General features: G+C 48.3%; 3 protein-coding genes across 4 annotated transcripts; 2 read left to right on the forward strand and 1 right to left on the reverse strand.

Moving 5' to 3' along the window:
- Window positions 1–20,001: 20,001 nt before the first annotated feature.
- Window positions 20,002–41,478, reverse strand: NUCB2 (nucleobindin 2). 2 transcript variants are annotated; one of them, XM_044269950.1, is made up of 13 exons: window positions 41,352–41,478; window positions 32,557–32,700; window positions 32,367–32,474; window positions 32,123–32,249; window positions 31,786–31,889; window positions 27,959–28,144; window positions 25,721–25,811; window positions 25,119–25,177; window positions 24,937–25,029; window positions 23,197–23,286; window positions 22,072–22,242; window positions 21,862–21,943; window positions 20,002–20,274 (listed from the first exon to the last, which is right to left on the reverse strand). In XM_044269950.1, exons 1-13 carry the CDS (start codon window positions 41,358–41,360, stop codon window positions 20,165–20,167), a joined length of 1,374 nt encoding a protein of 457 aa, XP_044125885.1. In that variant the 5' UTR covers window positions 41,361–41,478; the 3' UTR covers window positions 20,002–20,164. The 2 variants fall into 2 exon arrangements, with proteins under 2 accessions (XP_044125885.1, XP_044125884.1); XM_044269949.1 differs by having other exon boundaries at window positions 32,557–32,780; window positions 41,352–41,474.
- A 7,837-nt stretch (window positions 41,479–49,315) lies between these two features.
- PIK3C2A (phosphatidylinositol-4-phosphate 3-kinase catalytic subunit type 2 alpha) lies at window positions 49,316–105,048 on the forward strand. The gene is made up of 34 exons (XM_044269377.1): window positions 49,316–49,428; window positions 51,700–51,747; window positions 57,719–58,833; window positions 59,926–60,029; window positions 63,499–63,656; window positions 64,605–64,725; window positions 66,477–66,588; window positions 68,261–68,340; window positions 76,886–76,949; window positions 77,802–77,948; window positions 78,038–78,083; window positions 78,171–78,381; window positions 88,340–88,462; window positions 88,929–89,096; window positions 89,334–89,448; window positions 89,777–89,919; window positions 90,260–90,448; window positions 91,139–91,235; window positions 91,603–91,697; window positions 92,227–92,407; window positions 93,372–93,476; window positions 97,264–97,356; window positions 97,423–97,552; window positions 97,792–97,928; window positions 98,005–98,174; window positions 98,313–98,469; window positions 99,863–99,972; window positions 100,049–100,253; window positions 100,334–100,458; window positions 100,540–100,657; window positions 100,736–100,811; window positions 100,888–100,997; window positions 101,877–102,002; window positions 103,805–105,048. The coding sequence occupies exons 3-34, from the start codon at window positions 57,778–57,780 to the stop codon at window positions 103,985–103,987; spliced, it is 5,055 nt and encodes a 1,684-aa protein (XP_044125312.1). The 5' UTR covers window positions 49,316–49,428; window positions 51,700–51,747; window positions 57,719–57,777; the 3' UTR covers window positions 103,988–105,048.
- A 6,944-nt stretch (window positions 105,049–111,992) lies between these two features.
- On the forward strand, window positions 111,993–115,621 carry RPS13 (ribosomal protein S13). The gene is made up of 6 exons (XM_044269938.1): window positions 111,993–112,102; window positions 114,188–114,236; window positions 114,531–114,609; window positions 114,707–114,876; window positions 115,365–115,465; window positions 115,546–115,621. Exons 1-6 carry the CDS (start codon window positions 112,080–112,082, stop codon window positions 115,577–115,579), a joined length of 456 nt encoding a protein of 151 aa, XP_044125873.1. The 5' UTR covers window positions 111,993–112,079; the 3' UTR covers window positions 115,580–115,621.
- Window positions 115,622–121,896: the final 6,275 nt, after the last annotated feature.

Consider the following 121,896-nt stretch of genomic DNA (forward strand, 5'->3'; position numbering starts at 1 on the left):
CCATCCCAGTCCCTGGTGTACAGAGGTTTACCATCCCAGTCCCTGGTGTACAGAGGTTTACCATCTCAGTCCCTGGTGTCCAGAGGTTTACCATCCCAGTCCCTGCTGTCCAGAGGTTTACCATCTCAGCCCCTGGTGTCCAGAGGTTTACCATCCCAGTCCCTGGTGTCCAGAGGTTTACCATCCCAGTCCCTGGTGTCCAGAGGTTTACCATCCCAGTCCCTGCTGTCCAGAGGTTTACCATCCCAGTCCCTGGTGTCCAGAGGTTTACCATCCCAGTCCCTGGTGTACAGAGGTTTACCATCCTAGTCCCTGGTGTACAGAGGTTTACCATCCCAGTCCCTGGTGTCCAGAGGTTTACCATCCCAGTCCCTGGTGTCCAGAGGTTTACCATCCCAGTCCCTGGTGTCCAGAGGTTTACCATCCCAGTCCCTGGTGTACAGAGGTTTACCATCCCAGTCCCTGGTGTACAGAGGTTTACCATCTCAGTCCCTGGTGTCCAGAGGTTTACCATCCCAGTCCCTGGTGTGCAGAGGTTTACCATCTCAGCCCCCGGTGTTCAGAGGTTTACCATCTCAGTCCCTGGTGTCCAGAGGTTTACCATCCCAGTCCCTGCTGTCCAGAGGTTTACCATCTCAGCCCCTGGTGTCCAGAGGTTTACCATCTCAGTCCCTGGTGTCCAGAGGTTTACCATCCCAGTCCCTGGTGTCCAGAGGTTTACCATACCAGTCCAAAGCATTGTCCAGAGGTTTACTGTCCCAGTCTTTGGTGTCCACTGGCGTATAACCTTAGCCCTTTGTGTCTAGTGTTTTAGTACTTTAGTACCTGGTGCCCAGAGGTTTAACACCCCAGTGTCTGGTGTCCAGTGAGGGCAGGATGGGGGTTAATTAACTGATGGTGATCAAGGGGTGCACATAGGATTCTCATACAGGATCCCTCTGTAACCCATGCCTGGCGGTAGTGCAGCATTTTCTTTATTAGATCCCAGTATAACCAGTCATAATTCGCAGGTTTCCCTGATACAAGTGACAGGACCCATGAGATCTGGACTCAGGACTATTAGAATACTTTCCACCCCAATGTGGGGTTGAGATCTGTGTCCTACGCGTGGAGAACGTGCGCCGCGCCGCTGCTTCTGTCAGTCAGACAGGGGATTTTTCTATTTATCAGTTTATAACATGAGATCATTTAGTAAACACTTAAAATGGATTAAATGCGTTTCATTTTTTGGGATCATTATTTTTTTTTTCATTTTAGAAAATAATAGGTTATAAAAGATTAAACAGCAGGTCTCCTGTTACAAAGCGACTGCGTCTTCCATGGCCTCGGAGGCGGCTGAAGTGGATAATAGATGCCAGTAGAGGAAGTTTACACCAGGAAAGATCTCAACCAAAACTGGATACAATTGTAACAAACCCTCAGCTGTGCATTATTTCAGCCACTGGCGGTAAATTCTTCCAGTGGGCTCTTGTGGTAGAGGAACATCCTGCCGGAACTGTGAAGCTGTGGAATAGACGTCCTCAGGACTTGGTCACAGCAGGAACAGTGGACAGTTTCAAAAAGGGTTTAGACGAATTCTTAAAAGTAAAAAAAAAAAAAACATAAATGCTTATAAAAACGTGTAGAAATCTGAGACTCTCTTTCTTCTGGGATTCGCGTCCCCACCTATCCCTTGGTTGAACTTAATGGATGTATGTCTTTTTTCAACCGTATTAACTATGTAAGACATCCTACCTCAACCCACCGGAGCCCATTGACTTGGCATTTGTCCAGTCGAATCCCTGCACTAATGGCAGAAACAGGCCGGCTCCCCGCCAAGTCCTATTATAGTTAACGGGCCATTACTGGCTGTACCGAATACAATGTCCTCCGACAGGCTGTTCCGGCAGAGAAGGAACTTAGCGTGAAACTAGCCTTGCCCAAACAATGAAATTACAAGTAGTCAGTGCATCTGAAGAGGGGACTTACTAATAATGCCCTGTGATTACAGCAGCATGGGCACTGATTCAAACAAAGGCTATTCTATCTGTGTAATGTGAGAGGGATGTGTGTTAAAAAAAGGACATGGGTAATGTAGACATGGAATCTGAGCTTAGCAGACTTTGCTCATCTCATCTGTTTTTTTCCTAAAGCGTCTGTAAATATGAATAAACTTGCTCTTTACGACCACCGCAATCTATAGGCCAAATTCGTTTGACGTAAAGATGAAACAAGTAATTACAAGTAGTTGGTGCATCTGGACAAGGCATTTACTAATAATGCCCTGTGATTACAGCAGCATAGGCACTAATTCAAACAAAGGCCATTCTATCTGTGTAATGTGAGAGGGATGTATGTTAAAAAACAAAAAAAAAAAAGGACATGGGTGATGTAGACATGGAATCCGAGCTTAGCAGACTTTGCTCATCTCATCTTTTTTTTTTTTTTTCTAAAGTGTCTGTAAATATGAATAAACTTGCGCTTTACGACCACCGCAATCTATCGGCCAAATTAGTTTGACGTAAAGATGAAACAAGTAATTACAAGTAGTTGGTGCATCTGGACAAGGCATTTACTAATGCCCTGTGATTACAGCAGCATAGGCACTGATTCAAACAAAGGTCTTTCTATCTGTGTAATGTGAGAGGGATATCACTATAGAAGTGTATTAAAAAAGAAGGAAATTGGTAATTTATACATGGAATCTGAACTTAGCAGACCTTGCTCACCTCATCTGTTTATTTCTAAATCGTCTGTAGATCTGATTAAATTTGCGCTTTACGACCACCGTAATCTTTCGGCCAAATTATTTTGATGTAAAGATAAGACAAGGAATTACAAGTAGTTTGTGCATCTGGACAAGGGACTTACTAATAATGCCCTGTGATTACAGCAGCATAGGCACTGATTCAAACAAAGGCCATTCTATTTGTGTAATGTGAGAGGGATGTGTGTTAAGGAAATGGGTAATGTAGACATGGAATCTGAGCTTAGCAGACCTTGCTCACCTCATCAGTTTTTTTCTAAATCGTCCGTAGATCTGATTAAACTTGCGCTTTACGACCACCGTAATCTATCGCCCAAATTAGTTTGACGTAAAGATAAGACAAGAGCCCCGTCATTATCATGAATCTAGCGCTGCCAGGCCTGCCGGTCGCGTCCACGTGTGCCAGTCAACAGACGGTAAGCAGCCATTACGGTCACTAAGGTATGCGAGTTCTTGCTTGTATCAGCAAAGCCGGCCGGCGGTTTTCTGAGTGTCGTCACCAGCAGCCGATAGAAATAATTACTAGGCGCCCCGCTGAGGCATCGTGATAAATCCGCTGCGCTGATACGGGAAACCTTTTACTTTACGTCAAAATATTTCAATATTTGTTTTTTTTAATTGCTCCAAAAAAAATATCTTGCGCCCGGAATGAGCCGACAGCGTAATTGCTCTTCGCAGCTTGAGTGGCTCCACAAAATGGATGGATGCGGATTCATCTCTCCCAGGACACATTTCATAGAATAGGACGGTGAGAGTCGTAGATTTGTGTAGGTGAAGCGCGGGTAATTACTCAGCGGAGTGACGCAGTCTGATGAGACCAATTAAGATGACTAAATGTCCCATTAAAAACCCTCCGCCTTGGGTGAGATCAGGTAGAAAGAGCCTGCGCCATCAGATATGTAGGAAATGTTATTTTTTCACGTTAAATATAAAAATCCTGCAAAAAAAAATTAAAAATAATTATTATTTCTTCTAAAACAGCGCCACACCTGTCCACAGGTTGTGTGTGGTACTGCGGCTTAATGTATTGGGGCTGAGCAGCAATATCAGACACAAACCATGGAGAGATGCAGCGATAGAGAGTATTCATAATGGCGAGGATCCCTCTGATTCGTGCCGAAGACCATAAGGTTGGCATTGCCATTTGGATGTGATTTATGTCCCTTATTGCGGTGATATATCGATCGGTCCTAGGACAGGAGAGAAGAACAGACTTTTCTTTTCTTCTAGCTCTAGACGTATTATAAATTCATCAGGGGCAATGGCTGTAAATTTCCCAAAGTTGTCAATTCCGCCATAAAACGGCTCTAACTCGAAACACCAACTGGTGACATTTTCAGGAGCGGCGGGCGGGCGTAAGATAATTCTAAAAACGCTGACGGAAATGTTTCCAGCTCAAGGACAAACACAAAACATGACTGATGTGACAGATGCTCCTGATTCAGGGGGGTGAAGTAGAACTGGGGGCACAAACTTACGTGAAAGAAGAATTCCTGGTGCAGAGCGTGCGCTGTCCTAGCCTTTCCTCTGCTCCACATCGGTCTTATATCTGCTTCTGGGAAAGCTGGGTGAAAACTAGAAGGCTGGGTCTACACAACGACATTTGTCGCGCGACATTTTGTTGCACCAATGTTGCGCAACAATGTTTATAATGATAGTCTATGGTGTCGCACTGCAACATGCGACATGCTGCGACTGCGACAGTTGCAAAAAATCCATTCATGATGGATCGCGTCGCAGCATGTCGCATGTTGCAATGCGACACCATAGACTATCATTATGAAAATGTTGCGCAACAAATGTTGCAGTGTAGTTGTGCCCTATATGTCACGCAACAAATGTCGCCGTGTAGACGTAGCCTAAAGGCACTCATCCAGCTTTTCCAGATTTCTCAATGGCATAGATAGATAGATAGATAGATAGATAGATAGATAGATAGATAGATAGATAGATAGATATGAGATAGATAGATAGATAGATAGATAGATAGATAGATAGATAGATAGATATGAGATAGATAGATAGATAGATAGATAGATAGATAGATATGAGATAGACAATAGATAGATAGATAGATAGATAGATAGATAGATAGATAGATAGATAGATAGATATGAGATAGATAGATAGATAGATAGATAGATATGAGATAGACAATAGATAGATAGATAGATAGATAGATAGATATGAGATAGATAGATAGATAGATAGATAGATATGAGATAGACAATAGATAGATAGATAGATAGATAGATATGAGATATAGGTAGATAGATAGATAGATAGATAGATAGATAGATAGATAGATATGAGATAGATAGATAGATAGATAGATAGATAGATAGATAGATAGATATGAGATAGATAGATATGAGATAGACAATAGATAGATATTTTGGTGGTTTTCCCTTCTGCTGTGTATTCAGCCCCTCGGCCTTGCTGCCGCCTACGCTCGCCCGCTCTCCTGGGGGGTGCCCTGTTTATTTTTCATTATTTCTAGATTCTGGAGGTTGAGGGATTGTCTGGGGAAGTCAGGACCTCGTAGAGACCCTGAAGTGCGGACTCAACAGCAATTTCCAGACTCTGCAAATCAGATTCAGGAGGCGATGATGTGAGGCCCGTCAGCTGGGACGTCAAACATGTGAGCTGAGTAAAGGATGGTTTCCAGCCGCATGTACAGGGCGGGGATGACCATGTATGTCCCATAGAAGAAGACCCTGCAGCCTCAGGGTGGTCACATCTTTTCCCCAATCGGTAGTGTGAATCCGGACAGGGATCCCCACTCTCCACAGGAACCAACCCAATGACCATGCTGCCCTGGTGGGCTCGTGAGGAGAGGAGGAACACTGGCAGGTTTCAAGTCACCCTGGGTTGGCAGGTTAGGGCTAGGCAAACAAAGTGCCCCCATTAAATAGTACCCATAGAGTTCCCCTTAATAAGCAGTGCAAACTTATTGCCCCCAATAACTAGTGCCAACAGAGTGCCCCCTAATAGGCAGTGCAAACATAGTGCCCCCAATAAATAGTGCCTGGAGAGTGCCCCCTAATAAGCAGTGCAAACCTAGTGCCCCCAATAAATAGTGCCTGGAGAGTGCCCCCTAATAAGTAGAACAAACATTGTGCCCCCAATAAATGGTGCCAGCAGAATGCCCCTTAATAAGCAATGCAAACCTAGTGCCCCAATAAATAGTGCCTGGAGAGTGCCCCCTAATAAGCAGTTCAAACTTAGTGCCCCCATTAACTAGTGCCAGTAAAGTGCCTCCTAATAAGCAATGCAAGCACAGTGTGCCCAATAAACAGAGCCTGGAGAGTGCCCCCTAATAAGCAGTGCAAACATAATGCCCCCAATAAATAGTGCCATCAATGTGCCCCCTAATAAGCAGTGCAAACATAGGGCCTCCAATAAATAGTGCCTGGAGAGTGCCCCCTAATAAGCAGTGCAACTATAGTACCCCAATAAAAACTGCCATCAATGTGCCCCCTAATAAGCAGTGAAAACATTGGGAACCCATAAACAATTCAATATTCATAGAGTTCAATGACAGAATGCGGTTTCCTCCTACGACCAGTAGGGGGCGGCCCCTGTATACAGCTCCTCCTAGTGGTAGGAAAGATGTCTGCTCTACTGATGAGCCCAGACAATGAGGCTAGCGCACAGAGTAGTAGAGCAAACTCATGGCCCTTCACCTGCTGCAAAACTACGACTCCCAGCACGCCCTGATAGCTGTAGGATATCCAGCTATGATGGGAGTTGTAGTTTTGTAACAGCTGGAGTTCAACATCTCTGTTCTAGAGGTAGCCATGGAGGCCAGGATGACAACCTCCATTCTTTACATCGCTGGCTGCATTCAAAGAACTGGAAAATTATGCACAAAAGATCGAGAAAATCTGCAGTGTGAATTGACCTGCGGTGCGGATTTCAAAACCAAAGCTTGTCAGTTTAGGGTGGGTTCCTGCGCAGCAGATACGCTGTGGATTTGCCGCCATGGATTTTTGTGCAGTGCAACTAGACTTTGAAATCTGTAGCTTGTCAATTTACCTTACGGATTTCTCCCTCTGCCGCCATTTGCACCACAAAAATCGCATGCAGTTTTTGTAGAGGTTTTTGCCACCGCAATATAAGCAGCAAACGTTTCTGCTGTATTTTCCCTCCCATGTGAATGCACCCGGATACTTTTTTACTCTTAGAAATGCACAGATTGAAAAACAAAACTGCAAATCCGCAGCGAATCTGCAACAGAATTTCCACTGCAGAAATGCAGCAAAATCTGCTGTGTACAGCCCTAACCTTAATGAAGCCTTTTAAGTAATGTTATATTTTCTACATTTGGGCTCCACAAATACTGCAAAAAATAATAATACTTGCAGGTAAATCTGTGTCAAATCTGCTGCAGAATCAACTTTTTGCATGCAGATTTTAATGAAAACTCCCCATGGATCTCACCCCAGCTGCATCAAAAGGGGTGAAATTAATCGGCATTCTGCAGATTTAAAATCTTCCCCCAAGTTCAATTTCTCTAAGGGCTCATGCACACGACCGTAGCTAATTTGCGGTCCGCAAAAAATACAGATGACGTCCGTGTGCATTCTGTAATTTGCAGAACAGAACGGCCGGCCCCTAATAGAACAGTCCTATCCTGGTCTGCGGACAATAATAGGACAAGTTCTATTTGCTTGCGGAACGGAACTACGGAAACGGAATGCACACGGAGTAACTTCAGTTTTTTTTTTTTGCGGACTCATTAAAATGAATGGTTCCTCAAACGGTCCGCAAAAAAATCTGGAACGGACACAGAAAGAAAATACGTTCGTGTGCATGAGCCCTAAGGCAATCATTTGCAGCATCGCCCACTCGCCTGGTACCGTAAGCCGCTGTGGTTCTGAACTGTGTGGACCTAACCCCCAGGATGCTAAATTTACATGACAGCTAGGGCAGTACGGTGATGTGTCGCACAACATGTCGCAGAAAAGTCGTGCAACACAAAAATACCTGCGACTTGTCTGCAACTATTTTAGAGCTGTGAAAACATACAGTATATGAAATTTCATGCGACTGTCTTCTCGCACGACACATGTCGCCGTGTATCCGTAAAAGTATGCTTGCATCTGCAGCAGTAGATCCGGCTGTTCCTGCAGAGAACCCTGATGGATTTCGCCGGATCTGGCAGTGCTGGATTCTATAATTCAGGGTCACAGCAATGTAGCGCCACATTTTTTGTAACGATTGTCAATGGTTTCTCCCAGCGACATGCGACACGCTGCGACTGCAACTTGGATGGATTTCGGTGAAACTGTTGCGTCGCAGTCGCCGCATATTGCATTGCCGCAAATATAAATGTAGGGTTTCGGCCGGACAAAAAAAGTTGCATACAACAGTTTTTTTCTGGCTGACAGCGGTGATTTGGGCCGGATCAGGCACGCCGCAGACGAGAATGTACCCTTAGCCTTATTCCTGTAACGTGTATTTTAATTTTCACAGTTTTCAACACTTGGTTATAATATTTTACGTTTTATAGTATTTTTTGTCTTTTACGGCAGTATTTTACCCCAAGCGCTAAATCTATTCTTTCCATTTTGCAGCCGGAGCGTTAATTGTTTATCATATCTTCCTGACGAAAGTCATTTTAACTTTTCTTGTGCATTAAAATCGCTGCGGCGTGCACAAAAAAGGCGCAGTTTTAATTGAAAAAAAATCAAGATTAAGGCTCAACGAGAGCTTTTTTTTTATTTTTTTAAATAAATTGAGGACTTCAGCGCGGGGCAAATACAGAATGGAAGTGGCGTAACCTGGCGGTGTCATCTCCGAGGATTCGCATTTACATGGTAATGGCGTCATTTAATAAGAGCGCTTTTATGGGCAGCGTCGGCGGGGAAAATAAATAAAATAAAGAGAAAGAACAGAAATAAATTGAGTTTAGGAGAAAAACGCAAATTCAGCATCTGGAAATCATGGAAATACCTTGTTCCTGAGGCAAACTTGATGTGATACAATGTTCCCATCGCACAATTGCAGAACTGGATTACGGGAACTGCTGACGGAGCCGAGGGACTGTGTGATATAGGACACTAGGGGGTCCTGCACAGCGCTACATGGAGCCCCCCATGGGATCTGTATTATGGAGCCATAGACACTCCATAGAACTGCCAGCAATACATGAGCGCAGCTTTAACACCTTGGATACCAGAGGTTTTTTCGTTTTTGGCTTTTTCATTTTTCTTCCCTATCTTCCTGGAGCCATAACTTTTTTATTTTTCTATTTACATATCCATACAAAAGCTTGTTTTTTTGTGGGATAAGCTGTACTTTCTATTGCCACCATTTATTATGGCATACAATGAAGTGGGAAACGGGAAAAAAAATTCCAAAAGGGGTGGAATTGGAAAAAAAACACAATTTCTCTACCGTTTTATAAGTTTTGTCCCTTCAAAGTTCCCTTTGTGGCAAAACTGACCAGTGCTATTCATTCTCTGGGTCAGTACAATTACAACGATACCACATATGTATAGGTTTTATATGTCTCAATACTGTAAAAATAAATGAAAACTTTGAAAAAAATTTTATATTTTTTTTACATCACCATATTCTGACCCTCATAACTTTTTTATAGTTATGTCTACTGAGCTGTGTGGGGGGCTCATTTTTTAGCGGGACAATCTGTAGTTTTTATTGATACAATTTTGGATTGTGTCTGTCTTTTTTATCACATTTTATTAGCTTTGTTTATGAAAAGAATGGCGAATCTGTCACTTTGATACTTTTCTCCATTACGCAATAGTACGGGCGTTTTCGGACACAGTGATACCAATGATATTTATATTTTTTATAATTTTTTTTATTCTAAGGAAAGGGGGTGATTTAAACGTTTATTATTATTTTTTATATATTTTTTTGACAACATAAGAATTGCAGCTCTGATATGCTGGGTCTCTTCAGAGAGGCCCAGCCTATTAAAGTGAATTTCCGTCATCCCCATTGGCCGCATGGGGATGCCGGTAATAACCCGGAAGCACACGCTTCTGGGTTTTTCACTGTTTAGTGAATGCTTTAATGACTGTGATCGGCATAATTGCTGTTCGAAACAGCAGAGACATTTCGGACATGGCGCCCGCTGCACATGCGAGCGGGCGCCATTTTTACACATTGCTCCAGCACTGTACATGTACGGCGCTGGTAGTTAAAGGGGTTTTCCGATATTTTTTTACTGCTGACCTATCCTCTGGATAGGTCATCAGTATCTGATCAGTGGTGTCCGACGCCCGGGACCCCCACCAAACAGCTGTGAGCGCCGCAGCCTTATCTCAGCTTTTCCTAGCCAGTGATTTTACATTAATCGATCTCGTGGCCTAGGAGCAGCTCAGCCCCATAGAAGTGAATGGAGATGAGCGCGATACCAAGCACGGCCACTACACAATGTACGGCGCTGTGCTTGGTAAGGTGTGTGAAGGCCGCAGCGCTCACAGGAGAGCTGCTGCCTCCTTAAAACAGCTGATCGGCGGAGGTCCCGGGTGTCAGATCCCCACCCGTCAGATACTGAGGACCTATCCACCTCACAGTTCACAAAAAAAAAATTACTGTCCCGATGAATGTAAATTTTTGTAAAGTATAAAAAAATGAAGCAAGTTTGCAATATGTCTTCAGTAAAAGTTTTCTATTGTTTTGTTTCAACAGTTCAATCTCCATGGTAACAGACTACAAACAACCGCTGTGTAGTCTGATCCTTTGGCTCACTTGACATTAGCACAAAGTAGTGGACATAAGGGAGGCAGTGTGGGACTGGAGGATGAGACTACAATGAATTGTCTTTGTTGTCTGTTGCCGTGGGGATGCATTGTCTGTGCAGGAGCTGTGGAAACAAATCGACAGGACATTCTATTTCAGAACTGTTGCCTAATTATTCAGTTTAGATCTATTGGGACAATAAAAAAAAATGGTAGACATAGTGTAGCCTTTAATGTAACGGTGTCACCCACAGCCTCAAGGCTGCACGGATTAGAGAGCACCTGTCAGCAGGATCAACTGTATTAAACCAGACATACTGTCTGTTAGGCCTCTTTCAGACGGGCATTGCGGGAAAAGGTGCGGGTGCGTTGCGGGAACATGCGCGATTTTTCCATGCGAGTGCAAAACATTGTAATGCGTTTTGCACGCGAGTGAGAAAAATCGGCATGTTTGGTACCCAAACCCGAACTTCTTCACAGAAGTTCGGGCTTGGGATCGGTGTTCTGTAGATTGTATTATTTTCCCTTATAACATGGTTCTAAGGGAAAATAATAGCATTCTGAATACAGAATGCATAGTACAATAGCGCTGGAGGGGTTAAAAAAAAAGTAAAAAATAATTAAACTCACCTTAATCCACTTGATCGCGCAGCCAGCATCTCTTCTGTCTTCATCTTAGCTGTGTAGGAACAGGACCTGTGGTGACGTCACTCCGGTCATCACATGATCCATCACCAGGGCCGGACTGGGACAAAAAATAGGCCCGGGCATTTTTGACTGAGCAGCCCAATCACATGACCCCCAACAGGCCCCACCCCCTTGCAGTCTAGGGGCGGAGCCAACACCGGAAGCACAATTGAGGGGCAGGGCCAGCCACCAGTAAGATAGGAAGGCTTCAGCCAACCTGTAGAGCAAACGGAAAGCCTCCTGCAGAGTCTGCACTTTACGAGAGAGAGAGAGCAGCGGCTGTGAAGGGGAAAGTTCCAGAGCACAATGACAGCCCCAGAGCCTTTCTGCTGCCTGACCAACCGTACGCTGCCACAGCGCCAGCCTGCAGGACATCAGAGAGGCCTGGGGGCCACATTATAGCACCACTACATTTACTTATTATCAAAAAGCATCATACATAACCAAGCAAAAGCCAGAATATAATAAAAGACAAAAACATTAAACTACATTTATAATAAAACAATTTACTTACAAAAGAAGCTATTCAGTCGACTGCTGTACCGTCCTCTGCTTGCTTCCACTGATTATGTGCCCTCCTTTCTGTCTCTCCTCAGTGCGCAGGCGCACTGTTATGGGGGATCTGTGGACGACGCACTGTTATGGGGGACTTGTGGATGACGCACTGTTATGGGGGACCTGTGGATGACACTGTTATGGGGGACCTGTGGATGACAGTATAACACACTGTAATGGGGGACCTGTGGATGACACTGTTATGGGGGACCTGTGGATGACAGTATAACACACTGTAATGGGGGACCTGTGGATGACACTGTTATGGGGGACCTGTGGATGACAGTATAACACACTGTAATGGGGGACCTGTGGATAACACACTGTTATGGGGACCTGTGGATGACAGTATAACACACTGTAATGGGGGACCTGTGGATAACACACTGTTATGGGGGATCTGTGGACGACGCACTGTTATGGGGGACTTGTGGATGACGCACTGTTATGGGGGACCTGTGGATGACACTGTTATGGGGGACCTGTGGATGACAGTATAACACACTGTAATGGGGGACCTGTGGATGACACTGTTATGGGGGACATGTGGATGACAGTATAACACACTGTAATGGGGGACCTGTGGATAACACACTGTTATGGGGACCTGTGGATAACACACTGTTATGGGGGACCTGTGGATGACAGTATAACACACTGTAATGGGGGACCTGTGGATAACACACTGTTATGGGGGACCCGTGGATAACACACTGTTATGGGGGACCTGTGGATGACAGTATAACACACTGTTATGGGGGACCTGTGGATGACGCACTGTTATGGGGGCCTCTGTGGATGACGCACTGTTATGGAGGGGGATCTGTGGATGACACACTGTTATGGGGATCTGTGGATGACACTGTTATGGGGGACCTGTGGATGACACACTGTTATGGGCATCTGTGGATGACACACTTATGGGGGACCTGTGGATGACAGTATAACACACTGTTATGGGGGACCTGTGGATAACACACTGTTATGGGGACCTGTGGATGACGCACTGTTATGGGGGCATCTGTGGATGACGCACTGTTATGGGGATCTGTGGATGACACTGTTATGGGGGACCTGTGGATGACACACTGTTATGGGCATCTGTGGATGACACACTGTTATGGGGGATCTGTGGATGACACACTGTTATGGGCATCTGTGGATGACACACTGTTATGGGGGAATCTGTGGATGACACACTGTTATGGGCATCTGTGGATGACACACTGTTATGGGGGACCTGTGGATGACACACTGTTATGGGCATCTGTGGATGACACACTGTTATGGGGGCATCTGTGGATGACACACTGTTATGGGGGCATCTGTGGATGACGCACTGTTATGGGGGAATCTGTGGATGACGCACTGTTATGGGGGAATCTGTGGATGACGCACTGTTATGGGGGAATCTGTGGATGACGCACTGTTATGGGGGATCTGTGGATGACACACTGTTATGGGGGATCTGTGGATGACACACGGTTATGGGGGCATCTGTGGATGACGCACTGTTATGGGGGAATCTGTGGATGACATACTGTTATGGAGGATCTGTGGGTGACGCACTGTTATGGGGGATCTGTGGATGACGCACTGTTATGGGGGATCTGTGGATGACACACTGTTATGGGCATCAGTGGATGACACACGGTTATGGGGGCATCTGTGGATGACACACGGTTATGGGGGCATCTGTGGATGACACTGTTATGGAACTTATGGGGACATCTGTGGATGACACTATTAGGGGGATCTGTGGATGACACTATTAGGGGGCATCTGTGGATGACACTATTAGGGGGCATCTGTGGATGACACTATTAGGGGGCATCTGTGGATGACACACTGGTATGGGCATCTGTGGATGACACTGGCATGGCGGCATCTGCGTGGATTGTGGAATGATGGAATCTGACACAGATGCGGGGGGCATCTGTGGATGACACTGTTATGGGTGGCCGGGGGGGATCTGTGGATGACACACATATATGACAGCGCAAGCATCTTGTGCTATATAAATGTGTCATCATCCACATATCACATCTCTCCCCCCCCCCCCATAACAGTGTCCCTGACAGTGTCCCACCCTATTGTAAGACGTCCGTTCCTTATGTAAGTGAGCTATTGAGCTTGTAAATAAACTTGTGCAAAGTATATGAGTAGTTAGTAACTACTCATATAGTTTGCAGTTTGCACAAGTTTATTTACAAGCTCAATAGCTCACTTACATAAGTTACTATCTTATCTAATATAATCTATCACTATCATCACTAACTTACTGCCTGGAGGCTGGGACAGTCAGGAGGACTCCAAATTGTATTCACAACTTAGTACAATTCACTGTGTTTCACAGACAGTGCAGTAGTCAATGTGCTGCAGACAGTGCACAAAAGACTGCCTGTCAATCATTCACGGTTCACAAGTGATTTCAAGTCCGTCTGTCCACACAACATCCATTCACTGTCTGTGGCAGACTGTGGGCATGGGCAGGCGCCAGGCGGCAGCGACAGCCAGTTGGCACTACTGGGGCGCAGGGGCGGGCACTGGCAGTGCTCCAGTCCCGCTCTTCAACATTCAAACTTGGCGGCCGGCGGCAGCGTAACTGTAACGTGACGTGACGTCACTCACTACGTTACGTCGCACGTGCTGCTCCTCCCACACTGAAGGCGGAGTAGGCGCGTGACGTCAGAGTGAGCGACGTTACGCTGCCGGCCGCCGGAAGATGGGAGGCAGTCAGGCAGAGCACGGAGGCGGAGCACGGAGGCGGAGTACAGGAGGCGGAGCACAGGAGGCGGCCTACAGGAGGCGGACTCAGTCTCACACATGAGTCAGTATATGTGTCTGTTCTTTGTGTCACAGTGGGCGGCCGGGGCTGGCAGGAGGCGGAGCAGTCACAGTGACAGGGGTGTGATTAGGCCATACCCGGCCGGCAGTCACGGACTCACGGCACACCCACTCGAACCCTGAGGCGGCCCGGCCCACTGGGCAAATGCCCGGTCTGCCCTATGGCCAGTCCGGCCCTGTCCATCACCATGGTAAAAGATCATGTGACGGACCATGTGATGACCGGAGTGACGTCACCACAGGTCCTGTTCCTGCAGACAGCAAAATAAGAAGACAGAAGAGATGCCGGCTGCGTGATCAAGTGGATTAAGGCGAGTTTAATTATATTTTTTTTTTTAAAATGTAACCCCTCCAGCGCTATTGTACTATGCATTCTGTATTCAGAACGCTATTATTTTCCCTTATAACCATGTTATAAGGGAAAATAATAATGATTGGGTCTCCATCCCGATCGTCACCTAGCAACTTGCTTGCGGATGCTTGCGATTTTCACGCAACCCCATTCATTTCTATGGGGCCTGCGTTACGTGAAAAACGCACAAAGAGGAGCACGCTGCGATTTTCACGCAACGCAGAAGTGATGTGTGAAAATCACCGCTCGTGTGCACAGCCCCATAGAAATGAATGGGTCCGGATTCAGTGCGGGTGCAGTGCGTTCAACTCACGCATCGCATCCGTGCGGAAAACTCGCCCGTGTGAAAGGGGCCTAAGGGTTGATCCTGCTAATAATAAAAAAAATGAGACCCGTCTTGTGAAAATCAGTTTCGGTGTTCCAGACAAAAAAAAAAAAGCGCACTTCGCTGCATTGGCATTTGCAGAAAGAATCTAAGGCTAGGTCTAAAGTCGCGCGACAATTTTTATTATGATAGTCTATAGTGTCACACTGCGAGATGGATTTTTCGGCGACTGTCGCATCACAGCATGTCGCATTGCAACACCATAGACTATCATTATAAAAATTGTGGCGCGACAAATGTCGCAGCGTAGTTGTGCCCTATCTGTCGCGCTACAAATGTCGGTGTAGACCTAGCCTAAGTCTTTTTTTTTTCCTCTGGAACGACGCAACCGATTTTCACAAGACAGGTATCATTTTAATCAGCAGGTTCAACCCTACCAGGCAGTATATGCATTTTAATAAGGGTGATCCTGCTGACAGGTGCCCCTTAAGACAAGCTATCACCACCAGTCAGAGATGGATGTGATTTGCAGCAGAAGCCGTGGTGGTGACGGCGAATCCTCCTCTCGAGAACTCATACATAGAAGTTGAGCTCATTTTACACTTCGCCGCTCACTTCAAGCCGGATCGGTTTCGGGCAAAGACTCGGAGATTGAAGAAAAACCCCTTGAGGTTCAAGCCAATAGAAGAGGTTAGAGGAGAGACTGACGTCCATGTCCCCAGTAAACTCCTCACAACCACTCAGAATAAGACTTACGGAGAAGTCCCAAATATTAACCTCTTCCTGCACCAAGCTGTAAATGCACGGCACAGTGATGGCCCGGGCGCTCGCCGATCCTGTCCACTCTTGGACAGGGCCTGGGTGTACGGCGTGTATATAGGATCAGCAATACATCCGCAGTATTATTGCTAATGATTACTCCGTTTTTGCACCAAGATGATTCTCCCCAAAGACATTGGTGAGAAATCATAATAAAATACAATAAAGAGCATATTACAGAATCAGAGGCCAACACTACATGAGGGCAAAATAATACCGCTCCACCATGACCATACATATTTATATCCCAGCCTAATCCCACTCAGTGACTTACAGGTGAAGTCTCCTCTGACTGGAGTCATTCTCTTTTCTTTTTTGTTCTCGGTCCTGCCCAGATCACCATGATGACTTCTCCTGACCGCAACTTATTCCCACACACACACACACACGTATTTAGTACTATTGCCTCCTTTTATGCCCTGACTTCGTAATCATCCCCAGTTTGGCCTCAGTCCCACTCAGTAGTATAGTGGGGCACAGGAGCCGCTGTTTAACTCCAACGCCCCCTGCGGCCTGGTACCAAATGATCCACGGCCCGGCACTGGTCCGCTCCCCGGTGGTTTTCTACTCTCTTTCATCTAAAGTTCTTAAAAGCCAAAATTACATGGGGCTTCCATTCCTTCATTTTGGGGAAAGCCATTTTGTGAATGCCACTGGTAATGAATCTGTAACATTCTCCAAGTGTGAAGTCATTATAGATTATTATGGGTCTTTTGTGTAACTTATTAACATTGGGTGGACTGGGATTTCATGCAGCTACTGACTCCACGTTATCACCAGTGGTCACCACACTCTATGAAGGCGCATCCCTCGAGAGCCACAAGCTGTAAGTCCAAAAACCCCAGCGGCCATAATGGACAGTGAAAAGAATGTGACTCTGCTGCCACTTAGTGGTGATGTCTTGTACTGCAGCTTTAGGAAGTAATTGCTAAAGACAGAAAAAGAGAGAGAGAACCTCGTACACAAATGTGTGCATCTCAACAATATACATTCATTGTCTAAGTGGTACTCTCTCATTACGCAGAGCCCCTGGTACGCCGCTACACAGTATTGTAGGCCAGACGATGCCCCTACGATGTGCGTCTTTCTCTGATTAAGGGCTTCTGTCCTGAAATAACTAATTGCAGATGTGAGGCTGGTTTCGTTATTTTTTTAGCCTTGCTATATAAGCCTGTTTAAAATTCAGGAAAGCATCTCTGCCAATCCACTTTTTGAAAATAATGCAGTGCTCATTGCTGTTGGGTTCTCCTTAATGTTTATCTAATGGGTTCTCTTTAATAATTATAGCTCTGAAAGTGAAACAGTAGAATTATAACATCCTACAAAGCTCACGCCTCTCTCAAAGAAACATGCAAGCTAGGTCTCTTTCTAGAAGGACAAGAGAACAAGAATATCTCAGGAGACACTTTTCTTACTTGGTTGATTTGCCTTGTGGGGTATTCTTTGGGATGCTCTTTATCCTTATGGAGACCAAAAAATATGCATGAGTATTGTATGCCTGGAGACCCTACTCTTGGTTTCTAGTAAGAGTGTGTACAGATCACATATCTTAATTCAGCTGGCATGAGAAATTATTAGCATTCTTTTCTGTCTCAGAAGAAATGCTAATTGCAATATCTTTCCCAGAAAGCTGGGAGTGGGAACATATAGCAGCAATGGAGCGTGAATGTTACTTCATGCAAACTCATTTTCTTTTTTTTTTCTTTTGTTCCTATACTGAAACAGAAAAATGGAAGACGTTGCAGATGTGAGCCTAGCCTAAGAGATACATGGGTTTAGAGGGACTCTACAATCTAAATGCGCAGTTAACAGATTGTCCACTAGGTGGCACAAAAAGTTAAAAAAAAAAATAAACTTCCAACAACTGTGTTTTTTTTAGTAGTTTCAATATGGTTGCATAGATCTGGGGCGTATATTCCCGCTGTACATAACTGTCAAATTTGGGGGGTGACCCTGGCCTTACTAATCTATCACATCAGAATCCCACACCATGATTTTAAGTTGTATTCCTCTAGGAGTTTTAAGTCCAGATTTGGCATTTCTGCGTCCACAAGCGAAGTTATGTCCGTGGGCCCCCAATACATCGCTAAACTCTGCCCCGTCCCCGGGCTAAGCTCTGATTTGTTGCATCTCTAAGCTCCACCCCTGACGTCCCACATGTAGGCATAACTAATGTGAAGGGGAACATCTGGCTATACCTACTGTGAGGGGGCACATAGATTGCAAGCTCTTGTGATCAGATCCTCGATTCTCTTGTATCTCCTCATAGATTGTAAGCTTTTGTGATCAGGTCCTCCCTCCTCCTTTGTCTCCTAATAGATTGTAAGCTTTTGTGATCAGGTCCTCCCTCCTCCTGTGAGTCCTAATAGATTGTAAGCTCTTGTGATCAGGTCCTCTCTTCCTCTTGTATATCTTGGTGCCATAGAAATAATGAATTATATTTCACATATAAACATGTATGACAAATATGCAACCCTAGAAAAGCTGCATTAGCACAGAACACCTCATTGTGACGGAACAAACCGTATTTTTGGACTATAAGACGCACCTAAGATTCTGTAGAGAAAAATAAGAAAAAAATATTTTCGCAGAACAGACCTCTATTCTTCAGACTTCAGCTCAGGCCCTCAATCCCCATTAGACACCCCCCCCCCCCCCCCCCCCCAAATCAGACCCCCAAGCTCTATCAGCCTCAGTCAGACCCCTCAACCTCCAGACTCAAATCAGATGCCCAATCAGCCTCAAATTGAACCCCCCCCCCCCCCCCATCAGCCTCACATGGGACCCCACAGCCCCCATCATACTCATCAGACACCACCAACCTCACGTAACCTCAGATTTCACCCTCCCCCATCAGACATTTCCCCCAAAAATAAAAAAATAAAAGTACCTCGCTTGCTCCAGGCGGCGCTGCATATCCAGGACTCACTGCTCCATCTCAGGACACCTCAGCGGCACCTGGAAGAAGATCAGGGGAGCGCAGCGCTGCCCTCACCTCCCCGTGTCTCCCGCATGCTAATGACCACTTCCATAATGGATGCAGTCATTAGCATTCAGACTATAAGACGCACTGCAACTTTTTTCCCCCATTTTGGGGGGGGGGGGGGAGATGGGGAGTGCATCTTACAGTCTGGAAAATACAGTAGTTTGTTGACCTTTGCGGGGCTTGGACCACAGTCCATGACCATAACGATTCTATCCCAGATGAAGTAGGGGACCCCCACACAAAAAAAAAAACTTTAAGTAGGAAAGTGTTGTTTTTTTTTCAGGTTCTGCATATTAGACAAAAACCCGAAGACGACTGCTGCCCTTATATTTTTCCAGAATTGCGCACTGAAGATGTGTTTTTTTCCAGGTTAAACACAAAGTAAAATAACGGCAAGAAAGAAAAGTGAAATATCATGCAACATCCTAACTACAGACGTAAGAAACACCCCGGCAGCTCCACTGACAGAAAATCCTTGCTGCCTAGAATAAACGGAATGTTACTTGGACTCCAGGGCGCCATCTTCTACTTCTCAATATCATTACAATTGTCGGTGACCTGCTTTTTTTCTTTGCAGTGAGGATCCTTCTGTTTATGATGTTGATGGTTTCTTACGCCTCGCTATCACAGGTTTCCCATTCCCGTCACAGCGAGGATCCTTCAGTCTGTGCGGTCGATGGTTTCTTACGTATGTACTTAGCTTTCCCCACGACACATCCTTATCACAAGTTTCCCGTTTTCTCCTCTCTGGCCTCTCGCTGTGGTTACAGGCGGTGTTCACGTCTGAAGGAGAAGCCAGGACACCTGTACACAGTAACGTTCTGTGGATAAAATAAGGGCATCCGTCTTCTATGAGATCAGGTCACCCCTCATTGAGCAGCTCCCAGAAAACCCAGTGCTCTGCGATAAGCGATATCCGGAACAGTCATGTCGGCGCAATACGATACATGACACCTCCCCATCCAATACACAGAAAATAATGACTTTTTATTCTCCTGGTTGGTCCTGGGCACAAGGTTAGAGGGTAAATAACATTTACAGGTTGGGGTTGAAGGGGACCCCGAGATAATGAGAAGTTTGTAGGCAGATCAGTAGTTTTCGGGTAAGGTCAGCTCTGGGCGGCTGGCACCTATGGCGTTTGCTGGCTGTGCGCTACTGAGGCATCTGATAAGTGTCCTGGGGGCAATGGCTGACGATTCCCAACATCTGGAGATGCCAAGTGGTTGACTTGTTCACCAACTACGAAAGAAAAAAAAATCCAAAATCACAAAAATCCATCATCTACCAGCAGTATAATCATCATCACTTCCATCACTGCCACCATTATTCTCCCCATCACTACTGGTATTATCATCAGTCACTTGAGAATAATCATCACTTCTGTGGGCATGGTATAGAGGTGCGGAGCCTCCGGCCCACAGGATCATCTCATGTGGCCCTCAGGATCATCTCATGTGGCCCCTGCCAGAACACATAATGAATATGCTAATGACCGCGTGCCTTATGGAAGCGGTCATTAGCATGCGGGAGGCACAGGAACATGAGAACGTCGCTGCACCGGCTGTCCTCACCTTCCCTGGTCTTCTTCCGGCCCCCGCTCTGTGTCCTGACACTTAGGCCTCTTGCACACGAACGTATTTTCATTCCATGTCCGTTCCATTTTTTTGCAGACCGTATACGGAACCATTCATTTCAATGGGTCCACAAAAAATGGAAGGTACTCCGTGTGCATTCCGTTTCCGTATTTCCATTCCGCAAAAAAATTTAACACGTCCTATTATTGTCCACATTATGGACAAGGATAGGACTGTTCTATCAGGGGCCAGCTGTTTCGTTCTGCAAAATACGGAATGGACACGGACGTCATCCGTATTTTTTGCAGATACATTTTTTTGCGGACCGCAAAATACATACGGTCGTGTCCAAGAAGCATAAAGGTGTCAGAAGGTAGAGCACGTAGATGCGCACTATGACTGCTATGTGTGGTCAAAATGGCATCTGTACTATGTACTATACAGCACAGGTACCATTTTGTGCTGCAAAAATACAGCGCTATAGATTTTTTTTTTTATTGAAGTGCAATTTTATGAATTTATGTAACTTAGTCAATTATATGTTAGAAGAAATATAGCAGTCAAATTTTTAAGTTGAGAATTTTGTACGGCCCACGAATGATGTTACAAATATCCAAATGGCCATCGGCCATCGGCAGCAAAAAGGTTCCCCACCCCTGCTGTATGATGTGGTCCCAGTCTGCACTCCAGTGTAATGGATCATAATTGGGCAGGTACTTCTCTCTCATCGGCGTGAGGAGACTTAGAGGCCATACATGCTCCTCTGGAATTCTGGGAAGAAAGAGATGCAAATGATCTCTTAACAAGCTCTGCCTCTAATTCAATCAGATGTATGAGCGGCTATCCTATAAGTCAATGTTCGACACATTACCTAAGCCTTGAGACATGATATTAAATAAGCCAGCACCTCATCTGCAGACAGCTGCACCGATTAAGGCGCTCTCTCCCGAAGAAGAGATAGTACCGTCCAAATCCTGACTTTGGCCTCTCGCCCAGTTAAGCCAGTGCTCTCTGCTCTGCACTGATGAGGGGCAATCCCCCCAAAACAGCTGTCTGCAGATGAGGTGCTGGCTTATTTATTTTTAAGTCATGTTTCAAGGTTTATTTAATATTTGAGTCATATTTCAAGGCCTATTTAAAGGGTTGAACATTGACTTATAGGATAGCTGCCCTACATCTGGTGGCATTAGAGGCAGAGCTTGTTAAGAGCTCATTTGCATCCCTTTCTTCCATGGATCATAATGAAACATACCTGGCTGGAAATGGACTCCGGGTTCAGGGACTGAGTGTGGAACAGGCGGCTGTTGCTTGTTCTGCTCCATCTGTTGTACGACCTGAGGAACACAAGTGGTCTAGTGTTATCAGGAGCCGCAGCAGGAGACTGGTGGCTGGTATCAGCCCAGTAATCCTCCCGTGCTGCTAATCCTGCAGACATGCACCCATCCCCTGTGCCCAGGGTTACCTGCTGCAGCTCCTGGCGCTGAGCCTGGATGTGCTGGTGCTGTTTGTGCAGCTCCTCCTGCTGTCTGTCCAGCTCTTCCTTTTTCCTCTTTAGTTCATCTTCGGTCTTAGAAATATGTTTCTCAAACTCCTGCAGCTCCTCCTCGGTGTAGAGCTGCTGCTCATCCAGGGTCTACCCATGACAAACAGCAAGGTAAGGGAGGAGAGGGACGGGGAAAAAAGGGAGGAGAGGGACGGGGAAAAAAGGGAAGAGAGGGACGGGGAAAAAAGGGAAGAGAGGGACGGGGAAAAAAGGGAGGAGAGGGACGGGGGAAAAAAGGGAGGAGAAAAGGGAACGGGGAAAAAAGGGAGGAGAGGGACGGGGAAAAAGGGGAGGAGAGGGACGGGGAAAAAGGGGAGGAGAGGGACGGGGAAAAAAGGGAGGAGAGGGACGGGGAAAAAAGGGAGGAGAGGGACGGGGAAAAAAGGGAGGAGAGGGACGGGGAAAAAAGGGAGGAGAGGGACGGGGAAAAAAGGGAGGAGAGGGACGGGGAAAAAAGGGAGGAGAGGGACGGGGAAAAAAGGGAGGAGAGGGACGGGGAAAAAAGGGAGGAGAGGGACGGGGAAAAAAGGGAGGAGAGGGACGGGGAAAAAAGGGAGGAGAGGGACGGGGGAAAAAAGGAAGGAGAGGGACGGGGAAAAAAGGAAGGAGAGGGACGGGGAAAAAAGGAAGGAGAGGGACGGGGAAAAAAGGAAGGAGAGGGACGGGGGAAAAAGGGAGGAGAGGGACGGGGAAAAGGGAGGAGAGGGACGGGGAAAAAGGGAGGAGAGGGACGGGGAAAAAGGGAGGAGAGGGACGGGGAAAAAGGGAGGAGAGGGACGGGGAAAGGGAGGAGAGGGGCAAAGTAAGTGAATGAGAGAGGAGGGGTAAGTGTGGAGGGGGTAAGGTAAGTGGATGAGAGAGGCGGGGTAAGAGAGGCAAGGTAAGTGGATGAGAGAGGCGGGGTAAGGGAGGCAAGGTAAGTGGATGAGAGAGGAGGGGTAAGGGAGGAGATGGACAAGGTAATGTAAGGGAAGATGAGGACACGGGATGGGTTTGTGGATGACAACCATTTCACCCGCTATCACTCAGAGCTCGGTGTGTTACCTCCCAGCCATCCGGCTCCAGGAACTCCCTCTTCTCCGTCGCTCGCAGGAACTCTTCTAGATTTATCAGTCGATCCTTATCCACGTCCACCTGCAGGGGCAGAGGACAAATATGTCCGATATAATCATCAGGGGGAAGTGGAAAAATGTCTGCACATTCCAATGCGGCTCTGTCGCACCAGTGTTAACCAATTGTCCAGTGGTATCAATTTTATTTACATGAAGCCGCACCAACCCTCACCGATTCCCTGGCGCTGCAGTTCTACCGCCGCGCTGCTCCCTGCTGACACAGAGATACCGCTGAGGCCAGTTACCACATGGCCAGCTATTGGCGGATCCGCCATCTTCCGCCGTTTCTGCAGTGTCAGCAGGAATTGGAGGGCAGACCAGGAACCGCAGCAGCAGTGGAGGGGGAATCGCTGAGGGCGAGTAATGTGGCTTCTTTTCATTTTGGAGTGACTGAGACATATGAAAAATAAGTAGACTCGTTAATGGGCGAAGTGACCTTGGAGAAGTGACTGGAAAGACAATAAAAACAGAATCCAGTTCCCATCCTGCCGGTCCCCATCAGCATCCACGTCAATGTCTACATGCTGCCGGCCCCCATCAGCATCCACGTCAATGTGTACATACTGCCGGCCCCCATCAGCATCCACGTCAATGTCTACATCCTACAGGCCCCCATCAGCATCCACGTCAATGTCTACATGCTACCGGCCCCCATCAGCATCCACGTCAATGTCTACATCCTACAGGCCCCATCAGCATCCACGTCAATGTCTACATGCTGCCGGCCCCCATCAGCATCCACGTCAATGTCTACATCCTACAGGCCCCCATCAGCATCCACGTCAATGTCTACATGCTGCCGGCCCCCATCAGCATCCACGTCAAGGTCTACATGTTGCTGCACCAGTGCCAGTTATGTGAGTGTGTTATGTCATGTAGGTATACTCAGTGCCGACACGTTACAGGTCCACTGCCACACGTCTACTCTATGTGAACTTTGTATACACCCACAGACACTGTATCTGACACACCCGTCATGTGTCAGTTCATGCCCATGTCATGAAGGGGTTAATGTTTATACCAGCCTTACGTGGAGCACCAGACGTGCAGGTCACAATGACCGTATGTACCTGGACGCTGTCCCTGAGGACAAAGCTTAACACTCCCTGAGTCAGGACGCCCTGAGCTCCATAGTGGCTGCACTTTAACCTGTGATTCATGAGCCATCTGATGGCTGCTGTGGAGCCGAGGACACCACCTCAGGGTCTTCATAAATGAGGTTCCACAAGCCATCTGATGGCTGCTGTGTAGGATGCCAGCTCGGGGTCTTCATACATGAGACTCTGTGTGCCATGAGCCATCTGATGGCTGCTGTGTAGGATGTTGCCTCGGGGTCTTTATACATGAAACTCCGTGTATCATGATCCCTCTGATGGCTGCTGTGTAGGATGCCACCTTGGGGGTTTTCAAACGTGAGGCTTTGTGTGTCATGAGCCATCTGATGGCTGCTGTGGAGGATGTTGCCTCGGGGTCTTTATACATGAGGCTCCGCCGGTACATAGGAGTCTTCACACGTGAGGTTACGTGCGTCATGAGACATTTTACACTGACCCCTGTGGGGGTTTGTGGATTGAGCTGCTGCCCCTTTGTCAGACACCCTGCCCCCATACAGCCCAGTCCATCAATGATCCTGCCCTGGATTCCGATCACCCAGGGCTACACAGCTCCTCACCTCGCTCATCACATGCTCCCTCATCCGTAATCGCTCTTCCTCCATCTCCACCATGTCGTCCTCCTCATTTGTTGGGTCATATGCTTTCTCAAGCTACAAAAAAACAAAAGGAGACATTATGTAAATGTGAAAAGCCAGCAGCGGTGAGTCACGGGCGTCGTGTGGTCGGAGCGTCCTCTTACCTCCTTGGTGAAGAGTGCCTCAAGCTCCTGCTCATCAATGAAGCCGTCGCCGTTGGTGTCTGTAAGGAGATGCACAAGCTGCAGTGATGAGAGGTAATACTCTGGCTCCGGCTGCTGCCCCCGGTTGTCCGGCACTCGTGGTACACACAGATATATATTACTCCCATTATAGCATCAGGACAACCGAGGTGCCAGATTCGGCACATAACCAAGAACAGAGCGGAAGAGACAGAGCCAACTACAATGGGGTCTGTTCAGGATCCTGCTGTATTACAAATAAAGTCCTGCAATGCAGATGTGAACAAGCCCCCTACATGGCAGAGGCCAAGTCCACATAGGAGCTCAATGCTGCCAATACACAGACTTCTTAAGATGCCCCCTCCTGGAGACCTACCGGGCGACTGACAGCGGTGCAGGATGCATCCTGTAACCAGGTTATGTGGACGTCAGCCGAGGTCAGTTATCAGTGTATTTAATAGTCTCTGCACCCACCCAGCAGACATGCCCACATCAGGGACTGTCAGTATAACCCCCAGCCTCCTGACCGATGAGCTGGTGGTCGGCAGCGATGCCGCAGCTGGTGTTTGGCGCTGATTACTCACCGTGCAGCTTAAAGAAAGTCTTGGGGTCAAAATCTGAGGGGTCCAAGCCGTCGGTCTCCTCCCAGACCTCCTTCAACTGATCTTTGCTGCCCTGGTAATGGGATAAAGATAAATCTAAGGTCAAGGGTTTGAGGAGATCGGATTGTCTGGAATCTGAAGGGGCTTTGCTATGCGCACGCTGTGTGTCCCCACCTATTTTGGCTATAGTGGCGCCATTGATAAAATTCTGAGACAGCAATGGCCTCCTTCACATAGCGGTCATCTAGACATTCCCGAATGTATAACTCCCTCTTATGTCGCTGAGTTATAGACGCAGGGAAGCAGTATAATGGGATTCAGCATCGCTGAGACTGGTGGGAATATGGTTCAGGGTGACGGGTTCCACCATCCTTATTGTGGTTACAAACGTTGATCCAGCCTGAATGCCCGTGTGGTCGGATATACACTGGCGAGGCTACTGCGGAAGTCAGCGGGCAATAACCTGGCATACGAAACCTTTTAATGGAAAGGGACATTCAGCGAAGCTGCTGAGGTTTGGAGTGACCGACCGCGTCCTGTACTGAAGCAAGGGCGATAAATCACTGATCTGCATCATTAGATGCTTGGCCCCCAAGGGCCCTGATTTGGGCTTTACAGTAGGGGGCTGTTCCACAGACAATGGCAGACTCCCAGTTGGGCTTGACCCTTTTGCATCATTTTACTGACACACTTTTTTACACTTTTTGTACGGGGAGCCAGGCACTATGCAGAACCAGAGTGGAAACTGGATCAATTGTGAAACATGTTCTGGAGGTGGGTGTCCTAGGATTGACATAGAATACTCCTGACTGACCGTCGGGGGTAACAGGGACAGTGTGAACACGGAGTAGTCCCCTGGGATGCGGGTCAGACAGTTCTCTTTATTATCTGCTCTGTGCTTGCATTGAGCTATGGGAAGAGGTGGCACATTCCTCTCCTTATGTGTACGGAGCTGCCAATGCCGCTCTGTGTGATGGACGACGCTCACTCTCTTAGTGGATTCAGGTATCCGGCGGAGAGATGAAGTGAAGAATATGTGTGCTGTGGTGCTTTAAGTGAGTATGTGTAACAGCATCCGAGCAGGGGAGCAGCCACGAGGGATTATTGGTAGTGATATGGTTAGCAACCTCCGATCATACATGATGTGTGTGGTAGCCTCTGATCATACATGACATGCGCCGTAGCCTCTGACCATACATGACAGGCATGGTAACCTCTGATCATACATGACATGCGCGGTAGCCTCTGATCATACATGACGTGCGCGGTAGCCTCTGATCATACATGACGTGCGTGGTAGCCTCTGATCATACATGACGTGCGTGGTAGCCTCTGATCATACATGACGTGCGTGGTAGCCTCTGATCATACATGACGTGCGTGGTAGCCTCTGATCATACATGACGTGTGTGGTAGCCTCTGATCATACATGACGTGTGTGGTAGCCTCTGATCATACATGACGTGTGTGGTAGCCTCTGATCATACATGACGTGTGTGGTAGCCTCTAATCATACATGACGTGTGTGGTAGCCTCTGATCATACATGACATGCGCGGTAGCCTCTGATCATTCATGACATAAGCAGTAACCTCTGATCATACATGACATAAGCAGTAACCTCTGATCATACATGACATGCGTGGTAGCCTCTGATCATTCATGACATAAGCAGTAACCTCTAATCATACATGAAGTGTGTGGTAGCCTCTGATTATACATGACATGTGTGGTAGCCTCTGATTATACATGACGTGCGTGGTAGCCTCTGATTACACATGACGTGTGTGGTAGCCTCTGATTATACATGATGTGTGTGGTAGTCTCTGATTATACATGACGTGTGTGGTAGCCTCTGATTATACATGATGTGTGTGGTAGCCTCTGATCATACATGACGTGTGTGGTAGCCTCTGATTATACATGATGTGTGTGATATTCTGTTGCTACCCTGGATGTGATTGAAACACAGTGTGTGCCAGACATGGGCAATGGAGCTTTGACAATGCCGACTTGGGGCATACTAAGAAGAATGTGGACACATGATGGACCTTGCTCCACAATTCCTATGCTGCCAGAGCTCGGCTTTCATGCCAGCTATGTTTCTTAATGATGATTTGTCTACTTTCGTGAAGATTTTGATTGCATCTATCCAGATGTGCACAGAGGGGAAAGCATGCGTGGGATGTACACAATGGTCACATGACCTCCAGCCACTCACCGGGTGGTTAATTTTGGGGTGCTCTCTGTGCTTCTTCTTCATCTCCTCATATCTGGCCTCCTCCTGTTTCCGCGTCTCGTCATCCAGACTCTTTAGATATTCTCTCCTTTCGTGTTCCTTCATCATCTCGTATCGCTTGAACTCGTCGTGATGCTCCTTGTCGTAGTTCTCCAAGTCTTTAGTGGCCTAAAAACAGCAAAGCGTCATTGAGCAATATGGGCAGCAGTGGGCGCCATCACCCGTCACATGACTCATGCTCACTGCGCCACTTTCTTGAGCATTCTCAGTAATAAAGATGGTGTCAGCTGTGAGCAACTCATGTCAGCCACCAGCATCCAGAAATCTAAGCAAAAGCACCGCGCCGTCTAATAAATTAGTAGAATCTGCGTAAAGCAAACTGCAGAAGAAAATAAAACTGATATATGTGGGGTTATAGATGTGTACACGGATTCGAGGACATCTGTATATAGTGATGTCACAGCAGCCACATCTCATACAGTGATGTCATCTGGGCCCCGCCTTACACAGTGATGTCACTCATGACTGCAGTGATTGCAGCAAAGCTCCCGAAGTAGCAGATAGAATCAGCGCACTGCACCGGATACTTCAAGGTAGGTGTTTATTAAATCAAAACACATAAAAAACAAATAAAAACTAAGCAGTTTGGTTGCGTTCTGCCACCTTCATCAGGCTCTGAAGAAGGCGGCGGACCCGCAACAAAATGCGTAGCTATTGTTTATTTTTTTATTCGATAAACACCTACCTCGAAGTATCCGGTGCAGTGAGCTGTTTTTATCTGCTACCTTCGGGAGCTTCTCTGCCTTCACTTCTCCTTTTTTGCAGTGTCTGGCGAACGAGCGCAGCAGCCGGGTCTCTCCTCCTGGTGTGCAGGAACCTCGCCCTTCACCAGTATCGTGCCTGGTCTGCACAACATAATCCGGTAAGGTGCACTGACCCACAGGGCTTAATACAATGACCTCCTAGGAGATATCAGTCCAGGGAGCGCCCCCTCTCCTTTCTCTGTTACATCTCATGCAGTGATGTCACTCAGCCTCTTCCCTGACATCTACATCTCATGTAGTGATGTCACTCAGCCTCTTCCCTGACATTTACATCTCATGCAGTGATGTCACTCAGCCTCTTCCCTGACATCTACATCTCATGTAGTGATGTCACTCAGCCTCTTCCCTGACATCTACATCTCATGTAGTGATGTCACTCAGCCTCTTCCCTGACATCTACATATCATGTAGTGATGTCACTCAGCCTCTTCCCTGACATCTACATCTCATGTAGTGATGTCACTCAGCCTCTTCCCTGACATCTACATCTCATGTAGTGATGTCACTCAGCCTCTCCCCTGACATCTACATCTCATGCAGTGATGTCACTCAGCCTCTCCCCTGACATCTACATCTCATGCAGTGATGTCACTCAGCCTCTTCCCTGACATCTACATCTCATGCAGTGATGTCACTCAGCCTCTCCCCTGACATCTACATCTCATGCAGTGATGTCACTCAGCCTCTCCCCTGACATCTACATCTCATGCAGTGATGTCACTCAGCCTCTTCCCTGACATCTACATCTCATGCAGTGATGTCACTCAGCCCCACCCACACAGCTACATCTCATGTAGTGATGTCACTCAGCCCCACCCACACAGCTATTTTCCCTGCCAAGTGTTCCAAGGCTGAGGATCTTGTGCCTCGTTGGTGTTAAATAAGCTACTGTTGTTATGTTGTCTGAAAAGACCTTGGCATGCTGGTTCTTCAGAGATATTTTGCCACCTTTAACATGTTGCAGACTGCAGTAAGTTCTCTGTAATGTGACAATCGGTCGCTTGTGCTTTTGGTAAAAAAGAAAGAGTGACAACCTTTGCTCCCCATCCCGACTTGCTTGCATCGGTCTGAATTTGGATTTCTGGATGTTTTTGCCAAAGTATTCCATTTTGAAGGTTCTCCTTTTTCTTCCACCAACTTAGGCTACTTTCACACTTGCAGCAGAGGATTCTGGCTGGCAGTTCCGTTGCCGGAACTGCCTGCCGGATCCGGCAATCTGGGTGCAAACGGATGCATTTGTGAGACTGACCCGAATGCGGATCCGTCTCACAAATGAATTGCAATACCAGATCCGTCTTTCTGGTTGTCATCCGGAAAAACGGATCCGGTATTTTTTTTCTCCACAGATTTAATGGTCTGCCCATGCACGGATAGAAAGAACGGATCCGTTTTGCCGGAACACTCGGGGCCGGATCAGATTAGTGGTGATTGATTACATAACTGTATCATGTACCTCGCTGTTTGCTCAACATTGCCCGATTCTCCGCACTTGTTATTTTGTATTTACTTTGATGTTGTAATCTTATGTTGCCTTTTTTCTTGTAGATACTATGTTATTCCCATCCATGCTAATACTATGTTATTCCCAGCATTAATGCATTTCAATGGAAATTAATACCGGATCCGGCATTCTGGCCGGGAGAGAAAACTGGATTTCAGGATTTCTGGCCGGAGAGAAAACTGCAGCATGCTGCGGTATTTTCTCCGGCCCAAAAAACTGAAGACAGCCTGATGCATCCTGAACAGATCGCTCTCCATTCAGAATGCATGGGGATAAAACTGATCAGTTTTTTTCCGGTATTTAGCCCCTAGGACGGAACTCAATACCGGAAAAGAAAAACGCTAGTGTGAAAGTACTCTTAAGTCTCTTTTTACCGATTGAGGTATGAGGATCTTTTTGTCCAAGGAAGATTGTTTTTTGTCCCAATTTTTCAATATTCAACTTTGGAGAGTCCTGGTGTGCGCTTGGCTCCAAGAGAATGACGTTACTCATGATGTTAGGAGTCCTAAAGTCTTCATGCCCTGGAATCTTACTTATCTTTATCTTTTCCTGTGGAAGAGCCTTGTACCGCGGAATCTAAAAGAACGTCTAAAAACATTATTTTTGTGGTTGGTTGACGGAAGGATTTTTTCCTATTTATGATCCAACCTAGATCCTGTATTTTTTGTAATCTGTGTGTCTGACAGAAACCTCTTTGGTTCTGTCCACTAACAAGAAGTCGTCCATGTATGGAATAATCGTTATACTTCTTTCCATGAATAAGGCCACCATTTCTACAATTATCTTTGTAAAAACTCTTGGAGCTAATGATATTCCGGAGAGCTGTGAATGGGGAGTGGCACAATACCCCTGTGGGATTTCTTATTGCAAATCTTAGGAACTTTTGTGTATCGGTACGCGATAGTACGCATCCTTCAAATGTACAGATGTCACAAATGCACCTTTCCCTATTAATGGGATTGTAGAGGTTCTTGAATCCATCTTGAATTTTCTGTAAAGGACTGATTTGTTCAACTGCTTCAGGTTTATAATAATACGTGAAGAACCGGCAGTTTTGTTTTTTACTAGGAAGAGTTTTGAGTAAAACCTTTTTCTGAATCCAGAACCGAGATCATCGCTGCAGATTTTTCTAAACCCTGACTTTGGGACAATAGGAATTGACCTGAAACCTATTTGGAGGGGTTGAAGAATATCCTTGGGCTAAAATGCTTAAAACCCAAGGGTTTGATGTTATTTTTTTCCCACTGAGGAAGAAATTTCGTCAACCAGGGCCAGCAGTTCAGAGATTGTGAGAGGAAGAGGTTATGAATAGTAGGGAGTTAGTTACACACCAAATGCAAGTTCTCATACAGTGACGACACTCTGCCTCATACAATGATGTCACCACAGCCCCACCCCTGACAGCTATAGCTCCTACAGTGGTGTTGCCACAGCCCCACCCATGTCAGCCTGTCCATCAGCCACAGCATCATCTGCACACTCACCGCTTTGATGAGCATGTCTAGATCTTGGGGCTCAAACGAGTGAGGGTTCTTGTGATTGAGGTGATTAAACTTCTGAAGGAGTAGTCGACGATCAATACCTGCACCTGAGGAATAGACACAAGTGTCAGCTCCTGCTATTACATACAGTGGCTGTGGGGTCACACCCAGATAGAAGATCCTCTGTATATAAAAAAAAAAAAAAAAAAAAAGGGGTACAGTCAGCAGGACAAGCAGAGCACCGTCTCTATCAACTGCTAGAAACTACAACACCCCAAATTTTATAGAAGCAGAGGAGGTGGGGTGATGTCCACCACATAACAGATCACCAGAACCTCACTCTCTGGGGCGCTGAGCTTCGCCTTAATCAGCATCCGCAGCCGCGCCACCTCCTGCCTCTTCAGCTCGTCCAGCTTGGTCCGGATGTGATGGCTGACCAAGTCCAGCTCCTTACTGATCCTCCCGCTCTGTGGAGACAATAAAGGACATCCATTGTCTTCGTTAGTACACGGGGTCTGTCTTGCTGTAAAGTATATGACCCCCCCCCCCTCATGGGTTTGGGGGTATAATGAGGCTCTTCTTACCTTGATGTCCTCAATGTCAGCAGACTGGATCTTCTCTCGGAAATGCTCGTCGGTCTCCAGGACTTCCACCACCTCCTTGAGGTACCGGTCATAGTAGAGTCCTGTGTCCTGTCACAAGAAACAAGTCACCACCACGTGTGTCATTCACCTGTGTGTCCCCCCTTCCCTTGTATAACCATCCATTACTCACAGAGGACTGAGACTTCTGCCCCTCATCTGCCGCCTCCACATTCGCCTTGGTTTTATCTGTGTCGATCGGCACGGCGCCGATTGTTATCAGGGTGCAGATCAGCAGGAGACTGGCAGGGCGGCGCCACCTGCTCCACCAATGTATCTGCAAAGAGATCATCACATCCCTGATGAGCAATGACCGCAGCCGGGGCGTCATACAGCAGGTGTCCAAAATCTGTGGGGCTGAATTCAGCGGGTGTCAGGCAAGTTGTGGATATCGTTAGGCCAGATGTAGCGGGTGTCTGGCCAAGTGCACCTAATATAGCCGAATTTCAGGATAATAAATGACCCCCATAATATTTTATAATGCTGTGCCTGATATCAGCTGTAATGATTTGTACTGACAGTATCACGTCAGTACAGTTCAGGAGATGCCAGGTCGGGCAGGGACACACAGCATTATATAAAATTGTGCGCTCATGCCACAGTCTGGGAAAACAAGCCCCCCCCCCCCATCTGAAACTATCCTAAGGCAATTCTCTTATAATCCTGGATATCCTCTTTAGAGTACATTCACACGATCAAATGTGTTTTCCGGTCCGCAAACTGTGCATCCGCAAAACATGGATACCGGCTGTGCGCATTATGAATTTGCGGAACGCACATGGCTATTTCTATGATACAATAGGACACAGTAACTTTTTTTGCGGGGCTGCGGAATGGGAGTACGGATGCGGTCAGCGCATGGTGTGCTGTCCGCAACTTGTGTGGCCCTATTGAAATGAATGGGTCCGTTATGCAAAGTTGCGGAACGGATGGGGAGCCAGTCGTGTGAAAGCAACTTTGACGGTAAAGCCCCTCTTCACCTGGGCAGTAAACAGTTAATGATAGACTCTCTGATGGTCCGGGGCAGTGAAGATCACACGCTCCACTCTGTTCATGAGGCGGTGCGATGATCTGCGGGGCCCGGGGCCTCACTTTGTGCGGCTTCACATCCATCATGCGCCAAAAACGCTCATAAGTCGCTGTCATCCTCCTCGGGCAGCAGAACCGGTTCTACCAGCTGCGGGGGAGGGGAAAAGCCAGGGAGGACGCTGACAACGCTCGTCTGACAAACGTGTCCCAAATCACAGGGACCCGACGGCACAAAGGACAGCTGCCAAACGCTGCGACTGAATACAGCAGCCAATCAGGAGTAGAGATGCACTGTAAAGCATGGAGGGCAGATAAACTGCAACTGGAAAATCTAAGGGGAAAGGGCGGTGACTTCAGATTACATGAAATACCAACAGACAACGAATCTGAAGTGGAGCCGCCCCTCCCAGCTGCGTCCTAAAAAAGGGGAGCAGCAGAGGGCGAGGGCTACACAGCAACATGACGTCGATGGCGCTGCACTGTGACATGTGACCTGCGGCGACTGCGCCGAAACCTCCATCCAAATAGCATACATGAGCGATTAACGGGTCACAGTGCAAAACCATTGACCGTCAGTACAAGAAATGTCGCTGTGCGGCTGTGACCTTACGTCGTGCGACAATAAGACGGCGTGCAGCTGAACTCTACAGCACAAGTGATAGAACAGCAGCAGTGTAAAGCACAACGGATCAGACAGCAGCCAGTGTGAAAGCAGGGTAAAGCATGGCGCTGTGAATCAGATATAGTAAAAAGGAACAAAGACAGCAGATGTGGTACTGTGCGGTGTATATATACTGAGAGAAGTGGTACTGTGCGGTGTATATATATATATATATATATATATATATATATATATATATATACTGAGAGAAGTGGGACTGTGCAGTGTATATATACTGAGAGAAGTGGTACTGTGCGGTGTATATATATATATATATATATATATATATATATATATACTGAGAGAAGTGGGACTGTGCAGTGTATATATACTGAGAGAAGTGGTACTGTGCGGTGTATATATATATATATATATATATATATATATATATATATATATATATATATGAAGAAAAAAGGCGGCACTGGCTCAACGAAGAAAAAGCGGGTGCACGCCTCAGAGGGAATGGAATGATTTCCCTATTGAAAATAACAAGAAAAATGAGCGGCACTCCAAGTAATAAAGTAGTGAATCCTTTATTCACACCAGTGGTGCAACGTTTCGGCTCTGATCGCGAGCCTTCCTCAAGCCTGAGGAAGGCTCGCGATCAGAGCCGAAACGTTGCACCACTGGTGTGAATAAAGGATTCACTACTTTATTACTTGGAGTGCCGCTCATTTTTCTTGTTATATATATATATATATATACACTGAGAGAAGTGGTACTGTGCAGTGTATATATATATATATATACTGAGAGAAGTGGGACTGTGCAGTGCATATATACTGAGAGAAGTGGTACTGTGCGGTATATATATATATATATATATATATATATATACACACTGAGAGAAGTGGTACTGTGCAGTGTATATATACTGAGAGAAGTGGTACTGTGCGGTGTATATATATATATATATATATATATATACACACTGAGAGAAGTGGGACTGTGCAGTGTATATATACTGAGAGAAGTGGTACTGTGCAGTGTATATATACTGAGAGAAGTGGTACTGTGCGGTGTATATATACTGAGAGAAGTGGTACTGTGCAGTGTATACATATATACTGAGAGAAGTGGTACTGTGCGGTGTATATATACTGAGAGAAGTGGCACTGTGCAGTGTATACATATATACTGAGAGAAGTGGTACTGTGCGGTGTATATATACTGAGAGAAGTGGCACTGTGCAGTGTATACATATATACTGAGAGAAGTGGTACTGTGCGGTGTATATATACTGAGAGAAGTGGTACTGTGCGGTGTATATATACTGAGAGAAGTGGTACTGTGCGGTGTATATATACTGAGAGAAGTGGTACTGTGCGGTGTATATATACTGAGAGAAGTGGTACTGTGCAGTGTATACATATATACTGAGAGAAGTGGTACTGTGCGGTGTATATATACTGAGAGAAGTGGCACTGTGCAGTGTATATATACTGAGAGAAGTGGTACTGTGCGGTGTATATATACTGAGAGAAGTGGTACTGTGCAGTGTATACATATATACTGAGAGAAGTGGTACTGTGCGGTGTATATATACTGAGAGAAGTGGCACTGTGCAGTGTATACATATATACTGAGAGAAGTGGTACTGTGCGGTGTATATATACTGAGAGAAGTGGTACTGTGCAGTGTATACATATATACTGAGAGAAGTGGCACTGTGCGGTGTATATATACTGAGAGAAGTGGTACTGTGCAGTGTATACATATATACTGAGAGAAGTGGTACTGTGCGGTGTATATATACTGAGAGAAGTGGTACTGTGCAGTGTATACATATATACTGAGAGAAGTGGTACTGTTCGGTGTATATATACTGAGAGAAGTGGTACTGTGCGGTGTATATATACTGAGAGAAGTGGTACTGTGCGGTGTATATATACTGAGAGAAGTGGTACTGTGCAGTGTATATATACTGAGGGAAGTGGTACTGTGCGGTGTATATATACTGAGAGAAGTGGTACTGTGCAGTGTATACATATATACTGAGAGAAGTGATACTGTGCAGTGTATATATACTGAGAGAAGTGATACTGTGCAGTGTATATATACTGAGAGAAGTGATACTGTGCAGTGTATATATATATACTGAGAGAAGTGGTACTGTGCAGTGTATATATACTGAGAGAAGTGGTACTGTGCAGTGTATATATACTGAGAGAAGTGATACTGTGCGGTGTATATATACTGAGAGAAGTGATACTGTGCGGTGTATATATACTGAGAGAAGTGATACTGTGCGGTGTATATATACTGAGAGAAGTGATACTGTGCGGTGTATATATACTGAGAGAAGTGATACTGTGCGGTGTATATATACTGAGAGAAGTGATACTGTGCAGTGTATATATACTCAGAGAAGTGATACTGTGCAGTGTATATATATATACTGACAGAAGTGGTACTGTGTGGTGTATATATACTGAGAGAAGTGGTACTGTGCAGTGTATATATACTGAGAGAAGTGGTACTGTGCAGTGTATATATACTGAGAGAAGTGGTACTGTGCGGTGTATATATACTGAGAGAAGTGGTACTGTGCGGTGTATATATATATATATATATATATATATATATATACTGAGAGAAGTGGTACTGTGCAGTGTATATATACTGAGAGAAGTGGTACTGTGCAGTGTATATATACTGAGGGAAGTGGTACTGTGCAGTGTATACATATATACTGAGAGAAGTGATACTGTGCAGTGTATATATACTGAGAGAAGTGGTACTGTGCAGTGTATATATACTGAGAGAAGTGGGACTGTGCGGTGTATATATAATAGAGAAGTGGTACTGTGCAGTGTATATATACTGAGGGAAGTGGTACTGTGTGGTGTATATATACTGAGAGAAGTGGTACTGTGCAGTGTATATATACTGAGAGAAGTGGTACTGTGCAGTGTATATACTGAGAGAAGTGGTACTGTGCGGTGTATATATACTGAGAGAAGTGGTACTGTGGCAGTGTATACATATATACTGAGAGAAGTGGTACTGTGCAGTGTATATATACTGAGAGAAGTGGCACTGTGCAGTGTATACATATATACTGAGAGAAGTGGTACTGTGCGGTGTATATATACTGAGAGAAGTGGTACTGTGCAGTGTATACATATATACTGAGAGAAGTGGTACTGTGCGGTGTATATATACTGAGAGAAGTGGCACTGTGCAGTGTATACATATATACTGAGAGAAGTGGTACTGTGCGGTGTATATATACTGAGAGAAGTGGTACTGTGCAGTGTATACATATATACTGAGAGAAGTGGCACTGTGCGGTGTATATATACTGAGAGAAGTGGTACTGTGCAGTGTATACATATATACTGAGAGAAGTGGTACTGTGCGGTGTATATATACTGAGAGAAGTGGTACTGTGCAGTGTATACATATATACTGAGAGAAGTGGTACTGTTCGGTGTATATATACTGAGAGAAGTGGTACTGTGCGGTGTATATATACTGAGAGAAGTGGTACTGTGCGGTGTATATATACTGAGAGAAGTGGTACTGTGCAGTGTATATATACTGAGGGAAGTGGTACTGTGCGGTGTATATATACTGAGAGAAGTGGTACTGTGCAGTGTATACATATATACTGAGAGAAGTGATACTGTGCAGTGTATATATACTGAGAGAAGTGATACTGTGCAGTGTATATATACTGAGAGAAGTGATACTGTGCAGTGTATATATATATACTGAGAGAAGTGGTACTGTGCAGTGTATATATACTGAGAGAAGTGGTACTGTGCAGTGTATATATACTGAGAGAAGTGATACTGTGCGGTGTATATATACTGAGAGAAGTGATACTGTGCGGTGTATATATACTGAGAGAAGTGATACTGTGCGGTGTATATATACTGAGAGAAGTGATACTGTGCGGTGTATATATACTGAGAGAAGTGATACTGTGCGGTGTATATATACTGAGAGAAGTGATACTGTGCGGTGTATATATACTGAGAGAAGTGATACTGTGCAGTGTATATATACTCAGAGAAGTGATACTGTGCAGTGTATATATACTGAGAGAAGTGGTACTGTGTGGTGTATATATACTGAGAGAAGTGGTACTGTGCAGTGTATATATACTGAGAGAAGTGGTACTGTGCAGTGTATATATACTGAGAGAAGTGGTACTGTGCGGTGTATATATACTGAGAGAAGTGGTACTGTGCGGTGTATATATATATATATATATATATATATATATATACACACTGAGAGAAGTGGTACTGTGCAGTGTATATATACTGAGAGAAGTGGTACTGTGCAGTGTATATATACTGAGGGAAGTGGTACTGTGCAGTGTATACATATATACTGAGAGAAGTGATACTGTGCAGTGTATATATACTGAGAGAAGTGGTACTGTGCAGTGTATATATACTGAGAGAAGTGGGACTGTGCGGTGTATATATATATATATACTGAGAGAAGTGGGACTGTGCGGTGTATACATACTGAGAGAAGTGGTACTGTGCAGTGTATATATACTGAGGGAAGTGGTACTGTGTGGTGTATATATACTGAGAGAAGTGGTACTGTGCAGTGTATATATACTGAGAGAAGTGGTACTGTGCAGTGTATATATACTGAGAGAAGTGATACTGTACGGTGTATATATACTGAGAGAAGTGATACTGTGCGGTGTATATATACTGAGAGAAGTGGTACTGTGCGGTGTGTATATATATATATATATATATATATATATATATATACACTGAGAGAAGTGGTACTGTGCAGTGTATATATACTGAGAGAAGTGGTACTGTGCAGTGTATATATACTGAGAGAAGTGGTACTGTGCGGTGTATATATACTGAGAGAAGTGGTACTGTGCGGTGTATATATACTGAGGGAAGTGATACTGTGCGGTGTATAAATACTGAGAGAAGTGGTACTGTGCGGTGTATATATACTGAGAGAAGTGGGACTGTGCGGTGTATATATATATATACTGAGAGAAGTGGCACTGTGCAGTGTATATATACTGAGAGAAGTGGGACTGTGCAGTATATATATATACTGAGAGAAGTGGTACTGTGCGGTGTATATATACTGAGAGAAGTGGTACTGTGCAGTGTATATATACTGAGAGAAGTGGTACTGTGCAGTGTATATATACTGAGAGAAGTGATACTGTACGGTGTATATATACTGAGAGAAGTGGGACTGTGCGGTGTATATATATATATATACTGAGAGAAGTGGGACTGTGCGGTGTATACATACTGAGAGAAGTGGTACTGTGCAGTGTATATATACTGAGAGAAGTGGTACTGTGTGGTGTATATATACTGAGAGAAGTGGTACTGTGCAGTGTATATATACTGAGAGAAGTGGTACTGTGCAGTGTATATATACACTGAGAGAAGTGATACTGTACGGTGTATATATACTGAGAGAAGTGATACTGTGCGGTGTATATATACTGAGAGAAGTGGTACTGTGCGGTGTATATATATATATATATATATATATATATATATATACTGAGAGAAGTGGTACTGTGCAGTGTATATATACTGAGAGAAGTGGTACTGTGCAGTGTATATATACTGAGAGAAGTGGTACTGTGCGGTGTATATATACTGAGAGAAGTGGGACTGTGCGGTGTATATATACTGAGGGAAGTGATACTGTGCGGTGTATAAATACTGAGAGAAGTGGTACTGTGCGGTGTATATATACTGAGAGAAGTGGGACTGTGCGGTGTATATATACTGAGAGAAGTGATACTGTGCAGTGTATATATACTGAGGGAAGTAATACTGTGCAGTGTATATATATATACTGAGAGAAGTGGCACTGTGCGGTGTATATATACTGAGAGAAGTGATACTGTGCGGTGTATATATACTGAGAGAAGTGATACTGTGCGGTGTATATATATACTGAGAGAGGATACTTAGCTGCAGTGTATATATATACTGAGAGAAGTGGCACTGTGCGGTGTATATATACTGAGAGAAGTGATACTGTGCGGTGTATATATACTGAGAGAAGTGATACTGTGCGGTGTATATATACTGAGAGAAGTGATACTGTGCGGTGTATATATATACTGAGAGAAGTGGTACTGTGCAGTGTATATATACTGAGAGAAGTGATACTGTGCAGTGTATATATATACTGAGAGAAGTGATACTGTGCAGTGTATATATATACTGAGAGAAGTGGTACTGTGCAGTGTATATATACTGAGAGAAGTGGTACTGTGCAGTGTATATATACTGAGGGAAGTGGTACTGTGCGGTGTATATATACTGAGAGAAGTGGGACTGTGTGGTGTATATATACTGAGAGAAGTGGTACTGTGCGGTGTATATATACTGAGAGAAGTGATACTGTGTGGTGTATATATACTGAGAGAAGTGGTACTGTGCGGTGTATATATACTGAGAGAAGTGATACTGTGTGGTGTATATATACTGAGAGAAGTGGTACTGTGCGGTGTATATATACTGAGAGAAGTGATACTGTGTGGTGTATATATACTGAGAGAAGTGGTACTGTGCGGTGTATATATACTGAGAGAAGTGGGACTGTGTGGTGTATATATACTGAGAGAAGTGATACTGTGTGTTGTATATATACTGAGAGAAGTGGTACTGTGCAGTGTATATATACTGAGAGAAGTGGGACTGTGCGGTGTATATATATATATACTGAGAGAAGTGGTACTGTGCAGTGTATATATACTGAGAGAAGTGGGACTGTGCGGTGTATATATATATATACTGAGAGAAGTGATACTGTGCAGTGTATATATATATACTGAGAGAAGTGGTACTGTGCAGTGTATATATACTGAGGGAAGTGGTACTGTGCGGTGTATATATACTGAGAGAAGTGGGACTGTGTGGTGTATATATACTGAGGGAAGTGGTACTGTGCGGTGTATATATACTGAGAGAAGTGGGACTGTGTGGTGTATATATACTGAGAGAAGTGATACTGTGTGTTGTATATATACTGAGAGAAGTGGTACTGTGCGGTGTATATATACTGAGAGAAGTGGGACTGTGTGGTGTATATATACTGAGAGAAGTGATACTGTGTGGTGTATATATACTGAGAGAAGTGGTACTGTGCGGTGTATACATACATACTGTGCGGTATAGAGGGAGCAGGTTCCGCACGGCCCCTAGTCACACTGCACAGCCTGTAACGCGTGCTCTACCCCGGGCGCACAGCACCGGCCTCACCTGCTTCATCCTCCGGTCTCCGCTCTGATTCCTTCTCCAGACCCGGTAAACTAACAACCTCCTCCAGTGACAGGCTCCGCCTTTCCCGTGGATTAAGCATGTGTTACCGAGGAAACATGCTCCGCCATCTGCCACCCGATTGGTTATTACTTCCTGACGTCATTGCTCGCGGTGACATTTGATTGGCTGAGTGTCGTAGGTGGACCTAAGATTGAGCGAGACGTCTGAAACGTGGCGCAATGATAACGAAATACTGCGGTAACCTAGCAAGCAGCAGCCTCCTCCCTGTCACTTAGCAACAGCTGAGCCACAGCCTTCTTCATCTCACCTACCACCTCATCATAGCTTGATAGCTCCCGTCATCACTGCGTATACTCCCATCATCCCTACTACCCGTGTCTACTCCCAACATCTCATTTATACTCCCATCATCTCTACTACCCCTGTGTATACTCCCATCAAACCTACAACCCTGGATATACTCCCATCATCTCTACTACCCCTGTGTATACTCCCATCAAACCTACAACCCTGGGTATACTCCCATCATCTCTACTACCCCTGTGTATACTCCCATCAAACCTACAACCCTGGGTATACTCCCATCATCCCTACTACCCATGTCTACTCCCAACATCTCATTTATACTCCCATCATCTCCACTACCCCTGTGTATACTCCCATCAAACCTACAACCCTGGGTATACTCCCATCATCTCTACTACCCCTGGGTATACTCCCATCATCCCTATTCCTCCTGTATATACATCCAATTATCCCCGCTTCCCTAAGTATACTCCCATCATCCATACTACCCATATGTTTACCACCATTTTCACTACAACCACTGTATTATTATACACTCCCATCTTCCCTGCCGCCCCTGTGTACACTCCCATCTTCCCTACTACTCCCATCTTCACCTGCTGCGGGTCCTCAGCCCCTTCCTCTTACCAGTGCACTGACTGATTCACCTTCCCTGCAGCCATTGCCCGGCTGTCACAGGTTTTACCAGGACTGTCCTTGTGTGTCTGACAAGTTTGGTGCCGGTTAGTTGTCAGGAGTTCTTCTGGTCCATATTCTTTAGTGTTTCGGTTAATTCATTGTCTCCTGACCTTGTTTACCTGTCTGCTACCCATCCTGATCTATCATCTGCTTATCATAACTCTTAAACTCTGCCTGCCCTTACCTATCATCTGACTACCATACTGCCTGAACTCTGCCTGCCCTTACCTATCATCTGACTACCATACTGCCTGAACTCTGCCTGCCCTTACCTATCATCTGACTACCATACTGCCTGAACTCTGCCTGCCCTTACCTATTATCTGACTACCATACTGCCTGAACTCTGCCTGCCCTTACCTATTATCTGACTACCATACTGCCTGAACGCTGCCTGCCCTTACCTATCATCTGACTACCATACTGCCTGAACTCTGCCTGCCCTTACCTATCATCTGACTACTATACTGCCTGAACTCTGCCTGCCCTTACCTATCATCTGACTACCATACTGCCTGAACTCTGCCTGCCCTTACCTATTATCTGACTACCATACTGCCTGAACTCTGCCTGCCCTTACCTATTATCTGACTACCATACTGCCTGAACTCTGCCTGCCCTTACCTATTATCTGACTACCATACTGCCTGAACTCTTCCTGCCCTTACCTATCATCTGACTACCATACTGCCTGAACTCTGCCTGCCCTTACCTATTATCTGACTACCATACTGCCTGAACTCTTCCTGCCCTTACCTATCATCTGACTACCATACTGCCTGAACTCTGCCTGCCCTTACCTATTATCTGACTACCATATTGCCTGAACTCTGCCTGCCCTTACCTATCCTCTGACTACCATACTGCCTGAATTCTGCCTGCCCTTACCTATTATCTGACTACCATACTGCCTGAACTCTGCCTGCCCTTACCTATCCTCTGACTACCATACTGCCTGAACTCTGCCTGCCCTTACCTATTATCTGACTACCATACTGCCTGAACTCTGCCTGCCCTTACCTATCATCTGACTACCATACTGCCTGAACTCTGCCTGCCCTTACCTATCATCTGACTACCATACTGCCTGAACTCTGCCTGCCCTTACCTATTATCTGACTACCATACTGCCTGAACTCTGCCTGCCCTTACCTATCCTCTGACTACCATACTGCCTGAATTCTGCCTGCCCTTACCTATCATCTGACTACCATACTGCCTGAACTCTGCCTGCCCTTACCAAAAATCTGACTACTCTGCCTGCCCTTACTTACTATCTGACTACCCTAACGTCTTATCTCCACCTCAGCCTGTCTACTGCTGTAGTCGGATGCCACATTGCCTCATCTCTACCCAGCTGACTATTCTTGCTGCTTTGATACTACAGATTGCTGTGTGTGTGTGTGTGTATATATACACTGCTCAAAAAAATAAAGGGAACACAAAAATAACACATCCTAGATCTGAATTAATTAAATATTCTTCTGAAATACTTTGTTCTTTGCATAGTTGAATGTGCTGACAACAAAATCACACACAAATTAAAAAATGGAAATTAGATTTTTCAACCCATGGAGGTCTGGATTTGGAGTCACACTACAGGCTGATCCAACTTTGATGTAATGTCCTTAAAACAAGTCCAAATGAGGCTCAGTAGTGTGTGTGGCCTCCACGTGCCTGTATGACCTCCCTACAATGCCTGTGCATGCTCCTGATGAGGTGGCGGACGGTCTCCTGAGGGATCTCCTCCCAGACCTGGACTAAAGCATCTGCCAACTCCTGGACAGTCTGTGGTGCAACGTGACGTTGGTGGATAGAGCGAGACATGATGTCCCAGATGTGCTGAATTGGATTCTGGTCTGGGGAACGGGCGGGCCGGTCCATAGCATCAATGCCTTCGTCTTGCAGGAACTGCTGACACACTCCAGGTCTAGCATTGTCTTGCATTAGGAGGAACCCAGGGCCAACCGCACCAGCATATGGTCTCACAAGGGGTCTGAGGATCTCATCTCGGTACCTAATGGCAGTCAGGCTACCTCTGGCGAGCACATGGAGGGCTGTGCGGCCCTCCAAAGAAATGCCACCCCACACCATTACTGACCCAATGCCAAACCGGTCATGCTGGAGGATGTTGCAGGCAGCAGAACGTTCTCCGCGGCGTCTCCAGACTCTGTCGCGTCTGTCATGTGCTCAGTGTGAACCTGCTTTCATCTGTGAAGAGCACAGGGCACCAGTCGCCAATTTGCCAATCTTGGTGTTCTCTGGCAAATGCCAAACGTCCTGCACGGTGTTGGGCTGAAAGCACAACCCCCACCTGTGGACGTCGGGCCCTCATATCACTCTCATGGAGTCTGTTTCTGACCGTTTGAGCAGACACATGCACATTTGTGGCCTGCTGGAGGTCATTTTGCAGGGCTCTGGCAGTGCTCCTCATGTTCCTCCTTGCACAAAGGCGGAGGTAGCGGTCCTGCTGCTGGGTTGTTGCCCTCCTATGGCCTCCTCCACGTCTCCTGATGTACTGGCCTGTCTCCTGGTGGCGCCTCTATGCTCTGGACACTACGCTGACAGACACAGCAAACCTTCTGGCCACAGCTCGCATTGATGTGCCATCCTGGATAAGCTGCACCACCTGAGCCCCTTGTGTGGGTTCTAGACTCCGTCTCATGCTACCACTAGAGTGAAAGCATCGCCAGCATTCAAAAGTGACCGAAACATCAGCCAGGAAGCATAGGAACGGAGAAGTGGTCTGTGGTCACCACCTGCAGAACCTCTCCTTTATTGGGGGGTCTTGCTAATTGCCTATAGTTTCCACCTGTTGTCTATCCCATTTGCACAACAGCATGTGACATTGTCACTCAGTGTAGCTTCCTAAGTGGACCGTTTGATTTCAGAGAAGTGGGATTGACTTGGAGTTACATTGTGTTGTGTTCCCTTTATTTTTTTTGAGCAGTGTAATATATATATATATATATATATATATATGTGTGTGTACCACCCCTCTGCTCTCCTGCCCCTCCACTATATATATATATATATATATACACACACACACACACTGGTGTACATAAAAAATCATTGTGCCCCATAGCAGGAATATGAATTGGGCAATTGCGGACAAGAAACAAGAAAAGGTATGTTCTATGAGAGTGCCGGCAAAATGCGGAACCCACATTGCCGGTGTCAGACACATACGGACGTGTGAATATTCCTTTAGGCCTCTTTCACACAACAGTTTTTATTTTTTACTCCGTATGCATTCCGTTTCCGTATTTCCGTTTCGTTGAAAGATAGAACATGTCCTATTATTGCCTGCAAATCATGTTCCGTGGCTCTATTCAAGTCAATGAGTCCGCAAAAAAAATAAACACATACGGAAATGCATATGTCTTCCGTAGCCGATCTGTTTTTGCGGAACCATCTATTGAAAATTTTATGCCCAGCCCAATTTTTTCTATGTAATTACTGTATATGCCAGACGGAAGAACGGAAACAAAAAACGGAACAACGGATCCGTGAAAAACGGACCACAAAACACTGAAAAAGCCATATGGTCGCGTGAAAGAGGCCTAATAGTGTGCCAGCGCCACCGTAGCCCCCCTTATAAACTGTGCGTGCTGTCGGCTCTGCTAGTTCCTGTATACTGTGACACTATGTAATAAGCAGGGCAGCTCATGGAAGGGACTGTATGTCGGTGACACACTGTATAAGGGCTCATTCACATTAGTGTAATGCCCATATTGTGGACCGTAAACGGCTTTTGCAGAGCGGAGGCAGGATATGCGTTCCGTGCCTCCCCAAGGCAAAAAGATAGAACATGTTCTCTCTTTGGCCATATGTTGCAGATCGCAGGTCCATTCAAGTCAATGGGTCTGCCTCTGCAAACGGAGTGCACGCGGCCAGTGCCCGTGCATTGCAGACCGACCGACACTGCGCCATAACGCTTGTGTGCATGAGCCCTAATAAGCAGCAGGCACAGGGTTAGGCTACTTTCACACGTGCATTCAGAGCGGATCCGTCTGGGGTCTGCACAGACGGATCCGCTCCCATAATGCAGACGATGGGATCCGTTCAGAACGGATCCGTCTGCATTATAGCTTAGAAAAAATTCTAAGTGTGAAAGTTGCTTCAGACGGATCCGTCCAGACTTTACATTGAAAGTCAATGGGGGACGGATCCGTTTGAAGATTGAGCCATATGGTGTCACCTTCAAACGGATCCGTCCCCATTGACTTCCATTGTAAGTCTCGACGGATCCGTTTGTCTCATAGCACGCACAGCACGCACAGTTTATAAGAGGGGGGGGGGGGGCTACGGTGGCGCTGGCACACTATTAGGGATCATGCACACAAATGTATTTTCTTTACGTGTCCGTGACTTTTTTTTTGCAGACCGTGTACAGAACCATTCATTTCAATGGGTCCGCAAAGAAAAAAAAAAAAGGTACATTCCGTTATACAAAAAAAAAAAATAGAACATGTCTGTATTATTGTCCGGACAAGGATAGTACTGCCCTGTTAGGGGGCCAGCTGTTAGGGGGCACACTGACGTCATCCGGATTTTTACCCAATTAAGCTGGCCCGTGCAATCCGGAGATAGGAAATAATAGCGGCAGTCACCATTGCGGTAAAATCACTTCTTTATTGACTTGAATAGACGGGTTACATGGGCTGGGGCGGACATGAAGCATCCAACACTGAGTCATCAGCTGGCGATGGCCGTTTCGCGCACTTGCGCTTCTTCTGGCCTCTGACCTCATCGCGCTTGCTTAGCGCTCATTTAAATGCGTACACGTTGCCTAGGCAACCACAGACGCTAGAACACCCTCGTCCAAACTGGAACGAGAAAGGTAAAAACAATACACTCCCTAACACTAGAGATGTGTGCGACTCGTATATAAACCTCAAGCCACTACAAAAACCCGTGGCTGCGGTGCGGAGGATCCACTGCGCCTCCCGCTGAAGGAGGAGACGGTGCCCATCTCCGCCCTGTACTGGGACAGGGACATGTTCAAGAGCTGCCAACTTCAAACATTTAGGCTGAGTTCACACGGGCGAGATTTCAGCGCAGGTGCAATACGGGAGGTGAACGCACTGCACCCGCACTGAATCCGGACCCATTCATTTCTATAGGGCTGTGCACGTGAGCGGTGATTTTCACGCATCACTTGTGAGTTGTGTGAAAATCGCAGCATGCTCTATAGTCTGCGTTTATCACGCAATGCAGGCCCCATAGAAGTTGATGGGGCTGAGTGAAAATCGCAAGCAAGTGCGGATGCGGTGCGATTTTCACGCATGGTTGCTAAGATGATAGTTTATTCACTGTATTATTTTCCCTTATAACATGGGTATAAGGGAAAATAATAGCATTCTGAATACAGAATACTTAGTAGGTGGTCAATTGAGGGTTAAAAAATAAAAAATTATTAACTCACCTTCTCCTCTTGATCGCGTAGCTGCCGGTCTCTTCTTACTTCTTTAATCATGAGCTGCCGGCTAAAGGACCTGTGGTGACGTCAGATCACATGGTCCAATCACATGGTCCAATCACATGGTCCAATCACCGTGGTGCGGGTGCTATGCGTTCACATCACGTATTGCACCCGCGCTGATTACTCGCTCGTGTGAAAGGGGCCTTAGTGTTATGATCATGCCTATTGCGGACATGGTCAATAAGCCTAGGGCATCCTTCTCCCGACCTCCCTGAATCTCTCATACATGGGGCGTATGGTCTTCCCTATGTAGAAAGATCCACAGGAGCACAAAACCAGGTAAAGCACATACTTGGTCCTGCGTGTAACAAACTGCTACCTGTATGCTTGATACCTGCAAAAAATAGGTGTTTGCCCTGGTTAATATATTGGCAAAAGGAGCAGTCGCCGCACTTAGTTTCCTGTGGGTCGGCGTTCGGCGAGCCAATGGCTGCTTCTGCTTTCCTTACTTCTCACTAGTTAACCCTTTATTGTCCGGCACCTTTTAAATGTAATAAGTGCTTTATTCGGTGCTAAATCCTGGAGGCGCTCCTCATTTTTGAGGATGTCCCAGTTTTTGTATATCCCCTGTCTGATGGTGTCCGCTAGGGGACTATGTTTGAAAGCAAATGCGAACCTATTGGTGACCTTTCTTCTAGAACTCACTCTAATTCACTGTGTTGCTGCGCTCTCCAGAGCTGCGTCAGGTTCTGACTCCGGGCGACCGCTGTTTGAGAGCCTCTCCCTTAGTTCCTGCTCCCTATACCCTACTGCTGTGCTGGTAATACGCTTGAGACGTATAAATTGTCCATAAGGGACCGCCTGTTTCACGCTACGTGGATGGTGACTGTCGTGGTGGAGCAGCGAGTTAGTGGCTGTGGGTTTTCGAAAACCGGTGGCGGTGAGAGCGCCCTCCTCAATTGTCACACGAACATCGAGGAAATCCAAAGTGGTGCCCCCCGAAGTTTAATGTGAATTTCATTATAGTCATTTAAGAATTGGACAAACCCCTCACACGCCAGCCGCGGACCCTGCCCCACCATAGAGACGTCATCCACGGAGCGTAAAAATAGCTTCATGTGCTGCAAACATAACGGTCCTCAAAGACTGCCAGGTATAGATTAACAAACGTACAGGACACCGGTGTCCCCATGGCCGTACCCTGCCTGTACCGGCATCCCCCAAAGATAAATCCACTGCTTCCCGGATACTACACCACTACACCACTACACCACTACACCACTACACCACTACACCACTACACCACTACACCACTACACCACTACACCAATACACCACTGGGGAAGCAGGGACTCAGGATGGCAACTAAACGGACATTTTTATTTAGTATAATTAGGGGGCGGGCCTTCCATCCACAGACTATACACTGCTATACCTTATCGGTCTGCTATTCTCCTAGTCTCCAGGAGGTGGCGCAAGTGAGTGTAGACAGATCACATGCGCGTTGCAGAGACACGGAGGCGCGCACGTCATTAGCCGCTGGAATGCGGGAGCGCGCAGGACGTTGAGTGGAGGAAAGAGCGGAACTATTAGCGGAGAACACCGGCCGAATATAGGAGAAGCGAGAGAGAGAGAGAGTGACCGGTATGTGAGGGGGAGGTGGGGCGATAGTGACCGGTATGTGAGGGGGAGGTGGGGCGATAGTGACCGGTATGTGAGGGGGGATGGGGGGGATAGTGACCGGTATGTGAGGGGGGACAGTGACCGGTATGTGAGGGGGAGATGAGGGGGGACAGTGACCGGTATGTGAGGGGGGACAGTGACCGGTATGTGAGGGGGGACAGTGACCGGTATGTGAGGGGGGACAGTGACCGGTATGTGAGGGGGAGATGAGGGGGGACAGTGACCGGTATTTGAGGGGGAGATGAGGGGGCACAGTGACCGGTATGTGAGGGGGAGATGAGGGGGGGCAGTGACCGGTATGTGAGGGGGGACAGTGACCGGTATGTGAGGGGGAGATGAGGGGGGACAGTGACCGGTATGTGAGGGGGGACAGTGACCGGTATGTGAGGGGGAGATGAGGGGGGACAGTGACCGGTATGTGAGGGGGGACAGTGACCAGTATGTGAGGGGGAGATGAGGGGGGGCAGTGACCGGTATGTGAGGGGGGACAGTGACCGGTATGTGAGGGGGAGATGAGGGGGGACAGTGACCGGTATGTGAGGGGGGACAGTGACCGGTATGTGAGGGGGAGATGAGGGGGGACAGTGACCGGTATGTGAGGGGGGACAGTGACCAGTATGTGAGGGGGAGATGAGGGGGGACAGTGACCGGTATGTGAGGGGGGACAGTGACCGGTATGTGAGGGGGGACAGTGACCGGTATGTGAGGGGGGACAGTGACCGGTATGTGAGGGGGAGATGAGGGGGGACAGTGACCGGTATTTGAGGGGGAGATGAGGGGGCACAGTGACCGGTATGTGAGGGGGAGATGAGGGGGGGCAGTGACCGGTATGTGAGGGGGAGATGAGGGGGGGCAGTGACCGGTATGTGAGGGGGAGATGAGGGGGGGCAGTGACCGGTATGTGAGGGGGAGATGAGGGGGGACAGTGACCGGTATGTGAGGGGGGACAGTGACCGGTATGTGAGGGGGGACAGTGACCGGTATGTGAGGGGGGACAGTGACCGGTATGTGAGGGGGAGATGAGGGGGGACAGTGACCGGTATGTGAGGGGGAGATGAGGGGGGACAGTGACCAGTATGTGAGGGGGGACAGTGACCGGTATGTGAGGGTGGACAGTGACCGGTATGTGAGGGGGGACAGTGACCGGTATGTGAGGGGGAGATGAGGGGGGACAGTGACCGGTATGTGAGGGGGGGATGAGGGGGGACAGTGACCGGTATGTGAGGGGGGGATGAGGGGGGACAGTGACCGGTATGTGAGGGGGAGATGAGGGGGGACAGTGACCGGTATGTGAGGGGGAGATGAGGGGGGGACAGTGACCGGTATGTGAGGGGGAGATGAGGGGGGACAGTGACCGGTATATGAGGGGGGACAGTGACCGGTATATGAGGGGGGACAGTGACCGGTATATGAGGGGGGACAGTGACCGGTATATGAGGGGGGACAGTGACCGGTATATGAGGGGGGACAGTGACCGGTATATGAGGGGGGACAGTGACCGGTATATGAGGGGGGACAGTGACCGGTATATGAGGGGGGACAGTGACCGGTATATGAGGGGGGACAGTGACCGGTATATGAGGGGGGACAGTGACCGGTATATGAGGGGGGACAGTGACCGGTATATGAGGGGGGACAGTGACCGGTATATGAGGGGGGACAGTGACCGGTATATGAGGGGGGACAGTGACCGGTATATGAGGGGGGGACAGTGACCGGTATATGAGGGGGGACAGTGACCGGTATGTGAGGGGAGATGAGGGGGGACAGTGACCGGTATGTGAGGGGGAGATTGAGGGGGGACAGTGACCCGGTATGTGAGGGGGGACAGTGGACCGGTATGTGAGGGGGACAGTGACCGGTATGTGAGGGGGACAGTGACCGGTATGTGAGGGGGAGATGAGGGGGACAGTGACCGGTATGTGAAGGGGAGATGAGGGGGGACAGTGACCGATATGTGAGGGAAGGGGGGCAGTGACCGGTATGGGTGGGGAGGGCAGGGGGCAGTGACCGGTATGGGTGGGGAGGGCAGGGGGCAGTGACCGGTATGTGGGGTGGAGAAGGGTGAGGGGGACAGTGACCGGTATGTGAGGAGGGGAGGGGGGGTCAGTGACCGGTATGCGGGGGGAGTATATATAGTTCTGTATTTTAGTTTTCTTGGGTGCTGGGGGCAGAGTGGGTCCAGGCTCTGATTAAGTCGCAGTGATGATCCTTATTTGTATCTTCATGCAGGATAATGGAGCGCCCCCTATGCCCCATCTCTGATTTACTGCTGAGCAGGTAAGTGTTCACATGATGCATCCACAGGTGAACAGCATAAAGGGGCCGGACACCTACTGTCTGACACCAGGTCACTGTGCCGGAGTCTGCATTGTTTGGCTCCATGTTGTCAGCTGTGTCTGGCAGTGTAAAGGCTGACTGCAGAATTCCCAATGACACCTACAATATTACATCTCTAGTGCTGACACCCATCTATATGTGACCGATATCAGCCGCTCCTCTTATAACACTCTAGTACTGATATAATCTCCGGAGACATTACATCCTATGTGACTTATATCAGCCGCTCCTCTAATAATGCTCCAGCGCTGATATAACCTCCAGAGACATTACATCACATGTGACTGATATCAGCCGCTACTCTTATAACGCTCCAGTACTGATATAATCTCCAGAGACATTACATCCTATGTGACTTATATCAGCCGCTACTCTTATAACGCTCCAGCGCTGATATAACCTCCAGAGACATTACATCACATGTGACTGATATCAGCCGCTCCTCTTATAACGCTCCAGCGCTGATATAACCTCCAGAGACATTACATCACATGTGACTGATATCAGCCGCTCCTCTTATAACGCTCCAATACTGATATAACCTCCAGAGACATTACATCCTATGTGACTGATATCAGCCGCTCCTCTTATAACGCTCCAGCGCTGATATAAGCTGGACTAATGGTGTGTGGCCCCTTATAGACACAGAGCTGATGTATTGAATGATAAGATTATGCTTTTGCTGACACGTTAGTGGTTTTCCCAGCAGTTGGAGGAGGATGTAGTGCTCCATGAGCGCCCTCTCCGCTCCCCCCCCCCCAGTGGGGGGTGCAGTCGCTTTTGTAGCCTCAGGCTTAGCACTGCAGGTTCAGTAGTCATTGATGAGTTTTTTTCTGGTGTTCCCCTTTAGGTTCAGGTTAGTGGTCGGTTTATGGCACCGGTGGAGGCCTCGGCATGGGGTTATTTGGATGCTCTGGGGTTTTATGAGGTTTGGTGTTGGGGATTAGAGAGACGGAAGATAATGCACAGTTAACCCTCTCTGTCCTGGGCTGTGCTGTCAGGTTGTTCTCTGTCTGCCTGGGATGAAGGATTCTGCTCCTAAAATAGGAATCCTGCAGATAGTTTGGTTTTCTGCCAAGTTCCTGATACTGGAAGGAAGAATGTTTCTGGGAAGTGTGGAGTGGATGATGGTGTTTATGAGCAGAGATGGGAGGAGTAGTGTAGGTGGAGCCCCCACCGTTCTCCTCTTGTTTTGTCTGGGGGCCTGATGGTGCTGAGCTCTGCCCGGGCAAGGAGCCATACATTCACACAGTAACAATGAGCTCCTGCCAGGCTGCTGCCCCCTTGCTCCAGCACATGCAGGGTTAATCAGGATCTCCTGACTTGTCTGTAATTGTTCGCTCAGTTCCGTTTTATCCAAGGACAGGACGCAGGAAGTGCAGCGCCGGGTGATGTTGGGCGTCCGAGCCAGCGGAGGCGTCTCCCAGTCACTTCTGTCACCCTCAATCTTATAGAAGATGAGAAGCTTTAATAAATCTGCAGCGTCTGAATTCTGGTCACCTGTTCAGTGTACATGTTCGATGTTAAATTCACCGCCGTTCCAGCATCTATTGCTTTGTTTACTGCAGTCTTGATGGCAGACCAGGAACATGTTACTGCTGCAGCCAATCACTGACCTCAGCCCAATCCTGAAACTCCTCCTCAGGACCCAGGACCCTATAGGACACAGGTCCTAGTACGGTGCTGACTGCAGGGGCTGCACCTCCTCCTCAGGACCCCACAGGACCAGCACATTGCTGACTGCAGGGGCTGTGCCTCCTCCTCAGGACCCTACAGGACACAGGTCCAGCACATTGCTGACTGCAGGGGCTGTGCCTCCTCCTCAGGACCCTATAGGACACAGGACCAGCACAGTGATAACTGCAGGGGCTGTGCCTCCTCCTCAGGACCCTATACGACACAGGTCTTAGTACGGTGCTGACTGCAGGGGCTGCACCTCCTCCTCAGGACCCTACAGTACACAGGTCCAGCACATTGCTGACTGCAGGGGCTGTGCCTCTTCCTCAGGACCCTACAGTACACAAGTCCAGCACATTGCTGACTGCAGGGGCTGCGACTCCTCCCCAGGACCCCATAGGACACAGGTTTAGCACAGTGCAGACTGCTCCTCAGGACCCTATAGGACACAGGTCCCAGCACATTGCTGACTGCAGGGGCTGTGCCTCCTCCCCACGACCCCATAGGACACAGGTTTAGCACGGTGCAGACTGCTCCTCAGGACCCTATAGGACACAGGTACCAGCACAGTGATAACTGCAGGGGCTGTGCCTCCTCCTCAAGACCCTATAGGAGACAGGTCCCAGCACTGTGCTGACTGCAGGGGCTGTGCCTCCTCCTCAGGACCCCATAGGACAGATGGGTGCAGACTGCTCCTCAGGACCCTATAGGACACAGGTCCCAGCACAGTGCTAACACCTCAGATGACTCTGCTGCGCCTCCTCACTGCTTGCAGCCAGTTCTGTTGCAGATGTCACATGCAGTGTTCTCCATAGAGGAGAGCTCACATTGTATGCTCATGTGGAATGCAGTATCCCCACAATGTTATGTCTCTTGGTAGAAGCTGGCATGTAGCCCAGGTCTAGATATAAATATGGATGGAAAGTGCTCAGTCCTACTGTGACATCTGTAGTGGATGATCACTGTGCCCGTGTTGCCATAAGCATAACACACTCGCCAGCCATGTGAACTCTGAATGACTCATTCAAGTCAGTGGGTCTTCATCCGTGAAGTGGAGTTCAGACAACTGGTGCCCGTGTTTTATGGACCATTTATTTGTGGTCTGCAACATGGGCCCAGTAATTACACGTTCAGGGAATGAGCCCTTAGAGCAGAATGTACATTTGGTGTGTAATAGACCTGGGATGTCAGGTCCAGGAGGCGGCGAAGATGTTGGTGCTGACAGTGATGTAGCGTCGTCCTCTGACAACACATAGGGCTTCACTGTTGTGCAGCAGGTCACAGCTGGGGAGTCCACAGGTCACTGCCGTCCTCACTGCTCATGCCTGATACCGCGGTCCACAGTTCTGTTGATTTCATGGACTGGGCTGTTGCATGTACGACCGGTATTGTTTGCATTTTTGTGGTGAGAGCTGGTGTGCAGAAGAAGCCGGATAGGGCGTCCAGACTGCATTCCTGACCCACACAGTGTGCAGCAGACTGAACAAAACAGTGGGCCCCGCAGCATGGAACATGTATGTGCAGCCAGTGTACACTGCATAGAAGGCGTGTGTGTGCAGCCGGCGCACTCTGCGTAGAACGCGCGCGTGTGTGCAGCCGGCGCACTCTGCGTAGAACGCGCGCGCGTGTGTGCAGCCGGCGCACTCTGCGTAGAACGCGCGCGCGTGTGTGCAGCCGGCGCACTCTGCGTACCGCGCACTCTGCGTACGAACGCGAGCGCGCGTGTGTGCAGCCGGCGCACTCTGCGTTAGAACGCGCGCGCGCGTGTGTGCAGCCGGCGCACTCTGCGTAGAACGCGGCGCGCGTGTGTGCAGCCGGCGCACTCTGCGTAGAACGCGCGCGCGCGCGGTGTGCAGCCGGCGCACTCTGCGTAGAACGCCGCGCGCGCGTGTGTGCAGCCGGCGCACTCTGCGTAGAACGCGCGCGTGTGTGCAGCCGGCGCACTCTGCGTAGAACGCGCGCGTGTGTGCAGCGGCACTCTGCGTAGAACGCGCGCGTGTGTGCAGCCGGCGCACTCTGCGTAGAACGCGCGCGTGTGTGCAGCCGGCGCACTCTGCGTAGAACGCGCGCGTGTGTGCAGCCGGCGCACTCTGCGTAGAACGCGCGCGCGCGTGTGCAGCCGGCGCACTCTGCGTAGAACGCGCGCGCGTGCAGCCGGCGCACTCTGCGTAGAACGCGCGCGTGCAGCCGGCGCCACTGCTGGGTAGAAACGCGCGCGTGTGTGGCACGGCCGCACTCTGCGTTAGGAACGACGCGCTGCGTTTGTGTGCAGGCCGGCGCCACTCTGCGTTAGGAACGCGCCGAGCGGCCTGTGGCAGCAGGCGCACTCTGCGTAGAACGCGCGCGTGCTGTGCAGCCGGCGCACTCTGCGTAGAAACGCGCGCGTGTGTGCAGCCGGCGCACTCTGCGTAGAACGCGCGCGTGTGTGCAAGCCGGCGCACTCTGCGTAGAACGGCGGGTGTGTGCAGCCGGCGCACTCTGCGTAGAACGCGCGCGTGTGTGCAGCCGGCGCACTCTGCGTAGAACGCGCGCGTGTGTGCAGCCGGCGCACTCTGCGTAGAACGCTGCGCGTGTGTGCAGCCGGCGCACTCTGCGTAGAACGCGCGGGTGTGTGCAGCCGGCGCACTCTGCGTAGAACGCGCGCGTGTGTGCAAGCCGGCGCACTCTGCGTAGAACGCGCGCGTGTGTGCAGCCGGCGCACTCTGCGTAGAACGCGCGCGTGTGTGCAGCCGGCGCACTCTGCGTAGAACGCGCGCGTGTGTGCAGCCGGCGCACTCTGCGTAGAACGCGCGCGTGTGTGCAGCCGGCGCACTCTGCGTAGAACGCGCGCGTGTGTGCAGCCGGCGCACTCTGCGTAGAACGCGCGCGTGCGTGTGTGCAGCCGGCGCACTCTGCGTAGAACGCGCGCGTGCGTGTGTGCAGCCGGCGCACTCTGCGTAGAACGCGCGCGCGCGTGTGTGCAGCCGGCGCACTCTGCGTAGAACGCGCGCGCGTGTGTGCAGCCGGCGCACTCTGCGTAGAACGCGCGCGTGTGTGCAGCCGGCGCACTCTGCGTAGAACGCGCGCGCGCGCGCGCGTGTGTGCAGCCGGCGTACACAGCTGTCATGTGCAATGTATGTGATTTCAGTCTGACAGTGTGTTATGTAATATCCATGTTCCTGGGCCTCCCATGTGTTCTCAGTTTCCATGACTCGCTGTATGATGTGGAAGTGACTGCAGATCCTTGCCCTGGGATCATACGTGATTAATCAACGTGCGGTGGGGTTTTCCATCGTTCCTATGTAATCTGCTCATCTCTCCCTAGTAGTGAGCTATGCCGGGGGAGGGGTGTCGGCGCCTAATTGTGCTCATTACCAGGATCGGGTTTTAGGGAAGTTCCTGACATACACACATTGTACCTCTTCCTGTACTGAAGTTCACTAGGGAAGGGAGACTGACTACTGATTTGTGCTCTTAGGGCTATTTCACAAGAGCGGATGGCGCGCATCATCCGCAGCGTGAAAGACAGTCAAGCCGCGGTATGGACAGCAGAGACACGGAGCAGTAACATGATTGATAATGTTCTTTGCCTCTCTGTGATCTTTTTACTACAAAACCACAGTGACCACTTTATCTCACTGTGATTTTGTAGTAAAAAGATCACAGAGAGGCACAGAGCGTTATCGGTCCATTGCACGTCTTTCACGCTGCGGATGACACGCGCGGGATTCCGCTCGTGTGAAACAGCTCTTACTGGTGGCTCTGACTACTGGTTTGTGCTGTCCTGACTGGTCTGCTCTACTGACTACTTGTATTCCCCAGGATAGAACTGTTCTGGAGCATCTTTTATGTGATGTTGTTCCTCCTGAGCATTTGAGTAAATTGATAAAGGGGCGTTACCATTTTCCTTGTCAGAGGGGTCGTGTGACAATCCGTCTGCCATGGATAATTGGACAGTATCATTGTGTAGGGGCACACCCTCAAACTGGTAATAACCAGTGTCGGTTCATTCTTAAGTTTCCGGGAGGAATAGGAGAGGAACAGCAGTATGTAAAGCTATAATAAAAAATGGAGTGTGGACAGTTCTTTAATGGAATAATGATGACAAGGACTTGTGCAGCGTGTTTTATGGACGGACTGGCGGGATACAGTTCTAGGATATTAGATGTCACTGACAGCGACCAGCCAGGCGCTGTTCTATTGTTTTCTTTGCCTACAGTTTGGTGTCTTTAGTGACTTCCCTCTGTTTCCCCAGATCATACATGTGAGGATCCACCAGAGGACTTCCACGCGGATCTGCCCCGTGGGCACAGTATGGCCCAGATCTCCAACAGCAATGGCTTCAGACAAAAGGTGTCCTCGTCTGCACACACATTGGGAACAAGAGATGTGGGGAAGGAGGAAGCCTTACAGATGGAGACCGAGGCGTTGGACAAGCTGCGGAGAGACAAGAGACAGGGCACCACCTTCATGAGGGTGCAGCAGAGATCTGCCAGCCCGGCCATGCCTGATCAGGACCTCATGGTGTTCCCGGAGATGGATGCCAAGACCACAGCACAAAAGTCTCTGCATAACATTGATTTAGAGAAACTTCCGCTCGCTGAATTAGAAAAGCTGCTTCTGGACGACAGTTTTGAGGTGGTCCCCAAGCCCCCCGCTGTACCTCAGACTCCTGTGTTGAATCCGTCTGTGTCAGCACAATGTTATACCATCCCCTCGTTTCAGTGCAGTCAGTGGGCACCCCAACCGCCGGTGCCTTGCTCCTTACAGCCGACCTTCTCTGCATCATATTTAAAACGCTCTGATCCTTTCCAGAATGGCTTCCACCCCTCAGTGCGATGCAGGGAGCCGGTTTTTCTCAGTCTTCCAACACCCACCCAATATGTTTCCTTCCCCATGCCAGCTCGTGCTCCCTTCCCTATGAGGGGAACCTTGCCGGCATATTCCAGCGTTGTCACCCCTGACATGGCGAAGTTATTTGATAAAATAGCAAGGACGTCAGAGTTCTTGAGGAACGGGAAGTCCAACCATGAAACCCAGTTACCCCGAACCCCTGGCTCCCCTGGGAATGGTGTCGTAGACAAGACAGATGACATCAGCAAGTTCGACTGGCTGGACCTGGACCCCCTCAGTAAACCCAAGGTGGATTCTGTAGAGCTCTGCAGTGGCCAGGTCAGTGAGGCGGTGTCCTTCGGGTCGTCTGCTGGAGATCCCTGGGATGCTGTATTACAGGAGGAGCAGCCTATAAAATCATCGTACTGCGAGAGGAAAGCGAGTGGCAAATCTCCATCAGGGCCCACAGTTGCCAGAAGCCACTCGTTAAACCTGCGGTCAGCACCCGGGCAGCTGTCCAGGAGTCAGAGCACCGAGGTAAGTGTAATAGGGAGCGGGCGTCATTCATGGATCTGTAGGGCGGTACAGAGACCTCCACCAGTTCCTGTGCCCCAGAGTACACGTGCATTCAGACAAAAGTACTCCATACACTGAATATGCACCACATGGAGCTGCATACTGATTGATGGCCACTCCAATGTCCTGTCCCAGATTATTACAGAACCAGCGCCCCTCCTCCAGGTCAATTACTGGTTGCATCACGTCCCTCTTCGGTCCTTGGATGACACCTTGTAGGAGGTCGTATTTTTTTCAGCAATTCTTATTCCTTTATATGAAGATGCCAAACCAAAAGAATGTGCAGTGCAGCCGAGTCTGATCTATGTCCCGGCCAATGCTGGAATCAGTGACCGCACCTGATCGATAAAAAGGGCCACTAAGGTCTCCCATCCCCCACACAGTGTAAACAGAACCAGCAGAGAGACAGATATAAATGGCTTCTCCCGGGGAGGAGGACCTGTAACGGTAAAAGCGCTGCTTAACCAGTCTGATCCCAGCCGTCCTCACCAAGGGTATGTTCACATGCTGCAGATTATCATTCATCTCAGTGTGGTTTCTAAGAATCCCTTACAGACCAGAGTTTTAGAGGTATGTGCAATAAATCTGCCACATGTGAACGGAACCTAAGGCTTATGAGAGAATGGAAGCAGCATCCTGACTGGTTCCTCGTTTAATTATAATGAACCCCGTATGCAGGGCTCGATCTGAGAAGCTCTGATTAGTCCGCTGGTGGTTAAAGGGGTCCTACAGTTTCAGGAGCACCCAGACAGCACAAGGGATGGAACTGCCTTAAAGAAGTATATTATACTGACAGACCCCCCCCCCCCCTCTGTTCTTCCAGCTGAGATCTGTTTACCTGGCTCAGTGGTGACATCCTGTCAGCAACGCGTGACTGTTGCAGCCAATCATTGGCCTCAGCTGTGCACCAAAGAGACCAGTGATTGGCTGCAGTGGGAACGACATTAAAGTGGGTGCATAGAGCAGTAATCCCATCTCTCGGGACATAGTGTGGGGAGTCCATAACTCTGATTTATATCATATTCTCCCTCTCCCTCTCCCTCTCCCTCCTAGAATGATGGTGGGACCAGCACGAAGATGCCCCCGGGAAGCTCTTTCCTGCAGGATATGGAGGTGCAAAATGAGGAAGTCACAGCCTTCTGTAAAGAAGTGGAAAGGTGAGACCATCTGACAGCACTGAACCTGGAGTCTGGGGGTTCAGTGGAGGGTCTGAGGGTGGGTTCAGTACATGTGCTCTGTGTGCTGTGGCTTATCTCGAGGTTGGGTACATATAGTGGATATAAAAAGTCTACACACCCCTGTTAAAATGTCAGGTTTCTGTGATGTAAAAAAGAGCCAAGATTAATAATTTCAGAACTTTTTCCACCTTAAGGCCCCATTCACACGTCCGCAATTTCGTTTCTCATTTTGCGGAACGGAATTGCGGACCCATTCACTTCTATGGGGCCGCACAATGTGCGGGCCGGCTCCGGAAATGCGGACCCGCACTTCCGTGTCCGCATTTCCGTTCCCGAAAAAAATAGAACATGTCCTATTCTTGTCCGCAATTGCAGACAAGAAAAGGCATATTCTATTAGTGCCAGCGATGTGCGGTCTGCAAATGCGGAATGCACATTGTCGTGTCCATGTTTTGCGAATCTGCAAAACCCGTTACGGACATGTGAATGGACCCTTCATGTGACCTATAAACTGTACAACTCGATTGAAAAACAAACTGAAATCTTTTAGGTGGAGGGAAGAAAAAAATATAAAAATTAAATATGGTTGCATAAGTGTGCACACCCTTAAACTCATACTTTGTTGAAGCACCTTTTGATTTTATTACAGCACTCAGACTCATATCCAAAAAGACTATCAGCATGGCACATTTTGACCTGGCAGGTTTTGCCCACTCTTCTTTGCAAAAACACTCCAGATCTGTCAGATTGCGAGGGCATCTCCTGGGCACAGCCCTCTTCAGATCACCCCACAGATTGTCAATCGGATTCAGGTCTGGGCTCTGGCTGGGCCATTCCATAACTGTAATCTTCTTCTGCTCAAGCCATTCCTTTGTTGATTTGGATGTATGCTTTGGGTCGTTGTCCTGCTGAAAGATGAAGTTCCCCCTTCATGTTCAGCTTTCTAGCAGAAGCCTGAAGGTTTTGGGCCAATATTGACTGGTATTTGGAACTATTTATAATTCCCTCTAGCTTAACTAAGGCCCCAGTACCAGCTGAAGAACAGCCCCTTGGCATGATGCTGCCACCACCATGCTTCACTATGAGGATGGGGTTCTTCTGGTGATGGGCAGTGTTGTTTTTGCGCCAAACATATATCTTTTGGAATTATTGCCAAAAAGTTCCACCTTGGTCTCATGAGACCTTTTTCTACATGCTTTTGGGAGACTTCAGATGTGTTTTTGCAAAATGTAGCCTGGCTTGGATATTTTTCTTTGTAAAAAAAAAAAAAAAAAGGCTTTTGTCTTGCCCCTCTACCCCATTGCCCAGACATATGAAGAATACAGGAGATTGTTGTCACATGTACCACACGGCCAGTACTTGCCAGATATTCCTGCAGCTCCTTTAATGTTACTGTAGGCCTCTTGTAGCCTCCCAGACCAGTTTTCTTCTCGTCAGTTTTGGAGGGACCTCCAGTTCTTGGTGAGGTCACTGTTGTGCCATATTTCCTCCACTTGATGATGACGGTCTTCACTCTGTTCCATGGTGGATCTAATGCCTTGGAAATTCTTTTGACCCCCTTCTCCTGACTGATACTTTCTAACAATGAGATCCCTCTGATGCTTTGGAAGCTCTCTGTGGACCACGGCTTCTGCTGTGGGATGCGACTAAGAAAATGTCAGGAAAGACCAACTAGAGCAGCTGCACTTTATTTGGGGTTAATCAGAGGCCCTTGACATGATGGCCGGTGTCTGCTGACTCCTATGTTACAGGAGTGTGAATGTGATTGCTTAATTCTGAACACAGCTACATCCCCAGTTATAAGGGGATGTGCACACTTATGTGCACACTTATGCAACCACATTATTTTAGTTTTCTTCCCTCCACCTAAAATATTTCAGTTTATTTTTCAATTGAGTGGTACAGTTTATAGGTCACATTAAAGGTGGAAAACATTCTGAAATGATTTATCTTTCTCTTATTATTATTATTATTATTATTTTTTTTTTTTTGCAGCAAAGAAACCTGACATTTTAACAGGGGTGTGTAGACTTCTTATATCAACTGTATTTGTGCTGGGGCTCATCTCTGGGTTGGGGACATACTTTTGCTGGGGCTCATCTTGGGATTGGGTACATGTGTGTGCCGGGCCTTATTATTTTTAGCTTAGCAGCCTCCTCAGAGTGTAAAGAGAGCAGCGTTGCTCGTCCTCGGCTTCTTGTGCGGTGTCTAAGGTTTGTGTGTGACAACGCTGCCATTGTGTCACCTGACTGCAGGGGGCAGACATGGGACCATCACTAGAACAAGGCTGACCACCATTCTATCCTAATTTAGCAAGCTGCGGGAGCCAAACAGTGCAAAATGGTGAGCACAGCCCAATTGCAAATAAATGTAGCCAAAAATACTGCCCGAGGCTGTCCACAGCCTTAACCTCTGTTTTTTCTTTCCCGTATTTGACTTTTACACCCCATGTTAGGATTGGGGGATTGGCACTAATCTGTGCGACCTCCACTTTGGAGGTATGTTGGACCTCTGTTATTTACATAGCCGTCCCATATTCTGTAGCACCGGACAAGGATTATCACTCCCATCCACTGCTGTGCCCACTGGGGTGCAGTCTTATTTCCCTTTCTGGGGTAGTCTCTAGGGCTAAACCTGCCAGGCTTTTCTTCAGCATGTTATGGACGGGCAGAGTCGACTCCTCCTGGCATCTTCTGCCCTGTAGATGATTAACTGGTGTCTGGTGAGCCGGTGACTGTGCCTTTGTGCGTCATTATGATGGAGACCGGTGCCAGCTGTATCCAGAAGGAAAGTGACCCTAATGGAGTCGTCTGAACCTGGGGGGGGGGGGGGGGGCTGCAGCGCGCTTTACAGGGGACATTTGTTCTGCATGTGAAATAACAACATATATGCTGTATGTCTACATAGTGGTCACCAGGAGGAATAACGGGAGCAGTGGTACAGGCACAGGAGCATGCTGGCTGCGTATATAGTGCCCAGGATAGCGGTCATTTACCTTGCTAGCTGCCAGTTCTGCCTGGATGGGGCTCATTCACACAATCGCACGTCAGGCTATTAATTTTGCAAACCATTGGCTGAGAAGCTGCATGTTATGAGGTGAATGTGATGTAATGCATTGGTGGTACATGGCAGTATAAGTATCGATTGTAACGTGTTAGTGGTACCTGATAGTATACTATCGATCGTAACGCATTGGTAGTACCTGATATATGTATCTATCGTAATGCATTGGTGGTACCTGTCAGTAATTTCAATAAAGTGTATCTTTTATGTATCCCTTTATCCTGGTGCTGAAACGATGCTGTCTTTTGGATTCACTGCGCCCCTTGGAACGATATTCGTTTCAGCGGCACCACCGCCCAGATGCAACTGGTCTCTTCACTCTGTTCACATCACTGGCATTTAGCGTTGCTGCTGGACATCTACGCTCACGCTTTTTTTCTCGCAGGTTGAGGACGCTCTGCCCCAGTGACAGCTCGCTCAGTAATCCCGGCTTTGTGCTGAGCCCCGTGATGACGCAGTGGACGCCGAGCAGCGAGATCTCCAGCACTAAGGTGTCCATAGAGATTGAGGGCTTCCAGCAGCCAGTGACATTCACTTGTGACGGTGAGTACCCCGGAAGGGCAGCTGGGTACTTACCCTGGTAGTAATGACCTGTAGAGTTTTGGTCTCAGCCTTAGTCTAGGTGATCTTCCCTGTTAGGGTCCATTTACACCTCTGTGGTATGGGTCCGCATGCATTCTGCAATATCCGGAAAGCGTGCGGACCCATTCATTCTCAATGGGGCAGGATTGGACCCGATTTTCCGGTCTGCAGCTCCAGAATAAAATATAACATGTCCTATTCTTGTCTGCAATTGCGGACAAGAATAGGCAGTTCTATGGGGGTGCCGACCGTCTGTATTGCGGATCCGCAATGCACTACAGACATGTGAATTGACCCTTAATATCATCTAATACACATTTATTATCCCCCCCCCCCCAATCCCACTGCCAAAAATAAGCTGTGTGGCTGCTTCGTACACTACGCCCCTGTCAGCAGCACCCGAGCCTCTTATCACAATGAGCACAGATTAGGGAATCACTCTTTGTGCAGTTTTCTCATATTTTGCTGCAGGCTCCTTGGATCAGGCTGTTTTTGAAGGTTTACATTTTGGCTTTTTGTCAGTTTTTTTTAGCATCCAGTCTTCTCTCTGGCGGGCCCTCAGGTTAGGGGGTCTCGTAAAGAGCAGAGGGAAGGTTCTGCTTCCCCTTCCCCCAGGAACAGCCCCACTCCTCCTCGTGGTTGTGTCTAGTATTGCAGCTCATCCCCTTTCAATGAGTGCAGATGCAGCCATGTGTCAGCAGGGCCTTCCTTCTAATGTCATTCAGCCCTTCCAAGGCTTCATATACTTGGGGAAGGAAGCATCTGCCCGACATCTCCATTATACTTGTGCAATCACTGGAGGAGATGAGAAGGAAGGTTCCTGTAGAAGCGGAGCCTGCGGCGAGGGCGCCTGGGTTATCACGTGGTCTCTAGTGGCTAATTATGTGCTGTTCTGTGTTCTTCCCGCAGTGAGCTCTCCGGTAGAGCTGATCATTATGCAGGCGCTCTGCTGGGTCCATGATGACCTGAGCCAGGTGGACATTGAGAGCTATATCCTGAAGGTGTGCGGCCAGGAAGAAGTGCTCCAAAAGTAAGTAAGCACTTTTATGCACTCCCTTTGCTGAGCAGGGGGAGGGGAAATTGTTAGTTACACGCCCCCACAGCTCTGCAACTGCATGTCAACAGAGGAAATATTGGGAAATATTTATTTATTTTTTGCCTAAGGCTACTTTCACACTAGCGTTCGGGTGTCTGCTTGTGAGTTCCGTTTGAGGGGGCTCACAAGCGGCCCCGAACGCATCCGTCCAGCCCTAATGCATTCTGAGTGGACGCGGATCCGCTCAGAATGCATCAGTCTGGCAACGTTCAGCCTCCGCTCCTCTCAGCAAGCGGACACCTGAACGCAGCTTGCAGCGTTCGGGTGTCTGCCTGGCCGTGCGGAGGCAAGCGAATCCGTCCAGACTTACAATGTAAGTCAATGGGGACGGATCCGTTTGAAGATGACACACTATGGCTCAATTTTCAAACTGATCCGTCCCCCATTGACTTTCAATGTAAAGTCTGGACGGATCCGTCTGAGGCTACTTTTACACTTAGAATTTTTTTTTTACAATATAATGCAGACGGATCCATTCTGAACGGATCCACCGTCTGCATTATATGAGCGGATCCGTCTGACGGATCCGCTCTGAACGCAAGTGTGAAAGTAGCCTACAACCCTGTTTAGCTTATGTATGTATTGCTGACCTTGAGATGAACAGTGTGTGTTTTTTTTAATATATACATAATTCGGACAACACCTTTTAAAGGGGTATTCCCATCTTAGACAATGGGGGCATATTGCTAGGATAGATGTCTGATGGGTGCGGGTCCCACCGCTGGGACCCTCACCTTTATCGAGAATGGAGCGGGGAGCTCTGTGGCTGGAGGACCCCAGATTTCCCGGGGTCCGTCCACCACCAAGCGCTAATCCCCACCTCTCCCATAGAAGTGAATAGGAGCGTGCTGCACATGCGCAGCCCATGCTCCCATTCGTTTCTATGGGGCAGGCGGCAATTTTCGGCCCCCTAGAAATGAATGAAGGGTTCATGCGCAGTGCGCCCTCCTTCAATTTCAGGGCTCCATTCTCGATATAGGTGCGGGTCCCAGCGGTGGGACCCGCACCTATAAGACAATGGGGGCATATCCTAGCGATATGGTCCCATTGTCTTAGTTGAGACAACCCCTTTAAGTTCCAGAGGGAAAAAAAGAGACAATACAGCAGCACCCTGCAAATCGGATAAAGTACAATAATGCCAAAAATAAGTTCCAGTAGGTTGTAAAATGGTCGACCAAAAAATATAATTTGGCTGCTGAATTTTTTGGTTTAGATGCCTTTAGTCCAACAATAGACATGGAAATTGAGGATCCGTCCACTTTCCTGACATGTCTGATCTAGTAAATACTTGTGTTCCCCACTAGTTACCAATTAACAAGCATTTTCTCTTACACCTTTGTATTGTGATGTTCCTCTGTTATTCCTGCTGGGAATGTGTGGGGAAAAGAAAAAAAGCTGGGTGTTTTTTTAGTAGGGGGTGCACAGTCTGACACTATTCAGTCATGTCAGGAGAGGCGGCAGCTGTGAAATATCATTTGGCTCCTACCTGTTCAGACGCTGAAGGCGCCCAGTTGTATTGTGTAGCCTACAGCCTCATCCATGTGCCCCATGCAGACCTGCGACTATGGGGTCTCAGTCTCAGACCCTGTTTTCGCCTAGAAGCCCTGAATACAGGGCTGTTAGTGTACACGACTGTATGTGGAGCATGTATGGTAAAGTATCGGTCATGTGTTCTGTGTCCACAGTAAGCATTGTCTGGGCAGCCATGAATATATCCAGATGTGCCGTAAATGGGACACGGAGATCCGACTGCAGCTGCTGTGTCACCGCACCGTGTGCAGGGCACTGGCACGGACTGTAAGTATGGCTCTCTGTTTTCTTGGTTTTTCTGTCATGGAGAGATCGTCTCTCAGTCAAGTATTATCGCTTGTGCTTGGAGCTTCGCCACGGCTGGGTGCTGATCAAATATTTCTCATTTCCGTCCTCCGCTGGATGCTGCTCATGTTATGTCAGCATTTTCAGCCACTGCCTGAGCCAGGAGAAGATTTCCGGGCTCCATTCACACACTGCTACCTCCCTCAGTGGTGGGGTGTCCTCACAGACCTATGCCGGGGGAGGGGAGTCCTGCAGAGGGCACAACAGGCTCTCAACCCCTCCGTCCTGGGAAATGAGCTTGCATTATTTCTGACATTGAGCTGCATGCTCGCTTCCTGTAATGGTGTGGACTCTGCACTGGTTTCCAGACGCTTCGCTCCGGCTCATTGCTCTGCTTCAGACGTCTGCAGATCATTTATTTGCCATAAAATATGGTGGAGGATGGGGCTGTGTACCCCATGCCCCCATACACAGTGCTGCAAGCCGGGGGGGGGGGTGTTCACTTGTTACACGCTGGAGACGTAAGGACTCTGCTCGTTACCAGGCGTATTCTGTGGTGAATCCTTGTGTGGAGCAGTGAAGCTGGCGACTTAAAGGGCTTCTGTCAGCCCACTAAACCCTTTTTTTTTTTTTTTTTTTTTTTTTTCCCCGTTAATATTAATCCCTACACTGCAAGCTCCCTGTACATATGCTAAATATGAATTTTCGTTCAGTAGATATTGTTAAAAATCAAGTTTTATCATATGTAAATTACCTTGCTACCAGCAAGTAGGGCGGCTACTTGCTGGTAGCAGCCGCATCCTCCTCTCATCATGACGCCCTCTCCGCTGTGTGAGTGACAGGGCCAGAGAACGGGTTCGTTCTCTGCTGGCCCTGTTCGAATTCAAAATATCGCGCCTGCGCCGTACCTTTCTTTAATCGGTGCAGGCGCACTGAGAGGCGGCCTCTCTCCCGGCTGCTCCATCCTCAATGCGCCTGCGCCGGGTGTGGATGTGACGTCATCGGCGCAGGCGCACTGAGAGGCGGCCTCTCTCCCGGCCGCTCCATCCTCAATGCGCCTGCGGTACGGCGCAGGCGCGATATTTTGAATTCGAACAGGGCCAGCAGAGAACGAACCCGTTCCCTGGCCCTGTCAATCAAACGGCGGAGGGGGCGTCATGATGAGAGGAGGATGCGGCTGCTACCAGCAAGTAGCCGCCCTACTTGCTGGTAGCAAGGTAATTTACATATGATAAAACTTGATTTTTAACAATATCTACTGAACGAAAATTCATATTTAGCATATGTACAGGGAGCTCGCAGTGTAGGGATTAATATTAACGAGAAAAAAAAAAGTTTTAGTGGGCTATCAGAAGCCCTTTAAGAACTTGAAATGAGGGGTTATTCTGTTATTTTTATTTTTTTTATTGTGGCAGCAAACAGAAGATGTGAATGAACCCTGAATTTCACAGCCCCCACCCTGCAGCCAGTCAGTGTTTTCTGCAGGAGGGGGAGTGCAGGAGTCGCTGCTGCAGCCGTTCACAGGGTGGTCCGGACAGGACCCACGATGGAAGAATTTGGTTGCTTGCTTTATAATATCTCATTATGTGTGTTCACCTGCAGCTCATGTGATTGAGCACCATTATATGTACGTAACAGCATGTTCTTCTTGTAGGCTGAAGATGACAAGACACCAGTTGACCTTAATAGACACTTGGCCCTGCTGGACAGGCCGTTCAAAGAGCCAGTCACACGGTAATGGCCGCCTCCAGTCGTTCATCTTTATGGCAGCAGATCATTCATCCTCAGTCTCTGCATGATCTACGGGTGGTTGTATTCATCAGCGGTATAGTCGGAAAATATGAAACCATAAATGGGACATTAAGGCCTCTTTCACACGGGCGTTGCGGGAAAATGTGCGGGTGCGTTGCGGGAACACGCGCGAATGCAAAACATTGTAATGCGTGTTGCTCTCACGTGAGAAAAATCGCGCAGGTTTGGTACCCAAACCCGAACTTCTTCACAGAAGTTCGGGCTTGGGATCGGTGTTCTGTAGATTGTATTATTTTCCCTTATAACATGGTTATAAGGGAAAATAATAGCATTCTGAATACAGAATGCATAGTAAAATAGCGCTGGAGGGGTAAAAATCTCTTCTGTCTGTATTCTTCTGTGCTGTGTGGAGGAACAGGACCTGTGGTGACATCACATGATCCATCACATGATCCATCACATGGGTGATGGATCATGTAATGACCAGAGTGACGTCACCACAGGTCCTGTTCCTCCACACAGCACAGAAGACAGACAGAAGAGATGCCGGGCTGCGCGATCAAGTGGATTAAGGTGAGTTAAATTTTAGATTTTTATTTTTTTTTAACCCCTCCAGCGCTATTGTACTATGCATTCTGTATTCAGAATGCTATTTTCTCGCCCATTTTCCTTGGGGGACACAGACCTTGGTATAGCTCAGCTCCCTAGGAGGCGTGACACTAAGTAAAACTGTTAAGCCCCTCCTCCATCAGCTATACCCTCAGCCTGGAGATAGAGGCTACCAGTTTTAGCTTAGTGTCCAAGGAGGCAAGACACTCCCTGCTACTGCAGGGCTGTTTTCTCCTTGTTATTTTTACTTTTTCTTCTAATTTTGTTATTTTATTTTTTCCTAGGGATACCAGAGACGCATTAGACCTCTCTGCTCTCCCGGGGTTGAGCTGCGCCAGTGCCAACTTATCTGCACTGCTGCCTCCCCCACAGAAGCAATAGGAGGATCTGGGCAGCAATGGCTCCCCTACATCCCGCCAGCTAGGGGGTCGCCCGCACGCCAAGCCCCTCTTCCAGCTTCCTGCCACTGCGGTGCCAGTGGCTGAAGGGGCGACCCTGCTGGAAAGGACTGAGGGTGAAGACGTCGGACGGTGAGATGGCTATTCCAGCCCATACCCCGTCCCTATCTGCAGCATCTACCCCTCTGGGTAAGGGGGGCACCCGTGGTCGCTCATTCTGAGCGCTCATCTGCAGGACAATGCAGCACAGCAGCATCCTCAGCACCCCCACGCCGTTCCCCCCCACGCTGCTATCTTTCTCTCCCCCCCCCCCCCCCCTCATTCGGGGCTGACTCCATTTTTTCTCTTCTCTCTCTCCCCCTTCCCGCCGAGACCGGGGGGCGGGGCTTAGCGGTCCCGGCAGGGGGCGGGGCTTACGCGCGCGTCATTTTGGGGGCGGAGCTACGTTCTCCTTCACAGGAGACATTTCAAGCGCTGGAGGGGGCGGAGCTTGTTCCCCGCGCTTTCTGCTGAGGTTTCCCGCGCTTCCTCACTCCTGACAGGAAGCTGGGACACGGTGGGGGACTCTAACCTCCTGTGTACATCGCTCGGCTTCTGTGGGCGCTCTCTGCTGCTCTCTGCTGCTCACTGCTGTTCATTGCTTCTCTGCTGCTGCTGATCTGGGCCATCTCCTGACGTTCTTCTGAGGCACTGGTAGGACAGTTAACCCTCTCCTAACCCTCCTGGTCATAGCTGCTATAACCCTTTGTGGTCTCTATATTAGAGTACAACCACACTTCAGCATGTCAGATCCCACAGGTGCCCCCAAACCCTGGTACCATGCCTGTACCGCCTGTAAGGAACTTTTTCCGCGTGGGCAATCTGAGCCGCATTGCCTTGCATGTCAGGCCCCGGTGCAGGGCCCGCTTCCCGCTGCGCCCCCCGGTGCCTCTGAACCCCCTGACTGGGCTAGGTCTCTGTCTCAGGCGGTGGAAAGCCTTACACACGTAGTGGGCCGTCTCGTGGATAGACCGCCTCTCCCGCAGGCTGCCACAATCCCTGTCGCACCCGCTGGGACTACCGTTTCTGCCGCCCCCACTGGTTCCCTGCCTCCCAGCGAATCTTCCAGGGCCCGGCATACTCAGAAACGTTCAAGGGTTGAGCGCACATCTTCTCCAGATGCTTCGCTCTCTCCGCCATGCGTGCGAGCTCAGTCAAGTCTATCCTCTCAAAGGGATACGCTTTCTGAGGGAGAACTGGCGGATTCGGAGGTGGACATGGACTCAGAGCTTCCGTCCAAATTGGCGTCCGCGGTGGGGCATCTTGTCACTAGCATCCGTGATACCTTTCAGCTACACGATGACCCCCCCAGCTCTGAACAGGCCGGCGTGTCCTTTCTCCGCCCCAAACAGGCCTCCAAGGTTTTTCCCATACACGCTGATTTTTCTTCTGTGGTATCCAAGGCTTGGACTCGGCCTAACGTCCGCTTTATTACACCCAAAAAGCTGGACATTTGTTATCCCTTTCCAGCGGATTCTGTGACCACGTGGACATCCCCGCCTAAGGTTGATCCTCCCGTGGCTCGCCTGTCCAAAAGCACTACTATTCCTGTACAGGACGGATCTTCCCTCCAGTCTGTTGAGGACCGTCGTACGGAATCCCTCTCCAAGGCCATATTTACTGCCTCTGGTTCGGCCCTTAGACCGGTCTTTGCCTCCGCCTGGGTTGGCAAAGCGGTCTCTGAATGGGGTTTGCAACTGGAACGGGAGTTAGGGTCGGTCGTCCCTGTTCAGGACCTCCGTTCCTTAGCCCAACTAATTGTTCAGGCCGGAAAATTCGTCTGTGAGGCCTCCCTTGATGCGGGTGCCCTCATTGCCCGTTCCTCTGCCCTGGCAGTTTCTGTCAGGAGGGAACTCTGGCTGAAGGTTTGGGCGGCGGACGCCGCTTCCAAACGCTCTTTGGCCGGCCTACCATTCACGGGTTCCCGCCTGTTCGGAACCCGTCTGGACGAACTTATATCAGAGGCCACGGGTGGGAAGAGTACTCACCTCCCCCAGTCCAGGCCAATGGGCGCCCCCCGTGGTCGCGCTGGTTCGTCCCGTTTTCGGTCCTTTCGCAAGCCCACCGGGTCTAGACCCGCGGCCAGTTCTTCTTCCTCTGGCCCAGCCCAGGATAGACGCAAGAAGCCGTTTTTTCGGACGCAACCTACCTGGCGCAAGTCCCAGCCTGCACGGGCTCCCACAGGCCAGCAGCCCTCTGCCTGAAGGTGCGCCCCCACCCACCCGGGTGGGGGGCCGCCTTCTCCTATTCAGGAACGTATGGCGGGCCCACATCTCAGACGCATGGGCGCTCGAGATTGTATCTTGCGGATACAAAATCGAATTTGCGTCCATTCCGCCAGACCGTTTCTTCCGATCCCGTCCTCCGCGAGATCCCGTACGAGTGGCCGCCTTCTTCGCGGCCATTCACTCTCTAATGGACAAGGGTGTCGTCGCCCCCGTGCCTCCGACGGAAAGGTTCAGGGGGTTCTACTCGAACCTCTTTGTGGTTCCCAAGAAGGAAGGCTCAGTGCGTCCGATCTTGGACCTAAAACGCCTGAACCGTTTTCTCCGACTGCAGAGATTCCGGATGGAGTCTCTCAGGTCCGCAGTGGCCTCCCTGGAAAGAGGGGATTTCATGGCCTCAATCGACATTCAGGATGCATACCTCCACGTTCCGGTTGCTCCATGTCATCACCGCTTCCTGCGCTTCGCGGTGGGGGACGATCACTTCCAATTCGTCGCCCTTCCCTTTGGTCTGGCGACGGCTCCTCGAGTGTTCACCAAGGTCCTGGCCCCTGTCTTGGCCCTTCTACGTTCAAGAAGTGTTTTTCTTCTCCCATACTTGGACGACATCCTGGTCAAGGCACCCTCCTTCTCTCAGACATCCCGCAGTGTGGAACTCACTCTGGAGACCCTGACGCGGTTCGGTTGGATTATCAACCACCCCAAATCTTCCCTTACCCCCTCCAGACGGCTGATCTTCCTGGGGATGCTCCTGGATACAGAGTTGGCGGAGGTCCGCCTTCCGTCGGACAAGCGTCTGGCCCTTCGCGGGTCGGTTCGCAGTCTCCTCCGTCATCACCGCCCTTCCCTCAGATCCAGCATGCGGTTGTTGGGAAAGATGGTTGCCTGTTTCGAAGCGGTGCCGTTCGCACAATTCCGATCCCGCACCTTTCAGAGGGCAATTCTGTCGGCCTGGGACAAATCACCGAGGAGTCTGGACAGGACCTTTCTTCTGCCTCCCCTGGCTCGGGCTTCCCTCGGCTGGTGGTTGCATATCCCTCTAAGGGGGAAGTCCTTCCTTCCACTGAACTGGCTGGTGATTACCACAGATGCCAGCTTACGGGGGTGGGGGGGGGGGTTTTCCCTCCCCGGTCCGTCCAGGGCGTTTGGTCTCTATCGGAGTCCAGACTTCCAATCAATATTCTGGAACTGAGGGCGATTCTTCTGTCCCTCAGACACTGGACCCATCTGCTGAGGGGCCACCCTGTTCGGATCCAATCGGACAATGCCACGGCTGTGGCATACATAAACCATCAGGGAGGCAGCGCTGCAGCGATGCAAGAGGTGACCCTCATTCTCCTCTGGGCGGAGACGCACGTGCCGGCCTTATCTGCGATTTACATCCCGGGGGTGGACAACTGGGCGGCGGATTTCCTCAGCCGGTCCACCATCGACCCGGGAGAATGGTCCCTGCACCCAGAGGTGTTCGAAGCCCTTTGTCTTCGCTGGGGTCGCCCCGACGTGGACCTCATGGCCTCCAAATTCAACCACAAGGTCCCCCTATACCTGGCCAGGGCACGGGACCCGAAGGCATACGGCGCCGACGCGCTCGTCCTTCCGTGGCGCGAATTCTCCCTTCTGTACGTCTTTCCTCCTTTTCCCCTCCTGCCACGGGTTCTTCGGAGGATCGCGGCAGAGGGCGTCCCCGCGATTCTAATCGCCCCGGATTGGCCCCGCCGGTCTTGGTACGCCGACCTAATGTTGCTGTTGGCAGACGCACCGTGGCCACTGCCCTCCAGGGAAGACCTTCTCTCTCAGGGACCGATCTTCCACGAGCATTTAGGCTCGCTACGTTTGACGGCGTGGCTATTGAGACCGCCGTCTTAACGCGACGGGGTTTCTCCGCGGACGTAGTCCGCACCATGATCCGGGCTCGTAAGCCCGTATCCTCTAGGATCTACTATCGGGTTTGGAGGTCCTATCTGGGGTTCTGTGAGTCCCGGAGCATCCCACCTCTCCGGTTTTCTCTTCCCACAATCCTGTCCTTCCTCCAGTCGGGTCTGGACCTGGGGCTGTGCCTCAGTTCTCTGAAGGGTCAGATTTCGGCGCTGTCTATTCTTCTCCAGCGTCCCCTGGCCCCTCTAGGGCCAATTAAGACCTTCTTACAAGGGGTGGCTCACTCTGTTCCGCCGTACCGCCCTCCAGTTCCTTCCTGGGACCTGAATGTGGTGCTCTCGGCGCTCCAATCAGCCCCCTTCGAGCCTTTACGGGAGGTCTCCCTTCGCCTTCTGTCCTGCAAGGTCATCTTTCTTGTGGCCGTCACGTCTCTCCGACGGGTGTCGGAGTTAGCGGCTCTTTCTTGCTCCGAACCTTTCCTGATCTTCCACCAGGATAAGGTTGTGCTTCGGCCTGTCCCCGACTTTCCTGCCAAAGGTGGTCTCCGCCTTTCACATCAATGAGGACATCGTCCTTCCGTCGCTCTGTCCCTCTCCTTCCCACCCCAGAGAACGGGAACTGCACCGTCTGGATGTGGTCAGGGCGTTGAGGATTTACTTGGAGGTCACCGGGTCCTTTCGGCGCACGGACTCCCTGTTTGTGGTTCCGGAGGGTTCGCGCAGAGGGTTGGCGGTCTCCAAGGTGGCTATTGCCCGTTTCATTAAACTGGCGGTGTCTGAGGCTTATCGAGCCAAGGGCAGACCTCCGCCTTTCGGCGTCACTGCTCATTCCACCAGAGCAGTCGGAGCTTCCTGGGCGCAGAGGCATCGGGCCTCGGCTGAACAGTTGTGCAAAGCAGCCACTTGGTCCTCTCTGCACACTTTCACAAAGTTCTATAGGGTGCATACGCATGCCATCAGCGGATGCTGCTTTGGGCCGCCTGGTTTTGCAGGCAGCGGTTTCCTGATGCTCTGGTGGTGTTCCGCCTTGGGTTTGTGGTCCCTCCCTTCTTGGACTGCTCTTGAACGTCCCAAGGTCTGTGTCCCCCAAGGAAAATGGGCGAGAAAAGGAGATTTTTTGTATAACTTACCAGTTAAATCTCTTTCTCGCTCTTCCTTGGGGGACACAGCACCCACCCTTCTGTGTTTGGTTACAGGGTTATGGTCTGGCGCCCCGTTGGGTTGCTGGCTGGTTGTTTCCGTTATTGGTTGTTATCCTTTCACTACTTGGACACGCAACTGGTAGCCTCTATCTCCAGGCTGAGGGTATAGCTGATGGAGGAGGGGCTTAACAGTTTTACTTAGTGTCACGCCTCCTAGGGAGCTGAGCTATACCAAGGTCTGTGTCCCCCAAGGAAGAGCGAGAAAGAGATTTAACTGGTAAGTTATACAAAAAATCTCCTTATTTTCCCTTATAACCATGTTATAAGGGAAAATAATAATGATCGGGTCTCCATCCCGATCGTCTCCTAGCAACCGTGCGTGAAAATCGCACCGCATCCGCACTTGCTTGCGGATGCTTGTGATTTTCACGCAACCCCATTCATTTCTATGGGGCCTGCGTTACGTGAAAAACGCACAAAATAGAGCTTGCTGCGATTTTCACGCAACGCATAAGTGATGCGTGAAAATCACCGCTTATGTGAACAGCCCCATAGAAATGAATGGGTCGGGATTCAGTGCGGGTGCAATGCGTTCAACTCGCGCATCGCATCCGCGCGGAATACTCGCCCGTGTGAAAGGGGCCTAAGTTGCTACTCTCAAAGTTGGGGATATTTGACTTGTGGGTGAAATTTCAGGATGAACCTAAAATGCCCTCTAACCTTTTACAGGTGAACTTAATGTAACCTCCAATCTTCTGAATGCGCATGTCCAACTGTTCAGTGTTTCGGTACTTTTTGTACAACTTGCTGTTCTCTAACAAGGAGCTTAACAGCAAAATTTACAACAGGTGTTTGATCCATGAATCACCCAATAAATATTCAATTAGAATTGGTATTAAAAGCATAACTGTCATATTATTATTTTTATTTTATTTTTTTTTGCTTTAAAAGAGCGTTGCTAAGGGCCATCCGTCTCCGATTAGAAAAGACGGGGTGTGCAGCCAGACGCTATGCTTCTGCCTCCGGTGCTTCCCTGGGAAACAGAAGGCTGGACACAGGAGTCTTAAGAGTTTAAATTACATTTATATTCCCCCTTTCTATGCAATCTAAGGCTCCGTTACATTGACTGACCTGCGATCCCTGTGATAATAATTCATGAAGCAGCCGCCGGCTCACTGTGCACAGTGCTACTACTTCCGGCGGCTGCTTCATGAATTATTATCACAGGGATCGGAGGTCAGTCTGGCATAGCGTCTGGCTGCACACCCCGTCTTTTCTAATCGGAGAAGGATGGCCCTTAGCAACGCTCTTTTGAAGAGTGCTGCTAAGGGCCATTTCAGCCCCAGTTTTCTACCCAAAATAAACATTTTGGCTAAATAAAGTCTATTGCAAAATTGTTACCTATCAAATGCCCTACACTTTAGCAAAAAAAAAAATATATAATATGACAGTTATCCTTTTAAACAGTCCTCCTCATCATGCTGTTCACATTTTAACATCATGAGACCTAACAATTGATGAACAGTACCTCGCCATTGCGAGACTTCAAGCAGGATGTTTTTAGACGGAAGTGGCCATTGGACTTAGAGTGTCACAGAGTCATCAGCAGGTTGTATCAGAGATGCAGGAAGAGTCACAGAAAGGCAGAGAAGTGGACGTCCTTTGCTGTGAACAGCAGGAGACGTTGTGTTCAAGCTGTAATTGATGCTCAAAGCCACAGGACAAGCTACTGAGACGCTGACATTTTGTGGCGGCACTGGGGTTTTCTTTTTGTTTCAATAATTTGTTTGAGATGAGGAAATCTCCATTGCAGCTTCTGCTTAAATGGCCGACTTTCATGATATAATATCACTGGAGCGGGAACTTTATATGTTTCCATAAATTTCACCTGAAAGCCAAATATCCCTAATTTTTTGTGAGTAGTGTATATGTATTCTACATCTTGTATATAGTCACATGCAACCTCTATACATTAAGGTCCTCTTGTCTGATGTGTGTGTGTGTGTGTGTGTGTGTATATATATATATATATATATATATATATATAATATATAATTATCTATCTGTATACAGTCACATGTCACCTCCATACACGGAGGTCATCCTAGCTTGTCTATATCTATTCTACACACTCTTGGTTGATGTTTTCCTGTTTTGTTTTTTATTCTTATGTGGTGTGAAGTTACAATTCAGTGTTTCTACAAGCAGTTTTAATGAATTATAAAAATTTGTTTCCGCAGGAAGGACATCGAAGAATTACTGGATGCCTACCATGAGCAAGTCAGTATGTGCCTTAAAAATGAGGTATGTGTAGAGGCGTCACCCCTGGTACTTGTATACCCTCTTCATGTACAACTGCCCTTATCCCTGTTGTCCACTGTGACTGAGCAGGTCGACTTTGTGACCTCTCTGACTTCTCATTGGCTTCTGCTCTTCATAGTGCAAGTCTTAGTCGTGCCATAGCTGTGTGCTCTCACCTGAGCAGCCATGATGGCTGCTGCCCAGGACCTTAACATGCAAGCAGACGGCAGAAGCATTCAGCACGAAGCCGTCTGTGAATCTGCTGATCAGTGGAGACTATGTGAGATTTGTGCGTTGCTTCCACCATAGGCAGATATTTACCCTGGGTTCACACCTGAGTGTTCTAAAAGGAGCGCTCTGTATGCGCGTCTGTACCGGCGTTTACAATCGCGCATACAGAAACAAGCGAACGCCCATTGTCGCGCGTTCCCGAAAGTCTATGTGCGGGAACGCGCGACAAAACGCCCCAAAGAAGCTCAAGAACTTTTTTGAGCGTAGGGCGTTTTTCAGCGCGTTCAAACACGCTGTAAAACGCTAAAGTGTGAACCAGGGCCATAGGGAAGCATTGGTTTTCATGTGTTGAGCGTTTTACAGCGGGTTTGAACCCAGCGTTAAGCTTAATCTGACAATTGGACCAATGATTGGGTGGAAAGAGGAGACCTATGTAGAGCTGTAAATAAAGTCTGTGCCGTGCTGTCCTGTGGGACATCCAGATCATCCACATGACCCTGCAGTGCATCACAGACGTGGCATCGGTTGTATCGATGTTTTGATGTGCTGGATGATGCGTTCAGGACATTCTGCTGCAAGCCGATATTCACATTAACTTTTGTTTTTTTGTTTTTCTTCCCCCAGAGCAATCCTTACAGAGCGGCTGACCAAGTCATCAAAGTGGTGAGGAATATCTGCAGGACCGCACACAGTGTGGAGACGCCTGCCATTACAGAGTGCATCAAGAAGCTACGCAGGGCAGTGAACCTGCCGCGCAGCCGTAGTGTGGAGGTAAGGGAAACGTAATGTTCACATTAGATTTCTCTTACTGTAAGGTTCAGGAAATGTCTGTGTGCTCTGAACATGTGCTATATTTTTAGGGTCCCTCCAGTCCTGCTGCTGGAAGTAACCTCACGGCTTCAGATGGTAAGATGGGCGCTTGTGTGTGTGTGTGTGTGTGACACTTATATATTCTCCTGTATAAGATGAGCATTGATGATTGCTTTCCTGCAGGCTCTCCAGACTGTGACAGTCCTCTACAGGAGAGTTTAAGCCACTTAACTACTGCTGTGCACACCCTGCTGCAGCTTCATCTCGCCTCCTGCACCCCTGCTACCAACCCAAGCAGCAGTAGCAAGCCCCTGAAGGAAGCTCGCACCTCAGATGACCATCTCCAATTCACAATATTTGCAGCTCATGGTATCCCTACAGCTTGGGTTTCCAGGTGAGGTGACTGTCCTGGGGCATTTCAGCATATTGTATTATTATTATATTTTTTTTTTAAAGTAACTAAACCTTTTATAAGAAATTGTATTATGATGTTCTTAATGCCCCAATAAAACCTTTTCTAACTTTATTAATAAATTTGGTATTTTTATTATACTTTTACCTCCCTAAAGTGCACCATTCACTGTGCGCCTCAGTTCTCTGTACACCGCTGACAGCTTGGACCGCATAAGCAGGGAGTACGGGCAGGAGCGCACATTGCTGCTCCTGCCCCACCCCCCGGAAGATTGCTGACTCTTGGCATAGCACATTAGCTGAGCAGAGCGGGCTCCTGTTTCTGCCTTCTCTGCTAAGCTAAGAAAACTGCAAGTCTGCTCTTAGCTTTGCGAAACAGGAGCTTGCTCTGCCCAGGAGTTAGTAATCCTCCGGGGGGCAGGAGCAGCAATGTGCGCTCCCGCCCGTACTCACAGCGCTGCTGCGGCCCCATTCATATATTCTATCCTCCGTACACCGCTGAGCTGTCAGCGGTGTGCAGAGAACTGAGTTTTAAGCGCAGTGAATGGTGCGCTTTAGGGAGCTAAACGTTTTATTGGGTCATTAAGGACATAATAAATTTTTTTAATAAAGGTTTACTTACTCTTCAAATCAGAACTTTTGATTATTTTTACAGGCTTATTTAGAATCGTAGTTCTTTTTTGTTGAATACATATACAGTACATTTAAATGGTATAACAAATTAAAGTCATAAAGCAAACAAAAAAACAAACAATTTTTTTTTATATATTTATATATATATATCTAAATATATAACATATTATTGATATTAAGACACAGGTGTAATAAATGTATTGTAACATTTTGTGTATTATGTATATACATATTCACACATTTTATAGATGTTTGCTTCTATAAAAAGCTTACGCGATGTCTATCTCCACAATGCGCACGCGCATATACGCAGACAACACAACGCACAATGCATTCTATAGGATTATCAATTAGTACTGATTGATTTCATGATGTATAAATGTAAGCATGGTTGCACTTTATAATTCACTTGGCTTGAAAAAGGTTCTAAGAGAGAACCAAAACGTTGCTGTGTGAATAAATAGCAAATTTCTCGCCCATTTTCCTTGGGGGACACAGACCTTGGTATAGCTCAGCTCCCTAGGAGGCGTGACACTAAGTAAAACTGTTAAGCCCCTCCTCCATCAGCTATACCCTCAGCCTGGAGATAGAGGCTACCAGTTTTAGCTTAGTGTCCAAGGAGGCAAGACACTCCCTGCTACTGCAGGGCTGTTTTCTCCTTGTTATTTTTACTTTTTCTTCTAATTTTGTTATTTTATTTTTTCCTAGGGATACCAGAGACGCATTAGACCTCTCTGCTCTCCCGGGGTTGAGCTGTGCCAGTGCCAACTTATCTGCACTGCTGCCTCCCCCACAGAAGCAATAGGAGGATCTGGGCAGCAATGGCTCCCCTACATCCCGCCAGCTAGGGGGTCGCCCGCACGCCAAGCCCCTCTTCCAGCTTCCTGCCACTGCGGTGCCAGTGGCTGAAGGGGCGACCCTGCTGGAAAGGACTGAGGGTGAAGACGTCGGACGGTGAGATGGCTATTCCAGCCCATACCCCGTCCCTATCTGCAGCATCTACCCCTCTGGTTAAGGGGGGCACCCGTGGTCGCTCATTCTGAGCGCTCATCTGCAGGACAATGCAGCACAGCAGCATCCTCAGCACCCCCACGCCGTTCCCCCCCACGCTGCTATCTTTCTCCCCCCCCCCCCCTCATTCGGGGCTGACTCCATTTTTTCTCTTCTCTCTCTCCCCCTTCCCGCCGAGAACGGGGGGCGGGGCTTAGCGGTCCCGGCAGGGGGCGGGGCTTACGCGCGCGTCATTTTGGGGGCGGAGCTACGTTCTCCTTCACAGGAGACATTTCAAGCGCTGGAGGGGGCGGAGCTTGTTCCCCGCGCTTTCTGCTGAGGTTTCCCGCGCTTCCTCACTCCTGACAGGAAGCTGGGACACGGTGGGGGACTCTAACCTCCTGTGTACATCGCTCGGCTTCTGTGGGCGCTCTCTGCTGCTCTCTGCTGCTCACTGCTGTTCATTGCTTCTCTGCTGCTGCTGATCTGGGCCATCTCCTGACGTTCTTCTGAGGCACTGGTAGGACAGTTAACCCTCTCCTAACCCTCCTGGTCATAGCTGCTATAACCCTTTGTGGTCTCTATATTAGAGTACAACCACACTTCAGCATGTCAGATCCCACAGGTGCCCCCAAACCCTGGTACCATGCCTGTACCGCCTGTAAGGAACTTTTTCCGCGTGGGCAATCTGAACCGCATTGCCTTGCATGTCAGGCCCCGGTGCAGGGCCCGCTTCCCGCTGCGCCCCCCGGTGCCTCTGAACCCCCTGACTGGGCTAGGTCTCTGTCTCAGGCGGTGGAAAGCCTTACACACGTAGTGGGCCGTCTCGTGGATAGACCGCCTCTCCCGCAGGCTGCCACAATCCCTGTCGCACCCGCTGGGACTACCGTTTCTGCCGCCCCACTGGTTCCCTGCCTCCCAGCGAATCTTCCAGGGCCCGGCATACTCAGAAACGTTCAAGGGTTGAGCGCACATCTTCTCCAGATGCTTCGCTCTCTCCGCCATGCGTGCGAGCTCAGTCAAGTCTATCCTCTCAAAGGGATACGCTTTCTGAGGGAGAACTGGCGGATTCGGAGGTGGACATGGACTCAGAGCTTCCGTCCAAATTGGCGTCCGCGGTGGGGCATCTTGTCACTAGCAACTGTGATACCTTTCAGCTACACGATGACCCCCCCAGCTCTGAACAGGCCGGCGTGTCCTTTCTCCGCCCCAAACAGGCCTCCAAGGTTTTTCCCATACACGCTGATTTTTCTTCTGTGGTATCCAAGGCTTGGACTCGGCCTAACGTCCGCTTTATTACACCCAAAAAGCTGGACATTTGTTATCCCTTTCCAGCGGATTCTGTGACCACGTGGACATCCCCGCCTAAGGTTGATCCTCCCGTGGCTCGCCTGTCCAAAAGCACTACTATTCCTGTACAGGACGGATCTTCCCTCCAGTCTGTTGAGGACCGTCGTACGGAATCCCTCTCCAAGGCCATATTTACTGCCTCTGGTTCGGCCCTTAGACCGGTCTTTGCCTCCGCCTGGGTTGGCAAAGCGGTCTCTGAATGGGGTTTGCAACTGGAACGGGAGTTAGGGTCGGTCGTCCCTGTTCAGGACCTCCGTTCCTTAGCCCAACTAATTGTTCAGGCCGGAAAATTCGTCTGTGAGGCCTCCCTTGATGCGGGTGCCCTCATTGCCCGTTCCTCTGCCCTGGCAGTTTCTGTCAGGAGGGAACTCTGGCTGAAGGTTTGGGCGGCGGACGCCGCTTCCAAACGCTCTTTGGCCGGCCTACCATTCACGGGTTCCCGCCTGTTCGGAACCCGTCTGGACGAACTTATATCAGAGGCCACGGGTGGGAAGAGTACTCACCTCCCCCAGTCCAGGCCAATGGGCGCCCCCCATGGTCGCGCTGGTTCGTCCCGTTTTCGGTCCTTTCGCAAGCCCACCGGGTCTAGACCCGCGGCCAGTTCTTCTTCCTCTGGCCCAGCCCAGGATAGACGCAAGAAGCCGTTTTTTTCGGACGCAACCTACCTGGCGCAAGTCCCAGCCTGCACGGGCTCCCACAGGCCAGCAGCCCTCTGCCTGAAGGTGCGCCCCCACCCACCCGGGTGTGGGGCCGCCTTCTCCTATTCAGGAACGTATGGCGGGCCCACATCTCAGACGCATGGGCGCTCGAGATTGTATCTTGCGGATACAAAATCGAATTTGCGTCCATTCCGCCAGACCGTTTCTTCCGATCCCGTCCTCCGCGAGATCCCGTACGAGTGGCCGCCTTCTTCGCGGCCATTCACTCTCTAATGGACAAGGGTGTCGTCGCCCCCGTGCCTCCGACGGAAAGGTTCAGGGGGTTCTACTCGAACCTCTTTGTGGTTCCCAAGAAGGAAGCCTCAGTGCGTCCGATCTTGGACCTAAAACGCCTGAACCGTTTTCTCCGACTGCAGAGATTCCGGATGGAGTCTCTCAGGTCCGCAGTGGCCTCCCTGGAAAGAGGGGATTTCATGGCCTCAATCGACATTCAGGATGCATACCTCCACGTTCCGGTTGCTCCATGTCATCACCGCTTCCTGCGCTTCGCGGTGGGGGACGATCACTTCCAATTCGTCGCCCTTCCCTTTGGTCTGGCGACGGCTCCTCGAGTGTTCACCAAGGTCCTGGCCCCTGTCTTGGCCCTTCTACGTTCAAGAAGTGTTTTTCTTCTCCCATACTTGGACGACATCCTGGTCAAGGCACCCTCCTTCTCTCAGACATCCCGCAGTGTGGAACTCACTCTGGAGACCCTGACGCGGTTCGGTTGGATTATCAACCACCCCAAATCTTCCCTTACCCCCTCCAGACGGCTGATCTTCCTGGGGATGCTCCTGGATACAGAGTTGGCGGAGGTCCGCCTTCCGTCGGACAAGCGTCTGGCCCTTCGCGGGTCGGTTCGCAGTCTCCTCCGTCATCACCGCCCTTCCCTCAGATCCAGCATGCGGTTGTTGGGAAAGATGGTTGCCTGTTTCGAAGCGGTGCCGTTCGCACAATTCCGATCCCGCACCTTTCAGAGGGCAATTCTGTCGGCCTGGGACAAATCACCGAGGAGTCTGGACAGGACCTTTCTTCTGCCTCCCCTGGCTCGGGCTTCCCTCGGCTGGTGGTTGCATATCCCTCTAAGGGGGAAGTCCTTCCTTCCACTGAACTGGCTGGTGATTACCACAGATGCCAGCTTACGGGGGTGGGGGGGGGGTTTTCCCTCCCCGGTCCGTCCAGGGCGTTTGGTCTCTATCGGAGTCCAGACTTCCAATCAATATTCTGGAACTGAGGGCGATTCTTCTGTCCCTCAGACACTGGACCCATCTGCTGAGGGGCCACCCTGTTCGGATCCAATCGGACAATGCCACGGCTGTGGCATACATAAACCATCAGGGAGGCAGCGCTGCAGCGATGCAAGAGGTGACCCTCATTCTCCTCTGGGCGGAGACGCACGTGCCGGCCTTATCTGCGATTTACATCCCGGGGGTGGACAACTGGGCGGCGGATTTCCTCAGCCGGTCCACCATCGACCCGGGAGAATGGTCCCTGCACCCAGAGGTGTTCGAAACCCTTTGTCTTCGCTGGGGTCGCCCCGACGTGGACCTCATGGCCTCCAAATTCAACCACAAGGTCCCCCTATACCTGGCCAGGGCACGGGACCCGAAGGCATACGGCGCCGACGCGCTCGTCCTTCCGTGGCGCGAATTCTCCCTTCTGTACGTCTTTCCTCCTTTTCCCCTCCTGCCACGGGTTCTTCGGAGGATCGCGGCAGAGGGCGTCCCCGCGATTCTAATCGCCCCGGATTGGCCCCGCCGGTCTTGGTACGCCGACCTAATGTTGCTGTTGGCAGACGCACCGTGGCCACTGCCCTCCAGGGAAGACCTTCTCTCTCAGGGACCGATCTTCCACGAGCATTTAGGCTCGCTACGTTTGACGGCGTGGCTATTGAGACCGCCGTCTTAACGCGACGGGGTTTCTCCGCGGACGTAGTCCGCACCATGATCCGGGCTCGTAAGCCCGTATCCTCTAGGATCTACTATCGGGTTTGGAGGTCCTATCTGGGGTTCTGTGAGTCCTGGAGCATCCCACCTCTCCGGTTTTCTCTTCCCACAATCCTGTCCTTCCTCCAGTCGGGTCTGGACCTGGGGCTGTGCCTCAGTTCTCTGAAGGGTCAGATTTCGGCGCTGTCTATTCTTCTCCAGCGTCCCCTGGCCCCTCTAGGGCCAATTAAGACCTTCTTACAAGGGGTGGCTCACTCTGTTCCGCCATACCGCCCTCCAGTTCCTTCCTGGGACCTGAATGTGGTGCTCTCGGCGCTCCAATCAGCCCCCTTCGAGCCTTTACGGGAGGTCTCCCTTCGCCTTCTGTCCTGCAAGGTCATCTTTCTTGTGGCCGTCACGTCTCTCCGACGGGTGTCGGAGTTAGCGGCTCTTTCTTGCTCCGAACCTTTCCTGATCTTCCACCAGGATAAGGTTGTGCTTCGGCCTGTCCCCCGACTTTCCTGCCAAAGGTGGTCTCCGCCTTTCACATCAATGAGGACATCGTCCTTCCGTCGCTCTGTCCCTCTCCTTCCCACCCCAGAGAACGGGAACTGCACCGTCTGGATGTGGTCAGGGCGTTGAGGATTTACTTGGAGGTCACCGGGTCCTTTCGGCGCACGGACTCCCTGTTTGTGGTTCCGGAGGGTTCGCGCAGAGGGTTGGCGGTCTCCAAGGTGGCTATTGCCCGTTTCATTAAACTGGCGGTGTCTGAGGCTTATCGAGCCAAGGGCAGACCTCCGCCTTTCGGCGTCACTGCTCATTCCACCAGAGCAGTCGGAGCTTCCTGGGCGCAGAGGCATCGGGCCTCGGCTGAACAGTTGTGCAAAGCAGCCACTTGGTCCTCTCTGCACACTTTCACAAAGTTCTATAGGGTGCATACGCATCCATCAGCGGATGCTGCTTTGGGCCGCCTGGTTTTGCAGGCAGCGGTTTCCTGATGCTCTGGTGGTGTTCCGCCTTGGGTTTGTGGTCCCTCCCTTCTTGGACTGCTCTTGAACGTCCCAAGGTCTGTGTCCCCCAAGGAAAATGGGCGAGAAAAGGAGATTTTTTGTATAACTTACCAGTTAAATCTCTTTCTCGCTCTTCCTTGGGGGACACAGCACCCACCCTTCTGTGTTTGGTTACAGGGTTATGGTCTGGCGCCCCGTTGGGTTGCTGGTTGGTTGTTTCCGTTATTGGTTGTTATCCTTTCACTACTTGGACACGCAACTGGTAGCCTCTATCTCCAGGCTGAGGGTATAGCTGATGGAGGAGGGGCTTAACAGTTTTACTTAGTGTCACGCCTCCTAGGGAGCTGAGCTATACCCAAGGTCTGTGTCCCCCAAGGAAGAGCGAGAAAGAGATTTAACTGGTAAGTTATACAAAAAATCTCCTTTTTTTCACTTTTAAGGAGTGCCGTGGATTTTTGCAACATAGAGATAGATATATATCTATATATCTTCACTGAACAAAAAATATAAACGCAACACTTTTGGTTTTGCCCCCATTTTGCATGAGCTGAACTCAAAGATCTGAAACATTTTCTACAGACACAAAAGACCCATTACTCTCAAATATTGTTCACAAATCTGTCTAAATCTGTGTCAGTGAGCAGCACTTCTCCTTTGCCGAGATAATCCATCCCACCTCACAGGTGTGGCACATCAAGGTGCTGATTGGGGGGGCGGGGGGGGGGGGGGGGGCAGAAAACCAGTCAGTATCTGGTGTGGCCACCATTTGCCTCACGCAGTGCAACACATCTCCGTGGCATAGAGTTGATCAGGTTGCTGATTGTGGCCTGTGGAATGTTGGTCCGCTCCTCTTCTGTGCGAAGTTGCAGAATATTAGCAGGAACTGGAACATGCTGTCGTATACACCGATCCAGAGCGTCCCAAACATGCTCAATGGGTGAGATGTCAGGTGAGTATGCTGGCCATGTAAGAACTGGGATGTTTTCAGCTTCCAGGAGTTTTGTACAGATCCTTGCAATATGGGGCCGTGCATTATCGTGCTGCAACATGAGGTGATGGTCGTGGATGAACGGCACAACAATGGGCCTCAGGATCTCGTCAAGGTATCTGTGCATATAAAATGCACCTGTGATCGTTGTCGATAACATACGCCTGCCCATACCATAACCCACGCCGCCACTCGATCCACAACATTGACGTCCGCAAACCGCTCACCCACACGACTCCACACATGCTGTCATTTGCCCTGAACAGTGAAAACCAGGCCTCCTCCGTGAACAGAACGCCTCTCCAACGTGCCAGACGCCATCGATTGTGAGCATTTGCCCACTCCAGTCGGTTACGACGACGAACTGCAGTCAGGTCCAGACCCCGATGAGGACGACGAGCATGCAGATGAGCTTCCCTGAGACGGTTTCTGACAGTTTGTGCAGAAATTCTTTGGTTATGCAAGCAGATTGTTGCTGCAGCTGTCCGGGTGGCTGGTCTCAGATGATCATGGAGGTGAACATGCTGGATGTGGAGGTCCTGGGCTGGTGTGGTTACACGTGGTCTGCGGTTGTGAGGCCAGTTGGATGTACTGCCAAATCCTCTGAAACACCTTTGGAGACGGCTTATGGTAGAGAAATGAACATTCATTGCACGGGCAACAGCTCTGGTAGACATTCCTGCAGTCAGCATGCCAATTGCACGCTCCCTCAAACGTTGCGACATCTGTGGCATTGTGCTGTGTGATCAAACTGCACATTTCAGAGTGGCCTTTTATTGTGGGCAGTCACACCTGTGCAATACCAAGGTGCAGATTAGACCGCATGAATATGCCACACCTGTGAGGTGGGATGGGTTATCTCGGCAAAGAAGAAGTGCTCACTAACGGATTCAGGCTACATGCACACGACCGTGTGCCCCCCCGTGGCCGTATTGCGACCTATATACAGCGGGTCCACAATACACAGTCACTGGCCGTGAGCATTCCGCATCACTTGAATGGGTCCGCAATCACAGAGTGCACCGTACAGTATTAGAATGTATTAGCTCCAATGAGCCGAAGTTATTACTGCTACCTTGGAACTGAACCCGAGTTCGGGAAATGTTTTTTCACAGTAGAAATCAATTTGCGAAGTTATTACGTGAAGTCTCGCAAGACTTTGCGAAGCAATAACTTTGGCTCATCTGAGCCAATACATTCTAATACTGTACGGAGCTCCTGCTCCGTCTAGTATTGGAACAAAGTTTTATGCGAATCGACTTTGGATGTTTCATCCGAAGCTGATTCGCTCATCCCTAGTTGTGACATAAATATGTAATCTGTGAGCACCACTCGTTTTACTTATTTTCTGTCAATATTGATTCCTTTGTATAGTTCTGATTCCTCTAATGATCTTGCTTATGGTTCTATAGCCAAATCAAAGAGAAGTCGGGACATCCCTGGCTTGTTCCTCTATATAAATGAAATGTGGGAGGTACGAACCCTGATGTTTGTTTTCTGGCCATGGGTTTTAGGTTTAGAAAGTAGTTCTGAATGTTTGGCATTTTACAGGTTAAGGCTAGGTCTACACGACGACATTTGTCGCGCGACATTTTGTTGCACCAATGTCGCGCGACAATTTTTATAATGGCAGTCTATGGTGTCGCACTGCAACATGCGACATACTGCGACTGCGACGCGACAGTCGCAGAAAATCCATTCAAGATGGATTTTTCTGCGACTGTCGCGTCGCAGTCGCAACATGTCGCATGTTGCAGTGCGACACCATAGACTGCCATTATAAAAATTGTCGCGCGACATTGGTGCAACAAAATGTCGCGCGACAACTGTTGCGCCCGCGCGACAAATGTCGTCGTGTAGACCTAGCCTAAATCTCAAGCAGGTGCAGAGTAACTTAGGAAATGGTTTAAAATCATGGCATTGGTTTTTAGTTCTCCATTTAAATTCTTAGCTGGGGTAATTCTGCCATTTGTGCAGCTTCACCAGTTGCTTTACATGAGACGTCTGAAAGTGTCAGGATGTGACAGACCTCTAGTGCTGCCTGTAGTTAGGCCACCACGTCATGGATGATGTCAGCAGTGTGGATGGTATGTGGCCTCCATACAGCATTTCTTGGCCTCAGTGCTACCAGGTCAGTAATGGCTACTTAGTCAGAGCTGACAGTGCCCAGATCGTCTCCATCTTCTCACTCACAGGTCCCATGTGTAAGGTCTTGGATGCTGCGCTGTGACTACTGTACAATGTGGCCTGGTGTCAGCTACAGTAATCCTGCCGCACAGACGGAGACACAATAGCCGTTCTGTGAGTCTCACTAATCTATCCGTTTTTTTTTTTTTGTTATTTTCAGTTTTGAGAAGTATTTTATCATCTGTTCCCTGCTGTACAACGGGAAAGATTTGTTCAAACCTGTGCAGTCTAAGAAAGTGGGGACCTACAAGAGCTTCTTTTATCTCATCAAATGGGACGAACTGTAAGTATAAACAGTCAGAAATCTGAGTATTGTGTTACCCAAGCTGTGCCACATACACGGCTCAGCATGAGTCTCCAGACCACTCAGGAGACACTGGCCAGACACTTCTGTGGACCAAATTCTAATACATGGCTACTTTCAGAATGTGTATTGCAGTGTCCATTACAAGTATACATCCAATAATTTCCTGATGTACACCCCTAGTTAATCCCACCTTGTAGTTGTACAGTGGCATCCATTGTACTTGGGCTCCCATGCTAAATATGTGTATACAGTGCAGGATGTCTGTGTACAGTATAGCTCAGCAGAAAACAACTTCTGATGTTTAACAGCCTGACAGAGGCTGAATGGATGCTCTGTGAAGCCTATGGTAATCAGACACTGCAGCTGTGGTTGTACTACAGGTCTCAGCAGTTACATTATGATGTCCTCCCTTGTGCTCAGTGCATTCACGTTGTTTTTGCAGAATTATCTTCCCCATACAGATGGCGCAGCTGCCCCTGGAGTCCATTCTGCAGGTGAAGATGTACGGGGTATTAAATCCGAATAGTGGGGGCTCTCCAGACTCCAACAAGCAGAGGAAAGGGCCCGATATGCTGGGCCAGGTGTCTGTACCCCTCTTTAACTTTAAAAGGTAAGTTCCTGTCCTAGGGTAGCAAAGTCCTGGAGGAGGGTTCATTGGCTGCACAAAGGCCGAGGACTTGCCATAAATTCTTGGTATTATCTCTCATTATCTGCATTACACGGGATTTAATGAATTGAGTGCGTTTGAAGACTTCTCATTTATTATGGGTTCACATAAGTTAAAGGGACGGTAATTATTGAGCCGTCGTTGGCGTCGGCATGCCAGTAACTTGCAATTCTCCTTTAGGACTCTGACCAGTGGAACCAAGCTATTAAATCTGTGGACATCATTCCTTACTAACACCATGCCAGCTGCTAGCCTGGGCAGAAAAGTCACCCAGACACAGAAGCTGGTCCTGCAGGTAGGGTGCAGTGAAGGGTGCTTGCCACGTGTGGGGTACACATGGTCATAGATGCTCCAGTTTATTTTAAAAGGGCTGTCTGAGGGTTCCCTCCTATCCATTTCTGGGTGTGGTACTGCAGCTCAACCTCATTCGTACGAGTTCCAGACACATGGATAGAAAGGGAAGAAAAATCTTGTAATGATCATACTATTTCCACCTACCCACAGCAGACATGGGAGAACTTCCATTGCAGAAGTGATTGCCCTTACAAATGGTGTTCTACTGTGAGGCCACCTCCTGGTACTGACGTGTCAATGCTGCAATAAGCATCTGCCTCTTGTTTCAGGTGGATTTTCCTTCGCCTGCCTTTAATATCGTGTACAAAGCCCCAGATCTAACTGGGAACGTTGTCCCCCTGAGCTTTGAGACACTGGACAAAGACTCCAAGAGCCGGCTCCTGTCACTTCTCACCAGAGAGTCTCCCTCCGGGTAGGTTGCCCTGGTGTTTATAGTATGGGGAATTTCTACTAAGTGATGGCAGATTTCTAGGATGTATGGGGAGTTTGAGTACTGCCACCTCCACTGCTGCCCCCTCAGTTCTTCCTGCACAGTGCTGCCCCCACCATATGCCATGCAGGAGCGTGATACAGCTCTGGACCCTGCTGACGCCATATCCTGAACACACACCATAGCCTGAAGAGGGAAAGAGCCCTTTTCCTAAAGTGTCTGCTTTTCCCCCTGCTGTTCCCTACTGTCTAGTCGCAGGTATCTTATGCACACAGGGGGGCGCAGATTATTCCTGACATTTATGGTCTCTTTATCCCTCCAGGATGTCAAAGGAAGATAAAGCGTTCATTTGGGAGAAACGTTACTACTGCCACCTCTACAAGGATTGCCTTCCAAAGGTCCTGGCCAGTGCCCCAAAATGGGATGTGGCCTATCTGCCGGACATCTATGCTCTGATCCACTCGTGGCCGACCGTGAGCCCAGTGTGTGCGCTGGAGCTTCTGAACTCTAGGTGAGCGCTGTATCCTGCATCTGAATCTCATGCTGCAGAGGATCAGGCTGGAAAAGCAGGCTGCTGTGCAGGGGAGGACTGGGAAAAACTTGGTGGCCCTGGAAAAAAACCCACTAAAAGTGGCCCTATGTTTTAGGCAGGTCCAGTTTGATAGACGGCAGGGCAATAGAAGTAGATGTGGCCAGCAATACCTTAGTGCAGCACAAAATACCACCGCATCCTACTGCCCCTGCTGAAGTATTCCACTGTATCACTGTCCTGAGGATGGCAATACGGTTGAATTCAGGAGGACACCTTTGGCTGTCAGCGAGGGGCATAAGTGCCTGATGTTTCTAGCATTAATGTTAAGAGCATCAGATCGGCTGCCATAAAGAGGTTTTAGGTAGCCCCCTGGCAGTGGCCCACTGGGAAATTTCCCTGTAGGGGGTCTTTGACAAAGTCCGTCCCTGCTGCTGGGATCAGTGACATGGACAAAATGTACGGCCGCCCTAAGACACTAATGATAAGAAGATCTGATTCCATCTGTCTGTGAAATTGTATTCTGTTATTTTCAGCCATAACGGGCAGGCTGTGACAGCTTCTCAGACATGATGCAGAGGCAGGTTGTCAGCAGCAGTAGGGTTACTGATTAGCACAATAAAGGAAGCCTTGATGCCAGTGTGAATGATGCTGTTATATTGGGAACCCCAGGTTTGCTGATCAGGAGGTCCGCGCAGCAGCAGTAGGCTGGATCCGGGACGGGATGAGCGATGATGAGCTGGTCGATCTTCTCCCACAGTTTGTACAGGTCAGTACTGACTGTCCATGTGCCTCTAGACATCTGTGGTAAAGCAAGTGAAGCCTGCAGGCCGCAGAAGCCCCACAAAGTGTCAGAGAAGTCAATGGGGGAATTTTTCCTGTAAGGAACAGCAGAGTTACTAGAAACTATGTGATGTCAGGTGCTGGTCATGTATGGAAGAACACGAGCGATGGTGGAAATGACCTCAGTCAGAGTCGTCGACAGATTGGGGCAATCCATCTAAACAGAGAGCACTTGTGATTTGTAGCCAGATCTCCTGTGGTCCATGCCCTGTTCCCCACTGTCTCTGTGATGCTTTTTCTGCTTATTCCATGTGCCTTCATTACATCTGATTCTTTATGGCTGTCTCTTTCAGGCCATTAAATCTGAGATCCACCTAGACAATTCGCTGGTGCGGTTCCTGCTGTCTCGCGCTCTGGGTAACGTCCGAGTTGCTCATTATTTGTACTGGTAAGCCCGTTTTCTCTTCTGTGCATTGTCTTAGGTTTCCTTAGGAGAGCTTTGTATTATTAGATGTTAGGCTGCATTCACACGTCCAAGCACTTCCTGCTGCCGCCGCTGTACAGTGATGCACTGTATAGATCATACATCACTGTACAGCAGCGGCAGCAGGAAGCATACATCGTCATAGCAATCAATGACGCTGTGTGCTCCTGCACTAAGCAGGATGTCAGTCCGGTATCTCGCGGTCTGTGTTCCACGGACGTGTAAATGCAGCCTAAAAGTCGCAGTCTGATGTGAGACCGGGGCTGCAGTCCACAGCAGGACATGTTGCTGAATGAAATCTTGAGGACTGCAGCTGCCACTCGATAGTTAAAGTAGTGCTGCAAAAAAGTCTGCGCCAGGGAGCCTGAGAAACCTCAGAGGCAGCTCTTGGGCACCGCGGTCCGGACAGTCTCTGTACCCCTCATTATGTGGAGGTCTTCATGTGACCTCCCTGTCCGCACCGCACTCCATCTAAGTGTAATTGTTGTTGCAGGTTGCTTAAGGATTCTCTCAATGATCCACATTTTGGGCCCCGCTATGAGCTGGTTCTTGGGGCCCTCCTTTCTATATGTGGTAAAAGTTTACGGCAAGAACTAGAGAAGCAGACCAGGTTCACGCAGCTGCTGGGGGTCGTGGCAGAAAAAGTCAGACAAGCAAGTGGTTCTGGGCGACAGGTGAGCGCTGCTGTGTGTGTACACCATGTGACTTCTGCGAGACGGACGCCATGTTCTGTGCTAGACGTTACCATGTAATGTCCCACAATGTATGTGCCACTAATGTGCGATATGAAGTATTTCAAACCTGTGAGTGTCAGCTTCTGTGTCCTTCACCCATAGACAAACACATAACCATATACAGCTACCTCCCCTGTATAGCAGACGTGTTCAGTCATACCTGTATACAGCTACCTCCTCTGTATAGCAGACGTGTATAGTCATACCTGTATACAGCTACCTCCCCTGAATAGCAGACGTGTATAGTCATACCTGTATACAGCTACCTCCCCTGTATAGCAGACGTGTATAGTCATACCTGTATACATCTACCTCCCCTGTATAGCAGACGTGTATAGTCATACCTGTATACAGCTACCTCCCTGTATAGCAGACGTGTATAGTGATACCTGTATACAGCTACCTTCCCTGTATAGAAGATATGTATAGTCATACCTGTATACAGCTACCTCCCCTGTATAGCAGACGTGTATAGTCATACCTGTATACAGCTTCCTGCCCTTTATAGCAGACGTGTATAGTCATACCTGTATACAGCTACCTCCCCTGTATAGCAGACGTGTATAGTTATACCTGTATACAGCTATGTGTGCTCCAAAGAGGTACAATATAGTGTGAGCTCAGCAGGCATGTAGAACTTGCATTCCCTGAATTTAATGGAGGCCGGTATGGCACCTAGTGAATGTAGTATACAGTGTTGGGTTCCTGTCCTAAAGAGATCGCCATGACGCCTGCGGACAGGCACAAATAATTTAGTACAAAATGTATTTGGCAAGAATCTCACATTCATAATGTAGCATTAGCATTATACATCTTCTACAGTGAGTATGGCACTATTGTAATTACTTGATCATTTCTGTTAGCAGAGTGCTGTTGCATTGTTTGTTTTTTTATGTTGGTGCAGGCGGTTCTGCAGGAAGGCATGGAGCGCGTGCAGCTGCTGTTCCGTAATCACAAGATTCGTCTGCCTCTTAACCCCAGCCTGGAGGCCAAAGAACTGAATGTGAAGGTGAGCCGCGTGTAAAGTGATTGTCATCAGCTGATATACCGCTATATAGTGTATACAGTAAGGCCCTATAATCATTGGTGGCGATTTCAATGATATGTTTCCAGACTAAACTCTAATGTACAGAACCTCATTATCAGAGAAGGATATCTAGATGTATGGAGAGGTCACCATGGAACAGAAAATTGATATGTTCCTAATAAGCAGATCAGACCGAAAACTCAAAATCCATCAAATATTTTATGGTCAGACCATGCACCAATCTATAGATATTAAAGAACAATACTTAGATCCATCAACACCTTTATGTCATATAAAATATTATATTATTAATCATCCAGATTATATTAATAGATATAAATCCTCCCTAAAAGAATACTTTAACATCAACAACAAATCCGATTCTAACCCCTTTTCAATATGGAACGCACACAAAGCAATGATGCGCGGGATATTTATACAAACAGCAGCACATAAAAATAAATTAAAAAAGCAAGAAATTTCACATATCACACTGGAATTAACAAATTTTGAAACTAGAAATAAAAAACAAACCAAATTCTCTGAAAGTATAAAAAAACTTAGATTAGAACTACAACAAACTCTCGCTAATCATCAATATGAAAAAATATAACAAAAATATAAAATGAATTACTATGCCAATAATAATGAACCAGGAAAATTCCTTGCAAAACAAGCCAAAGCCAAGGAAGCAAAACAAAGAAAAATGACAACAAAATAAAGCCACACCATGTAGTTAAAAATTCAAAGAATACTACTTCTCTCTATGCAATCTCAAAAATGACCCCAACATTATACAACCAACAGCTTCTGATATTACAAGTTTTCTCCAATCTGTCAATTTACCAAAAATAAGTTCTGATCAATTCAACGCTAGTAACCCACATGCTATTAAACTTCTAAAATTGGGCAAATCTCCAGGCCCAGGCGGCCTCACCAATAGATATAAAATATTTGTAGAAGAACTACCACTGAATTTGGAAACGATAAAATCCTTCCCACAAGAAATGCTAACAGCTACATTAATCGCCCTACCTAAAATAGGAAAAGATCCTACTACACCACCTAATTTCCACCCAATTTCACGATTAACCACTGACATCAAAATATATGCGAAAATAATAGAAACAGATTAATATTCTTCCTTTGATAATCAACCAAGACCAAGTCGGTTTCATTATAGCTAGACAAACATCTGATGCTACACGCAGGGCTGTGGAGTCGGTCGATAAATGCTCCGACTCCTCAGTTTTTGGTACTTCCAACTCTGTATTTAATATGCAAATGTATTTTATACGTTCCTTGAAGGGAAGAAAGGCAACATACATGTCATTACCACAGAACTACTGGCTAGGAAGCCAACAGTCTACTGTATTGAACAGTTTAAGCAAAAGACCAACACAATGAAAACAACAAAGGTTTTTTTTTATCAAGTGGCGGGATAGTAGCAGCAGGCATAAACATCAGGAACTTTACCAGTAAAAAAATGCAAACCACATTATTTGGCTGTTTTAGAACAAAAACAAAGCTTATCTATATGAACCAAAAATAACGTCTGTAAAACCTAGAAATTATTTATATTAATCTTGGAATGTAGTTATAGCAAATGCAATTTAAAATCAATTCAATGTAGAGTTCTAAGGAAGAGAATTGCCTCTGCCAGATCCTCTTTCATAGAGGCTCTTAAATCAAACTTTATTATTTTTAGAGCTGAAAATAATCTTTCAACACTTACTTGGGTGGGTGGCATTGCAATAATAACAGGTGTAATTACAGCAAAGTCAAGTGTATGGGAGCGAACTGTCCCATTGAAATGAGGCGATGGCGAGAAGGCAAACAGTGAAGGGGAGGCAGCGCTGGCACGGCGCATGCCTCCTCTTCAAACCGCTGATCGGTGGGTGTCGGACCCCCACCGATCTGATATTGATGACCTATCCTGAGGATAGGTCATCAATATTAAAAGCCCGGAGAACCCCTTTAACTGGACTAATCAAATATCTAAGGGAATGCATAACTCTAAGACGGCATCTAACACCAGTAAAACGAAACCATATTAAGGCTCCATTCACACGTCCGAAAATGCGGAACGGAATTGCGGACCCATTCACTTCTAAGGGGCCGGATCCGGAAATGCGGACCCGCACTTCTGGGTCTGCAATTCCGATCCCGAAAAAAAAAAAAATGTCCTATTCTTGTCTGCAATTGCGGACACGAATAGGCATTTTCTATTAAGTGCCGGCGATGTGCGGTCTGCAAAATGCGGAACGCACATTGCCGGTGTCCGTGTTTTGTGGATCCGCAAAACACAAACGGATGTGTGAATGGACCCTAACCCTAACTACCCAGACATATGCTGGTTAAACTGTGGAGCCCGGGGAACATACTTACATTTATGGTGGTCATGCACAAAAATTCACGCGCAGACCTGAAAAAAAGGTGAAAAAATAAATGCTGTCCCCGTTTTTCCGGATGACACCGCAAAGACTGATGCGGCATTTCAATGCATTTATAAGACTGATCAGGATCCTGATCCGTCTTACAAATGCCATCAGTTGGCATACGTTTTTGACAGAACCAACAGGCAGTTCCGGCGACGGATCACTCTGCCGCAAGTGTGAAAGTAGCCTAATACAAGCATCCAACCATCTCCTGACTTTGCTTTGTTTTCTCCTCAACCGCCACATTCCGCACCAAATTAAAACTCTTAGATCACACATTACAGAAATGGAAAAGTCCAGAAATCCTCACCATCTCAGAAGTATCTAAATAAGTTACACATGCCTGAAAGATGGAAATTTAATTTGTCTCCTGTTCATTATCTCTGAAGAAAACCACTAAATATTGGTCCTTAAGGAATCCAAATATTTTAAAAAATATACATAAAACTGAACTTTTCTCTTTAGGTATGGATCCTTTCTAATATAATGAAAATATTAGGATTATTTTAATTGAATTATGAGACGGCAAACCTTTTAGCTATATTTTTATTTATATATTTTTAAATATTTACTTGTTTAGTTATTTTATAGCTTATATCTGCATATCTAACCACTTTTTACAATTTGAATAGTTAATAAGTATCATAATTTTTCGTTAATATTTCTTAGTTATATTCTTATACATATATTACTTTATATAAAATAATAAAACAAACTAAAAAGAAATATAACTATAACGACAAATTATTGACATATTTCCTATTTACTAATTAATTACAACCTAACTATTCAAATAAAAAAATAACAAAACCCAAAGATACCGATGTAAAATTTGTAATTTATTTTTTTTAGTCATATAACATAACAGGATTGTTACATTAAAATATAATGTAAACCAATACAAATTTACTGTTGGACAAATATATATATATAGTGTATACAGTGACTGTCTGTATCCTGCAGGCTGATGTACCGCTATATGGTGTATACAGGGACTGTATCCTGCAGGCTGATGTACTGCTATATGGTGTATACAGGGACTGTATCCTGCAGGCTGATGTACCGCTATATGGTGTATACAGGGACTGTATCCTGCAGGCTGATGTACCGCTATATGGTGTATACAGGGACTGTATCCTGCAGGCTGATGTACCGCTATATAGTGTATACAGGGACTGTATCCTGCAGGCTGATGTACCGCTATATGGTGTAAACAGGGACTGTATCCTGCAGGCTGATGTACCGCTATATGGTGTATACAGGGACTGTATTCTGCAGGCTGATGTACCGCTATATGGTGTATATAATGACTGTCTGTCTGTATCCTGCAGGCCTGCTCCTTCTTCAATTCTAATGCTGTTCCCCTGAAAGTGGCGATGGTTAATGCCGACTCCATGGGAGAAGAGATCCACTCCATGTTTAAGGTAACCACAGGCCCCCTGAGGTGTCTCCTCCCGATCTTCTGCCTCGCTGACTCTTTTGGTCTCTAGGTGGGAGAAGACCTGCGTCAGGACATGCTGGCCCTGCAGATTATAAAGATGATGGACAAGCTGTGGCTGCAGGATGGCCTGGACATGAGGATGGTCATCTTCAAGTGTCTCTCCACAGGCACAGACAGAGGTGGGTTATACAGCAGTCTCTAGGCCAATTCACACATTACAGATTTGCACAGGTACAGTCTGCAGCAGGTTGAGGGTTTCCTAATCTCATCCCCATGCAGTGGACATCATCTGTGCAGATAAACGTGGATGTGGCACTATAGGAGTCGACATGCTCCTTTCAGTATCACCGGGGTCAGATCTGCATGTACTGTACCTTTCTGTGGGTGCACCCCATCCATCATCTGTCTCATTCTCCAGGTTTGGTGGAGCTGGTGTTGTCCTCAGAAACACTGAGAAAGATCCAGGTGGAGTATGGATTGACGGGATCCTTCAAGGACAAACCTTTGGCTGAGTGGCTGCGGAAATTCAACCCATCAGAGGAGGAGTATGAGAAGGTAAGTGTCTATGTTGGCTCCCCTAGATGTGGACGTGGAGGACGATCTTGCTCATATCAGCATGATTTCTTTCCAGGCCTCGGAGAACTTCATTTACTCATGTGCCGGCTGCTGTGTGGCCACCTACGTCCTGGGCATCTGTGACCGCCACAATGATAACATCATGCTCCGGAGCAGTGGTCACATGTTTCACATCGACTTTGGGAAGTTCTTGGGACACGCTCAGATGTTTGGTAGTTTTAAGAGGTATTCACTTGGGCGGGAATCTCCAGTGGGGTGGCAGAAATGTTCAGATTATCTCATCAGTAGATTCCTCCGTAGTGTCCCACCACTGCGGGGGGCAATGTGATCTGCACCACCATCACACACTGTGTCTTCCTGCAGAGACCGAGCTCCCTTTGTGTTGACGTCAGACATGGCATATGTCATTAATGGAGGGGAGAAGCCCACCAGACGCTTCCAGCTCTTCGTGGACCTGTGCTGCCAGGCATACAATCTGCTCAGAAAACACACAAACCTCTTCCTGAACCTGCTGTCACTGGTGAGAACAGCGCTGTACAGTAATGTGCTGGCGGGGCACATCATGGAGCTCTCACAGTGGCGCTCCTGAGCCCAGCACAGGGGTGTGCCGCAATCCTCCATCCCTGTATGGCTCTGATAGGAGTTATAGTTATCCTGTTATGTGCAATTGCCGCTGTTATGGGACGTGCATGGTCAGGCCGGTCATATTGCAAGGGAGCAACACTCACAAAGAGCAGATTCATTTCCCCATGTGGGGGGTGCAGTCGTCATGTCTGAGCTGCTCCAGGACCCACCATTTAACCTAACCTTTAACCTGTAGGATCCCAGCACCTTACATGTACTGAGCTGTGGGACATGACAGGTCCCAGCGCCTTACTTGTACGGCTATGATTAGGTGGCTGCCGGAGCTGCAGCAGGGGTCCGGCTATTACTGACAGCTGGGCCTCTGCTCTGTACACTGGCATTGGTGCATTCTCCATTAACCCCTTGTATGCCGCAGTCAGCACTGACCACAGCATGCGGAGGGTACAGGCACCTTCCCCCACCCCATCTGATCCCCGCGTTGCTGTGACAGGGACCCGATGGCAGGAACTGCAGCCTGATGCCTTACACAGAGGCTTGCCTCCTACGGAAGCCAATGAGATCCAGCCCTTTAGGCTGGGTCTTATAGGCAGGCTGTCGGTGTAAAAGCTGCATTACAATACAGGATGTAGCATTATAGAAGGGATTAGACACCACAATGGGACAAAAATAAGTTTAAAAAAAGTGCTGTTCATAAAAAAAAAAAAAGAGTAAGAAAAATCAATAACCACCGGCTCTATAAAAATATCACCTGATCACCAATGTTAGGTGAAGACCGTAAAAAATAAAAACTGCCAAAACAGCCATTGTTTGGTCACCTTGCTTCACAAAAAGTTTAATACCAAGTGATTAAAAAGTCGTATGTACCATAAAATGTTACCAATCAAACCATCACCTCATCCCGCAAAAAATGAGCCCCTTTATAAGACAATCGCAAAAAAAAAAAAAAAAATGGCAACACAAAGATTTTTGTGTCAAATTGTCAAAAAATTGGCCCGGGATTTAGGGTGAAAAGTGGCTTGGTGCAGAAAGGGTTAAAGGGCTGCTTCCGCCCAAAGCACCTGGTCCCAGGAAGAGTGAAGAATATTCTATCAATGGGCATGACCAAGGGACCCTCGTCAATCCATAGAGGGGACCCCCCGCCCCAGTGCACAACCACAGCAAGCTCTATCACTGGAGCAGCTGGGACCGCCATTCTAGTGGCCGATCTATCATTTCTCCTGTCACGGTGTTGGTGACTCCATTACTGTCAGGCAATAGCTGGTTAAAGCTGTTATTAATCCTCCTCTGCTGCTGCTTCCCATTAACCCCACGTCTCCTACTCTGATCAGATGCTGTCATCTGGGCTGCCAGAACTAACTAGTGCTCAGGATCTAAAATACGTCCACGATGCTCTGCAACCACAAGCCACGGACGCCGAGGCCACCATCTTCTTCACCAGGTGATGAGCGCTTCCTGGCTGCCCAGGAAGGGTGCTGTCATTGCTCTTGGCCTCATTATGCTGCTTCCTCTTCCAGGTTGATTGAGTCCAGTCTGGGGAGTGTGGCCACAAAGTTTAACTTCTTCATCCACAATCTGGCACAACGATTTTCAGGGCTCCCAGCAAGCGATGACGCGATCCTGTCCTTCGCCCCTAAAACCTATACCCTAAAGCAAGATGGCCGCATCCGAGAGGCCTCGATCTTCACGTACCACAAACGATACAATCCGGATAAATACTACGTGAGTCCCTCATTAACCCTTCCCCACGCGCGGCCTCCACCCTGAGCCCTCTCTGATGCTGACGTGCGCCTTTCTGGCAGATCTACGTGGTGCGGGTGGCACGGGAGACACAGGAGGAGTCGCTCTTTATATTCCGCACCTTTGATGAGTTCCAGGAGCTGCACAATAAGATGAGCATCTTGTTTCCTCTCTGGAAGTTACCAGGGTGAGTACTGGAGCGGATGATGGGTGTGATGGTTGCATCTCTTCTGCCATCTCCTTGTATTATGTCATATTGTTCTCCTAGTTTTCCGAGTAAAGTCGTCCTGGGAAGAACTCACATAAAAGATGTGGCGGCTAAAAGGAAAGTAGAGTTAAATAGCTACCTCCAGGATCTGCTGAACAGCTCGGCTGAGGTCTCGGAGGTAGGTGGCCCCGACGAGCTGTCTCCTAGTGTCTGACCAGTGTAGCCTACCTGCCCTCACCCTCCTGTGTTTTCACAGTGTGACCTGGTGTACACCTTCTTCCACCCGCTGAACCGAGATGAGAAGATCGATGAATGTGATGTCGCTGTGCGCGGTATGAAGGATCCTCCACCGCCATCCCTCCTGTGTAGCCTGCACTGTTTATTAACCCTGACCTCTCTCCGCTGCAGGTGAACCTCCCCTCAGCCCGACAGCCGGCAAGATTGAAGGGGAAGTAAAATTATCTATTTCTTACCGGAACGGGACGCTTTTCATTATGGTGATGCACATAAAGGATCTGGTGAGTTATAGTCGGGTATGGTGCTGCGGGGGTGAGAAGTCGGACTAGATCACAGCAGATTACTGTAGATCACTGTACAGCTCACTCTGGATCACAGCAGATTACTGTAGATCACTGTACAGCTCACTCTGGATCACAGCAGATTAATGAAGGTCACTGCAGCTCACTCTGGATCACAGCAGATTACTGTAGGTCACTGTGGATTATTATAGGTCACTGCAGCTCACTCTGGATCACAGCAGATTAATGAAGGTCACTGCAGCTCACTCTGGATCACAGCAGATTACTGTAGGTCACTGTGGATTATTATAGGTCACTGCAGCTCACTCTGGATCACAGCAGATTAATGAAGGTCACTGCAGCTCACTCTGGATCACAGCAGATTACTGTAGGTCACTGTGGATTATTATAGGTCACTGCAGCTCACTCTGGATCACAGCAGATTACTGTAGGTCACTGTGGATTATTATAGGTCACTGCAGCTCACTCTGGATCACAGCAGATTACTGTAGGTCACTGGATTACTGTAGGTCACTGTGCAGCTCACTGTGGATCACGGCAGATTACTGTAGGTCACTGTGGATCATGGCAGATTACTGTAGGTCACTGTGGATCACGGCAGATTACTGTAGGTCACTGTGGATCACGGCAGATTACTGTAGGTCACTGGATCACGGCAGATTACTGTAGGTCACTGTGGATCATGGCAGATTACTGTAGGTCACTGTGGATCACGGCAGATTACTGTAGGTCACTGTGGATCACGGCAGATTACTGTAGGTCACTGGATCACGGCAGATTACTGTAGGTCACTGTGGGTCACGGCAGATTACTGTAGGTCACGGCAGATTACTGTAGGTCATGTGCCTCTTGTTACAGGTGACAGATGAAAGCACAGACCCAAATCCTTATGTGAAAACGTATCTGCTCCCAGACCCCCACAAAACATCCAAACGCAAGACCAAAATTGCCCGGAAAACCCGCAACCCAACCTTTAACGAGATGGTAAGTTATGTGCTGTGGCTGCCAGGAGGAGCAGTCAGAGGGTTGTGTGCGCAGTGATACCTGAAGAAAAGGGAGACCTCTGATATTTTATGATTCCTGAGCAGCGTGGATTGATGTTACCTTATTCATTGGGGGACATAGCACCATCGGTATATACCCCGCTGCCCCCAGGAGGCTGACACTGCAAAAAAATAAATGGTTCTGCCCAGGTGGGCTATACCCTCCGCACAGACACTGGACCAACCAGTTTTAGTTTAGTGTCCGTAGGAGGCAGCCACCTTTCCACAGGTCTTGCTGCTTTTTATTTTTGGGGTTCACTTGCCTGACAAGAAAGTGTTAAAAATAATCACTTTATTGATAATACTCAAAGGAGCAACCGATTAGCTTGCCCACAACTCTCGTCCGTTCAGGCAATGCAGAGGGTCACCGGGTGTCAGTGTGTATATATTATGTCCCTGCTCCAGTATTATTGAGCCTAGAACGCTCAACATGGAATGGGTTCCAGCCATCTTTGCCCCGCAGGGCGCGGTACGTGGATCTGGTCTTTCTGAAGCACCACCCTGACCTCCTCTCCCAATGCCTGCCATTCCACCCCAGTTTACCGTAGCTGTGGTCGCTCCAAGGCCGTCATACAGACCATGCTCAAGACATGGAAGCCTCAGTCTGCTATGCTCTACCATCGCACTTGGAGGACCTATTTTTCCTGGTGTGAATCCAGCGATTTCCACCCTTTCTTTTGTCGGTTCCCTGGACAGACCCCACCGGTGTTTCTTCCTTCCAGGTCCCTGATCTTCCCAGGCGAGTTGTTCTGTTTGGTTCTCTTCCGGGTTCAGAACATGTTGGTTCTTTGTTGCAATTTGCTTCTCTCCTACTTTTGTACCATTAGTCCAGTGTCTGTGCAGAGGGTATGCGGGCATATGCCATGGTGCCGTGTCCCCCAGTGCATCCCATGAGAAAAGGATTTTACAGTAAGTACAAAAATCCAGTTATGACTGCAGCAAGCAGAGATCTTGAAAATCGGAAGCTGTTATTTGCAGCTGGAGTCTGAGAACCGGAGCTAGTCCTGTGTGCACAGCTGACGGCTTATTACAGGACATGGCTGAGGTTACAGAGGGGCCCGTTCACGTGAATGGAGTGGAATTGCAGTACCATGCAGGGCCCGTACACAGAAGTGGCGCTGTTCATTGAAATAACACCAACCCTTTTCTGAAACTGCACATGAACCATTAAAGTGCATCAAGTCGGAGGAGGAGCGCGCAGGCGTTGGCAGCAAGATGAGATCTCTGAAAATGTACTCGCTGACCGTGCAGATTACAATTCTGATGGGTGAAGACTGGGATTATGTGAGATCAGACTGCTGCTCTGTCCCTATGCTTTACACTGTAGCTGTGCTCTATTAAAGTCACACTTCTAAAAAAAATATATATATTATTCTCTGACCTGTTAGAAAGGTCCATAATGTAACCTGTAGCGAAGGTAATCTTCTTACCAGAGACTGTATCTGTGAGTTATAACCTCGCTTCTGATCCTCAGCTGTGTCTAATGTGACCTACACTCTGATCTCCAGGAGGACAGACTGCCATTGAGGCTCTCATAAGAATACATAGAGAAAATGGCTTCCTGTCCACACATAAGATGCTGTATATTTAGAGTAGAGTGCTGGTCACATGACACACCTGAGGATCAGAAGAAAGTTTATACTCGGTTGGTGGCCAGTGGACAGAAGATGTCTCATGGGCAGGATTGTTATAGCCTGGCACTCTGCCCCCTGCTGGTCACTCATGCTCTTCTTTCTTCTGCAGCTGGTGTACAGTGGGTACAGTAAGGAGACCCTACGGCAGAGAGACCTCCAGCTAAGTGTCCTCAGTGCCGAGTCTTTACGGGAGAACTTCTTCCTCGGCGGCCTGACACTGGCCCTTAAAGATTTCAACTTGAACCAGGAGACGGTGAGGTGGTACAAGCTGACGGAGGTGCCGTACCCCTGAGACCACCCCGGGTGCCCACCATGACCACTATTACTGAGCGGTGGTCAGTGCTGTCATAATCCACTAACCACGGGACTTCAACATTCCACAACCACTCGCCAACCGTGTGCCACGTATGAGCGCCACCCTGTGAGCGGAACATCTCCGCACCCTAAACCCCCCCACCGCAGCAATAACTGCTCCTGCCTTACCCTGCTGTACCCAAGGGTGGCCGGCCGCCCCTGCTCAGCCTAGCTGTAAATACATTTTATTAGAATATTGAGCACACGTTGAGGCGTCACACACCCCGAGATCTGCAACCAAAGTTTTCCTTCTCTAAACATTTCTACTTTATTACAGTATCATGTACTGCACACATCCATAGGGGGCAGCGTGCCCCACCACATTCCTGAACCGGCCGCTCTATGGAGTCTTCAGCATCTTGTTTTTTTTTTGTTTTTTTATGTAAATTCTCAATTGTTCTGATTTCTTGTAAATCTTCAAATCTCCTACCTATTGATGATGAACTTCCTGCAGCTGCCACCAGGGGGAGCTGACTGCCAAACTGCACACAGTCCACTGAGCTGAGTGATGCCAGGGCGTGCAGTGATCTCCCCCTGGTGGCCGCTGCAGAAACAAATCCAACCACTATGTATAAATAGCCTCAGAATGTTGGACCCGAAAACCACCCAGTGACTAAAGGCGGAGGGTCACTTTATGTCTGTTTTACTCAGTGGTGCCCTCTAATCCATTTTCTCAGATCTTATGCTGCGGTTCTGAGCCCTGGAGTGGCGGATTAACAGAGTTTTAATGTATATATCCATTTCAGTGATTTTGGGGCGAAGTGATGGCCCCATTTGCCACTTCCAGAATTGGCGCAGAGTTTTGTGCGTCCTGTATCTTTTAGCGCATAACGCTGTGTATAGATTGTACATTGTATTTATTGTGCCTGTTCAGATGATGAATCCGTCGCTTTTACCTCTGCCAGGGACAAGCACCGTTCTCTCCACGAATTTCATATATCTGTCAAACCTAACATTTCTCACTGACCTATAAATAAAATTTTGCTAGTTTTGCATTAATATTGAAATCGTGTGGTCGTCTGTACATCTGTAGGAGGAGGAATTATACTCCAGAGCTGCACTCACAATTTTGCAGGTTGTTTCTGGGAACAGGAAGGTTGCACACAGCCAGTCAATACAGAGTATGTGCCCAAGAGGAGACTTTCCAAACAGCAATCCACTACAGAAAGCTCTGTGAAGACTCTGAACAAGCAGGGAATGCAGGGAGATTTCAGCTCTGAAGATGCACCATAGAGAGTGCAGCTCTGCAGTATAATACAGGATATAACTCGGGATCAGTACAGGATAAGTAATGTATGTACACAGTGACTGCACCAGCAGAATAGTGAGTGCAGCTCTGGAGTATAATACAGGATGTAACTGAGGATCAGTACAGGATAAGTAATGTATGTACACAGTGACTGCACCAGCAGAATAGTGAGTGCAGCTCTGGAGTATAATACAGGATGTAACTCAGGATCAGTACCGGATAAGTAATGTATGTACACAGTGACTGCACCAGCAGAATAGTGAGTGCAGCTCTGGAGTATAATACAGGATGTAACTCAGGATCAGTGCAGGATAAGTAATGTAATGTATGTACACAGTGACTGCACCAGCAGAATAGTGAGTGCAGCTCTGGAGTATAATACAGGATGTAACTCGGGATCAGTACAGGATAAGTAATGTATGTACACAGTGACTGCACCAGCAGAATAGTGAGTGCAGCTCCGGAGTATAATACAGGATGTAACTCAGGATCAGTACAGGATAAGTAATGTATGTACACAGTGACTCCACCAGCAGAATAGTGAGTGCAGCTCTGGAGTATAATACAGGATGTAACTCAGGATCAGTACACGATAAGTAATGTATGTACACAGTGACTGCACCAGCAGAATAGTGAGTGCAGCTCTGGAGTATAATACAGGATAAGTAATGTATGTACACAGTGACTGCACCAGCAGAATAGTGAGTGCAGCTCTGGAGTATAATACAGGATGTAACTCAGGATCAGTACAGGATAAGTAATGTATGTACACAGTGACTGCACCAGCAGAATAGTGAGTGCAGCTCTGGAGTATAATACAGGATGCAACCCAGAATTGCTTCCTGTGGCAGGCAGCCCCTCCCTCTCTCAATTGACAGGGCTAGTTTCCTGCATAGTCATCTCATTAGGCCATGTTAAAAATGGAGAATAGGGAGGGCTGGTGTGCATAGTGGCTTGGGCCTACCCTAGGTGCACTTAAAGGGAATATATCACCAGGGCAGTGGAATGAAGTGACAGATCCCTTATCAGAATGCTGAAGAAAAGAGGGGGGGTGCTCCCCAATGGAAGTCCTTCTACAGGGAAATATGGGTCCCTAGTACATGAAGCTCCAGAGCACAACACTGGATAATGGCAGAAGCACTCCTTCAGGGAGAGAGAGCAGGACGCAGCACCTCCTCTCCGGGACCATCAGGAGCCAGGACAGAATCGGAAGAGGGAAGTACAGGGTGGGCCATTTATATGGATACACCTTAATAAAATGGGAATGGTTGGTGATATTAACTTCCTGTTTGTGGCACATTAGTATATGTGAGGGGGGAAACTTTTCAAGATGGGTGGTGACCATGGCGGCCATTTTGAAGTCAGACATTTTAAATCCAACTTTTGTTTTTTCAATAGGAAGAGGATCATGTGACACAAACTTATTGGGAATTTCACAAGAAACAATGGTGTGCTTGGTTTTAACGTAACTTTATTCTTTCATGAATTATTTACAAGTTTCTGACCACTTATAAAATGTGTTCAATGTGCTGCCCATTGTGTTGGATTGTCAATGCCACCCTCTTCTCCCGCTCTTCACACACTGATAGGAGAAATGCGAGCACAGGCTTCCAGTATCCGTAGTTTCAGGTGCTGCACATCTCGTATCTTCACAGCAGATACTGGAAGCCGGTGCTAGCCTTTCTCCTGCGGTGTTGCTATCAGTGTGTGAAGAGCGGGAGAAGAGGGTGGCATTGACAATCCAACACAATGGGCAGCACATTGAACACATTTTATAAGTGGTCAGAAACTTGTAAATAACTCATGAAAGAATAAAGTTACATTAAAACCAAGCACACCATTGTTTTTCTTTTGAAATGTCCAATAAGTTTGATGTGTCACATGACCCTCTTCCTATTGAATAAACTAAAGTTGGATTCAAAATGGCCGCCATGGTCACCACCCATCTTGAAAAGTTTCCCCCCTCACATATACTAATGTGCCACAAACAGGAAGTTAATATCACCAACCATTCCCATTTTATTAAGGTGTATCCATATAAATGGCCCACCCTGTACCAAAAAATGGGAAACTCCGCCCACTACGATGGTGTCTTATACAATGGTGTTTATTGGAAAAAACATAAAAAATATACAATATAGCCACGCATTTCAGCAGTGTATCACTGCCTTCCTCAGAGCCCAGGGGCCCCTTCTTGTTTTAGACTTAAGAAGAACAGTGGAGCGCCAAGAAACTGGAAAAAAGGTTTAAGAATCCAGGTGCCCCTGTGGGTGTGCAGAGTGAGGTGACAGAGGACACCGAATGCCGGGGGGCAGAGGATATCTACAAGGCAGCACTGGCTGGACCCAAGGTGTAGATAACGGTTTGTAGTACAAAATAGGAACACAGTGGTTCCATAGAAGAACTATTATCTCTCTAGAGTCAAATGGTGATAGATTCTATGTGTAAAAAATATATTAAAATAATGTAGTAAAATAAAATTAGTAAAAAAAATAATAATTTTGTAAAGTTACATAGCTAAAAGAACTGCAGATAAAGTTGGATTCCAGTGTAATATTCGCACAATGGTTGTGTCCTACTTACTTCACCGGGGAGGGTGGCGCAAGATGAGCTCAAGACACTTGTCGCCAGACCCTCCCTCGCCGAGATCACCCGTAAGTTGGTTATTCCCTTGTTGTCCTTCTAATAGATGACCCGGGGGACGCCAGCATAACCACAAGGTATTTTTTTATTCAGAAATGAGCTCAATGTGTTTATAAACCCCTTCCTCAGGAGCATAATGTAATATAAGCATACATTCACAGGAATTTATAGTGCAAACGAAGAAGTGGCCTTCCCCTCATGGTGGAGTGTCTACTTCTGGTCACGTAACCCCGGAAGTGCGCTTCACCCGTAGAACACATTAAAACGAATTCAGATTACAGCCTAGGTACTGGATATTTTAATAAAATAAACTTAAAACATATGTAGGAGCAGTTTAACCTGCAAAACCTACAGTCCTGCCCTCATGAGGCCTATGGGGAGCGCGTCTGTGCAGTGATGCGCCGACTTCCAGTCACATGTAGCCGAAAGTGCGTTCCAACCATGGAACACAAATCGTCCGAACATCAATGTAGGCCGAACGAGGGAATAGAATACAGACAAATGTGGATAAAATAAAGAAATACAAATACAGTTGCAAGAAAAAGTATGTGAACCCTTTGGAATGATGTGGATTTCTGCACAAATTGGTCATAAAATGTGATCTGATCTTCATCTAAGTCACAACAATAGACAATCACAGTCGGCTTAACTAATAACACACAAAGAGTTAAATGTTACCACGTTTTTATTGAACACACCATGTAAACATTCACAGTGCAGGTGGAAAAAGTATGTGAACCCCTAGACTAATGACATCTCCATAAGCTAATTGGAGTGAGGTGTCAGCCAACTGGAGTCCAATCAATGAGATGAGATTGGAGGTGTTGGTTACAGCTGCCCTATAAAACACACACCAGTTCTGGGTTTGCTTTTCACAAGAAGCATTGCCTGATGTGAATGATGCCTCGCACAAAAGAGCTCTCAGAAGACCTACGATTAAGAATTGTTGACTTGCATAAAGCTGGAAAGGGTTATAAAAGTATCTCCAAAAGCCTCGATGTTCATCAGTCCACGGTAAGACAAACTGTCTATAAATGGAGAAAGTTCAGCACTGCTGCTACTCTCCCTAGGAGCGGCCGTCCTGTAAAGATGACTGCAAGAGCACAGCGCAGACTGCTCAATGAGGTGAAGAAGGATCCTAGAGTGTCAGCTAAAGACTTACAGAAGTCTCTGGAATATGCTAACATCCCTGTTAGCGAATCTACGATACGTAAAACACTAAACAGGAATGGATTTCATGGGAGGAGACCACAGAGGAAGCCACTGCTGTCCAAAAAACATTGCTGCACGTTTACAGTTTGCACAAGAGCACCTGGATGTTCCACAGGAGTACTGGCAAAATATTCTGTGGACAGATGAAACCAAAGTGGAGTTGTTTGGAAGAAACACACAACACTATGTGTGGAGACAAAGAGGCACAGCAAACCAACCTCAAAACCTCATCCCAACTGTGAGGTATGGTGGTGGGGGCATCATGGTTTGGGGCTGCTTTGCTGCGTCAGGGCCTGGACGGATTGCTATCATCGAAGGAAATATGAATTCCCAAGTTTATCAAGACATTTTGCAGGAGAACTTAAAGAGCTTCTGTCACCCCCAAAACACAATTTATTTTTTATTTTTTTGGTGGGGGGGGGCTTGTTAAAATCCTTATTTAATGACTATTTCCTATATAGGGATCTTACCTTTGTCTGTGGCTTCGTTTCCTTAAAAATCGATCTTTTAAAATATGCAAATCACTTCACTACCAGCAAGTAGGGTGCTGGTAGCCGCCGCAAAAAAACGCCCCCTCCTCCTGTTGATTGACAGGGCCAGCGATTGCTCTCCTCCCCCAGGCTAGCCCTGCCTCTTTCTGTGATGTCATCTGCGCAGGCGCACGGAGGGAGGGCTGAGGAGGCGAGCCTCCTTCTCTCAGAGCGCCTGCGCCAAATGAAGACAGGCGCAGGATTTGAAATGCTGACAGGGCCAGCCGGAGGAGGAGAGCGTTCGCTGGCCCTGTCAATCAACAGGAGGAGGGGGGCGGTTTTTTGCGGCGTCTACCAGCAAGTAGACGCCCTACTTGCTGGTAGTGAAGTGAATTTCATATTTTTATTTTTTAACAAGCCCCCCAAAAAAAATTGTGTTTTGAGGGTGACAGAAGCCCTTTAAGGCCATCTGTCCACCAGCTGAAGCTCAACAGAAGATGGGTGCTGCAACAGGACAACGACCCAAAGCATAGAAGTAAATCAACAACAGAATGGCTTAAACAGAAGAAAATCCGCCTTCTGGAGCGGCCCAGTCAGAGTCCTGACCTCAACCCGACTGAGATGCTGTGGCAGGACCTCAAGGAAGCGATTCACACCAGACATCCCAAGAATATTGCTGAACTGAAACAGTTCTGTAAAGAGGAACGGTCAAGAATTACTCCTGACCGTTGTGCACGTCTGATCTGCAACTACAGGGAACGTTTGGTGGAAGTTATTGCTGCCAAAGGAGGTTCAACCAGTTATTAAATCCAAGGGTTCACATACTTTTCCACCTGCACTGTGAATGTTTACATGGTGTGTGCAATAAAAACATGGTAACATTTAACTCTTTGTGTGTTATTAGGTTAAGCCGGCTGTGATTGTCTATTGTTGTGACTTAGATGAAGATCAGATCACATTTTATGATCAATTTGTGCAGAAATCCAGATCATTCCAAAGGGTTCACATACTTCTTCTTGCAACTGTACATCTTCATTTAGAAAGTTTTCAGCTGCCTGAATGCCTTGGTGTTGGATGTTGCGGTATAATGCAGATACATCTGGTGTGACCCATAGCCCCCCGACTCCCAGGTGAGGTCCTGGAGGACTGTAAGAAGGTGACTGGAGACCCCCACATAGGAGGGTAAATGTCTAACATTCTTCTGTAGAATATGGTCTATATTTGCAGAAAGATTGGAAGTCAAGGAGTCAACTCCTGAAATAATTGGCCGGCCCGGTGGGTTAATGAGGGCTTTATGAATTTTGGGTAAAAAATTAGAAATATGGTATTGAGGGAAAAGGTATTTTGAGAAATTGGGTTTCTTTTTTGGTAAGAATCTTATCTACATGTCCTCCATCTAAAAGAGTTGCTGGTGCCTTTTAAAGCCATCACTTGGGTCCTCTGGCAATTTCGTGTAATATTTTGCATCGGATAGAATTCTTAGGGCCTCATTGTCCAAAATAACGACCCCCCCCCCCTCATCAGCACTCTTGATGACTACATCCCTAGTGGATCTAAGAGAGGAGACGCCCTAGCTGATTACGTGATGGTTTTGGGCCGGAATCAGACAGAATCTTGAGATGTTTCTAGGTCCCCGGTTTTCTAGTGGGTAAAATGTGGAACGGGGTTTGGACTGAGATGGGATCTTCAAAGAGTTCCCCCATCAGAGTCTCTACTGCATCCACGCCAGCAGATTGGGGGTTGTAGTGGTTGGGACGACCGGGTTAGGAGCAAGGGCCTTCAATAGAAAATGACGTTTGAGTGTCAGTTTTCATATATACTGATTCAAGTCAAGAAATGGTTTAAAAATATCTGGCCCTTTGGAGGGACAGAAAGACAGACCCTTAGTAAGTGCTTCAATCTCACTTCTATTGAGATTGTCACGGGATAGATTAAAAATAACCTTTTCTCCCTATGCAAAGTGTGGATAAATTTATAGATAAATAATTATGGATTGATAAATATATATATATATTTAACAGAAAATATGGCCATGAAATCTCCCTACCCCCACACTGCGCAGGCGCGGAGATCGGATGGATCTTCTGGAGTTAGCCGCGCTTGCGCACTGGGCCGTAATAGTTTCCTACTGAGGCTCTCCGGCGCATGCGCAGTGCCGCGGTGTGCAGCTGGACTCCGCTGTGAGATTTTCCCTAAACTCAGTTTGCGCATGCGCAGATCGTCAAAACGCAGGAACGTCATTAGCGGTGCGACCGGAAGTAAGGAAGGTAGGAAAATCTCACGAAGTATGGTAATGTAACGTTACACCGAGGCTTGAGGCGCTCAGGAGAGTCACGTGTCGCCAGCAGTAGGGGTGGTACTTGTTGTGCCCCGCCCTGTTAGTGACGTACTTCCGCTCAAGGCCGTGGTCTGCACGCCCCTGTCTTCCGCTCTCTCTTTTCCTCTCAGCCGCCATCATGGGTCGCATGCACGCTCCAGGGTGAGAGACGGGGCCGGGCGGCGGGAGAGGGGGAACCGGGGAGACCGGCTGGAAGACGGACCAGGGAGCCAGGGGGGGTGGGCGGCAGTCAGCTGCGGTCAGGGCCGCCGTGTACCAGCCGGGGCTCCGCTCCTCGTGTGCGCTACAGCCGCTCATGAGGAGGCTGGGGGTTGTGGTTGTCTCCTGCTGGTCAGTGATGTCAGGATGGAGCACGGGGGATGATGAGGGTGATGGTCATACTGTCCACTAGTGATGCCCCCTCTGCGTGATGGTCACTCTGTCCACTAGTGACGTTCTCTCTGCATGATGGGGGTGATGGTCATACTGTCCACTAGGGATGTCCCCCTGCATGATGGGGGTGATGATCACTGTCCACTAGTGATGTCCCCATGCATGATGGGGGTGATCACTCTGCACACTAGTGATGCCCCCCTGCATGATGGGGGTGATGATCACTCTGCACACTAGTGATGCCCCCCTGCATGATGGGGGTGATGATCACTCTGCACACTAGTGATGTCCCCCCTGCATGATGGGGTGATGGTCATACTGCACACTAGTGATGTCTCCCCGGATGATAGGGGTCACTCCGTATTGGCTGCTGGGAGGAGTAGTAAAGCGTCATCCCCTTATTGTTCCCACAAAGTAGTGACCGTACAAGTGTCCTGTCTGCTGGAGCTAACAGGCCGTGCCCTGGAGACCCCCTGTCATTACCCCCCCTCCACCTGACTGCACCCTGAAGACCCCCATGTAATTACTAGGGATGAGTGAATTTCACATTCTGAAGTTCGTGTTGTGGTATAATGTGAATTGCGTTATGGATTCTTTTACCACGGACTGTAACGCAATTCCATTATGGAATGTATAACGGAATCCCTTTAGAGGTCTATGTCCGGTTACCGTTATGCAGGCCATAGACTTCTGTTATGACGGAATGCCTGTAAATAAAATCCAGAACGCAATTCAAACTATGCCACAACATGAACCGAAAACTAATTTCAAAATATGAAATTTGCTCATCCCTAATCATTACCTCTCACCCTCCTGACTGTACACCCTGAGGACCCCAATATCATTACCTCTCGCCCTCCTGACTGTACACCCTGAGGACCCCAATATCATTACCTCTCGCCCTCCTGACTGTACACCCTGAGGACCCCAATATCATTACCTCTCACCCTCCTGACTGTACACCCTGAGGACCCCAATATCATTACCTCTCGCCCTCCTGACTGTACACCCTGAGGACCCAATATCATTACCTCTCGCCCTCCTGACTGTACACCCTGAGGACCCCAATATCATTACCTCTCGCCCTCCTGACTGTACACCCTGAGGACCCCAATATCATTACCTCTCGCCCTCCTGACTGTACACCCTGAGGACCCCAATATCATTACCTCTCGCCCTCCTGACTGTACACCCTGAGGACCCCAATATCATTACCTCTCGCTCTCCTGACTGTACACCCTGAGGACCCCAATATCATTACCTCTCGCCCTCCTGACTGTACACCCTGAGGACCCCAATATCATTACCTCTCGCTCTCCTGACTGTACACCCTGAGGACTCCACCAGCGGCGCAGTCATTGTGTGTGTGTGTATATGTATATATATATATATATATATATATATATATATATAGTGACCCTGTATAATGTGTGTAGTGTTCCCCCTGTGTAACACATTGTGTGTATGTATATATATGTTGGCCCTGTATAACATTTAGTGTGTATATTGTGGCCCCTGTATAATATATAGTGTGTGTATATATACGGTGGCCCCCCATATAAGTGTATAGATATCATGGCCCCTGTGTGTACGTACCTCATGTATCCTGAGGATCGGCCGGTGTGCTGCAGGGAGGGGTGTACGATGTGTTGGCGCTGTTCACACAGGGTTTGAGCACTTTGGCGCAGTTTTCTTGGGCTGCATTTTATATTCTGTGGTCATACGATCCAGAGACAGAAGAAAAGTCTGCAGCGCGTGGTGTGCACAGGGACCGAGCGCAGAACTGCAGTATAGTGTGATCGGTCCATACACCAGTGTGTGACCCCCTGACCACCCGTTTTTCTCTCCTTACAGAAAGGGCTTGTCCCAGTCCGCACTTCCCTACAGACGCAGCGTCCCCACTGTAAGTATTCCCTGTATGCTCTGGTGGATTTAGTAGATCTGAGTGATGCTGATAGTGAGTGGGTATCAGGGGGGGGGGGGGTTGATCGGATCGGTCACTGGGGGCCCTTATGCGCCACTTTGTGGGGGTCCTGGCTGCAGAGGTGCTCATTACTGCTGGGCCTCGGTCGGTTGGTTCTCGGCCTGGGAAGTTGCTGCAGCCGTCGCTATTGATAGTATATTTTCTCAGGTGGTACATTGGGTGGCTAGGAGTTGTAGTCCTTTTCTTGATTTGTTCAACGCTTATTCTTTTCAGTGGCTGAAACTGACGTCTGATGATGTGAAGGAGCAGATCTACAAGCTCGCCAAGAAGGGTCTCACCCCCTCCCAGATCGGTGAGAGTCCTACTAGTCATGACCTGTGGGGGGCACTGTCCGGGGGGTGACTGTGGAGGAGGTGCTGATTATGTGTTTTACCTCCGCCCTCTTCTAGGTGTCATTCTGAGGGATTCTCACGGTGTTGCTCAGGTTCGCTTTGTTACTGGCAACAAAATTCTCAGAATTCTGAAGTCCAAGGGTTTGGCACCGGACCTGCCCGAGGACCTGTACCACCTGATCAAGAAGGCCGTCGCTGTGCGCAAGCATCTGGAGAGGAACAGGAAGGTGAGTGGCTCCCATGTTTGGGTTGTGCCCTTCTCTACGGCTCCCGGTCTTCATGATCCTGCTTAGTATACGGGCTCCTGTCATCCCTCCTACTTGCTGGGCCCAGGATGTGTCGGGGGCCGCTGTGGTGTCCATGTGTCCCCAGACTCATCAGATCTGGTGACCATAATCCCTGCTGGTTCCAGCACAGTGGTTAAACCTCTCTCTTCCAGACTGATGTCGGCAATTATCAGGAAGGGTTGGAACATTCCCGATAATTGTCTGATGTATGGTGAGCAGGGATCGGTACCGTCGTCGCTCGTCCCCCAGAGGTTCATTGCTTCCGGCAGCCGCTCGCTGGATACAGGACGATGCAGAAACGATATTTGGTGTTGGACACAATCACCCGATGAATGAGATTTTTCTGCTTGTTCATTGGGCGATTATGGAGCGAGTGTTTGTACAAGTATTGATCCCCGGCCTTCACTCATCTGTGTCTTTCCTGCCAGGATAAAGATGCCAAGTTCCGCCTGATTCTCATCGAAAGCAGAATCCACAGATTGGCTCGTTACTACAAGACTCGGAGAGTGCTCCCACCCAACTGGAAGTAGTAAGTGTCCCTGCGGCTGAGGGGGGGGGGGTGGGGGTCCTATCCCGGTGGAATACTAAACGTGTGTTTCTCTCTTGCAGCGAGTCGTCCACAGCTTCCGCCCTCGTCGCATAAATTGTTCATTCTGCGAGAACAATAAAGTTTCACTTTAACGTCTGAGAGTCCGCAGCCTCTTTTACTCTGAACGCGTCGACCGTTTGGGATGTCACGTCTGCAGCGTGGGGGTCATTCACTTGAGTTTAATCAGGTTCATCCAGTAGAGCTCTATCTGTAGTGAGACCCCAGGACAGGACAGTGGGGGTGTGGTGGTCTCCATCAGGAACATAGAGGTCCAGTCCTTACCCCTCATCAGGCTGTAATGACATAACAGACGAGCTCTGTCTGGTGAGACCCCAGGACAGTACAGCGGGGGGGGGGGGGTGGTCTCCACCAGGAACATGGAGGTCCAGTCCTTACCATTCATCAGGCTGTAATGACATAACAGACGAGCTCTGTCTGGTGAGACCCCAGGACAGTCTAGCAGGGCTGTGGTGGTCTCCATCAGGAACATAGAGGTCCAGTCCTTACCCTTCATCAGGCTGTAATGTCGGAACAGACTAGCTCTGTCTGGTGTGACCCCAGGACAGTCTTGTGGTGGTCTCCACCAGGAACATGGAGGTCCAGTCCTTACCCCTCATCAGGCTGTAATGTCAGAACAGACGAGCTCTGTCTGGTGAGACCCCAAGACAGTCTATGGTGAGGGGTGTGGTGGTCTCCACCAGGAACATGGAGGTCCAGTCCTTACCCTTCAGGCTGTAATGACGGAACAGACTAGCTCTGTCTGATGAGATCCTAGGACAGTACAGCAGGGGTGTGGTGGTCTCCACCAGGAACATGGAGGTCCAGTCCTTTTACCCTTCATCAGGCTGTAATGTCAGAACAGACAAGCTCTGTCTGGTGAGACCCCCAGGACCATGTTCCTGGTGGAGACCACCACAAGACTGAGGTCCACTCCTTACCCTTCATCAGGTTTTAATGTCAGAACAGATGAGCTCTCTGGTGAGACCCCAGGACAGTCTTATGGTGGGGGTTGTGGTGGTCTCCACCAGGAACATAAAGGTCTGGTCCTTTAATGTTCTGGGTCCTTCCCTCTCCCTGGTTTTGATGAGTTGTTTGTGTGGTTCTAGACTTTGGCACAGCCTGGATTTATTTGGGGGGGTTGGTGACACCTTACTTTGAGTGCTGAGCAGGGGATGTGGCGGCTCTGGGTGCGATCGGGACTTTTATGTTGGTCCGCTAAATGTCAGAACATACTGGGTGGGAGCCCAGATAGATGAGGGACACGGAAACCACTGGTGTGTGAGCTGCGGTGCTGTGTGCGCTCAGATCGGTAACTGTCAGTGCAGGGCACAATGTGGAGGTGACGAGCCGTGCAACATGTAGGCAGTGTTCACACCAGTTAGTTTTTGGTCAAAAACACAGAACTGGAGGAGATCTTTCCATTGCACCTGATCTCTGTGGAGGCTTCACAATCACTGATGGAAGTAACTGACATGTGGACACGGCCTGAGAAACCAGACTCCTACTTCCTGCGGTGTTGCCCACTGATCACAGCCTGTACCGCATTAAAGGGGTTCTCCAGGAATTGCAAAACCAGAGCATAGGACCAGTGGCTTCAATAGACCTGAGCTGCACTACCAGACCCCACCTGATGGCAGTAGAGGCGCTGTTCAGGAAGAAAGTGCTCATGTGTCCTAATAACGAGCCAGTGTGCATCTAAGCTTGCTGTTTCTCATGAGATTGGATTCAAAGCTTTGCAGCCAATCTTACATTAGAGGATTAGATACACAGCTAGGCAGACTGTATCTCGCAGGAATAGATACAGTGGCTCAGCAGACAGTATCGCACATGACGGGTTTAGGCTATTCTCACACTTGTGGTAGCCTTTTCCGGTGGAGGAACAGCCTGCCATTTCCGTGCTACTGCCAGTCTGCTCCAGCGCCATTCACTATGATGGGGGCGGCCGGAGGTCCAGCCGCAGCACGGCAAACATGCCAAGAGGCCGCCGGAATAAAACTACAGCGTGCGGCAGATTTTGTGCTCTGGTCCGCCCTGTCATAGTGAGTGGCGTTGGAGCGGACTTGCGGTAGCACGGAAATGGCAGGCTGTTCCCCCACCGGAAAAGGCTACCGCAAGTGTGAAAGTCGCCTTAGATACACAGCTCAGCAGACAGTATCACATAGGATTAGATACACAGCTCAGCAGACTATCACACAGGATAGGATTAGATACACAGCTCAGCAGGCAGTATCACACAGGATGGGATTAGATACACAGCTCAGCAGGCAGTATCACACAGGATAGGATTAGATACACAGCTCAGCAGACAGTATCACACAGGATAGGATTAGATACACAGCTCAGCAGACAGTATCACACAGGATAGGATTAGATACACGGCTCAGCAGACCAGTATCACAACAGGATTAGATACACAGCTCAGCAGGCAGTATCACACAGGATAGGATTAGATACACAGCTCAGCAGACAGTATCACACAGGATAGGATTAGATACACAGCTCAGCAGGCAGTATCACACAGCATAGGATTAGATACACAGCTCAGCAGACAGTATCACACACGGATATGGATTAGATACACAGCTCAGCAGGACAGTATCACATAGGATTGATACACAGCTCAGCAGACAGTGAGCACATAGGAATTCGATACACAGCTCAGCAGACAGTATCACACAGGATTAGATACACAGCTCAGCAGGCAGTATCACATATAATAGGATTAGGTACACAGCTCAGCAGACAGTATCACACAGGATAGGATTAGATACACAGCTCAGCAGACAGTATCACACAGGATTAGATACACAGCTCAGCAGGCAGTATCACACACAGGATAGGTTAGATACACAGCTCAGCAGACAGTAATCACATAGGAATTAGATACACAGCTCAGCAGACAGTATCACATAGGATTAGATACACAGCTCAGCAGACAGTATCACCAGTAGGATTAGATACACAGCTCAGCAGGACAGTATCACACAGGATAGGATTAGATACACAGCTCAGCAGACAGTATCACACAGGATAGGATTAGATACACAGCTCAGCAGACAGTATCACACAGGATAGGATTAGATACACAGCTCAGCAGACAGTATCACACAGGATAGGATTAGATACACAGCTCAGCAGACAGTATCACACAGGATAGGATTAGATACACAGCTCAGCAGACAGTATCACACAGGATAGGATTAGATACACAGCTCAGCAGACAGTATCACACAGGATAGGATTAGATACACAGCTCAGCAGACAGTATCACACAGGATAGGATTAGATACACAGCTCAGCAGACAGTATCACACAGGATAGGATTAGATACACAGCTCAGCAGACAGTATCACACAGGATAGGATTAGATACACAGCTCAGCAGACAGTATCACACAGGATAGGATTAGATACACAGCTCAGCAGACAGTATCACACAGGATAGGGATTAGATACACAGCTCAGCAGACAGTATCACACAGGATTAGATACACAGCTCAGCAGACAGTATCACACAGGATAGGATTAGATACACAGCTCAGCAGACAGTATCACACAGGAGGATTAGATACACAGCTCAGCAGGCAGTATCACACAGATAGGATTAGATACACAGCTCAGCAGACAGTATCACACAGGATAGGGATTAGATACACAGCTCAGCAGACAGTATCACACAGGATAGGATTAGATACACAGCTCAGCAGACAGTATCACACAGGATAGGATTAGATACACAGCTCAGCAGACAGTATCACACAGGATAGGATTAGATACACAGCTCAGCAGACCGTATCACACAGGATAGGATTAGATACACAGCTCAGCAGACAGTATCACACAGGATAGGATTAGATACACAGCTCAGCAGACAGTATCACACAGGATAGGATTAGATACACAGCTCAGCAGACAGTATCACACAGGATAGGATTAGATACACAGCTCAGCAGGACAGTATCACACAGCATAGGATTAGATACACAGCTCAGCTAGACAGTATCACACAGGATAGGATTAGATACACAGCTCAGCAGACAGTATCACACAGGATAGGATTAGATACACAGCTCAGCAGGCAGTATCACACAGGATAGGATTAGATACACAGCTCAGCAGGACAGTATCACACAGGATAGGATTAGATACACAGCTCAGCAGACAGTATCACACAGGATAGGATTAGATACACAGCTCAGCAGACAGTATCACACAGGATAGGATTAGATACACAGCTCAGCAGACAGTATCACACAGGATAGGATTAGATACACAGCTCAGCAGACAGTATCACACAGGATAGGATTAGATACACAGCTCAGCAGACAGTATCACACAGGATAGGATTAGATACACAGCTCAGCAGACAGTATCACACAGGATAGGATTAGATACACAGCTCAGCAGACAGTATCACACAGGATAGGATTAGATACACAGCTCAGCAGGCAGTATCACACAGGATAGGATTAGATACACAGCTCAGCAGACAGTATCACACAGGATAGGATAGAAAGCAGTATCACACAGGATAGGATTAGATACACGCTCAGCAGACAGTATCACACAGGATAGGATTAGATACACAGCTCAGCAGACAGTATCACACAGGATAGGATTAGATACACAGCTCAGCAGGACAGTATCACACAGGATAGGATTAGATACACGGCTCAGCAGACAGTATCACACAGGATAGGATTAGATACACAGCTCAGCAGGACAGTATCACACAGGATAGGATTAGATACACAGCTCAGCAGACAGTATCACACAGGATAGGATTAGATACACAGCTCAGCAGACAGTATCACACAGGATAGGATTAGATACACAGCTCAGCAGCAGTATCACACAGGATAGGATTAGATACACGGCTCAGCAGACAGTATCACACAGTATAGGATTAGATACACAGCTCAGCAGGCAGTATCACACAGGCATAGGATTAGATACACAGCTCAGCAGACAGTATCACACAGGATAGGATTAGATACACAGCTCAGCAGACAGTATCACACAGGATAGGATTAGATACACAGCTCAGCAGACAGTATCACACAGGATAGGATTAGATACACAGCTCAGCAGACAGTATCACACAGGATAGGATTAGATACACAGCTCAGCAGACAGTATCACACAGGATAGGATTAGATACACAGCTCAGCAGACAGTATCACACAGGATAGGATTAGATACACAGCTCAGCAGACAGTATCACACAGGATAGGATTAGATACACCGCTCAGCAGACAGTATCACACAGGATAGGATTAGATACACAGCTCAGCAGACAGTATCACACAGGATAGGATTAGATACACAGCTCAGCAGACAGTATCACACAGGATAGGATTAGATACACAGCTCAGCAGACAGTATCACACAGGATAGGATTAGATACACAGCTCAGCAGACAGTATCACACAGGATAGGATTAGATACACAGCTCAGCAGACAGTATCACACAGGATAGGATTAGATACACAGCTCAGCAGACAGTATCACACAGGATAGGATTAGATACACAGCTCAGCAGGACCGTATCACACAGGATAGGATTAGATACACAGCTCAGCAGACAGTATCACACAGGATAGGATTAGATTACACAGCTCAGCAGGCAGTATCACACAGCTAGGATTAGATACACAGCTCAGCAGACAGTATCACACAGGATAGGATTAGATACACGGCTCAGCAGACAGTATCACACAGGATAGGATAGATACACAGCTCAGCAGCAGTATCACACAGAGGATTAGATACACAGCTCAGCAGACAGTATCACACAGGATAGGATTAGATACACGGCTCAGCAGGACAGTATCACACAGGATAGGATTAGATACACAGCTCAGCAGGCAGTATCACACAGGCATAGGATTAGATACACGCCTCAGCAGACAGTATCACACAGGATAGGATTTAGATACACGCTCAGCAGACAGTATCACACAGGATAGGATTAGATACACAGCTCAGCAGGCAGTATCACACAGATAGGATTAGATACACAGCTCAGCAGACAGTATCACACAGGATAGGATTAGATACACGGCTCAGCAGACAGTATCACACAGGATAGGATTAGATACACAGCTCAGCAGCAGTATCACACAGCATAGGATTAGATACACAGCTCAGCAGACAGTATCACACAGGATAGGATTAGATACACAGCTCAGCAGGACAGTATCACACAGGATAGGATTAGATACACGGCTCAGCAGACAGTATCACACAGGATAGATTAGATACACAGACTCAGCAGGCAGTATCACACAGGATAGGATTAGATACACGGCTCAGCAGACCGTATCACACAGGATAGGATTAGATACACAGCTCAGCAGACAGTATCACACA

Source organism: Bufo gargarizans, chromosome 10, assembly GCF_014858855.1.
Source record: "Bufo gargarizans isolate SCDJY-AF-19 chromosome 10, ASM1485885v1, whole genome shotgun sequence".
Taxonomy (NCBI): domain Eukaryota; kingdom Metazoa; phylum Chordata; class Amphibia; order Anura; family Bufonidae; genus Bufo; species Bufo gargarizans.

Coding starts and splice junctions, on each gene's coding strand:
- NUCB2 (XM_044269949.1), bottom strand. CDS start 41,451: ATGCTTAATCCACGGGAAAGGCGGAGCCTGTCACTGGAGGAGGTTGTT. Junction 32,781..41,351: donor GAGACCGGAGGATGAAGCAG/GTGAGGCCGGTG, acceptor CGCTGAATTCAG/CCCCACAGATTTTGGACACC. Junction 32,475..32,556: donor GGCAGAAGTCTCAGTCCTCT/GTGAGTAATGGA, acceptor TTCTTGTGACAG/GACACAGGACTCTACTATGA.
- RPS13 (XM_044269938.1), top strand. CDS start 112,080: ATGGGTCGCATGCACGCTCCAGG. Junction 112,103..114,187: donor GGTCGCATGCACGCTCCAGG/GTGAGAGACGGG, acceptor CTCTCCTTACAG/AAAGGGCTTGTCCCAGTCCG. Junction 114,610..114,706: donor TCTCACCCCCTCCCAGATCG/GTGAGAGTCCTA, acceptor GCCCTCTTCTAG/GTGTCATTCTGAGGGATTCT.
- PIK3C2A (XM_044269377.1), top strand. CDS start 57,778: ATGGCCCAGATCTCCAACAGCAATGGCTTCAGACAAAAGGTGTCCTCG. Junction 93,477..97,263: donor CCAAAGAACTGAATGTGAAG/GTGAGCCGCGTG, acceptor TGTATCCTGCAG/GCCTGCTCCTTCTTCAATTC. Junction 100,812..100,887: donor ATGTGATGTCGCTGTGCGCG/GTATGAAGGATC, acceptor TCTCCGCTGCAG/GTGAACCTCCCCTCAGCCCG.